Genomic DNA, 131,020 nt, shown 5'->3' on the forward strand with positions numbered 1-131,020 from the left:
TGGCATAAACTGGTCCATAGAAGACTGCATTGCTGTGGGTCGCAGAGTAGGCCTACTTGACTGAGTGGATACGCTGGCTCCACTACTATCACTAGCAGGCCCGCTAGTTTCTCAAAGCTCCGCTACAGCTAGCTTCACAGTTGGGTGCACAGTTCGCATATGCCGGTGTAGGTTGTGCGTAGAACCGGCTTTATATGAGATTTGGTTTTGGCAAATTCTACACTGTGCTCTAACATTGTCTACATTATTAAAATGCATCCATACTGTGCTTCCGACTCATTTTCCAGCTGTTGTTTTCACAGCTGTCCTTCCTCTCTCTCATCGGCTGCTAAGTGTGTGACTGTGAGTGAGTTGGCTCGGTCCTCCCTCACGGATCTTTGGTTCATTGGTTGACACTGCGTGTCTGATTGACAGGAACAACAGGTGAGGCTGTTAGTCTGAGCAGACAGTCAGAATGAATGTGTGCGCTTGAGCATTTAGGCCTATATTATTATTTATGTGTTTTCGTCCTTTGAATTAGTTCATTCTATTCATTTAAATCTTTTGATTATTCATATCTTAATTTTTAAATATTTGTATAAATAGATTCGGCTCTTCTGATAGGCGAGCTGGCTCTTAGAGCCGACTCGTTCGCCAACGACCCATCACTACTTTTGCGCTCCTTACTGCTGCGCTCAACCAGAGGCGAGTCACGTGGAGCAGGACGTCATTTGACTATCTGCGCCCTATTAACCTTTTGCCTTCCATTCCAAAACACAGACGAAGATGGCGGAGGAGCGACAGAAACTTTTGGACGAGGAAGGGGATGTCTCTTCTTCAGGTCCCAGAAATGAAAGCAGACCGGTCAAACCGATGTCCGCGCTCTGTGACCCGAGACGACTGCTTCATCGCATTTTCGTCCTGCTTTTTATGTGCTTTCTCGGATTCGGTGAGCAGGGCGGTTCTATCAAAACTCTTTGGAGAGAGTTTAGGCTTCTTTCAGCTATCAGACTAATTGCTTTTGGATATTAGACTTCTTTGAGTCGTTGTTAGTTTGGTTATCTTTCACCACGCGGTAGCCTTTTATGACCGTATCAATCAAATCAGAGCGGGTTTAGAATGTTGCGGCACTTTGATGCACAAATACAATGTATTAATTCTACCCACTAACAGCATTACTTTGTTTCAGGAAGTTACTTCTGTTATGATAACCCCGCTGCTTTGCAGACTCAAGTCATACAGGTGAGGAAGGAGGACTGAAGTTTCCTTCTGTCACATGCATAACGTTGGTGTCATGCGACCGACGACACCGTCATGTCACCCTGTCGTCATTGTAGTCTAGCCTGCTCTATGTCAGAGCCTTCCTCCCATGTTTCAATATAGAAAATAACTTCACAAAATGTATTGTACTTTATTATAACTCTATGGCCACGTAATTATGTGTAAGTCTGTTGACTCTTCATGACGATGTTGTAAGCTTGCAGATAAGTGAAACAAAGCAATGTGTCGTCTTTGGTGTTCTGTCGGCACTAACAAGGAAATGGCTTATTAGAACGAGCATAGCTAAGTTTCTCTGTTTATCATTGTGCTCAAAGGTTTTCTAATACTGTAAACAGACCAATATCAGGTCATATTTAGTGTATGGTTGGTCCATGCACTCAGTTCATGTTTGTGTTTCTCTGCCTTTGTTTTGCTTTCTTAAAGATACTTTTCTAGTAATTTGGGCTTCCAATGCACTGACATTCTCTCTCCTCTCTGGTCTGCACCAGGACATGAAGCTGAACACATCCATGTTCATGCAGCTCTATGCCTGGTACTCCTGGCCCAACGTGGTGCTCTGTTTCCTGGGGGGCTTCCTGCTCGACAGGGTCTTTGGCATCAGGTAGGACCACAGGTTACTAATGAAACACTACTGTACTAGCACATGTTCCCTACATGGAATATTTGTTTATTGCCTTCCAAGGACAACAGTTTTGTACAGGCGCAAACATGATATTTAACCTCTTGCCTCCAGTGACAACCTGGTTACAGTCACACAACGCATACATAGTGCTGTGCTGCTCAGAGCAAACACTGTATGTGTACAATACGTAGATAAGGTGAGCTTTACACAATAGGGACCTTATACGTCACATTTATATAATATGATAAGGGATTCTGTAATCACTCTGGTGTGGATTCTGATGTAATTGTGTGTGTGGAGGATTAATCTGAATCTATGAGGAACTAGGGCAGTCATCTCCAGCAACACAAGGAGAGATAACATTGTGATGAACATGTTCATATTCACTTCATATTATCCCCAACTTAGTTTCTGTCACTGTGCTTCTCATATCCTGGTAGGCTAGGAACGATAATCTTCGCCTTGTTTGTCTGCGTTGGACAGGTAGGTAAACACCACATGATGGAGATGTATTTGAGTGCTGCTGTACTTCAAAATATGTAGTACAAATTCAATTGGTCTATTTCCAGTGGTGTAATGTACTTATAAAAATACTTTAAAGTACAGAAGTAGTTTTTAGGAGTATCTGTACTTTACTATTTACACTACCGTTGAAAAGTTTGGGCTCTCTTTCTATTCTGGTTAGAGCCAGTTTGCGCAGTTCTGCGAAGGGCGTAGTACACACCGTTGTATGAGATCTTCAGTTTCTTGGCAATTTCTCGCATGGAATAGACATTTCTCAGAACAAGAATAGACTGGCCAGTTTCAGAAGAAAGGTCTTTGTTTTTGGCCATTTTGAGCCTGTAATCGAAGCCACAAATGCTGAAACCCCAGATACTCAACTAGTCTAAAGAAGGCCAGTTTTATTGCTTCTTTAATCAAGACAACAGTTTTCAGCAGTGCTAACATAATTGCAAAAGGGTTTTCTAATGATCAATTAGCCTTTTAAAATGATAAACTTGGATTAGCTAACACAACGTGCCATTGGAACAAAGGAGTGATGGTTGCTGATAATGGGCCTCTGTACGCCTATGTAGATATTCCATAAAAAATCTGCCATTTCCAGCTACAATAGCCATTTACAACATTAACAGTGTCTACACTGTATTTCTGATCAATTTGATGTTATTTTAATGGACAAAAAAGTAGCTTTTTCAAAAATAAGGACATTTCTAAGTGACCCCAAACTTGAACGTGTGTGTGTGTGTGTGTGAACATACAGTTGAAGTCGGAAGTTTACTTACAGTTAGGTTGGATTCATTAAAAATTGTTTTTCAACCACTCCACAAATTTCTTGTTAACAAACTATAGTTTGGGCAAGTCGTTTAGGACATCTACTTTGTGCATGACACAAGTAATTTTTCCAACAATCACTTATAATTCACTGTATCACAATTCCAGTGGGTAGAAGTTTACATACACTAAGTTGACTTTGCCTTTAAACAGCTTGTAAAATTCCAGAAAATGATGTCTTGGCTTTAGAAGCTTCTGATAGGCGAATTGACATCATTTGACTCCATTGGAGATGTACCTGTGGATGTTTTTCAAGGCCTACCTTCAAAGTCAGTGCCTCGTTGCTTGACATCATGGGAAAATCAAAAGAAATCAGCCAAGACCTCAGAAAAAAATGTAGACCTCCACAAGTCTGGTTCATCCTTGGGAGCAATTTAAAAATGCCTGAAGGTACCACGTTCATCTGTACAAACAATAGTACGCAAATATAAACACCATGGGACCACGCAGAGATGAACATACTTTGGTGCGAAAAGTGCAAATCAATCCCAGAACAACAGCAAAGGACCTTGTGAAGACGCTGAAGGAAACGGGTACAAAAGTATCTATATCCACAGTAAAACAAGTCCTGTATCGACATAACCTGACAGGCCGCTCAGCAAGGAAGAAGCCACTGCTCCAAAACCGCCATAAAAAAGCCAGACTACGGTTTGCAACTGCACATGGGGACAAATATTGTACTTTTTGGAGAAATGTCCTCTGGTCTGATGAAACAAAAATAGAACTGTTTGGCCATAATGACCATTGTTATGTTTGGAGGAGTAAGGGGGAGGCTTGCAAGCTGAAAAACACCATCCCAACCATGAAGCACGGGGGTGGCAGCATCATGTTGTGGGGGTGCTTTGCTGCAGGAGGGACTGGTGCACTTCACAAAATAGATGGCATCACGAGGTAGGAAAATTATGTGGATATATTGAAGCAACATCTCAAGACATCAGTCAGGAAGTTAAAGCTTGTTCGCAAATGGGTCTTCCAAATGGACAATGACCCCAAGCATACTTCCAAAGTTGTGGCAAAATGGCTTAAGGACAACAAAGTCAAGGTATTGGAGTGGCCATCACAACACCCTGACCTCAACCCCATAGAAAACCTGTGGGCACAACTGAAAAAGCGTGTGTGAGCAAGGAGGCCTACAAACCTGATACAGTTACACCAGCTCTGTCAGGAGGAATGGGCCAAAATTCACCCAACTTATTGTGGGAAGCTTGTGGAAGGCTACCTGAAACGTATGACCCAAGTTAAACAATTTAAAGGCAATTCTACCAAATACTAATTGAGTGTATGTAAACTTCTGACCAACCGGGAATGTGATGAAAGAAATAAAATCTGAAATAAATCATTCTCTCTACTATTATTCTGATATTTCACATTATTAAAATAAAGTGGTGATCCTAACTGACCTAAGACAGGGAATTGTGACTAGGATTAAATGTCAGGAATTGTGAAACTGAGTTTAAATGTATTTGGCTAAGGTGTATGTAAACTTCCGACTTCAGCTGTACATGCATTCAAATCGTGCCGTCTGGTTTGCTTAATATAAGGAATTTGATGTAGAACTTTTACTTTGAACTTTTACTCAAGTATGACAATTGAGTACTTCTTCCCGCACTGTACTTAAGTACATTTAAAATCATACTTTTTTACTCAAGTAGTATTTTCCTGGGGGACTTTTGCTTGATTCATTTTCTATTAAGCTATCTTTACTTTTAAGCTTGACTGTTGAGGTTTTTTTCCACCGCTGTGTATTTCCACAGGTTATAGTTGCTGTTGGGGCACTTCTAGATCTATTCTGGTTAATGGAGATTGGACGCTTTGTGTTTGGGTAAGATGCTTTTTAGAGCTTGTCCTTGCTACAGCTCCAAGCCACTTCTCTCACCCTAACTAAGTGCTCTCTCTGGGTAGGATCGGCGGTGAGTCCCTGGCGGTGGCCCAGAACACCTATGCAGTGAACTGGTTCAAAGGGAAGGAACTCAACCTGGTGTTTGGTCTTCAGCTCAGCATGGCCAGGCTGGTAAGAACACGCTGGAAGCTAAGTATTACACTATATAAATACAGAAGCAAATACTTAAGGCATTATTTATGTGGCTGATCAGGAAGTGTTTGCTTGTCTCCTCTCCCTCAGGGTAGCACGGTCAACATGAACATCATGGGCTCGGTGTACAACCGTGTCGCTGACCTGGTAGGCTCGACAGGACACACCACTCTGGGAGTCTCACTCATGATCGGTGAGTTAAGTGTGTGTGTCAGCTGTTTGTTCACCCGCCTGAAACTGATAATAACTCATCCGCAACCACCCGACCTATATGTGCTAAAGAGAAAATCTGAGTCCCGCACCTGACCCTTACCCGCAAATATCCAAAATGTGCTGTGCAGTTCTTTTTTCTTTTCTTCTCTTAAACAATTTATTGAGCCATTACATTTCTCTTGAGCATTTTAAAAGGCTTGCGCCTATTGAACAGTAGCCTATTATTTTACTGAAACAAAACAAAATGTGAAACTGTAAATGGACATCTTGTTGGCTGACTGCCTGTCTGGGCTAATATACCGGTATTTGAATTTTTTTTTCATTATATTATAATTTTTTCATTATGTGTGTGTGTGTGTGTGCAAGCAAGACATTTTCATTATATATATATATATATATATATATATATATATATATATATATATATATATATATATATATATATATATATATATATATATATATATATATATATATATATATATATATATGAAAAAATAGGTTTAGAAAATAAATGGATTTTTAACACACCAAAGTTTAGAAAATCTAAGTACCCACTGTCCAATTATGAGGGTATAATTGTCTGTCTTGCTTTCTTTTGCAGCACTGTTAAGAAACGTAATTGGGTCCACTGTGCCAGGTTTCAGGTTGCGCCTGGATTCTTCAACGCTCCTGGCAGTGCTGAAGAAGCGTTCACTCTATGTGCTTGATGCCGGAATGCAGAGAATTCTCTTTGCGAGAGTCCGAGTTGAGCAAAGGTACGCTCCTGCTTCTCCCAGAAAGCAAGCAAACTTTCCCCAACACAATCCTCCAGGGAAAAGTGAGTGCTTCTATACCTCTGGATTCCGTCGATCTCTTCGGCTTCTGTCTTGTCCTCCCGCTCCGTCAAGTTAAATCTTGGTCTCTTTATGGAGTAGTTGCTTGTGCTTCCAACTGTAATGTGAATATTTTTCAATACATTACTTGGCTATTCGGCCAGGGGGCATGGTGACACCATTTAGCAAGTAATAGGTCTATGAATATCCATAACCTACTAGTATAGGCTTACCTAATGATTCAGGCCTATAGCAGTCTAAATCCTAAAAATACCTAATAAGAATAGACCTAATGATTATTATGTTATCGTGGATGAAATCCTCTGTCCGTGGTGCTGCAACTCCATCAGCGTCGACACAAGGCACCGTGGCTGGACAGGTCCGTGGTGCTGAAACTCGACTGGCTCTGTCAGTCTCCTGGCTTGGTCGTACATAGCGACTCGTTCTTCGTTGAGGTGCATCTTCAGTGTTTTGGGTACAGGAACGTGGTGAGTTTCCGAGTGGGAGTGAGCAGCATCTTCTCGGTGAGGACCTTTGATGCCTGTACGCGGATGTGTTCAGCGTAGAGTGGATCTCTGCTTGTTGGCTCACAGCGTTGTTTTAGTTTGTAAAACCAGAGCATCACCAAATGGAGAGTGGGGTACTTCTCTCCTTCTAGCTCTAAAAATACTGCCTTGAAGACTGACAGGAAGTCGATGAGTACTCAGCTCATCCTGGTAAATGCCCTTAATTCAACCCAGTTGGTCTCTGTCCTTGAGCAATTGCCGTATTTCTGTTTACTGCTTGCTGACCAACTCCAGCATGTCAGCCTTCAAACTCCACGCTGGTGACGACGCAACTTTTCAGTTGCCAATCTTCGGTCCAAAAATGGCACTTAAGCACGGTGTATGCTCTTTTCTTGAAATCATCCATCCACATGTCTGTGGTGATGGCAACGTCACCGTCATCTAAAGTATTTTTGATTGACTCAGACAGTGTAGCCTTCTCTGTTGCAGCCTGTTTGGCTCTTTCGCACACCGTCTGTCTGTGTGGGATGATAGAGTTGGCGTTGACAGCTCCATAACTGGCTCCAATGTTAATAAGTCCCTGTGCCATGGAGGTGAAGCCCTTTCCCGAAAACAATGTCCACACAAACATCAATGAACTTGTATGTCACCTGCAGTGGTATCTTTTTGCTGTCAGCGTACATGTAAGATGAGATGGGCTGGAGACCTGACCTGCTGGTACACGGTTCGACTGGTTGGGCTTGCTCTGTCTGCAGGTGTGACGTGCCATATTTGAAGTCTTGTGACTGTCTAATTTGTATAGTGCCTCAATCATCACACAAAACAGGCTGCACTGCTATCATCCTCTTTTACCACTCCAACAAATCTTCCCTCCCTTTTCCTTATTTTCACCTCACGTTTCTGCAGCTTTTCTCTTATTGAATTAAACTCCGACACGGTCCTTTTTGCCTCAGTGGATTGATGTTACAATTTTCTGCCCAAGTTCCAAAAAGCATTTTGGAGATTGGCGCATGTATTTGGCATGCACACCTTTAGGCCCTATATCTTAGGCTAGGCACTAATGCCAAATAAAAAATATATGAAACTCAGTGTGGCCTATAGATGGGAACAAGAATTATGGATTTTTATAATGAATTGTTTCTCTTTATTCAACCCGCCCGACCTTCATCCACACAATATTTCATGACCCTACACCCACCTGCCCCCCAATATAACCGCAGGGACTGCGGGTTATGAGTCAAACCTCGCATCACTAGTGTGTGTATTTTATTAGGATCCCCATTAGCTGTTGCTTAAGCAGCAGTTACTCTTCCTGGGGTCCACATATATCTTGACATAATACAGAACCACACATTGTGTGTGGGAGAGAGATGCGTGTCCATATTTGATCAAGAGGAGTGAGCTTGATTTCCAGGCCTGCTGTCTACATTGAGCTTCAGGTTACATATCTCTCTCCAGCCCTGTCTGCATCACCATACCATTTCTATCACAAATGCTCTCTAATCTCAGCACTGATAGAGGGATGGATAAAAGAAAGTGGGGGAGACTAAGAAACTGAGAGGAAAAAACATGAGACATTAAGCCTGTGAGATGGGTCCAATATATCCATACCCTACGGTTAGTTCAAACCAAAGCCTACTTAATTTAGCCACATACTGTACTTATTGAAATTTCACCTGGTTAATAGAGAATATTTGATGGACCACATACCCCTCTGCTGTAGAGGGGGTATGTGATGTGAGAGAGTTTAGTTCGAGAGGCAAATAAAATAAAAAAAATTGTTCACATACACGTGTTTAGCAGATGGTATTGCAGGTATAGTGAAATGCTTGTGTTTCGAGTTCCAACAGTGCACTAATATCTAACAATTTCACAACAATGTACACAAATCCAAATTAAAGGAATAGAATTAAGAATATATAAATATTTGGACGAGCAATGTCGGCACGGCATAGAACACAGTATATACATATGAGATGAGTACTGCAAAATATGTAAACATTAACTTCTCTAGGAAAGGGGGGCAGTATTGAGTAGCTTGGATGAAAAGCATGCCCAAAAATGCCTGCTACTCTAGCCCAAAAGCTAGAATATGCATATAATTAGTAGATTTGGATAGAAAACACTCTGAAGTTTCTAAAACTGTTTGAATGATGTCTGTGAGTATAACAGAACTCATATGGCAGGCAAAAACCTGAGAAAAAATCCATCCAGGAAGTGGGAAATCTGAGGTTTGTAGTTTTTCAAGTGATTGCCTATCCAATATACAGTGTCTGGGGGGGTCATATTGCACTTCCTAAGGCTTCCACTAGATGTCAACAGTCTTTAGAATGTTGATTCGGGCTTCTACTGTGAATGGGGAGAGAAGAGCTGATTCAGAAGGTGTCTGGAAAATTGGCATGATCCTCAATCATGCGCGCAGCCATGAGAGCGAGCTGCCTTTCCTTTCAATTCTAAAGACAAAGGAATTGTCCGGTTGGAATATTATTGAATATTTATGATAAAAACATCCTAAAGATTGATTCTATACATCGTTTGACATGTTTCTACGAACTGTAATGTAACTATTTAGACTTTTCGTCTGGACTAAACTCGCACGCTTAGTGAATTCGGAGTGCTGGACTAAACGCGCAAACAAAATGGAGGTATTTGGACATAAAGATGAACTATCGAACAAAACAAACATTGTGGAACTGGGATTCCTGGGAGTGCATTCCGATGAAGATCATCAAAGGTAAGTGAATATTTATAATGCTATTTCTGACTTCTGTTGACTCCACAACATGGCAGGTATGGCTTGTTTTGATGTCTGAGCGCTGTACTCAGATTATTGCAAAGTTTGCTTTCGCCGTAAACCTTTTTTTAAATATGACACAGCGGTTGCATTAAGGAGAAGTTTATCTATAATTCTGTGCATAACACTTATCTTTTATGAAAGTTTATGATGAGTATTTCTGTAAATTGATGTGCTCATTCACTGTTAGTTTTGGAGGCAAAACATTTCTGAACATTACACGCCAATGTAAAATGGGGCTTTTGGATGTAAATATGAACTTTATCGAGCAAAACATACATGTATTGTGTAACGTGAAGTCCTATGAGTGCCATCTGATGAAGATCATCAAAGGTTAGTGATTAATTTTAGCTGTATTTCTGGTTTTTGTGATGCCTCTCATTGCTTGGAAAATGGCTGTGTGGTTTTTCTTGTCTAGGTGCTGTCCTAACATAATCTAATGCTATGCTTTCGCCGTAAAGCCTTTTTGAAATCGGACACTGTGGTTGGATTAACGAGAAGTCTATCTTTAAAATGGTGTGTAATACTTGTATGTGTGAGAAATTTGAATTTTGAGATTTTTGTTGTTTTGAATTTGGCGCTCTGTTATTTCACTGGCTGTTGGCAGGGTGGGATGCTCTTGTCCCACATTTCCCAGAGAGGTTAAAGTGACGAGTGTTCCCTTTATTAAAGTGGCCAGTGATTTCACGACTGTGTATATTGGGCAGCAGCCTCTAAGGTGCTAGTGATGGCTATTTAACACTCTGACGGCCTTGAGATTGAAACACAGCTTCTGTCTCTCGGTCTCAGCTTTGATGCTTTCATTCTCTCGGTCCCAACAATCGACCACCTCCAAGAAATTGAAAGCATTCCGGCAACAGCTCTCGACACTAAATCCAAAGTAAAACTTTGAGCTACTTTATCTAATTACTCTGACTGTTGGGCCTAAGGAAGCAGATAAAAAAAAAAAAAACATGAGCTGGCGCACACCCAGAATAATAGTTTGTGTGGAGGTGCTGACAAACGGTGAATAAACTATCAAAATAAAGTCGCACACTCCATGTATAATCTCCTAGCAATTTAATGGGTATTTACCAACGTTTCGGCATCACTGTGCCTTCCTCAGGAAGCAGTCATGTTTATTTAGACTAAACTAGACAGGGCTTTACAGATCCTTTCCAGGCTCTTCTCATGAGGACTTACCCTATGGTGCTGCCGTGGGTTCATGAGACACACCTACCTGTTCATAGCTGATGTAATGATTTCCTGTCTCTCTCTCCCTTATCCCCTCCTCACCCTTTCTCTCTTGCTCACGCTCTCTTGCTCTCTCCATCTATCTCTCTTTCTTCTTCTCTTCTCCTTCTCCAGCTGGGGTGACCTGTATATTCTCTCTGGTTTGTGCTCTGGTGTTGGGCTACCTGGACAAGCGAGCCGAGAGGATCCTCAACAAGGAACAGGGAGGGACCGGTGAGTTAACATGGCACTCTGTGACCGCGTCAGATGTGTATCCCAATCAGAGCTGAATAACACCGGATAATGACCGCGTCAGATGTGTATCCCAATCAGAGCTGAATAACACCGGATAATGACCGCGTCAGATGTGTATCCCAATCAGAGCTGAATAACACCGGATAATGACCGCGTCAGATGTGTATCCCAATCAGAGCTGAATAACACCGGATAATGACCGCGTCAGATGTGTATCCCAATCAGAGCTGAATAACACCGGATAATGACCGCGTCAGATGTGTATCCCAATCAGAGCTGAATAACACCGGATAATGACCGCGTCAGATGTGTATCCCAATCAGAGCTGAATAACACCGGATAATGACCGCGTCAGATGTGTATCCCAATCAGAGCTGAATAACACCGGATAATGACCGCGTCAGATGTGTATCCCAATCAGAGCTGAATAACACCGGATAATGACCGCGTCAGATGTGTATCCCAATCAGAGCTGAATAACACCGGATAATGACATTGACAGGGATGACGGTCATTATCTATGGTTATGTCCACTGAATTCTGACACCGTTAGTGTGAGGGAGGTGATGGAGGGTAGATTCCTTCTCCTACTAATCTGTTACCTGTCACAATTAGCCAATCTTATTTTTCCTTGATGAATTTAGTTGATTTAAGGAGTTATTTATCCACCTGGGAAACCTCCAACTCCCAGTTGTGTGTAATCTTGTCAGAATTGATCATTGTGAAGGTAGCTTGTGTTTCCCTGGGCTGGCTTTAGTGTGACTGGGGTGGAGGTCAGGGGTCGTAGTACTACTTCCTGTGGGTTATTGACTGGCTGTTGTCATACCTCTTTCCCAAGGTGATTCTTTAGCCAAGACTGCTTCTGTGTGTTGAACATTTGTTCTGTGTGTGTAGGGGAAGTGATCAAGCTGACGGATGTGAAGGACTTTCCCTTCCAACTGTGGCTCATCTTCATCATCTGTGTGGGTTACTACGTGGCCATCTTCCCCTTCATCGGATTGGGACAGTGAGTAGCACACGAACCATCACTCATGTCTGATCAGCCAAAACCATCACCAATATGGCCAGCTTTTTATCACAAGTAGTTATTTGGGTTGCAAGGTGATTGTAGATCGGGGATTATGTGCTGCCCCTCGTTCAAGCCCGTCCCCTCGAACACAATGTCTATTCTCCGTCATGTAAAATACCTCGGATTAATATTATCTTTAGTTAAACTCTTTTAGAATATAATCTTTAATTCCATTTGACCCTTGCTGATTAAAACATGTATTAACAGTTGGTGACCATGTAATCTAATCCTCTGAGTGGGTAGGAAAGATAAAGGGACTCGGAGACCTGAAATAGCCTTGTTAAATTACAATAGCTGTGTCTGATCAATAGACAGACTGTTACAGGGCAGAATAGTACATCTCTTGGTATAAAAGAAAACCAATCCATAAGCAAAGAGAGAACAAAAGGGGGAGAGAGATATGGGTGAGGGGACACGGGGGGAGGAGAGACGGCGGGAGGAGAGACAAAGAGATGGCTGGATGGGGGGGGAGGAGAGAGGCAGATGGGGGGAGAGGCAGATGGGGGAGGAGGGGGAGAGGCAGGCGGGAGATATATATATATATATAATCACACACACACACAGAGCTCTGGAAAAAATTGAGACCACTGCAAAATTATCAGTTTTTCTGGTTTTACTATTTATTGGTATGTATTGGTTAAAATGAACATTTTTGTTTTATTCTATAAACTACTGACAACATTTCTCCCAAGTAAAAATATTGTCATTTAGAGCATTTATTTGCAGAAAATTACTAGTCAAAATAACAAAAAATATGCAGTGTTGCTAGACCTCGAATAATGCAAAGAAAATAAGTTCATATTCATTTTTAAACAACACAATACTAATGTTTTAACTTAGGAAGAGTTCAGAAATCAATATTTGGTGGAATAACCCTGATTTTCAATCACAGCTTTCCTGCGTCTTGGCATGTTCTCCACCAGTCTTTCACATTGATGTTGGGTGACTTTATGCCACTCCTGGCGCAACAATTCAAGCAACTCGGCTTTGTTTGATGGCTCCATCTTTCCCTTGATCACATTCCAGAGGTCTTCAATGGGGTTCAGGTCTGGAGATTGGGCTGGCCATGACAGGGTCTTGATCTGGTGGTCCTCCATCCACACCTTGATTGTCCTGGCTGTGTGGCATGGAGCATTGTCCTGCTGGAGAAACCAATCCTCAGAGTTGGAGAACATTGTCAGAGCAGAAGGAAGCACGTTTTCCTCCAGGACAACCTTGTACGTGGCTTGATTCATGCGTCCTTCACAAAGACCAATCTTCCTGATTCCAACCTTGCTGAAGCACCCCCAGATCATCACCGATCCTCCTCCAAATTTCAGTGGCTGGAGACCTGGAGAGGCCTACAAGCCACACTGTCTCGCACCCACTGTGAAATTTGGTGGAGGATCGGTCTGACAATACTGCCTATTTTCTTTGTTATTTTGACCAGTTCTCATTTTCTGCAAATAAATGCTCTAAATGAAAATATTTTTTATTTTGAATTTGGGAGAAATGTTGTCAGTAGTTTATAGAATAATACAGTGTCGATGCCTGCTGAGCAAATAAATGTCAAAGACTCAAGTCACCCAAGTCAAGACTGTTCTCTCTGCTACCACACGGCAAGCGATATCGGAGCGCCAAGTCTAGGACCAAAAGGCTCCTTAACAGCTTCTACCCCTAAGCCATAAGACTGCTGAACAACTAATCAAATGGTCACCGGACTATCTTCTATTTCCCCCCCTTTGTTTTTACACTGCTGCTACTCGCTGTTTATTATCAATGCATAGTCACTAGGCGCTGCATCTCAGTGCAAGAGGTGTCACTGCAGTCCCTGGTTCGAATCCAGGCTGCATCACATCCGGCCGTTATTGGGAATCCCGTAGGGTGGCGCACAATTGGCCCAGCGTCGTCTGGGTTTGGCCGGGGTAGGCCGTCATTGTAAATAACAATTTGTTCTCAACTGACTTGCCTAGTTAAATAAAGGTAATAGCAGCATAAAGAGTACGTTGGTCTGAGTTGAGCAGTGAGGAGTGCCTATAGTAATAGGACAGGAGCAGGGATGTGCTTAATGTGGTGGTGGGATATGTTACAGTGATAGTATGGACATACTCTGGTCTGCTGTGACTGACTGTTCTCTCACCTCTGTCTGTCTTCCCCTTGCAGGGTTTTCTTCATCGAAAAGTTCAACTTCTCACCACCTGAGGCAAGAGCAATCAACAGGTAACACACAACATTTTACCCCAGTCTGAGATGCCAGAGTAATTCAATAAGACGAGTGATCCCATTTGGACGGAGTGAGGCCTGTGTTAGGAGTTCTTCAAATGAGGTTTGTTTTAGCTCTCCTCACCTCAGGCTAAGAACTGCCACAACACATTGTAACTGTACGTTTCTCTATCCCTTCCTTCCTCTCCTTTCCCTTTTCTCTTCCTTCTCCTCCTCCCTTCCTCTCCCTCCGTGTCTCTCTCTCCACCCTCTTCTTCTCTCCCAGTATTGTGTACATCATCTCGGCCCCAGCCTCTCCTGTGTTGGGCTTCATGGTGGACAGGATAGGGAAGAACGTAATGTGGGTGATGTATGCCGTCTTCACGACGCTCATAGCCCACATGATGCTCGCCTTCACCTTCTGGAACCCCTGGATCGCCATGGTGATGACAATTCTCCCTTCTATTACCGTTAGAATGGTACAGAGTGGGTCACAGCAGAATATGACCTTGGAGACATTAGGACATTCACTAGAAACCTGGTGTATGCAAGAATGAGCAGTGGACCAGATTTGGACATGCAACCTTGGATCACTGGGTCCTTGAACACTCGCATTTGTTTAGTCCTGCAAGACAGTCAGATTTATTTATATATATATATATATTATATATATATATATATATATATGTATATGTATATGTATATGTATATATATGTGTATGTATGTATGTATGTAGTTGTATTGTGACTGGGTAACCAGGTATAGTGAATGGTGTTGGTAACAGTGTTGATTATGGTGTGTCTGTGTCCTCCAGTCCCTGTTGGGTGTGTCCTACTCCCTGCTGGCCTGTGCCCTGTGGCCCATGGTGGCCTTCGTGGTGCCAGAGCATCAGCTGGGGACAGCCTATGGCTTGTAAGTATACTTTCTCCTACCCACCCCTTCTGTCTAACCAGAAAACGTCCTCATACCTACAGGCTTTTGCATTCTGGCCACCATTATTTGTGCCTATGATGATACTGCTGCTGCTGTTGATGGTGATGATGCATGGCATTTCTACCTCCCAGCATGCAGTCCATCCAGAACCTGGGCCTGGCTCTGATCTCCATGGCTGCAGGATCTATTCTGGACAACAAGGGATACCTCTTCCTGGAGGTCTTCTTCAGCGCCTGTGTCTGCTGTGAGTAACACTTCTGTGTGTCTGTGTGTGTTGAGTCAACCAATAAATGTCTCTCTCTCTCTCTCTCTCAGTGGCACTGATCGCAGTAGTGATGCTGTACTTTGTTGATTATCTACGAGGTAAGAGAGATGGGAGCTGGCCTCCTGCTCCCCTGACACCATTACACCACTCACTGTGGAGCGTGCATTATGATATCATCACTAACCATGCTCTTTGATATCCCTCTCCTGTTCTCTCTCCCCCACCCTTTCTCTTTCTGTCCTTCTCCCTCTTTGTTTCCTCTCCCTACCACTCTCTCTCCTCCTCTCTCTCCATTACTCCCTTTCTCTCTTCAGGAGGAGATCTGAACCTCTCAGCCTCTGCCAGGGCCAAACTCCTGAAGTGCTCCAATTCAGATTCAGAGTGAGTATCCATGACCTTTCACCTCCCCCCTCTCACACTCAACAGACAAGAGCCACTGAACGTTTGGTTCTCAACCCACTCATAAGGAGAAAGGCAAGGACCTATTATCAATGTATTATTATCAATGTATTATTAAACATCCAACTGGTGCTGGACTAAAAACAAAAGCCTGCAACTTCATTAGAGTTCCCAACCTCTCACCTTATCTGAAGGCTCAGAGAAAGTTGTAAGAGAAGCTCTACGATATATGATCCCAAGTGGGTTTGTTGAAAACATTTGAGAAAAGCCATTTCAGAGGTTTGTAGTTAACATTCTGAATGAACATGTGCATGGTTAGTAGATCATATGACCGCTCTGGATTGAGTCCGATTTAGTCTTTCTCTATATCAAGAGTGTATTTGGTGCTCAATCTGCATAATGTTTTCATGTATTGTTTCCTTGCTCCTTAATTAATTCTGGCTCTCCTAACACGCGTGGTCCCGTGTGAGCGTGGTCCCGTGTGAGCGTGGTCCCGTGTGAGCGTGGTCCCGTGTGAGCGTGGTCCCGTGTGAGCGTGGTCCCGTGTGAGCGTGGTCCCGTGTGAGCGTGGTCCCGCGTGAGGTCTAACCTGTTTCTTTTCTTGTGTGTAGTGTCACTGCTCGGCCCAATACCTCTCCAATGTCTTCTCTCCTTCCCTCTGCCCTTGTTGACTTGCCCATGCAGATGTGAAAAATGGGATGAAGTTAATGTTTCACTTATCAACAATTCAACAAGGGCAGTAGAGAAGGATTTATCATTCTAGTTGGCTTTTGGAGTATGTGTGTGGCTGTGTGCAGAGTACCCCAGACTAACGCATTGGCCCTGTGCTGTTTTCCAGGTGAGAGGTCACACAGTCCTGGGCCACAGCTGTCAATCACCCCCTAGGGAGCCTACTGACTCCTCCCATCTGCACACTGACCCATTCCTGCAATGTAACTGACCCCTCCCACCAACATACTGACCCCTCTGATCTGACATCACATACCGACTCGTCCTCCCCGCCTCACTGACTCCTCCCTCCCGTGGCTGTGTGAGGGCTGGCTAATGACTGACTGGTGTTTGTGTGCATGCTTTGGAACCTCAAACCTCAGCACCAATCATACTTTAATGTCAGTAGTGGGGTACCAGAAAGCACTTTAAGCTGACTTTTAAGGGTTTTTAAATGTCTTTGGAACTAGGCCCCAGGCTGAGTGACTTTTACTTCAGGGATGTAAAGTTATTCACTGATAATGCACGTGTGGATGTGCCTTATTGCTTAGTAAAATCACCTACGCTATAAGAGGTGAACTGGTTCAATATTCTTAGAACAAAATCTTTGAAGCATCTCTCTAAAACCAGGGTGTTAGGACTTAATTGTCCATCAATGTTATATTATGCATGTTTTGATAAATGTATATTGTTCAGAAAGGTCTTTACATTTTTACTTTAAGTTTTTGATCATCTGAAACAAACAGTTCGTATGCTTTACTTCTAAACGCCCATAAATGAATAATCTGTGTAATCATCATGAAGACAATGTCATCAAACTGGCAACGCAAAACCAGCCCATGTCCTTCCCCGGCTTTTACATACAGTGAGGTCATTCTCAATAGTAATCATATCCGCATCATCTAGTTTGACAGATTTATGCTGGAGGATTTTAGAATCTGCATTGTGTTAAATTCTTTATAGCGCCGTTCCTTCATTAAATTCCTTTTCTCTTGGCTCGTCGTATAGGCTCGTAAAACTTTACTCTCTGTCACACCATCAAGGCTAAGGCAGACCTTGTCAAAGTGATAAAGGAATTTAAAGGGGAAACATTTTTGATAGTATTCACCCAATGTATAATTACGTTCCATTTCTTAACTTTTAACTCAAATTTTGAATGCAGCAGTTTTACAGTGACCTTCATGAAAATGACCTGGCTTATGGGTAAGAAGGAGAACTTTTAAGAAACCTATAACATTGGTAAAGGGGGATACCTAGTCAGTTATACAACTGAATGTATTCAACTGAAATGTATCTTCTGCATTCCTCTGAATCAGAGGGGTGTGTGGGGCTGCCAAAACATTGGCGATGGGGTGGAAACCCTCTTTGCTGTACAACTGAATGAAGGATACATGTTTTTGTTGTTGATATTTATTGACCAACCTCAGGAAATTGCCGAAAAACACTTTCATGTGTTGAAAACCACTAAATCAAATGATAATTCTGTCAATCACTTTTGATAGTTTTTCTATTGTAATGAATGATTTCTTCAAATTCTTTAACCCTGAATCAGTTTTCTGCAGGACATCGCGAGCTTTAACTAAGTGGCTTGCCGTAGCATATTATTAGGTCAAATATTGTAGTGGAGGAAGCCGATCCATATACCACTAAAGTTGTGATGGCTGTTTGTTTGTATTTGTTAGCTGCAGAATAGTCTCTGTGTAAATTGTACTGAGTGCTGTTTGTTTAGAGTTGATCTCTCTAGCAAACTTCTAACAGCTCTAAATAACATGTGTTCTATGGGTACTACTGCATAGAGCAAAGATCTCCAACCCTGTTCCTGGAGAGAAATTCATCATTTCAATTTTTTGCAATTAAAAAAATGACCTCAAACTCCATGTTATTTTAGGCAATTTTAAATTGCCACAGTTAAAATGTTATAAATGAATTTCAAATAAAAAGAAATGCATGTTTTTATTACATATCTGATGTTCACTGTGTTTGTTAAAGAACCTTATAAGGCCCTTGTGTCCTTGCCAGATCTGCTTGTCATTCTGTCTGATCAAATGTACTTTCATATACTACAGTATTGTCTCAGGATGGCAAATAAACGTAAGTATTTTTACAAAAATGATTATACCACTCCCCCTGCTGTCCTTGTAGAGTTGAAAGGGGTCAGAGGGTCGGTCAGCAGACTGAGGAAAAGCTGGCCAAACTCAGGCCCATGTCAGGTTTTGGCCTGCGCAACCGTTACCTGTCCAGACTAGGAGCTCAGGTACACACACACACACACACACCACACACACAAACACCGTATGCACATGGGTGCTAAATTCCCTTCTACTTCCTCCAGCTCCCAGATCACTACTGTACCCACCTATCTTCACTGGCGCACAGAAGTGTACTGAAGTGATGCGGCCTACTCTGCACAACCCCCTCAACATATAAATTCAGTCTGTGTCCATGTCTCTGGACAAAAGGTATAAAATATCCCCCACTACAATGTTCTTTCAGGTGTTTTACTGATGTAGAACTGATAAGCTATTGCTGTATTTTGTATATGTTGCTATGAAGCCACACGTGTGCCTTTTTGTTTATTTATTACCATTTCTAAGCTAATCACTAAATTACATTTGATGGTGTAAAAGAGCTACTATATACACCGTAACTATGTTTGTATCTTGAAAGTACTATTTGGTGTAATAAGGTGTATGTTTTCCATGCCCTTTACAGTAAGTGTGAAGTCTTGAGTAAGTTTTTTTGTGGTTTTTTTGTGTTTTTTTTGTCTGCATGGCCCTCAGCAATGTGGATATGGTTATCAACTGTGTGAACAGCAGAGGGCACTATTTATCTGTGAAACAATATGAAAGTCAACGATAGTCCATTCAAACTCAGAGGGACTCTTATCTTTTTGTTGCACATGCCTACAGCTGAGGATATTACCTTCATGACTGAATACAGCCATTGCCTTTATTGGTATGTGACTGAGAAATGTGTATGTAAATTGCACTATATTTAAGTGTCAGTAATATATTGAAGGTGATTGATTTGGTATTGTAATGAGTTCTGTACTTTTGTTTTGTGAATTGGAAAAACATTTGGTTCCAAAGAACTCTGAGAAAGAGGTGTGCTGTCTGTTATTTCCAGAATAGGGTACAAAGGCCCTTAAGAACACATCAGAGAATCAGTCTTAACCTCTTGTCACTTTGACTGAGCGGCAGAGTATAGTCCAGTAGAGGTTAAGATGGACCCATCTCTATGTAGCAGGGCTGCCTGAACAAATGGGTAATTCTGTGCCAAAAGGCGTAGAACAAAATGGGCCATTCACCTACTAAAATAAAAATTCTGACTTGCAGAGAGAGGAAAAAAAGAAGATAATCAGTCACTGATTTCTTGCAGTACCAGAGACGGTGTGTACTATATCTGGCTGTACGGTGCTCACCGTGGGATGGACCATCTTACTCCTAAATAACTGGGCCCAGAGCTGCTTCCGTTGCCTGTCCGAACCCAGGAAGTACAGCAGTGGGTTTGCGCAGCTGTTGAAGCTGACCAGGGGTTTCCATATCTTATAGCCGATCATCACCAAGTTGATGACTCTACAGTCACTGGACACATAGACACGTATGAACAGGCACACTATCCGCGCAATGTGATAAGGCACAAAACACAGCACGAACATCAAGCACACCGCCAGAATGGTGCGTATGGACTTGTTTAGATTCTCTGTCCCTACCTGTGAGTTGTCCCTTCCAGCCCGGTAGAGCACTCTCATCATTGAGCAGTAACAGATTAGAATAATCATAAAAGGTACCAGGAATCCAACCACGTCCAGAAACATGTCGTAAGGAAAGTAAGTATACAACTGGCCAGGGTTGGTCATTTCATAGCACACCGTCATGTTGTTGATGAACCCGGTGTGGGCAAACACAAGGGTTGGTGATATCTCCAGCATCACCAGGACCCAAACCGAGCCAGACGTCAAAACAGCCAGGTTTTTGGTCCTGAACCGGAGTGCAGTAATCGGGTAGCACACACCGAGGAACCGGTGCACGCTGATGCACATGAGGAACATCATGCTGCAGTGGAGGTTCGTACAGAAGAAGAATCTGACGGCTTTGCAGATTATGTCACCGAAGGGCCATACGTCATCCATGGCGTAGCTGACAATGAGCAGCGGCAAGGACAGCACGTACAGCAGGTCAGCCACGGCCAGGTTGGTCAGGTAGATGACTGAGCAGCTCCAGGTCCGGGTCCGGAAGCACACCACCCACAGCAGTGCTCCATTCAGGGTCAGACCCAGAACAAACACCAGGCTGTAGGTCAGTGGGAGCAGGATCCTTTTATAAGAGTCTGCGATCGGACACAAGGTGAAGTTATTATTCCCATTCATATTGTCACAGCCACGTAGGTCACCTGGATGTCTTTGGAAGTTAACTCATCTCTCGTCTCCTCCCTCAGGTCTCCATTGAAGAGCCTCTTTCACCTGGGCGCATCTTCCGTGTGTCTAAAGATACCTTTTTGAAAAGCTTTACAATTGTTTGTTTGGGTTTACCCAAGCTTGTCTTCAGTGATATCCAGCAGGAGCTCTCGTGCCACACTGCGTAAAGACTGCTACATCCAGAGATGTACCCGGCTTTAAAATGACTGAATGCTTGTATCACTGTTTGTTTAAGCCTTGTGGCTCTTTACCCAAGCCTTAGCCTGTGTGCCATTACTAAGGCATCAACGTCTCCTGGACTAATGGGCAAATAAAGGACGCGTTCCAGGAATCGATTATTACCAGGGCTACATAAACCTTGCACAGCAGAGTCCGTGGGTTACCAGAGGGTATATGTGTAGATCTGGACTATTTTATTGGACTTCCAGTGACAGTGTAGATGTAGCTTTACACACACACTTTTTTCTATTAACCCTATCAGTTCCGAGACCCCAACAAAAATGGGATTTTGATTTATCTGACTTTCCTTTATCTGCATGTCCAGACCTTATAATTAGCCTCACTTATTTTCAGAACAACCAGGGATACAAGTAGAACACAAAAACAATTTGAGATTAAAAGTTGCATTGATGAATTTTTTTGGGACAAATGTCAATAAAAAAATACAAAGTCCACCAAAGTAAAAACCTGATCAACATGAATTCACCGTGCCTTCAGAAAGTATTCACTCCCCTTGACTTTTTACACATTTTGTTGCGTTACAGCCGGAATTTAACATTTATTAAATTCAGATGTGTCTACAGATGTGCCTACACACATCTCATAATGTCAAAGTGGAATTATGTTTTTTTAAATATTTACCAATTAATTAGAAATATAGAGCTGAAATGTCTTGCGTCAATAGGTCACATAATAAGTTGCATGGACTCAATCTGTGTGTAACTATAGTGTCTTATATGATATTTGAATGACTACCTCATCTCTGTACTCCACACATACAATTATTTGTAAGGTCCCTCAGTCGAGCAGAGAATTTCAAACACAGAATCAACAACAAAGACCAGGGAGTGACAGAGTGAAAAGAAGGAAGACTGTATAGAATAAAAATATTCCAAAACATGCATCCTGTTTGCAATAAGGCACTAAAGTAAAACTGCAAAATATGTAGCAAAGAAATTAACTTAATGTCCTGAATACAAAGCGTTATGTTCGGGGCAAATCCAACACATCACTTAGTACCACTCTTTATATTTTCAAGCATGGTAGTGGCTGCATCATGTTATGGGTATGCTTGTCAATGGCAAGGACTAGGGAGTTTTTTAGGATAAAAAGAAATGGAATAAGCACGGGCAAAATCCTAGAGGATTTCTGTATGAACTTGATAAACTGCATTCATTTTCTCATTAAGTAGTTGGAAGTAATGAAATAGGCATTTTATAAACATATAGCTTACACAGTACTTTTAAGGCTTATAGATCACACAGTCTTCATTCCAACAGACACTGGGAGATAAATTCACCTTTCAGCAGGACAATAACCGAAAACACAAGACCAATTATACAATGGGTGGGTCTAATCATGGATGCTGATTGGTTAAAACCGCATTCCAGCTGGTGTCTATTCCACAAGTTACCACCGGCTAAAACTATAATGTTGAAATGCCTATATACTCTGTGCCATCTCACTGCGCAATCCACTGTCTCATCAGCCCAGCCAGGCAATTTATAAACTTGATCTCCACTATAAAGAGCCTCTAGACATTATCTCTCATTTCTTTTAGACTAGCATTATATTTTCTGTCTCTTTGACATTTACAACATTGTTTCAATATTGAAATTTGATCTCCAGCTCTCCCATAGTAATGAATGTGTCGGGACGAGACAGACAGACAGACAGACAGACAGACAGCTTTTCTCAGCCAGTCGAAATCATGAATCAGCTGGCATAATTTTTATGGATATATACAAAGAAATGTCAATAGAAAACAGGTCAAACGAAATGCAGCTAGTTTGCCGTCTTTCCAGCTTCAGTTTGAAGTGATTGTGTTAGCTGTGTTGTTGGCTAGCTCCTCTAAACAACAGTGTCCTGATGAGTGAGCACATTTTCTATGCCAGGCGAAATTGTGCATCATTAGCTCATTGTTATGGATGTATCCAAACAAATGTCACTAGTAAACAGCTTAAACAAATGCAAATGAAGCTACTTTGCTGTTATTCTGGATGCACTGTTTGACGTGACTGAGTTAGCCATAGTTGGCTAGCTAGCGAGGGATAAGAATGTTGCAAGCCAGTATGGCAATGGAACATTTAGAACGAACGACTTGGTCGTGTCCATAGAAACAGAACAAAAAGACTGAACGACTGGGTCGTGTCTCTGGCAACCGAAACCGATAGATGACCAGCCGGCTTGGGTAGCAACCTGAGATTTCTGTCAGGACTATGTCTCGTGGAAGGATGAAATAGTATGAAAAAATGTATAAAAATAACCTTTTTAATGAAAATATGTCAATCCTTATTTGAATATGTTGCTAACCCGTTGTATAAATTCGCTCGAAGCCAGTGTTTGGAGGATATATTGGCACGGTTTACCGGTCCTCAACTTCATCTCGAGCCTAACAACACCCGTGCCAATATATCCTCCAAACACTTCTCGGGCATTATCACTTAAATATACACTGGAGTTACTTACCAAGACTACATTGAATGTTCCTGAGTGACCTAGTTACAGTTTTGACATAAATTGTCTTGAACATCCATGGCAAGACTTGAAAATATCTAGCAATGATCAACAACCAACTTGACAGAACTTGAAGAATTTTTAAAAGAATAATGATCAAATATTGTACAATCCAGGTGTGTAAAGCTCTTAGAAACTTACCCAGAAAGACTCACAGCTGTAATTGCTGCCAAAGGTGATTCAAACATGTATTGACTCGGGTATGAATACTTATGTAAATTATATATTTCTGTATTTCATTTTCAATAAATTAGCAAAAATGTCTAAAAACATGTTTTCACGTTGTCATTATGGGGTATTGTGTGTAGATGGGTGAGAAAAATATATATTTAATCCATTTTGAATTCAGGCTGGAACACAACAAAATGCGGAATAAGTCAAGGGGTATGAATACTTTCTGAAGGCTGTAAGTACAGCAATTGTTTCCTCAACTATTCAGAGACAACTGTGAGGAGTTTGGAGTTTGTGACAGCAACTATGTGAGCTTATTACAGTATTATAGATGCTATGTCCTGGAGTTTCCTATGATTTTCTATGTAGAAGAACCTCTTACAGTATTATAGACAGTATGTCCTGGAGTTTCCTATGATTTTCTATGTAGAAGAACCTCTTACAGTATTATAGACCCTATGTCCTGGGGTTTCCTATGATCTTCTATTTAGAAGAACCTCTTACAGTATTATAGACAGTATGTCCTGGAGTTTCCTATGATCTTCTATGTAGAAGAACCTCTTACAGTATTATAGACAGTATGTCCTGGAGTTTCCTATGATCTTCTATGTAGAAGAACGCCTTACCTTCTAACGACTCTCGTGTAGCGTGTGAGCGTCATAGGGGAAAACAACTGCGTGTTCGTGAGAGTCTCAGCTTTTCATAGATAGCTTTTAATAGTTTGTAACTCAGACCAATCGGACGTTTTTGCCAAAAAGACCCAACCCCGGGCCCCTTCGGGATTTGCCCTTGTCTCACAAACACCACTCTAGCTCAGCTCCCATAAATGCCACAGACTAATGCAAAAGAAATAGATTAATCCAATAGTACAAACCAGAAGTCTGTAGCTCAAACACAATGTTTAGAAGGGGTTAGAATTCCTAAATTGCGACAGTGAGACTCATTGGGTTTGTGTGTGTGTGTGTGTGTGTGTGTGCGTGCGTGCGTGCGTGCGTGCGTGCATGTGTGTGTCAGGGGTGGTTGGTGCCGTTTAAGATCAGGGAGGAAGATTGTTATTTTTTGAGCATGGTTCTATTACAGCATATTTGATGACTGTTATTCATATTCATTTACCCAGCTCAATGTAACATCGATAGGTTTAGGCTACTACATGATCCTCGAAATTGCCCTATATAAACCCATCATGAGGGTTGCTACAACCTAGCTTACAAATGAAAGGTTTTAGCGTATGTGCACAGTTCGAGAGACAAATTGGAGTAATCAAGGTGACAGACAGTGACACACATTCAACACACGCTTGCCTGCACCTAGCTGATCTGGGGTGTAATCATTAGTCCAAACAGGGTAAACAGTGTAGAAAGGAGAGTTTCTATAGGACAAATTCAGGTAGGTCCATCACCGTTTCATTCTGTTTGCTTCCGTTTAAGAAACGTTTGGAACAAAATCGGCGGAATGAATACACCCGCACACACAGTTTACTTTCATAGAAGCCACATACAAACAGCATCATCACTTTGCTTGTTGTATAATTCCTTCTCACATCTACGCGCACTCCTCCTCTCACCTTTTCCCTTTGCTTGTGGACTTCAGTGTACAACACAACAGCTGTCTGTTACTAGGCGAAAAAAAACTCTCGAAGCTAATCCTTCATACCACAACCATTAACCACGAACTGCTACACAGCCCACATCGTTGCACCATATTAGCTGACGGCATAGTCAACATAGCTACTAGAACTAAAACGTTAGTAAACCCACAATCCAATCCATGTGTACAATCACACAGTACAGTGAACAGCAAATAGTTTAGCAGTGGCAATAAATTAATAAAACCAAAAGCTTACCTTGACTTGTAAGAGTTGCAGTGTTGGATAGCCTTAGCCAGCTAGCTAACATACATAGCATTCCTCTCTGTTTGAGTCAGATTGTTGAGTAGGCTAAATTAGCTAAGTGAAAGGAAATTAGGAAGAAGAAAAAAATACAACTAAATATTGCTATCTCTCTCTGCTGCTTCTCATAACTTTTTAAGAAACAAATGTATTCAAAACTGTTCAATTAATTGTCTTTCTCTCTTTGAGTGAACTACTCACCACACTTTATGCACTGCAGTGCTAGCTAGCTGTAGCTTATGCTTTCAGTACTAGATTCATTCTCCGATCCTTTGATTGTATGGACATCATGTCAGTTCATGCTGCAATACCTCTAATAGGTTGGAGGATGTCCTTTGAAGTCGTCATAATTACTGTGTAAGTCCATGGAAGGGGATGAGAACCATGAGTCTCCTAGGTTTTGTATTGAAGTCAATGTACCCAGAGGAAGATGGAAAATAGCTGTCCTCCGGCTACAGTTTGGTGCTACCCCAGAGACTGCTGTTGAGGCTACTATAGACCTTCATTGCAAAACAGTGTGTTTTAATCAGTTATTTGGTGATCTACAAAGGATAACTTTAACGTTTCACTGTTTTTGTTTTTATGAATTTCACTGAGGATGGTCCTCCCCTTCCTCCTCTGAGTAGCTGCCGTGTGTGTGTGTGTGTGTGTGCGTGCGTGCATGCGTGCGTGCGTGTGTGTGTGTGTGAAGTAATTACCTCCTAACTGTAACACAGAAACAATATTTATTGATCAAAATGCACATTTTAAGGATTCGATGGTGGTGGTGATCATATCCACTTTTCTTACCTTACTTATCAGAGAGGAGTTTTTGTTTCTAGTCCCGGAAAATACCATAGTTGTGACGGCAGACACTCCAACTCCTTGACTTCTGCTGCTGGCTGCTCTGTAACAAATGGAGAAACAAAACACACTTCTCCAAACCTTACCAGTTTTTGTCCACTTGACTTACCTGGTTTAAGTTAAGTAAAACCTAACATAACATACCTGCCTTGATCAATAAGACCACACTAAGCTACACCTAAAAAGGCTAAGCCAAGAAGCTAAGCTGATGATGAATTCATGACATTGTTTCCAAGTTAATGCCATTGATAATAACATCTCTGTCTACTTACTGTTGGAGACAGAGTGTCAGTCTACCCAGACCATCTCAAGCCACCTACACAGATATGTATAACTAACCCAGATAGTTAATCTGTGTCGTTTTCAATCAGCGCAAATAAAGCATAGTGGGCAGAACAATCAAGGAGGTGGGTAAAGCCAAGCACGAGCTAGCGAGTTCCTATTGGTGTTCTAGCATGTATTTACATATTTCCGTTAGGTAACTCCTTCTCTGTGTGCAAGAACTCAATTCGCCATTGCACTCCTTGTAAACAACGCCCTTTTTTTCAACTCACATCTGCAAAACTTAGTGCACTCTGTTTCATAACAGATTTTAGTTTTTGGAACAGAAAACTGTATTGAGATCGGATGGCTTTTCTTTGATGAGAAAATCAGCCCAGTTCCATCTGATACTCTCCCACTGCCGGCCAATGGGCTTCCTCTCCTCACCATATGTTGTGGAGGGTGGAGATTTCAACCACTCCAACCAGATGCTTCAGTTTTATACATCCGGTGAAACATCTGGCTCCTTGTTCTAACTGTGCCGCCTATTTAAAAGGTTGGGCACTATGACGTCATCATCATGACGTCATATATAACACAATCTCCTGCAGCGATTTGCTGTCATTACATTGACAAAATGTATCATCAACATGCTTTGATTTTTTTGAGGACTTTTCTGAAGAAAAAACAATAGTGATCAAAAACAAGGGCACCTCAAGGGCAGCTTCAACAGTAGGCTATTGTCAAATAAATACATGTAATTCAATCTATGTGCCCATATTCATCTCCCATGTCTTACTCCATGACTGGCGACTGACTGTACGTCCACTGGCGACACATGAGGATTGTAATTTCCTCTCCGCTTACCCGTGAATGAGAATATATATATTTAACGCCATGCTTTGCAGAGAGAGCTAACAAACGGGTTATTTACGTTGGTTACAGCGCTAAATTACTCCCCCTTTGCCGCGACAACACGCTGTGTAAATCATACACGACCTAAACATCTTATTGGATGAGAGAACAATTCCCAAGTCGTCTCTGTCTGACTGTCGGGCTGCTCCACTCTCCACTTTCTCCACTCCACTGCTGTTTTTTATCTGACCGTGGCAAGAGGCAGCTATGCTCAGGACCGGCAATTATCGGTTAGTCAAGATCTTACCCTGATATGACAGCGATGAACCCGTCGTGGGTGTTTGATAAGTGACATATATATTCTGTTATAACTTAGTTTGAGTGATGGAATCCTGCATCACGTTCTAGCTAGCATAACAAGCTCTATAGACGTTTACCAGCATCTATGCGGAGAGACCAACTGCTTCTCACTCGGAGACATCTGTATTTTACCGTGTAAATGTAGATATTACGCTAATTGACATAACTTTTGCATGTGTCGTTCCAGGAACATGTATCAAGGAGAAGGCACGAGGCTGCGTGGCGGGGGTCTGGGCGGCGCGCGGGAAGGGAAATGTCTTGCCCTGTGCATCAACCAGGTAGGTTAAACACTAGCCTCCAGCAATCCCGTTGCAGTTTCAAATGCATTTACATCGATCGTTTAAAGATTACATTGTAGCCTATGCGTTGGTGATTTATGACATGTTGACGATTATTCTGTAACCTACCTATGATAGTTGTATGATTTTGAAATGGATGTGTTAATTATTGGTCTGAGTCCTTGTGTGTGCATGGGCTGATTTCAGTAGGTTTGGTCATTGCTGGGATTGATAATGTGTGAAGAGTGGTCTCTGCGGAATCCAATGGGCAAAGCTTTCCTAAAATATAACATAAACAATTCCACTGGAATCGACTACTATGACATAATTCTAGTCTCGTTCAATAGCTGTCTACTGTGCAAAAGTTAGCCAACAGTAAAACAGAAAGTCTTCCAAGCAAGCAATCAGTTTCACCAAGTTATAAAAGCCCAACCCGTTGAATTGGGGCTGGGAGTTGTTCTTTCAGCACCATGGACAGCGAAGCCCCGTATTTGTAGTGTAGTTGTTGATAGTGTAGTTAGTACACTCTCTCTCTCTCTCTCTCTCTCTCTCTCTCTCTCTCTCTTTCACTCACTCCACTCACTCACTCACTCACTCACTCACTCAGTCACTCACTCACTCACTCACTCACTCACTCACACTCACACTCATACTTTCCCTGGCTTTACCAGCCAATTCAAATAAAACAGTAGACTGAAGCAATTCCGTGTGTCATTCATCATTGGTTTAGAGTCGTGTGCTGGCACTTTTCTCCGTCTGCTAGCCGCAGCTGTAAAGGTCTCATTAAAACCCTATCCACCAATCTCCACACTCCAAACGACTTTCAATTTCCAGCCGAGGAAAGGCAAATGCCTATCACTCCTTAATTAAATCTCAGAATAAAATCTGATTAATTTAGTGCATCGAACGAGATAAACTAGGCTTACTTGTGCATAATAATTACATGAAGGTGACCAGCAGAATTCCACCACTTTTGGTTCACACAGTCATTTTTATTTCTATTGAAAATGATCCTGGTGATTAGACCGAAAATAATGGGAATAGCTGTTGCTTAAACAAGTCTATATGCCGTAGACAAATAACAGTTACACGACTCACACCAAAGTTGACAGTTTGACACACAGCGGAAGAAACAACTTTCAATGCTTGAGCTATTTGTCTTTGTGTGTCGGTGCGTGTGTGTGTCTGTGCATGTCCGTGCATGTGTGTGTGTGTGTGTGTGTCCGTGCGCATGTGTCAGACTGCAACCAATCCACCTGGCCGCGCGCAGCTCGTGTATATTTAATACCAATGATGTAGTGCAGCGCATTATCGCGCACGGGGGTATTGAGCGCACGCGCGCCCGAAAGCACTGCTCGATCCCGCATCTTCTAGCTCTGTGATATGTTATACTGATGCTGTCAGTGTTGTGATAATGCGCTGTGCTTTTCGTCCCTCTCCACTTTGTTAGTTTTTAGTTGTATAGGCTACTCGGTTGTTCCCACTCTCATTCTAGATCAATTATTTTTCTTGCTTTCTCACACTCCTGCAGGATAGGATAATGGGCTATATGATCTTCTAACTTGGTAAGGTCTTAGCAACTACAAACTGGGTTTAGTTACCCACAGCATTAATCCACTTCAACAATAATTCATAACAGTTCCAATCAACAGCCAGATGCCCAGATGCAAACTATTTGATTTGATTAGTATGTTGTAAAGTGTGAAGAAAGCAATACCCTCTAGCCCATACAGCTACCAGAGGATGTTTATAAAGCCAAGACAAGGAGGACCTGCTTAGAATACTATTCACTAATTGTCAAAAAATGTGTGGATAGAAATGTGCAGGTCATTGGGCTGCACTGGAGCAAATGCACCTGCCTGAGATTAATGTGCTACACAAGGACCCTGGGAACCGCATTCATCTATCCAACCATCCATCCTTCCATTACCAAGTAATCACTCATTCATCTATACAACCATCTATCCTTTCATTACCAAGTAATCACTCATTCATCTATCCAACCATCCATCCTTCCATTACCAAGTAATCACTCATTCATCTATCCAACCATCCATCCTTCCATTACCAAGTAATCACTCATTCATCTATCCAACCATCCATCCTTCCATTACCAAGTAATCACTCATTCATCTATACAACCATCTATCCTTTCATTACCAAGTAATCACTCATTCATCTATCCAACCATCCATCCTTTCATTACTAAGTCATCACTCATTCATCTATCCAACCATCCATCCTTTCATTACTAAGTCATCACTCATTCATCTATCCAACCATCCATCCTTTCATTACTAAGTAATCAATCATTTGTCTATCCAACATCCATCCTTCCATTACCAAGTAATCACTCATTCATCTATCCAACCATCCATCCTTCCATTACCAAGTAATCACTCATTCATCTATCCAACCATCCATCCTTTCATTACTAAGTCATCACTCATTCATCTATCCAACCATCCATCCTTCCATTACCAAGTCATCAATCATTTGTCTATCCAACCATCCATCCTTCCATTACCAAGTAAATCAATCGGCAAGCAGAGTTTTACGGCCAGCAGGTGGTGTTGTTAACCATTTATACAGTGGTTATTTAAACAGGATTGGAAAGAGGATAACGCAACATGTTGGCCATGTTATGATCTTCATTAGTCCTGAAGGACTACAGTGGGAGCATGTAACAGGCAGTAGGTCACAGCAGCACACGTCTTGGATATGAAGGAAGAATTTGACACTGTTTACCACCACACACTCTTGAGAAGCTTGACAAACGTGGCTTGGACAGCACTGCAATCAAGTGGTTCACATCATACTTACAGGGTAGGAGTGAGTGCACTAAACTGCAAACACGCAGTCAGCCCAGGTACCTGTGGGGAATTAAATGCCACAAGGGAGTGTGCTTGGACCCCTGCTGTTCTGTATTTACATAAATAACCCACCAGTGCTGGAGAAATGCCGTATACATATACATTAGCAGGGTTTTTCTTTATTTTTAATATTTTATACATTGTAGAATACTAGTGAAGACATCAACACTATGAAATAACACATACAGAATAATGAAGTAACAAACAAAGTGTTAAACAAATCAAACAATATCTTATATTTGAGATTCTTCAAAGTATCCACCCTTTGCCTTAATGACAGCTTTGCACACTCTTGGCATTCTCTCAACCAGCTTCTTGAGGTAGTCACCTGGAATGCATTTCAATTAACAAGTGCGCCTTGTTAAAAGTTACTTTGTGGAATTTCTTTCCTACTTAATGCGTTTGAGCCCATCAGTTGTGTTGTGACAAGGTAGGGGTGGTATACAGAAGATACCCCTATTTGGTAAAAGACCAAGTCCACATTATGGCAAGAACAGATCAAAAAAGCAAAGAGAAACAACAGTCCCTCTATTCTTGTTCTGAGAAATGAAGGCTATTCCATGCGAGAAATGACCAAGAAACTGAAGATCTCGTACAACGCTGTGTACTACTCCCTTTCACAGAACAGCGCAAACTGGCTCTAACCAGAATAGAAGGAGGAGTGGGAGCAAGAGGACAAGTACATTAGAGTGTCTAGTTTGAGAAACAGACGCCTCACAAGTCCTCAATTGGTAGCTTCATTAAATAGTGCCCGCAAAACACCAGTCTCAATGTCAACAGTGAAGAGGCGACTCCGGAATGCTGGCCTTTTCAGTTTCTCGCATGGAATAGCCTTCATTTCTCAGAACAAGAATAGACTGACGAGTTTCAGAAGAAAGTTCTTTGTTTCTGGACATTTTGAGCCTGTAATCAAACCCACAAATGCTGATGCTCCAGATACTCAACTAGTCTAAAGAAGGCCCGTTTTATTACTTCTTTAATCAGAACAACAGTTTTCAGCAGTGCCAACATAGTTGCAAAAGGGTTTTCTAATGATCAATTAGCCTTTTAAAATGATAAACTTGGATTAGCTAACACAACGTGCCATTGGAACAAAGGAGTGATGGTTGCTGATAATGAGCCTCTGTATGCCTATCTACAGCATGTGTGGGTATGTGTATGTATGTATATATATAAATAAATATATATATTTAAAAAATATATATATGGGAGATTGGAAATGATGCAGACAATTACATTGACAGAAGTAACAAACTATCCACAATATTAAATCTGATCCACCCCTAAAAAAAAGAAGGAGAGTGATGGAGTGCTACATCAGATGACCAGACCTCCACAATCACTCGACCTCAACCCAGTTCAGATGGTTTGGGATGAGTTGGACCGCAGAGTGAAGGAAATCAACCAACAAGTGCTCAGCAAATGTGGTAACTCCTTAAAGACTGTTGAAAAAGCATTCCAGGTGAAGCTGGGTGAGAGAATTCCAAGAGTGTGCAAAGCTGTCATAAAGGTAAAGGGTGGCTACTTTGAAGAATCTAAAATCTAAAATATTTAACACTTTTTTGCTACTCCATGATTCCAGATGTGCTATTTCATAGTTTGATGTCTTCACTATTATTCTACAATGTGGAAAATAGTACAAATAAAGAAAAACCCTTGAATGAGAAGGTGTCCAAACTTTTCACTGGTACTGTATATGCAGATAACACAGTCCAGTATTACTCAGCTAATACCACCAGGGAGTGTGAGGAGTCAGTGTGAACAACATCAAGAGGGCAGCAGCTTGGTTCGCTGACAACTAGCTCTCCCTACACCCTCAGAAGACCAAGGCACTGCTCTTTGGCAACCCACAAAAGCTGAGATACACACGTAAAAGTATCACAATAACAGACAGACAAAACCATTATGAACAAATAAATGCCATGAAGTACCTGGGGATGAAGTTGGACCCGCACCTACACTGGACTGAACACGTCAGCCTGGTCACAGGGAAACTACTGTCTGTGCTAGACGCTCTAAAAAGGGCAAGGGACTTCGTCTCCAAGGACATCACCTTGACAATTTACCACAACATTATAACATCTAACCTGGACTACTGTGCCACAGTATGGCTTCCCACCGGGCACCACTGCAATAAGACAGATCTTTACCAGCTACAGTGTGTGTCAGGAAAATAACCTCTCACTCAACGTCAGCAAAACAAAAGAGATGATCGTGGACTTCAGGAAACAGCAAAGGGAGTACCCCCCCCATACACATCGATGGGACACCAGTGGAGAAGGTGGAAAGTTTTAAGTTCCTCGGCGTACACATCACCGACAAACTGAAATGGTCCACCCACACAGACAGCGTGGTGAAGAAGGCGGAACAGCGCATCTTCAACCTCAGGAGGCTGAAAAAATGTGGCTTGTCACCGAAAACCCTCACTAACTTTTACAGATGCACAATCAAGAGCCTCCTGTCGGGCTGTAACACCCCCTGGTATGGCAACTGCACCGCCCACAACCGCAGGGCTCTCCAGAGGGTGGTGCGCTCTGCACAACGCATCACCGGGGGCAAACTACCTGCCCTCCAGGACACCTACAACACCCGATGTCACAGGAAGGCCAAAAAGATCATCAAAGACATCAACCACCACTGCCTGTTCACACCGCTACCATCCAGAAGGCGAGGTCAGTACAGGTGCATCAAAGCTGGGACAGAGAGACTGAAAAACAGCTTCAATCTCAAGGCCATCAGATTGTTAAACAGCCATCACTAGCACAGAGAGGCGGCTGCCTACCTACAGACTTGACATCATTGGCCACTTTAATAAATGGAACACTAGTCACTTTAATAATGCCACTTTAAGAATGTTTACATATCTCACATGACTTATCTCATATGTATATACTCTATACGTATCCTACACTATCTATACTATCTATTGCATCTTAGCCACTCTGTCACTGCTCATCCATACATTTATATATTCTTATCCCATTCCTTTACTAGATTGTGTGTATTAGGTTTTGTTGTGGAATTTGTTAGATATTAGGTTTTGTTGTGGAATTGTTAGATATTACCTGTTAGATACTGCTGCACTGACTGATCTAGAAGCATAGGCATTTCACTACACGTGCAATAACATCTGCTAACCATGTGTATGTGACCAATACAATTTGATTTGATTACAACCATCAGTGAAAAACATGGCCTTTCAAGGCAGTATGCAGTTCTTTGTATCTTTGCCCTGGAACAAGCTGTATGTATCCACACGACAGCTAGCTAGCATGTCCACCTTCAAAAGAGCAGTACACATAGCTGTAATGTGAGCGGGGTTTTGTATGTATGCTACCACGTGTGATATGTGCGCTTCTGTGTATGCTGGGATTTTGAAATCGTCCCAACCCTGCACTGACACACCTTTTTCAACTGTAATAATAAACCCTTGTCTACAGCTGAATCAGGTCTTGTTCTTTGCTTGAACAAAAGTCTATGCACAGCACACCCTGTGGATCAGAAGTGAGGAGCACTGGTCCACTGTATCCCATTGAACATGTAGTTTACAGGATCCATGACAGTGAACTACTGCATAGTGGAGTTGGTACGGTAGTGAGATCTACTGTAAAAGTGTGTGAAGGAGGGGGACATATTTCAGAAGTACACTATGGTGTCTCCATTTCCCCGTGGGACTCCACTCTGCTGAGTGCCGTCTCCATTTCCCCGTGGGACTCCACTCTGCTGGGTGCCGTCTCCATTTCCCCGTGGGACTCCACTCTGCTGGGTGCCGTCTCCATTTCCCCGTGGGACTCCACTCTGCTGGGTGCCGTCTCCATTTCCCCGTGGGACTCCACTCTGCTGGGTGCCGTCTCCATTTCCCCGTGGGACTCCACTCTGCTGGGTGCCGTCTCCATTTCCCCGTGGGACTCCACTCTGCTGGGTGCCGTCTCCATTTCCCCGTGGGACTCCACTCTGCTGGGTGCCGTCTCCATTTCCCCGTGGGACTCCACTCTGCTGGGTGCCGTCTCCATTTCCCCGTGGGACTCCACTCTGCTGGGTGCTGTCTCCATTTCCCCGTGGGACTCCACTCTGCTGGGTGCCGTCTCCATTTCCCCGTGGGACTCCACTCTGCTGGGTGCTGTCTCCATTTCCCCGTGGGACTCCACTCTGCTGGGTGCTGTCTCCATTTCCCCGTGGGACTCCACTCTGCTGGGTGCTGTCTCCATTTCCCCGTGGGACTCCACTCTCCACTCACATACACATACTTCCCTTCTCCTGGCAATGCAGTGCTCACTCACATTCCAACTCATTAGCATGTCTTGGAAGACTGGTTTGGGCTAAATGAGTGAGCTCAGTCTTTGATCACTGTGAGAGCCAGGCTCTCTGACACTGTGTGAAACCATGCAGCTCTGCCCCGCCTCTCTCTCTCTTGCTTTCTCGCTCTCTCGCTCTCACCATATGTTTACCAAAGCAGCTCTCCACTTGCTAATTGCACCAGGAGAATAGTCCAAACCGCTCCATTTTACATTTTGATAGACCATATGATCATTTTCTCACTCTCTCACCTCTTCCATCACCCCACCCATCCCTCTCCCTCTCTATTCCCTCTTCCCTTTCTCCCATGTTCTTACTCACCCTATCTCACTTGCCTTTTCTACTCCTTCCCTTCCCCTCACTCCTCATCATCTCTCCCATCTCCATCCTCCCCTAACACCCCATTCTCATGCATCCAGCCTGGACATGTGTGTGGGTTTGTCAGTGTTTGTGTGTGTGTGTGTGTGTGTGTGTGTGTGTGTGTGTGTGTGTGTGTGGTGTGTGTGTGTGTGTGTGTGTGTGTGTGTGTGTGTGTGTGTGTGTGTGTGTGTGTGTGTGTGTGTGTGTGTGTGTGTGTGTACTGTAAGTATGCATTTCAGGGGAGCAGATATCTTTGAATTGGATCCATAAACCCAGGGCTATCTCCAACCCTTGTGAAAATGGGGTTGTCTCACCCTTGATGAACTGCTTAATTATAGATATGAAATGAATTCCACATCTGCATGCTTGATGTCGCCTCCAAGGTGAGGCGGCTCCTTATCGCTGCTTCGTCGATCAGTTTCCATCTCCCTCCATGGCCTTTCTATTGATGTGTGTGCAACTGCCACTCTGTCAGGGGATCCTGGCAACCAATGTGGGCTATTACACACATGTCATCCTGTCTGTCATCTGATCTGTCTGTCTGTCCGTCCGTCCGTCCGTCCGTCCACCCATCGCTGTCCATCCATCTGTCTGTCCGTCCATCCATCCATCTCCCCCCTATTCCCCACCTTGCAGATAGGTTCCTATTGACACAGAGTGGGACTGGGAAGAATTTCATCCATCCATCTCCCCCCTATTCCCCACCTTGCAGATAGGTTCCTATTGACACAGAGTGGGACTGGGAAGAATTTCATCCATCCATCTCCCCCCTATTCCCCACCTTGCAGATAGGTTCCTATTGACACAGAGTGGGACTGGGAAGAATTTCATCCATCCATCTCCCCCCTATTCCCCACCTTGCAGATAGGTTCCTATTGACACAGAGTGGGACTGGGAAGAATTTCATCTATCCAGTGCTGTTGTTTTATCTCATGTCCATTACATTCAAGGTGCCTTTCATCCACATGAATTATAACAGTCTCCACTCAAGCCCTGTAATCATATGATTATGTCCATTAAATGTACATATCCCTCTTAGTGGAAATCATTGCATTCTAAGAGACCCTTTTCCCACTCAGAAGCCGTGCGAGAGTACGTGTTGCCTTCCATACATCCGTTCCTGCCAGCGCTGCTCATGTAAATTGATTTCCAATATTCCGACTAACGAGCATCCCTACTGATACAGCTCTTTTCCCCGATTGGACATTTCCTCCGGCCGACAGATAGCCATGACATATACGCTACATCGCTTCACTCACAGATGTTTGTGTCTTTGAGTGTGTGTGTGTTCTGTTGTCCTGTGTGTTTCATTCTTCAGTGTGTGTTCTCTTCTCCTGTTCTCCTCCGTGTAATAAACATAACATGTCATACCTGTTATGCAATGGTGTTCTATAATAAACCTGAACTAGTGTGTTCTGTTTGGTCTGTTTTCTGTTCCCGTCATTCGGTTTTCTTCTCATCAATTCACCCGTGTGATGTGTTTTCCTCGTCTCTGTGTGTGTGTGTGTATGTGTCAGGGACGGGGGACGACACCATAGTCTGAAGGGCAACCACCAGACCATTCCTCACACACTGTGTGTGTGCGCGTGCTCAACGTTTCAGATGTGTGTTTCCCATCGATCTCTCTGATAGAACTAGGCCTCTGAGAAATAATGATTTTAATAACTCATCAATTAAAGGGCGGGGAGCCGCTGGTGTGTGCTGTTTTGTTCCCTCTCCGCTCTTCCTCCTTCCTTCCCTCCCCTCTCACTGCCTCACTGTTTAATGCAAGGCAGTGTAATGTAGCTTGTTTAGAGCCATCTTACCTCCTCTATATTATGTTTTGAAGAGAAATAGATCTATGGTGGCTATCATTGGCCCGCATATCACATTTTCTGTAAGATGCCTATAAACAGTCCCTCTGAAGTTATGCATCTAATCTTACTCTGCTCATTTGTTTCTCTCTCTCTCTCTCTCTCTCTCTCTCTCTCTCTCTCTCTCTCTCTCTCTCTCTCTCTCTCTCTCTCTTCTCTCTCTCCCTTCTCTCCCTTCTCTCTCTCCCTTCTCTCTCTCCCTTCTCTCTCTCTCCATCTCTCTCTCCATCTCTCTTTTTCTACCTCCCTTCATGTTCATATCTGTTACATCCATTGCATCTGGGCCTGGCTGAAGTTGACAGTCAATCAATGTCGTCAAACACAGGCCAGACACCTCCTCAGAGACGTGTTAAAAATGTCACTCCCAAAATAACCAGGCTGAATCTGAGTACACTTATCCTCGTTTATCCTCCTGACTGGGGTAATGGTAAACACAAGGAGGAATGAAAAGTTCAACTAAAAAGAGTTTCTGTGTAGAACTGGTGGTATTCATTGTTAAACAGGATCAGTCAGTCTGGTTAGGGGGGGTTTGAGCACACAGAACAAACCATTGAATAAAAACATGTTGGAAATATTGGTTTTAAAAGTGAACAATGAATGGAGGAAGGCATACATAGCCTGAACGTACACTCACAAAACGGGCTAAACCATTGGTACCTAATCAAACAGGTACGTTTTTAAATGTCTGGTCAAAATGCGCATAACAAAAGCAAATAGACTAGCATTTACACATCACACAACATCAGTAATGATAACTGCAGTCACTGACTACTGTATAGCAGAATGGAATATCCGCAAGGGAACAACATTTATCCAAAACGGAATATACCAATAGAATTACTGACGCCACCAACCCAGCATAATGAGGAAATGTAGCCTAATGGCCGTTGTTAATATAGAGCGGTATTGTGCGGTGAAACATCGGAAGCCATTAAAATTCAATGGGAGGAATGCAAAGAGAAGCGGAGTGGGCGGAGACCGTTGAGCGAAGAGAGCATGGGTGAGGGAGCTGAACAGGGTGGGACTAAAGTTAGGGAAAGCAGAACTTTATGCAAATCTTCCACAAAAGCGAGTGACCAAACGAAAGTCACTATAGCATCCAGACTCTACTATATTGGCTGACAATGGCTGTTGATACCTAGCACTACCTAGCTTGCTTGTTAGCACCCACATGAGGGCGAAGCTAGCGTGGCCAGGCAAGTGCTGCTTATATAGTAAAATGCCCCATGTAACAGTGCATTTCCACATAACACAATAATTAGGATAGCCACGCTATCTTAACCCTCATATGGGTGCTAGCAAGCTAGAAGGCATGCTAGGTAGTGCTATGTATAAACAGCCAATCCAGTAGGGGCTAGACGCTATAGTGAGCTTCCATTGGTCAATAGTGTTGCGATATCGTGAAGTATTTGCTTAAAATACAGCTTTCCCTAACTTTGGTCCCGCCCTGTGCACGATCCCTCGCCCATGCTCGCAACAGCCCTCCCGCCTTCTTCGCTGTAATGCGAGCGCACCCTTTTTTGAACAGTGGCGCGAAACACAACGGTAGATGGCGAACAACAAACACGGGTTGGGATTGAAATAACTGTTTACATGATTCAAGAAATTGATCCAATGTATTATAAAGAAGTTGTTTGTGTAGTCTGTTATGTGCACTCATAAACAAACACTACAAAGTTGACAGATTGTTCGAGAGTTCTGTTTGTGTTTGGTGCTCGGTGGAGATTTCAAGTAAAAGTTGAATCTCTAATGCAAGACATGATCTCAGTGCGTTCAAAGATACTGTTGTTTTAATTATACACATGGACGTGCACCTCAACAATAGGCTAGCCTACAGTTGGCCCTTCCCCAGCATTTCTGAACATGAAATCCCTGTTGGCTGTACTGAATAGAGAGTGAGGAGCATTCAGAATAGCATGATTCAGATAACAGAAAGGAGCTGGATACACACATACACACACACACATAAACACACCCCCCAAAAAACATGTAAGAAAAAACATGTGGTTTTCAGACACATGTTTGAACAAATCACATGAAAAATGGCACAAAATAAATAATAACAATTCATTTTTCACATACATTTTTCACGAGTCAGACGTGGTTTTCAGACACGTGAAGTTTTACATGGATTTTTCACATATTAATTATGCATGTGTTTATTTTTCACATGACTCAGACTTAAATTATATTCTGCGTTTAACATGTGTGTGCTTTTGTAACCGCCGGAATTAGAAGCCAGGTTTCTCCCCTGGTAGAAACCAATGTCTTGTCCGTTCGACCAAGAGGACAGACACTGGGGTTCTCTTCCAATGTATATTTATGATCAATTTCTCTCAAACTCAGAATACTGACTGTTCAATTCAAATTCAGAATTTGCTCAAATTGAGCTGTAATTCCAGATTTTTTTGGTATAAAAAGCATTACAACAATTTGAATGTCTTGATTTTGTCCAAAGTAACGCTTAGCAAAATGTGGTAAATTGATAAAGCAGACTTTTATAACCTCCATGTCAACTTGTTTTGACATCGCATTGTTGTTTTTAACTGCATAGATTTATTTTATTTAGGATGTTTTCAAACAATGCAATTAATCACGATAATAAAATGAGTGCACTAAAATTACAAAAGTTAACTTGAATTAACTTGTAAACTCTGACAGCCCTAATTCAGAATAATCTCTTTATGTGTGTGTGTTAGCAATGTGCAGCTTGTTGGCAGTCAGGATGTGCAGATGCCAGAGAAGCCACAGGGGCCAAGCAGGAGCCAGTCAGGGGCCAGTTGCAAGGGGCCAGCCCCGTCTGTATCTGCCAGGCAGAGAGCCTGTGGGTGCTGTGCCATCCCCCCCTGAACCTTCATTTAGACAGGACTGACAGATGGATGCATTCATGAAGCCGCTTCACTACATCTCTCCCATTCACTGCTGGCCTATCAGCTCTGCCAGCAGCCAGGGCGCATACTGTGTGTGTATGTGTACCCTTACAAATAAAACTTCAAAATCGCATTTAGCTGTTTTCACATTTTGAGCTTACATTTCACATGTATTACATTTATTAGAGTTCACATGTTAACAGCATGTGTAAATCTCAATTTCACATGTACTGTAGAATTGCAAGTTCACAACAATCATGTGAAAACCCTATAATAATAGTAATACGGTGGGTGCTTATATCTGTCCTGTTTCACACATGTACAAATATGTATTATACACACGTGTGAAATGGAAATGTTTTCTGCATATCCCAACTCCCCGTGAGACACGCTCGGAGAGTTGGGTCATTTCCAGGGTCAGGCATCATTAACAGCGACCATGGAGCAATTCACCTTGTCGACTCAGGAATTCGAACAAGCAACATTTCGGTTACTGGCCCAACGCTCTAGCTGCTAGGCTACCTACCGCCCTATAAATAAAAAAGTGAACGTTTTCTTACTTGTGAAATTGCAAATGTGATTTTCACGTGATTGTTTATCACATGTGAACTTGCAATTTTACATGTTAAAGTGAAAGTTACACATGTGGAGTGTTCTTACATGTGAAACTGCAAATGTGTGTGTGTGTTGTGTGTGTGTGTGAATGACTGTGTGTTTTGACCTTGCTTGCTATCCTGAATGTTCCTCCTTTCTGCAGTGCTATCTTCTTGGTCATTATCGAAATGTCTGCATTATCATTCCAACAAGAAAATGAACAGACAGAATAAAGAGACTGTAGTTGTGTTGTCTCCCTCAGTGCTCTACCAGACAGAATAAAGAGACTGTAGTTGTGTTGTCTCCCTCAGTGCTCTACCAGACAGAATAAAGAGACTGTAGTTGTGTTGTCTCCCTCAGTGCTCTACCAGACAGAATAAAGAGACTGTAGTTGTGTTGTCTCCCTCAGTGCTCTACCAGACAGAATAAAGAGACTGTAGTTGCGTTGTCTCCCTCAGTGCTCTACCAGACAGAATAAAGAGACTGTAGTTGCGTTGTCTCCCTCAGTGCTCTACCAGACAGAATAAAGAGACTGTAGTTGTGTTGTCTCCCTCAGTGCTCTACCAGACAGAATAAAGAGACTGTAGTTGCGTTGTCTCCCTCAGTGCTCTACCAGACAGAATAAAGAGACTGTAGTTGTGTTGTCTCCCTCAGTGCTCTACCAGACAGTGTGAGTAGGTGGTATTAACGTTGCAGACAGACGGTGTAACACCAGGACAGAGTTATGACTGAATCTTGCAGCAACATTTTCATCTTCCCTGTTATCCTCCGTTCAAGAAGAAACTGCTCTTGTCTTTCTGTGATCCTGTGTAGGAGGAAGAGAAGAGGCACCATCGCTTCTGCAACCATGGTGGAGGACAACAAGTGCTTAAGATGGCGAGGTAAATAACATTTAACCAACCGTCTACTCGACACAGCAGTGAATGTTACTTTCAAGTGCCTTAACACTGTCGTGACTTTACTTTCAGTAATCTGATCACTGTGATTTATCTAAATGAATCATGTAACAATTAAATGAATCATGTAACAATTAACTCATTAGGATTTGGGGCACCACGAGAGCGTTTTTATCTATTTATTTTCTCCCCAATTTTGTGGTATCCAATTGGTAGTTACAGTCTTGTCCCATCGCAGCAACTACTGTACGGACTCGGGAGAGGCGAAGGTCGAGAGCCGTGCGTCCCCCGAAACACAACCCTGCCAAGCCGCACCAATGTGTCGGAGGAAATACCGTACACTGGCGACCGTGTCAGCTTGCATGCACCCGGCCTGCCACAGGAGTTGCTAGAGCGCGATGGGACAAGGACATCCCGGCCGGACAAACCTTCCCCTAACCCGGACGACGCTGGGCCAATTGTGTGATCGAGAGTGGTTCTTTAAAGAGTTACCATCTCCCGAATTAAAAGGTCTTTACCTATCAAATCCATAAACAGTCAACTTATTAATCATCATAACCTCGACTTGTTACAAAAGACATGGAGAGGGTGAGAGAGAGACAGAGACACTTAATGTTGGTACATTTTAGAAACTACTCTCACAGTAATCATATACTTTGCACACGAACTGCTGCATATTTGGAGTAAGAAATCATTCATGTATTTTCGTGTAAATGTCTTGGTTCTTCGTGCATTTCTGCCAGAACAGGCCTTCTTGGAAAGGTTGTTGGGCCTTTTTTGCGGCATGCTAAGACTGATTGTCCAAAAGGGGTGTCTTCTACTGTTGCTCTCCTCTGCCATCACCCGGCTTCTGGCGACCCGTCGTGTTGTCCTGAACAGAACTACAGAGCTCACTCTACTTCCACTCGCTCTGGAAGATGATTCTTTGAAGATAGGCTAGCCAGCCGTGTTGATGGTTCTCAGTTGGATATTGAGAGTAGCGTACTACAGTGATTTGAAAAGAGTAGTGCAATGGTCCCACTTAAATTTGCTTTTCTACATACTTTACTTAGGACAGCTAATCAGCCATACCAGTGATTGTCCGGGAGGTGACTTCATTGTCTCTACCTCGTTTTGAGATTCCAAGTTTAACCACTTTAAATGTGAGCTGCATCTCAACGTCTCTCTGGTCTGATATGTTAATTCTTAACCCATCATTTTATACGGTTCTTCAAAAGGGCTGTTCCCCCAGGCTGACACACTCTCTGACCTCACTCAAGAACGCGGTGACTACTTACTTGTACAAAGTTATAGAAACAATTTCCTGTTATAGTTTCTAAAATCACATCCCTCTCTTAACAAAATCACTTTCATAATTTTTCATATTTCATGTACAACGCATCGGATGGACACACACATACTTTTCAAGTTACAATATTTATTTTATAACATTGTTAATGACATCACAAAATAACAACCAAAATTACATTATTATCCTTTAGATCGCCTCTGACCATTCCCCACATTCTATGTTAGAAATATTTTTCCAGTATTCGCTTTAGAACGTGTTAGAGGTTCAGCGGGAAAAGTGTGTTGAAACAAAGGCACATTCCTTAGGTGAATTTGGAGAGGGAGCTAGCTGAATGTTCTGTCCTTGATTTACAACAGGGGATGAGCTATCAACCCCCCACCAGTCCCCCCCCCCCCCCCCCCCCGTGGGTGAGAGGGGGTCTGGTTGAAGTTATCCATTGTAAAGCTGATCTGACCCGTTCGGATCCTCACAGGACAGTCATGACACTTCCCTGTCCCTGACTGTTCTTCCACTATGTGTATCACTGTAGAAATGTTTACCTGAGGAGTGAGGAAGAGGATGACAACAGTCCTCGTTGCGTGGAGCATCAGCGCTACTGGGAGACCAAGGCCATTGTGTGAGTACCACCTGTAGTACTGTACTGTGTTTAATACACACCACCAGGAGGGGTCACTGTGGAGAGAGAGAGCTTGGGTAGTGGCACACATGTAAATGGGGGAAGTGTTTGTAAATGTTTTTTGTTTGTTTTCCTCCTTGTATGTAATAGTTTGTGTTATATGTGTGAGTGTGTGTGTGTACATGCACCCCTGTGTATGGTCAGGTGTGTCCCCCTCTCCCCTCTGTCATTGTGTATGCCTGCCGCTTATCCATTCCCAGGTGTGTTGTTGTGGTTGTAGTGGTGATGACATCAATCCCACCGTGGCCTTAAACCAATTCACCCTTTGATTGGCTTTCTACGGCAGGATCAGAGTTCATCTGCGTCTGTGTGAAGCCGAAGCCTACCTTTAACACCATGTGAGAGGAACATGAACCCAACTTTGATAGCTGTGGTTATAGGGGGTCAGCTATCGCCCCAGGCTGCCTTCTCTGGAAAGACTAGGAGGCTGGAGTAAACACATTTAGGAGAGCATGGATGGAGAGTGGGAGGTATGGAGGGATAAAATAAACACATTTGAAGAGTGGAGGTGGAGGTAGAGAAAGGGATGGAGGGAGGAAGGTGGACAGAACAAGGGATAGAGGGGGGTAAATTCATTGGTGTGGGTATGGATGGAGGGAGGTAGAAAGAGAGGGGGGGTATAGAAGAAGTGAGGGAGGTGGCCAGAGTAAACCTATTGGTTTTGAAGCGGTGGGTTATGGCTTAATTCAATTTGTTCCATTTGGCTCAGCTGGCTCCCTGCTCTGCTGGAGGTGAATGTGTTTCTCCATCGGGTAATTGATCCTACACATCACCCTGGACCCTGGAGCTGGGGGTATTGGAAATGGAGAGAGGGATAGAGGAGAGAGAGAGGAGAGAGGGAAGAGAAAGAAGGAGAGAGAGAGATGAAGTGTGGGAGAGGGAGAGAAAGGGAAAAATGCAATATGCCACACTATGAAGTGGTTATCAAGCCTCTCTCCACTCTCCAGAGGGAATCATGTATACAAGGGCAGGGATATGACCCATAGAACCCAGCAGACACACTGTCCTCACTCTATCATGGGCTTCATTTCCCCTTAACCAAAGTTAAACTCAATCTGTTTTATCTTGTGCTTTAATCCATACATTTGGAAGTGCATCACTTAAGGGCTGTGTAGAAGTGCACACTAGATTTCCTCTATGTATGTCAGCGGTGGTCGGTGCCATTTAAGATCAGGGAGGACATTTATTTTAATTTTATTGAGCATGGCCTTATTTCTATTACAGCATATTGGATGACTGTCATTCATGTTCCATTCACCCAGCGCAATGTAACATCGATGGGTGTAGGCTACTACATGATACTCGAATTGATGTACCCATCATGAGGTTGCTGCAACCTAGCCTACAAATGAACGGACGGAAGCTAGCTGTCCTCCGGCTACACCATGGTGCTACCCTACAGAGTGCTGCTGAAGCTAATGTAGACCTTCGTTGTAAAACAATGTGTTTTAATCCGTTATTTGGTGACATGTTCATATATTTAGTATAGTTTTATCTAAAAATGTTTAATGTTTACATTTTTCTGAAATTCACTGAGTAGGATGGTCCTCCCCTTCCTTCTTCTCCACTGTGTGTGACCTTGAGCAATGAGAATGTCAGAATGTGCTTGTACAACATACAGTGCCTTCGGAAAGAATTCAGACCCCTTGACTTTCTCCAAATTTTGTTAGGTTACAGCCTTATTCTAAAATTGATTAATTTGTTTTTTTCCATCATCAATCTACACACAATTACCCACAATGACAAAGCAAAAACACGTTTTTAGAAATGTTTACTAATTTATAAAAGAAAAACCTGAAATATCACATTTACATAAGTATTCTGACCCTTTACTCAGTACTTTGTTGAAGCACCTTTGGCAGCGAATCCAGCCTCAAGTCATCTTGGGTATGACGCACCAGGCTTGCCACACCTGTATTTAGGGAGTTTTCCCATTCTTCGATGCAGATCCTCCAAAGCTCTGTCAGGTTGGATGGGGAGTTGCTGCACAGCTATTTTCAGGTCTTTCCAGTGATGTTTAATCAGGTTTAAGTCTGGGCTCTGGCTGGGCCACTCAAGGACATTCAGAGACTTGTCCTGAAGCCACTCCTGCGTTGTCTTGGCTGTGTGCTTAGGGTCGTTGTCCTGCTGGAAGGTGAACCTTCGCCCCAGTCTGAGGTCCTGAGAGCTCTGGTGCAGGTTTTCATCAAGGAGCTCTCTGTACTTTTCTCTGTTCATCTTTGCTTCGATCCTGACTAGTCTCCCAGTCCCTGCCACTGAATAACATCCCCACAGCATGATTCTGCCACCACCATGCTTCACCGTAGGGATTTTGCCAGGTTTCCTCCAGAAGTGACACTTAGCATTCAGTCCAAAGAGTTCAATCTTGGTTTCATCAGACTAGAGAATCTTGTTTCTCATGGTCTGAGAGTCTTTTGGTGCCTTTTGGCAAACTCCAACGGGCTGTCATATGCCTTTTACTGGGGAGTGGCTTCCGTTTGGCCACTCTACCATAAAAGCCTGATTGGTGGAGAGCTGCAGAGATGGTTGTCCATCTGGAAGGATCTCCCATCTCCACAGAAGAACTCTAGAGCTCTGTCAGAGTGACCATTGGGTTCTTGGTCACCTCCCTGACCTTGCAAGGCCCCTTCTCCCACGATTGCTCAGTTTGGCCTGGCGGCAAGCTCCTAGGAAGAGTCTTGGTGGTTCCAAACTTCTTCCATTTAAGAACGATGGAGGCCACTGTGTTCTTGGCAACCTTCAATGCTGCAGAAATGTTTTGGTACCCTTCCCCAGATCTGTGCCTTGACACAATCCTGTCTCGGAGCTCTACAGACAATTCCTTCGACCTCATGGCTTGGGATTTGCTCTGACATGCACTGTCAACTGTGGGACCTTGGATAGGCAAGTGTGTGCCTTTTGTTAGGTTCTGACAAACAGAGTGAAAAACTAACGGAAAATTAGTCAAAGCTCAAACCAAGTTTATTCACCCAATGAGTCAAACAGCTGCAAAGACAAAGACATGTTTACACAAGCACATATATTTATACCTTCCTCCTATGCTGAGTCTCCTCCTTGCACATCTGGACAGCCAATATATCTCTGTTGCTAGACAGGACTTTAGTGAGGCCTGTTCATTCTCACTTCATCTAACCTGACCTCGGCCCAAATTCCTCACTTCCCCCCAACTCACAGCTGTCCTACCTTATCTGTTGACTGGAACCAGACCGTGGCCCTTCTCCTCTCCATAGGATACCTGAGATTTAACAATGACATGTTCTTCCTGCACTCCCCTTTCTCACTCAGTAGATTTCCATACCCTCAGTTCTAATATGGTAACATAACATATTTCATATTTCAAGTTTAGAAGTTAGTACACAACACTTTCCAAATCATCATTAATTGAATGTACCATAGGTGGACTCCAATCAAGTTGTAGAAACATCTCAAGGATGATCAATGGAAACAGGATGCACCTGGGTCTGAATACTTAGGTATTTCTGGTATTGATATTAATAAATGTGTAAACATTTCTAAAAACATATTTTCGCTTTGTCATTATGGGTATTGTGTTTAGATTGTTGAGTTTTTTATTTTATTTAATCAATTTTAGAATAAGGCTGTAACGTAACAAAATGTGGAAAAAGTCAAAGGGTCTGAATACCTTCCGAAGGCACTTTATAATGACACTGATATTGTGGTCTGTACAGTTTTATTTCAATTAAAAAAACAACAGCACAGGCAATCTCACATTTCAGTTCCAGATTTGACCTCTCCTTATGTGTAATTTATATATTTTTTTGTTTTTCTACCCAGAATTCAGCGGGCCTGGCGTGCCACCCTTTACCGCAAAGAGAGCTGTCAGGGGGATTGCGAGAACCGTACACATCATCAGTGTGGGACGGAGTCACTGGAGTCCTACCAGACGGCTGTGATGGATGAGTTTGGCCAGGACCTCTCTCTGGTAAGACCAAGAGATTCTGGTGGTATGAATGAGCAAGGTCGGTTGAGCTTTCTCTGCAAACTATCTTGTGTGGGCAGCAGAGCTTGGTGGCATAAGTCCTAATGGAGGAAAAAAAACAGATGGATGGATGGATGGATGAAGAGGAAATGTATTTACCTCTCTCAGCAAACTAACTGTTTAGGGCCTCAGCTGTTGGTGGCATGAGGAAAAGGAGGGTGGATGGATGGAGGGAGGGATGGAGGGAATAAAGACGACGCATGTACGTCAGGGGCACAACGGGGGTGCTGGTGGAGGGGGATGTGATGAGTGTTGGCGAGGTGCCCAGATCCTTAATTAGACGTTAATTAGGTGAATTTGCAAAGTTGCTTGATTGATTAATAAAGTGCCTCTGCTCTTGCCCCCCCCCCCCCCCCCAACCCCAGAGAGTGTGGAGGGGAGATAAACAGTGCTCACAGGGCATGGCAGGAAAGCAACAGGCAGGGAGGAAAAAGGACATCATGGGCTGTAGATCAACAGAGGAAAACAGGGGGGGTAGAAAAAAGGGTAGGCAGTGATAGAGGGACTGTCATGGAAAAAAACAATGAACAATAGAGTGTTTTTGAAGATAGGAGGGTAGAGAGAAGGGCTGAGAAGGTGAAATACTGTATGCACAAGGGGAAAGAGGGAAGGGGATAGAGGGAGCCACATGTTAGATATACTGTAGATGGACAGAAATATTGTCCAGAAATGACCAACAGAGAGGGGCACACTTCCCCACACCTTTGATTGCAAAAGTTATTGAGAAAGTTTGTTTGCCTAAAACTAAGGGAAGAAAGTCTTTCTGCTGGGCTAGCACAGAAGCGTTGTTGTCATTTGTCCTGTTATTTCTGCTTGGCTAGAAACGGTACACAACAATAATTACTCTGCAACTGTCCACACACCTACACACACAATGTGTGTTCGTGTGTGTGTGTGTGTCTATCTGAATGTGAGTTTGTGGGTGTGTGTGTGCGTGTGTCTATCTGAATGTGAGTTTGTGGGCGTGTGTGTCGTGTGTCTATCTGAATGTGAGTTTGTGGGTGTGTGTGTGCGTGTGTCTATCTGAATGTGAGTTTGTGTGTGTGTGTGTGTGTGTGTGTGTGTGTGTGGTGTGTGTGTGTGTGTGTGTGTGTGTGTGTGTGTGTGTGTGTGTGTGTGTGTGTGTGTGTGTGTGTGTGTGTGTCTATCTGAATGTGAGTTTGTGGGTGTGTGTGCGTGTGTCTATCTGAATGTGAGTTTGTGTGTGTGTGTGTGTGTGTGTGTGTGTGTGTGTGTCTATCTGAATGTGAGTTTGTGGGTGTGTGTGTGCGTGTGTGTGTGTTTATCTGAATGTGAGTTTGTGGGTGTGTGTGCGTGTGTCTATCTGAATGTGAGTTTGTGTGTGTGTGTGTGTGTGTGTGTGTGTGTGTGTGTGTGTGTGTGTGTGTGTGTGTGTGTGTGTGCGTGTGTGTGTGTCTATCTGAATGTGAGTTTGTGGGTGTGTGTGCGTGTGTCTATCTGAATGTGAGTTTGTGTGTGTGTGTGTGTGTGTGTGTGTGTGTCCTATGAGTGTGAGGCAGCAGATGGGCCGTGTCTCCTGTTAGAGGCTTCCAGTAGGGTTGGAGGTGTTGTGTCGTTCTAGTCCGTTTGTTCTGGATGAGGAGGTTTGTTCTTCATTAGTACACAAGCAGATGTAATATAACATCCCCTTCATTAGAGAGACGTAGAACAACTGTAGCTGAATAATGACACAACCACTTTCTCTCTACGGCTCTGTTCCTCCATGGCTGTTTGGGAGGTGGGGAACCCTGTCGGTGTGTTTCTCTCTACGGCTCTGTTCCTCCATGGCTGTTTGGGAGGTGGGGAACCCTGTCGGTGTGTTTCTCTCTACGGCTCTGTTCCTCCATGGCTGTTTGGGAGGTGGGGAACCCTGTCGGTGTGTTTCTCTCTACGGCTCTGTTCCTCCATGGCTGTTTGGGAGGTGGGGAACCCTGTCGGTGTGTTTCTCTCTACGGCTCTGTTCCTCCATGGCTGTTTGGGAGGTGGGGAACCCTGTCGGTGTGTTTCTCTCTACGGCTCTGTTCCTCCATGGCTGTTTGGGAGGTGGGGAACCCTGTCGGTGTGTTTCTCTCTACGGCTCTGTTCCTCCATGGCTGTTTGGGAGGTGGGGAACCCTGTCGGTGTGTTTCTCTCTACGGCTCTGTTCCTCCATGGCTGTTTGGGAGGTGGGGAACCCTGTCGGTGTGTTTCTCTCTACGGCTCTGTTCCTCCATGGCTGTTTGGGAGGTGGGGAACCCTGTCGGTGTGTTTCTCTCTACGGCTCTGTTCCTCCATGGCTGTTTGGGAGGTGGGGAACCCTGTCGGTGTGTTTCTCTCTACGGCTCTGTTCCTCCATGGCTGTTTGGGAGGTGGGGAACCCTGTCGGTGTGTTTCTCTCTACGGCTCTGTTCCTCCATGGTTTTTTGGGGGGTGGGGAACCCTGTCGGTGTCTTTCTCTCTACGGCTCTGTTCCTCCATGGTTTTTTGGGGGGTGGGGAACCCTGTCGGTGTCTTTCTCTCTACGGCTGTATTCCTCCATGGGTGTTTGGGAGGTGGGGATCCCTGTTTGTGTCTCCCTCCCTCCCTCCCTCCCCTCCTGCTATACCCCCCCCCCCCCCCCCCCCCCCCCTCTCTCTGTACGGTGGCTGTGGTGCTATCTCAAGGACACATCCATCACCGAGAGGCCAGCACTGCATTGTGTGTGAGTGTGTGTGTGTTTATATGCACCCTGAGCCCTAAGGGACCTCACTGGCCTGGAGAGAAGGGGATGTGAAGGTAGGGGTTCTAACATACATAATGCATTATATAGTACATGGAGCAGTGATCCAGAAGAACACACATATTGATACAAATCCAGTCAGGTCCAAATAGAACAACAGAAATACACTAGATACTGCAGATACTATCGAGAAACTCAAGCATAAAACACCAATAGCTACCGTAGTTAATTATCATAATAGGCACACCTGGACACATACTGATTCTCAGAGCCTTGGCTTTTGGAGATGTCAAGGTTTCTCCTCTTTAGCTATATACTGTATTGGTGTGTGTAGTGTGCACACTCACCCCATCCCCTATGTATTATTTACAGCCCAAACGGGGCCAGGTCTGTCTAGCTGATAGTAAATCAATGGGTTTACGATGGAGATGCTGCGTGATGGCTAGCCTATGGGCTTCCCTGCTGCTGACAGCTCCACCTATAAGAGATCACCCTCTCTGACATACGCACACACACGCACATGCACGCACACACTCAGATAAAATAAAGTTAGAAATAAAGTGAGAAGCTTTTATGGGCTGGTCTGATTTGAGTTATATTCAGCATGGGGATTTTTACACACTCAATATGTGACATTACTGACAATGTCACAATGTCTGCAGTGTCCGTAAAAAGCTGCCATGTGGGGTGTGTGTGTGTGTGTGTGTGTGTGTGTGTGTGTGTGTGTGTGTGTGTGTGTGTGTGTGTGTGTGTGTGTGTGTGTGGACGACGGCGAGAGCAGGGTTCAATGCCTGTCGCCAAGGCATGTTCGGTCATGTTTTTTCACAGTGGAGAAGTGTTTGAGTAAGCATTCCCTGGAGTACGTGTGGGAGATCACGCTCTCGTCTTTCAGACCCCAGTGTCTAAGTGATGGCTTATTTTTCTCTCCTTCCTGTCATCCATCGCTCTTCACACACACACACACACACACACACACACACACACACACACACACACACACACACACACACACACACACACACACACACACACACACACACACACACACACACACACACACACACACACACACATACACCTTAGACTCCCATCTCTGCAGACAGACACAAACAGATTACTAGTTTTATGGGTGTCAGTTAAAGGCACATTTTAAAGGATGACTAAGTTATTTCAGAAGCTAGCAGATTCATTACTTACCAACATCGGGTGTAAATCCTGATAAAGTACATCCCATTTTGAAGTTCACTTTCCTTGCTTTGTCTAACCACACTATCATGAATATGGAAAATACGTTTTATGGGTCAGAGTGCAGTACTCATTTAGTTTAATAGCACAAACGTTTGCTAGCAAATTTCTCTCGTTTTAGCTGGGTCCTGCCCAGGCAACTGCAGGGGGGTTACCTAGCAACACGTGCCTCGGAGGGAGGCAATTCCCATTATTCAATGCTATGTCCGGACCGAACAGCTAGCGCGACAGATAAAATGGCTTGGAGAAAAAAAATGTTTCAGCTAATAGGGAGAAGTACTGTATCTAACTAAATAACTACATGATGGCATTCACTAATCAGAAACTGTTTACATATAACAGAAATGTGGGTACATTTGTGAACAAAATTCGAACTTACTCGACCTTTAAATAAATGTATATACCACTGGTCTGGAGTAGGCATCGATCCAGGATAACTCATTTAAGGCCAGGCACCACAGGCTGAAATTACATTTTTGTATCTACCTATCAGTTTTGAGATTTGTTGGTATTTTGGTCCATTAATATGTTCTAAAAATATACATAAACATGTAAAAAACTTGATGAAAATGTATATTTTCTTTAGTTTATCATAACCTACTAACATTATTAAACTGTTTATGAATGTTAAGCACTTTAAAATGGAATCAAAGCTCACTATTGAATTATATATGTTAAAAGCCCATTTCATAGAGAATGTTACAAACTGGACTATACTGTATTTAGTAACTTACTTTGAAGAGATGGTGATTGGGTTTATATAGGCTTTTTCTTAGCTTCAGAAGCATCGGCATTCACCAAATTTTGTGTGGGTATTCTTAGATATATTCTCCAGACTAGCCCAGAGGGAATTGTTGATATGTTGTCCATTTTCTTATTCTAGAAAGCATTTTATTTGGGAAAAATGCACCAAAAATGCATTTTACATACATGTCTTTACTATTTATCCACAATCGGCTCTGGACAAATCCGGTCCTGGAGTGTCTTAACAAAATTAAACCAAAACATTTAAGCTGACTTCATCCAGTGTCCAGAAAATTATATTTGTGTCTACATTCAACTGGTAAAAGTTGATTGTGATTAAGAGAAAAACAATTCCCTATTAGGGTGGGATCCCTGGCCTTAATAGCCAGGCACCACAGGCACCACTAGCGCACTGGGCTGTTTCTCACGTTTGTATCCTTTGAAGGAAACAACATGGTGTACATAAAGTAAAGACGCACATACAGACATTTGTGAACACGCTCATGCACGTGCACACATAAACACTCATAAGGTCTATAAAGTGATGCTTCAAATTAGCCATTGATTTTGTGAGAAACCGTTGAGGGTAGCTGGGAGATTTATCATGAGCATATGGTAGCGCGAGCAGAGGGGTCATATTTCTCAGGGAAAGGAGGAGGAACAGATGGAAAAAGGGATGGAGGCAGGAGGTCAGAGTGCTGGTATGATATGGAGAATATGTGTGATTGTCAGTCTAATAATAACTCTGCATTAGAAGCTCTGGGGTCCTAACGTAGAGGTAGAGATGAAGAGGAGTGTGTGTGTGTGTGTGTGTGTGGGCATGGTTAATGTTGGGTCTCCGACTGAAACAGAGACAACATTTAGCTGTTTTTAAGCTAATTTCCTGCAATGCTACATATTTTGCCAAGGGGTGGTGTTACGTTCATAAAATGGAAGGATCGGACCAAGGTGCAGCGTGGTAGGCGTACATCATACTTTATTAGATGAACACCGAAAACAAAACAAATACAAACGAAACGTAATGTTCAGTAGGGCTACACAGCACAGTACCAAAAAACAAGATCCCACAAACTAAAGGTGGAAAAAAGGCTGCCTAAGTATGATCCCCAATCAGAGACAACAATAGACAGCTGGGCGTGACAGTACCCCTCCCCCCCAAAGGGGCGGACTCCGACCGCAAAACCTGACTCTATAGGGGAGGGTCCGGTTGGGCATCTAGCCTCAGTGGCGGCTCCGGTGCGGGACGTAGACCCCGCTCCGCTCGCGGATCCGCCATTTTCGGTGGCGACTCTGGTTTCGGGGATCGTCGCCGGAAGCTCCGGACCGTGGATCGTCGCCGGAGGAACCGGACCGTGGATCGTCGCCGGAAACTCCGGACCATAGATCGTCGCCAGGGACTCCGGACCGTAGATCGTCGCAGAAGGCTCCGGACTGGGAACCCCCGCTGGAGGCTCCGGACTGGGAACCGTCGCTGGAGGCTCCGGACTGGAAACCGTCTCTGGAGGCTCTGGACCGCCGACCGTCGCTGGAGGCTTAGGGCCATGGATCGTCACTGGAGGCTCCGGGCCATGGATCATCAATGGAGGCTTCGGGCCATGGATCATCACTGGAGGCTCCGGGCCATGGATCATCACTAGAGGCTCCGGGCCATGGATCATCACTGGAGGCTTGGTGCGTGGACCCGGCACAGGGCTTACCAGGCTGGTGAGATGCACTGGAGACCGGGTGCGTGGAGCAGGCACAGGGCGTACCAAGCTGGAGAGACGCACTGGAGGCTGGATACGTGGAGCAGGCACAGGGCGTACCAGGCTGGAGAGACGCACTGGAGGCTGGGTGCGTGGAGCAGGCACAGGTCGTACCGGGCTGGGGAGACGCACTGGAGACCGGGTGCGCGGAGCTAGCACAGGATATACTGGGCTGTGGAGGCACACTGGAGGTCTGGAGCGTAGAGCTGGCACAACCCGTCCTGGCTGGATGCTCACTTTAGCCCGGCAAGTGCAGGGCGCTGGCATAGGACGCACTGGGCTGTGAAGGCGCACTGGCGACACAGTGCGTAGAGCCAGCGCAGGATATCCTGGACCGAGGAGGCGTACTGGAGACCAGGAGCGCTGAGCCGGCACAACCCGTCCTGGCTGGATGCTCACTTTAGCCCGGCAAGTGCGGGGTGCTGGCACAGGACGCACTGGGCTGTGAAGGCCCACTGGCAACACAGTGCGTAGAGCCGGCGCAGGATATCCTGGACCGAGGAGGCGTACTGGAGACCGGGAGCGCTGAGCTGGCACAACCCGTCCTGGCTGGATGCTCACTTTCGCACGGCAAGTGTGAGGAGCTGGCACAGAACGCACCGGGCTGTGGATGCGCACTGGAGACACATTGCGTATCACCGCATAACATGGTGCCTGAACGGTCACACGCTCCTTAAAGCGAGTGCGGAGAGTTGGCTCTGGTCTGAAACCTGGCTCCGCCAACCACCCCGTTTTGGGGGGGGCTGCCTCTCGGGCTTCCCTCGTGGTCGCAAACCCCGGTGTCGTCGTTGATGCTCCCTCGCTGCTTCTGTCTGCTCCCATGGAAGGCGATCTTTTCCAGCCAGGATTTCCTCCCAACTCCAGGATCCCTTACCGTCCAAGATATCCTCCCATGTCCAGGATGTCTGCTCCTCCTGGCCACGCTGCTTGGTCCGTTTGTGGTGGGATCTTCTGTTACATTCGTCGATGGAAGGATCGGACCAAGGTGCAGCGTGGTAGGCGTACATCATACTTTATTAGATGAACACCCAAAACAAAACAAATACAAACGAAACGTAACGTTCAGTAGGGCTACACAGCACAGTACCAAAAAACAAGATCCCACAAACTAAAGGTGGAAAAAAGGCTGCCTAAGTATGATCCACAATCAGAGACAATGATAGACAGCTGCCTCTGATTGGGAACCATACCCGGCCAACAAAGAAATAGAAAAACTAGAATGCCCACCCAAATCACACCCTGACCTAACGAAATAGAGAAATGAAAAGGCTCTCTAAGGTCAGGGCGTGACAGGTGGAGAGAAAAGGTTTCAGTATTAAAGCAAATGTACTGTAATTCTATACAAAGCTTATGCCGTGTTCTTATGCTATCTGAGTGACTCAAACATAACAAAATCAATCGGGGCCCCATGCTATGACATTTTTGGAATTTTAGATTCTCTCTGACAGTTTCTCTCAAATTTTTATTTTGCTGATTGCTAGTTCTCAAAGATGATCTTATTTAAAAAATATATAGGTCCATTATCTTTTCTACATACTCTATATCTGGTTTTAATTGTTTATGTTTACACAGATTTTCTTTTTTACATTCCCGAAAATTATATATCCTTATCTGATCATTTTTGGGGGAGGGCGGCAATGCTGCTAATTGAATATAGGGGAAACACTGGTGGTAGAAAGTAAAGAGGGATAAGAGAGGGAAAAGAGAGAGTAGGGAAGAGAAGAGGATGAGATGGAGCTGAAGACGTAACTTTTTTATAATGTTAAAGGGCAACCCAACCACATTTCAACCTCATATTCATTATATCCAGCACCAAACCAGTGTCGACACACTGTATGTGACAACAGCTTGTTTCTATGATCTGTGGTTAGAAAGAGAAGAAGAAAAAAATGCTTCTCTGTGGCATCACACCGTAGAAACAAAATATAGAACGGTGATTTTCAAAACCTGCAAATAGTTTCTAACCAGAGGAGGGTATTTCCTTGCTTCCCACATGAATCCCATAGTGTTTAAAAATCACTGTTTTTAAAATGTTTTCACTTTTGATGATCTCGTCAGGTAGAATGTTTTAACTTTATACATTCTCTACAAAACGTAGAAATGCGCCGTTTTCACATATGTAGACACTTTTATTGTGCTGGAGATAAAAATTAGGTTGAAAAGTGGTGGAATTGCCTTTTAATGGAGTGAATGTGTGTAGATTTAGTCCCGTGTTAAGCAGAACCGCTCTATACTGGATCCTATATTGAATGAAAGTAGATGCTGTGCTTTAGGGCCGCCTTCACCATCCTTTGATTGGATATTGTGGTTTACCGCAGCCTGTGTTTTGATTGGATGCTGTGCTTTACGACAGGCTATTGGAGGTTTTAATTTGGTCGTTTAGGAATAGGAAGCACTACTCCCTTAGCTCCAATTACCAACACACTCATAAACCAGCAATGGCATGCACGTACGCACGCTCACACACACACACACACACACACACGCACACACACGCACATACGCACGCACGGAAACACACACACACATACACACACACACACACACACATACACACACACACACATACACATACACACCTGCACGCACACACACACGTGCACCAACACTTACCCCCCACCCTCACTTTTCTACTCCCAATCACAATCATTCTCCTCCCCTTCCTGTTCTGTGTGCTTCTGGGGCTGGGTAGACACATCAGAGCATTGGAGGTTATGTGTGTATGAACCACATGGATTTCCCCCTGTTTAGCCCATCTCCCAGTCAGATCCACTGATACACTGGATACCTATGGCCAGAGAATCCTCTTCCATGGGAGGGAGTGCAGTGAGAGAGAGAGACGCTCTGGAGGAGTATACTGTCTCTCCCTTCTGGTCCCCTCTTCCTTACTACTGTATGTTTCCCCTCTCTTCCTCTCCTTCTCCTATTCACTCCCTCCCCTCTTCCCTCATCACCCTGCCAGTATTACTGTACATTAACCAAATCACAGAGATGGTCCTCTCTCTCTGTGTGTGTGTTGTGTTGTGTTGTGTTGTGTTGTGTGTGTGTGTGTGTGTGTGTGTGTGTGTGTGTGTGTGTGTGTGTGTGTGTGTGTGTGTGTGTGTGTGTGTTTGACACTGCCCTGTATTAGAGGAGACAGAGCAGGCAGAGGGAAGAGGCCTTTGGAGGACTGAAACCTCAGAGTGGAGAAAGTGGAGAGGAAGAATGAGTAGATCTCCTTTTTGAGAGCAGAGGTGAAGCAGGGAGGGGTACCTCTTAATGACTAAAATAACAAAAGAAAGTAGGCCCTTCCCTTCAATCTTGTGAATTTACGTTTGTAGGACATGTTTATCTCATCCAATCTTCAGTGGCACGGACCGCCCCTCTCCAAAGCAATGATGTAACCTTTGACCCCTCACCTTCCTGATCACCCCAACGCAACACATCCTCTATAAAGCATCTACACAGGAGAGGAAGAGATCAATGCTGTGACCTCTGACCTGTAACATTACAGTAGCCCTCAAGGCTGTGGAATGGTCTGTCCCTTACTATAACCCTGACAGTGGCACTGCAGGCGGAGACATTCACTCTCTCTCTCTCTGCACTCTCTGACATAGGACTATTGTAGTGTTTATTATGCACCAGTCTGTACCTTCAGAATTTTTTTTTGCCGCTGTCCCATTGAAATAGAATGAGTAGACATATGCAGTCGTTCTTTTCTTTCTCTCTCCCTCTCTCTTACTCTCTCTCTCTCTCTCTCTCTCTCTGTGTCTCTCTGTCTCTGTCTCTCTCCAATCTTTTACAACAATGCCTATATTCAGCCATTTAGCCTCGATTAGGCCCATCCATAGAAAATTACTGTCTCTATCGACCATTAGCGTGTCAGGAGGTGGGAGGCAATGAGCCAATCAATGCCTGTTTAACGGGGGGTGGGGGTAAAGAATGTCATAAGTCTCTGGTAATGGACGTCTAATTAGGCAGTGTTGTAATATAGGAGGTGGAGCTTGATGGATGCATCTAATAAACACATTTTCTTGTCATCTAGAGACATTTTTACAAACAAACGCGCGCACACACACACATACACACTTTAAGATGCTAATGATACCAATGATTTAGCGTGCTAATTGTGTTTAAGTTGTTGGTCTTTGGGCCTCCCAAGTGGTGCTGCGGTCTTAGACACTGCATTGCAGTGCTTGAGGAGTCACTACAGACCCGGGTTTGATCCCAGGCTGTGTCACAACTTGGAGTCCCATAGGGCGGCGCCCAATTGGCCCAGCGTCATCTGGGTTAGGGGAGGGTTTGGGTTTACTTGGCTCATTTCGCTCGAGCGACTCCGGGCACCTGCAGGCTGACTTTGGTCGTCAGTTGAACGGTGTTTCCTCCAACACATCGGTGCGGCTTCCAGGTTAAGCGTGCGGGTGTCAAGTGTGGTTTGGCGTGTCATGTTTCGGAGGACGCATGACTCGACCTTCGCCTGTCCTGAGCCCATTGGGGTGTTGCGGCAATGAGACAAGAACGAAATTGAGTAGAATATTTTTTGGAAATACAATGTGTTGGTCTTGATCTCTTTCAGGCCAGGTCTCCGTTGCTTCCTCTCAGATCAATCAGGCAGGTTTCTGTTCAGTTTGGAGATACAGGTCAAACTACTTTAAAGAGCGACTGCCTTTAAAAAGGATGTGGCAACGATATGAGTCAGAAACAGTTCTCCTGGTGTCGACACTGACTACAAAGTGTAAATAAGATAATTTTTTTCATAAAGTCAGTCTCGTCTATAACGGAGTCTGGAACATCCGTGAGTGTCATGACACAAGGCGAGACCCAGATGCAGACACAGGAGGCAGATGGTTGGAGTTTAAGATGTTTAATAAAGCCAAAGGGGTAGGCAAGAGAATGGTCGTGGACAGGCAAAAGGTCAAAGCCAGTTCAGAGTTCAGGAGGTACAGAGTAGCAGAAAGGCTTGTGGTCAAGGCAGGCAGAATGGTCAGGCAGGCGGGTACAGAGTCCAGAACCAGCAAAGGCCAAAACCGGGAGGACTAGAAAAAAGAGAATAGCAAAGGCAGGAGTACGGGAAACCGCTGATTGACTTGGAACATACAAGACAAACTGGCACAGAGAGACAGGAAACACAGGGATAAATACACTGGGGAAAACAAGCAACACCTGGAGGGGGTGGAGACAATAACGAGGACAGGTGAAACAGATCAGGGTGTGACAGTGAGTCACAACGGGTAAATGAAGGTTGGGTTTTGATTTGACAATGTCCATTTGCCCACTGACGTGGGGTGAACAGCTCAGTGTTTGCTCTCTATCCAATAGCATAGACAGTGAGATAGACCTGGCCAGCAGCTTAGAATTTGTTTACATAAGAGAACAAATCACACATTTGTTTACTTGAGAAATATAACACCAAACATCTTAGTTAGATGTAAAACATCCTTGCCAAAAACGTCAACATTTCTTACAGATTTCTTGAGTTCTCTTAGATTCATTCTGGGGATTTTGAGGAAGTAAAATAGGCTTCCGTGTCTACAGTGTCTCATTGGGGACAAACATCATTAACCAAACAACGAATCGGTCAGGAAACACACTTCCAAGACTGAAATCTTGTTTTTCTAATGAGCAACACACACATGCCAATCGGTGTATTCAGTGGTAGGTTAGCTCTATGTGTGTGTGACCTTGTGTGTATGCATGTGTCTAAAAGTTAATTGGTGTGTGAAGGGGGATTTTGATGCTCTTTGAGTTTGTGTATTCTGTGTGTTTCTTCCTCTCCAAGGCTCAGAGGGGAACGTGATCATCTCAGGGTGTGTGTGTGTCTGTGCGTGTGTGTATGTGTACTCTAGCAGATAGGGAGGTAAACTATACCACAGAAAGCCCTAGAGAAAGAATGCGAGGGAATCTCTCCAGCTCTCACACAAGCACATTTGATCAAGCACATCCACCCATTCTTTCTCTTCTTTTTGATGTATGAACAAGGGATGAAACAGAAGAGAGGTCATCCTCTTGTTTGTTATCTTCACCCTCCAAAGGAGAAAAGGAGAAATGAGAGATGAATTGGTGGAGAGAGAAGAGAGATAGGAAACAATTTCTGATCACACTATGGACAGCCTACAAGCATCTAAATGTGTGTTTGTAGTTGTGTGTGTGTACACGTGTGAGTGTGTGTGTATGTATTTGTAATTGTGTGTTGAGGAATGTCTTATTAGCCAAGAGGAATCCCATTGCTTTGAAGCCACTGTGAGATGAGGATATGTGGGGGGAAGTAGATAACAATGGAAACACACTTACTGTATACTGGTGTGTTTAGGAATTCTATCTGTGTGTATATTTTCCTGTGTGTATTTTCTTCCTGGTGTACAGTATGTGTTTAAAGTGGAACTGACAGCGTATTAGCAACATGAAATCTTGTAAAACATATGTTCCTATACACCCCCAGACGAGCACTTAGATATGGTCATTTTCGTGTTTTCATAAATTCATTGAATGTTTGGGAATGTCATATAGTAAGGCATTTGTGAAAATTCTACAGCAATATAGATTGGGAAAGCGGACGTGCGTTTGGACAATTAATAGACGATGCACTATTAAAAACGTGTCAGTCTTGTCCAGGAACGGACTCTACATAGACAGGTGCGCCATAGCCAATCAGAACTACAGTAGGCCTATATGCAAATTAAAGCTGAAGAATATGCACTCTTTGCAGGTGATGGAGATATAGGTGAGTTCAAATCAAATCACATGTTATTGGTCACATACACATGGTTAGCAGATGTTATTGCGGGTGTAGCGAAATACTTGTGCTTCCAGTTCCGTCAGTGCAGCAATATCTAAAATGTAATCTAACAATTCCACAACAACTACCAAATACACACACATTTAAGTAAAGGGATGGAATAAGAATATGTATATATAAATATATGGATGAGCAATGACCGAGCGGCATAGGTAAGATGCAATAGATGGTATAAAATACAGTATATACATATGGGATGAGTAATGAAAGATATGTAAACATCATTATTAAAGTGGCATTAATAAAGTGACTAGTGATCCATTTGTTAGTGTGGCCAATGATTTCAAGTCTGTTTGTAGGCAGCAGCCTCTCTGTGTTAGTGATGGCTTTACTTGGCTCATTTCGCTCGAGCGACTCCGGATGTTATGAAACAGGAAGTAAAAATATATAATATTGGTTCACAATATCAACATAATATATGAGCATACATGAGAAATGTGATCAATATTTACAGTATATATATATGCAGTACCAGTCAAAAGTTTGGACACACCTACTCATTAAAGGGTTTTTCTTTATTTTTTACTATTTTCTAAATTGTAGAATAATAGTGAATACATCACAACTATGAAATAACGCATATGGAATCATGTAGTAACCAAGTAAGCCATCCTTTGCCTTGATGACAGCTTTGCAGACTCCTGTCATTCTCTCAACCAGCTTCACCTGGAATGCTTTTCCAACAGTCTTGAAGGAGTTCCCACATATGCTGAGCACTTGTTGGCTGCTTTTCCTTCACTCTGCGGTCCAACTAATCCTAAACCATCTCAATTGGGTTGAGGTTGGTCAAATAGCCCTTACACAGCCTGGAGGTATGTTGGGTCATTGTCCTGTTGAAAAACAAATGATAGTCCCACTAAGAGCAAACCAGATGGGATGGCGTATCGCTGCAGAATGCTGTGGTAGCCATGCTGGTTAAGTGTGCCTTAAATTCCAAATCAATCACTGACAGTGTCACCAGCAAAGCACCCCCACACCATCACACCTCATCATCCATGCTTCACGGTGGGAACCACACATGCGGAGATCATGCGTTCACCTACTCTGCGTCTCACAAAGACACGGCGGTTAGAACCAAAAATCTAAAATTTTGACTCATCAGACCTAAAGACAGATTTCCACTGGTCTAATGTCCATTGCTCGTCTTCCTTGGCCCAAGCAAGTTTCTTCTTATTATTGGTGTCCTGTAGTAGTGGTTTCTTTGCAGCAATTTGACCATGAATGCCTGATTGACACAGTCTTCTCTGAACAGTTGATGTTGAGATGTGTCTGTTACTTGAACTCTCTGAAGCATTTATTTGGGCAGCAATTTCTGAGGCTGGTAACTCTAATGAACTTATCCTCTACAGCAGAGGTAACTCTGGGTCTTCCTTTCCTGTGACGATCCTCATGAGAGCCAGTTTCATCATAGTGCTTGATGATTTTTGCGACTGCACTTGAAGAAACTTTCAAAGTTCTTGAAATCTTCCCTATTGACTGACCTTCATCTCTTAAATTAATGATGGACTGTCTTTCTCTGTGCTTATTTGAGCTGTTCTTGCCATAATATGGACTTGGTCTTTTACCAATAGGGCTATCTTCTGTATACCACCTCTATCTTGTCACAACACAACTGATTGGCTCAAACGCATTAAAAAGTAAACAAATTCCAGAAATGTACTTTTAACAAGGCACACCTGTTAACTGAAATTCATTCATGAAGTTGGTTGAGAGAATGCCAAGAGTGTGTAAAGCTCTCATCAAGGCAAAGGGTTGCTATTTTGTGGGCGGCAGGTACCCTAGTGGTTACAGCTTTGGACTAGTAACCGAAAGGTTGCAAGATGAAATCCCTGAGCTTACAAGGTAAAAATCTGTCGTTCTGCCCCTGAACAAGGCAGTTAACACACTGATCCTAGGCCATCATTGAAAATAAGAATTTGTTCTTAACTGACTTGCTGTCACGCCCTGACCTGAGAGAGTTGTTTGGTTAGGTCAGGGTGTGACATGGGGTGGGCATTCTATGTGTTGTATGTCTATGTTGTTTTTGTATTTCTTTGTTTTGGGCCGAGTATGGTTCCTAATCAGAGGCAGCTGTCTATCGTTGTCTCTGATTAGGAATCATACTTAGGCAGCCTGTTCCCCACCTGTGTTTGTGGGTTATTGTTATTTCTGTGTGTGTACGGCACAGTGCGTTACGTTTATTACGTTACGCTGCGTACCTGTTTATTGTTTTGGTTCTGTTTCCTTCAATAAAGATGTGGAATTACCGGCATGCTGCGCCTTGGCTCCTATATGACAGGGAATTTGAAGACAGCATTCGTGACACTTGCCTAGTTAAATAAAGGTTCAATTTGTTTTTTTTCTATAAGAATCTCAAATATAAAACACATTTTGATTTGTTTAAGACTTTTTTGTTTACTACATAATTTCATATGTGTTATTTCAGAGTTTTGATGTCTTAACAATTATTCCACAATGTAGAAAATAGTAAAAATAAAGAAAAACTCGAATGAGTAGGTGTGTCCAAACTTTTGACTGGTGCTGTGTGTGTATATATATATATATATATATATATATATATATATATATATATATATATATATACATAGGTCAAGTCGTACCTGGGACTTATATATATATATATATATATATATATATATATATATATATATATATATATATATATATATATATATATATATATATATATATATATTTATATATACATATACAGTGGGGGAAAAAAGTATTTGATCCCCTGCTGATTTTGTATGTTTGCCCACTGATAAAGAAAGGATCAATCTATAATTTTAATGGTAGGTTTATTTGAACAGTGAGAGACAGAATAACAACAAAAATATCCAGAAAAACGCATGTCAAACATTTTATAAATTGATTTGCATTTTAATGAGGGAAATAAGTATTTGACCCCCTCTCAATCAGAAAGATTTCTGGCTCCCAGGTGTCTTTTATACAGGTAACGAGCTGAGATTAGGAGCACACTCTTAAAGGGAGTGCTCCTAACCGCAGCTTGTTACCTGTAAAAAAGACACCTGTCCACAAAAGCAATCAATCAATCAGATTCCAAACTCTCCACCATGGCCAAGACCAAAGAGCTCTCCAAGGATGTCAAGGACAAGACTGTAGACCTACACAAGGCTGGAATGGGCTACAAGACCATCGCCAAGCAGCTTGGTAGAAGGTGACAACATTTGGTGCGATTATTTGCAAATGGAAGAAACACAAAAGAACTGTCAATATCCCTCTGCCTGGGGCTGCAACGATCATGAGAATGGTGAGGAATCAGCCCAGAACTACATGGGAGGATCTTGTCAATGATCTTAATGCAGCTGGGACCATTGTCACCAAGAAAACAATTGGTAATACATTACGCCGTGAAGGACTGAAATCTTGCAGCGCCCGCAAGGTCCCCCTGCTCAAGAATACATATACATGCCCGTCTGAAGTTTGCCAATGAACATCTGAATGATTCAGAGGACAACTGGTGAAAGTGTTGTGGTCAGATGAGACCAAAATGGAGCTCTTTGGCATCAACTCAACTCGCCGTGTTTGGAGGAGGAGGAATGCTGCCTATGACCCCAAGAACACCATCTCCACCGTCAAACATGGAGGTGGAAACATTATGCTTTGGGGGTGTGTTTCTGCTAAGGGGACAGGACAACTTCACCGCATCATTTGACGGGGCCATGTACTGTCAAATCTTGGGTGAGAACCTCCTTCCCTCAGCCAGGGCATTGAAAATGGGTCGTGGATGGGTATTCCAGCATGACAATGGCTCAAGAAGAAGCACATTAAGGTCCTGCAATAGCCTAGCCAGTCTCCAGACCTTAATCCCATAGAACATCTGTGGAAGGAGCTGAAGGTTCGAGTTGCCAAACGTCAGCCTCGAAACCTTAATGACTTGGAGAAGATCTGCAAAGAGGAGTGGGACAAAATCCCTCCTGAGATGTGTGCAAACCTGGTGGCCAACTACAAGAAACGTCTGACCTCTGTGATTGCCAACAAGGGTTTTGCTCCCTGTGGCTCAGTTGGTAGAGCATGGTGTTTGCAACGCCAACATGGTGTGTGCAACGCCAGCATGGTGTGTGCAACGCCAGGGTTGTGGGTTCGATTCCCACGGGGGGCCAGTACAAAAAAAAAGTGTATGAAAATGTATGCATTCACTACTGTAAGTCGCTCTGGATAAGAGCGTCTGCTAAATGACTAAAATGTAAAATGTAAATGTAAGTACTAAGTCATGTTTTGCAGAGGGGTCAAATACTTATTTCCCTTATTAAGATGGAAATCATTTTATAACATTTTTGACATGCGTTTTTCTGGATTTTTTGTTGTTGTTATTCTGTCTCTCACTGTTCATATAAACCTACCATTAAAATTATAGACTGATCATTTCTTTGTAAGTGGGCAAACGTACAAAATCAGCAGGGGATCAAATACTTCCCCCCCCCCACTGTATATATATATATATTTCATCCGGACGTCAAAATACTGCCCCCTAGCCCAAAGAGGTTAAGACCAACACCCTGTCTCCCACCTGGAATTCTCGGGGCTGGGCTCCCCGATTGTAGACCTGGGCTTGGGCGCGTTGGGCCTTCTCCATATGTTCTCTCACGACTGGCCATATGGCTGTCATCCGCTCTCTCATCGTCTCCACGTGCTCTACCACGCTACGTAGGGGGGTCGGTTGGGCTTCCCACACCTCCTTGGTGAGGTCCAGTAGGCCGCGTGGCCTCCTCCCGTAGAGGAGTTCGATAGGGGAAAACCCAGTGGAGGACTGGGGTACTGCTCGGATTGAAAACATTAGGTGGGGTAGTAGCTGGTCCCAGTTCTTCCCGTCCTGCTCGATGACCTTCCGCAGCATTTGTTTGAGCATTTTATTGAAGCGCTCGACGAGCCCATCCTTCTGCGGGTGAAAGATGAAGGTACGGATCTGCTTGATCTGCAGGAGAGCATACAACTCTTTCATGAGGCGGGACATAAACTCAGTACCTTGGTCTGTTAGGATCTCGTTCGGGAGGCCCACCCGGCTAAAGAGGTGGAACAGCTCCTGGGCGATTCCCTTGGATACCGCCGCCCATAGGGGAATGGCCTCAGGATACCAGGTGGCATAATCTACTATCACCAGGATGTACCGGTGTCCTCGTGCTGTTTTTACCAGGGGTCCCACTATGTCCATGGCGATGTGTTCAAAGGGCACCCCGGTGATCGGTAGGGGGACCAGTGGGTTTTAGAAGTGTGCTTTTGGGGCAGTGAGTTGACACTCCGGGCAGCTGCGACAGCAGTCTTCCACGGCCCTCCTCATCCCGGGCAAGTGGAACCGGGCGGCGATCCATTACCGGCTCTTCTACATTCCCAGGTGCGCCCCCAACAGGTGGGCCAGCTGAAGAACGGTTCCCACGTACCGTCGGGGCAGCAACAATACCTCTCGAAGTTCCCCCTGTTGGCGTGACACCTGATACAAAAGGTTATTCTTGATTTGGAAATGGGGGTATCGCCAGTCACTCACCCCCGGAAGTAGCTGTCCATCCACCGCTATCACTTGGGCTGGGGCGGCTTTCAAGTTCGGATCCTCCCACTGGGCCGTCCTGATTTGTCCCCTCAGTTGGCCCCCAGTGTTGGCCCCCGGTGTCTCGACTGGCCCTTCAAAATCGAGGAGGGGGAGGCTGGGCTCCTCCTATATTGGTTCCCCAGGGGGGTCGGGTTCCGGTGCCCCCTCCGACTCTGGACCCGTAGATACAGGTTGGTCAACCGGTTGCTTCTGGGCCGCACAAGCGATGGGTCGTCCCCGCTTTCTTCTTCGGCCCGCTCATATTTTTTCTTCAGCTCGTGCCCCCATAGGGCCGCGAACAGCGGACAATCCCGTCCCACTAGGAGAGGTACCGGCAACTCTGGTACTGCACCCACCATCATCTGGCAGCTCCCTTGTGGCGTCACGATGTTGGTCCATACGGTTGGATACCGCTTTGTGTCACCGTGAACACAGGAAATGGACATCTCCCTACCCCATTCGGTCTCCTTGTTCAGCAGCCTCGTGGTTACGAGCGTAACCATACTTCCGGAGTCTAATAGAGCTTCCGTGTCGTGTCTGTCAACCTTCACCGGGACCATGGATGCAGTTGATTCGTGGTACGCCCAACAGGAGGTGACAGGCTTGCTGATGGCATCGACCTCTCGAGCCGGGCAATTCCAGGCAATGTGCCCCCGGGCGCCACACTCAAAAGACTTCCTTTGGTCTCCATCTACCTGGGGTCGACGGTGGCGGGTCGGCCCTACCCCAGCCGTCTCTCCACGGGTTTGCGGTCCTTTGACCCTGCCGATTGTCAGTTCTTGATACACAGCGGTGGGGCTGTCCTTCCGTCCCCTCGAACGGGTCGCTGACTCGGCCCGGCTCCCACTCAGCAGGGCCTGAGTGTTCTGATGTGTCTCCACTGCTTCTAGGAGGCCCTCCAAGGTCTGGGGCACGCATAGACTCGCTGACCTCTTCATGTCGTGGGGTAGCACCCATAAGAAGCGATCCAGGACCACTTTGTCGAGGATGGAGAGGGTGGATACGTCGGTTAGGAGCCATGCCCTGGTGACGCGCAGTAGGTTGCTCAGCTGGGCTCAGGGGGATGCGTCGGGTACGAATCTCCAGTCGTGGAACAGTTGAGCCTGATGGGCCAGGCTGTACCCGTAGCAGCTGAGTATCTCCCATTTGAGTCCATCATAGTTAGCCGCCTGTTCGTCGTTCAGGTCCCAATACGCCTTTTGGGCATTCTCAAAGAGGAACGGGGCCAGCAGACTTGCCCACTTCGGCCTTGGCCATCCTTCTCGTAGCGCTGTCCGTTCAAACGTACAGAGGTATGTTTCGATGTCATCGTCTTCCGTTAGCTTGATTAAAAACTGGTTGGGATGTGATTCAGGAGACTCTCCTCCTTGCAGCTTCCTGATTTCCTCAACGAGGCGGAGGTTTTGTAGTCGCTGTTCCTCCAGCATTCGTTCCTGAACCGCCTGTTGTGCTTGTTTGGCCCAGACGAACTGAGCTATCAACTCGTCCATGCTGATGCTGTGTAAACGTCAACCCTGATCTGACCACGTTATCACAATGCCCGCATTCTCCACCACTTGTGCCAGACCAGGGGGTTGGGTCAAAAAGTTTACACAGATCAGACACGGACAGAGTGGGATAAGCTCAGTTTCAAACGTGTTTATTAAAATAATAGTTCAAAAGAAAAGAATAGGTCTCCCCCATGAGACCCTCTCTGGGATATCGTCTTCTTGGCTCCGGGTCTTGCTGTATCCTGTGGGGATCAAAAACTGAACTCACTCCTGTTACCTCTGCAACCGTCCCCAAATATACGGGAGTCCTTTCTTCCCCCACTCTCCCCTGTGTGCTGCCCTTCTAGCAGCTTTATGGGACTTGTACAGCTGGTGAGCAATCAGCCCTTGATTACTCACCAACTCCCAATCAGCCCCAATTAGTCCTGGCTGGAGAGCCCGTCGAGACCTGGCACGTCCAGCAGATGGAGCCATCGCCTCGTGATGTATACTCCGTCTGTCACAAGGCCTCGACGAGTCTCCCCCTGGTGGCTGACCTGCTATACGCCACAATATATTCAACTAGGGTAAACAAAACAACAAAGTAGTTAAGAACATTTTGGAATTATAAAAAAGTTTTTTGAGTCGAACTCCTCGTTAAGGCCAAGAGGATATGTGTTGAATCTGTAGATCTAGAAAGATTCCCTTTGAAGAAGTTTCCTCTCAATGCCGTCATTGTCGTCGTCATCCCCCCCCCCCCGCCAAACTTTTTCAGCTTGTAGTTGGCCGTCAAAATTGCACTGCTAAACAATGGGGAATAGTAGCCTGCTCTCCCTTCTGCAGCTTGCCTGCCAATGCATGCTTGTCCCAACCCACGTTTTGCCAACTGAATGGGAACTGTCTATCCACCATTTGATCGATGCCAAATACATTTGATTGACAACTAAGAGATGTGCATGCTTACTGTGGATTACAGTAGTTGATATTAAGCATGGGTAGCTAGCTAGCAAAATGATTGACATTTCTTGCTTGCTAACCAAATGACACCTTTTCACTGAAAAGACTCAGAATGTCAATCACTATTATTTTGACATTCCCAGTCTTAGTTACATTTGTCAGTTTTTGTCCAAAATATTGAGTCACTGAGATGAGAATTGCATCCCGAATGGGTAGAGACAAATAACTATGGACCAGGCCAGCTGGTTGCAATATTTTTTTGGACTACCAATAAATGTACTGGTGAATTCTGCCAACAACGCCTTGCTATACATCATGGATCTTTTTGTCAAATAGAACCTATTTTTAAAACCTGGTTGTATGGCATAACCTGTAAATTTGATATTTTTGTGTGGATTTATGATTGTCTGTTTGTTACATATCTGCAAAGTAGTTAAAACGTTGTCAGTTCCACTTTAACTGGTGCAGTTAGGGTATGTTATCAATGTGTGATCTCCCCTCCCTTTGTATCAGCTGAATCCTCTACACCCAGGGATAAAATCACTCTACCTTAATACACCATAACCTGATCAATAAATTATCAACACCATAACCATCCCCACACCACCACACCTGCACCACACCTCCAGGGAACGAGAGGGGGAGGAAAGGGGAGGGGAAAGAGGAGAGGGAATTAAAGATGCTACAGGATAGGAGGAATGGGAAGTATAGGAGTGAAAAGGAGAAGAGAGGCGAGAAAGGGGTGTTCAACCACTCTGGCTGGTGTCCTCATATAGAGTACTAACTGTCTAGCAGCTCTATGATTCCCCATTATAAAGCACTATAAAATACCTCATCAGGATGTAATGGGTACAGGGACAGGCCCAAATAGCTCTGAGAGTCTTTAGCTACTGTCTGTTTGCTTAATGGCCACTTAGAAGCTGCTGTTCTACATCAATGGGCATGATGGTCTCTCTTTCTCTCTCTCTCTGTTTGTGTGTGTGCTCGTGTGTACATGTGCATTTGTGTGTATGCGTGCGCATGTACCCGTGTGCGTGTGTATGTGTAGTGTTGTGTATGGAAGTATGATTGTTGTGTGAGTGGGTTTTTCTTTAGAGTGCAGGTACCGTATATCCACTGACAGGGGATGACGTCATGCTGCATCTTCCTTCACTGAGTTCAAATCAAATCACATTTTATTGGTCACATACATGTGTTTAGCAGATGTTATTTCGGGTGTAGCGAAATGCTTGAGTTTCTAGCTCCGACAGTGCAGTAATATCTAACAATTTCCCAACATATACCCAATACACACACATTTAAGTAAGGAATGGAATTAAGAATATATACATATATGGACGAGCAATGTCAGAGTGGCATAAACTAAAATACAGTAGAATAGTATAGAATACAGTATATACATATGAGATGAGTAACGCAAAATATGTAAACATTATTAAAACCTCTTAGGGATCCCTTATATCCCATTCCCACTCGAATCTCGTTAACGGGATTGATTTGAGAACATCCAGTGAAATTGCAGCACGCCAAATTCAAAAACAGAAATACTCATAATAAGAATTCATAAAACATACAAGTGTTATACATCAACATAAAGCTTAAAGTGACTTGTGTTCCATTTATTAAAGTGGCCAGTGATTTCAAATCTATGTATATAGGCAGCAGCCTTTATGTGCTAGTGATGGCTATTTAACAGTCTGATGGCCTTGAGGTAAAAGCTGTTTTTCAGTCTCTCGGTCCCACCTTTGATGCACATGTACTGACCTTGCCTTCTGGATGATAGTGGGGTGAACAGGCAGTGGCTCGGGTGGTTGTTGTTCTTGATGATCTTTTTGGCCTTCCTGTGACACCGGGTGCTGTAGGGCGTCCTGGAGGGCAGGTAGTCTGCCCCCGGTGATGCATTGGGCACCCTCTGGAGAACCCTGCAGTTGCGGGCGGTGCAGTTGCTGTACCAGGCGGTGATACAGCCCGACAGGATGCTCTCAATTGTGCATCTGTAAAAGTTTGTGAGGGTTTTAGGTGTCAAGCCAAATTTCTTCAGCCTCCTGAGGTTGAAGAGGCACTGTTGCGCCTTCTTCACCACACTGTCTGTGTGGGTGGACCATTTCAGCTTGTCAGTGATGTGTACGCCGAGGAACTTGAAGCTTTCCACCTTCTCCACTGCGGTCCCTTTGATGTGGTTAGGGACGTGCTCCCTCTGCTGTTTCCTGAAGTCCACGATCATCTCCTTTGTTTTGCTGACATTGAGTGTGAGCCCTCTCCTCCTTCCTGTAGGCTGTCTCGTCATTGTTGGTAATCAAGCCTACTACTGTTGTGTCGTTGGCAAACTTGATGATTGAGTTGGAGGCGTGCTTGGCCACGCAGTCATGGGTGAACAGGGAGTACAGGAGGGGCCTCAGCACGCACCCTTGTGGGGCAGGGTTCAGACCCAGGGCCTCAAGCTTAATGATGAGCTTGGAGGGTACTATGGTGTTGAATGCTGAGCTATAGTCAAAGAACAGCATTCTTATGTAGGTATTCCTCTTGTCCAGATGGGATCGGGCATTGTGCAGTGTGACGGCGATTGCATCTTCTGTGGATCTATTGGGGCGGTAAGCAAATTAAGTGGGTCTAGGGTGACAGGTAAGGTAGAGGTGATATGATCCTTGACTAGTCTCTCAAAGCACTTCATGATGACAGAAGTGAGTTTAGTCCCGTTTGCATTAGACATTTCAGTAATTTATCTCGTATTCAGCAAGAACGTGACAGTGTACAGAGGGTAAATGGGAGAGTGAAGGACAGAGAGAATGTACGAAGAGAGAGAAGTATAACACAAAAGAGGGAGAGACAGGGTTAGCTGGAGTGAAAAAGATTCGGAGTGATTGATGGATAGATTGAGGCAGAGGTGGACAGAGGAGATTGATAGGAGATTGATAGTCGGTGTGTGGCGGCTCTGCTCTCTAAGTCTATCTCTATAGAACCTGAGTGAAGGCTCGTCTCTTTCTCTCTTTCTTCTTCTCTTTCGCTCTCTTCCCTCCATCTACAAGGGTGTGTTTGAGGGGGATCACGTGACCCTTGAACGAGATGGCCGCGTGAACTAAGAGCTCCGCACAAGTAGTTTCCAATTCCTAATCTTACCTCTACTTCAAGTTTAAACTCCTTTAGCTTTAGTCAAAAAGTCATGGCGGCTACAAAAGGCGACATTACATGTGACATTTTTACCCGGACTCAAGCATTAGCGACGGAAAAAGCCTCCAAGAAGCAGCTAGCTTCAGAAAAAGCTAGCGCCATTAGCCAGGAGCAAGAGGACCCGTTCCCCCCCCGAGGCCCAACGAATTACAACCTCGCACTCTGTCGTAGACATCCTTTCTGAGCTGACATCCCAACGTACAGAACTCAACATTAAATTAGATGCCATTAACTCTCAGCTCAGTGCGATAGGGGGCAAGGTGACAATCCTGGAAAATGCTTTGCCTGACATCAACAACAAGATAAGCATAAACGCGGGGCCCCTGGACGAGGCAGAGGGGCGAATCCTATCCATGGAAAACTTATTGACAAACACCATGGAAACAATAGCATATGCTAAAAAGAAAATAGAGCATCTGGAAGAGAAAACAGAGAACCTGGAAAACAGGGGGCGAAGGAATAATTGTGTTCTATTAAATCTGGGAGAAAAAGAAGGAGGGAAACATGCCACTGATCCGCTACCTGCAAGACAAACTTCCCGAGTGGCTCCACCTGTCCACCGACAGACCTATAGAACTCGAGTGAACTCACCGAGCATTGAGGCCCCCACCAGCAGCCAGACAACCACCGCGCCCAATCACCATATGTTTCCTGAGATTCACCGACAAGGAACAAGTCCTACAGGTGGCGACAATCAACACCATTACAGTGGGAAACGCCAAACTCACTTTACACCAGGACCTGTCAGCTGGAATATGCTGAAAGCGCCAAGAGTTTGACGAGGTGAAGAAATACTCCATTGACCGAGGCATCTTTAGGGGATTCAAATACCCGAACGAGCTCAGGATTATTCACCAAGGAGCCCTGCGACACTTCAAAACTCCCAAAGAGGCAAAACGTTTTTTGAAAGACAATCCTGGTCAATGAGAAATGGACCAATGACTAAATGTGATTACTGACATTACTAAAGGAGGTAAGACAACATATAGCCAACCTCCAAAGACCCACCCGCCCCGCTAAATGTCATTATAGCCGTCTAATCTATATTTATTTTCCTTTAGCTGAGAGGGATAGGCTCTATAGCCTAACCTAGGCCTACTAATATTTCAGCCTACTTTTATTTCCTTTTTTTTGTTGCTATTATTACTTGTGGTTCCCTATGTCCCTTGGGGGAGGTATATGTAGGCTGGGCTATTGATTTTATTTTGTCCCTCTTTTAATGTGGTCTGGACGGGGGCTACATTGTCATTTACTCAATGCGGGGTGGAGAGGAGAGGATGAGGCATTTCTTCGGTGGGGAGGGGGAGACGTTGTGCGTTGCTAACTGTTCTCGTTTTTTAGTTTTTTTGGGAATACAGAATTGAGACTGAGCGGGGGTGTAATAGATCCAACGGGATATGTCCAGTTGTTTGGGAACCAGGCTGGGGTGTTCAGAGATTGTTCTTTTATGTACACCATTTATTTTCCTTTTATGTGAACGCAGCTGTAACTATTTTCCACCTTTACCCAGAGATGACTTGCACTAAAGTTCGATTACTGTTCGATGACGATGACTAGTACCTTAAATCTATTGACATGGAACTGCCATGGTCTAGGTCATGCAATAAAACAGAAAAAGATACTATGTGCTCTCAAAAAGGAAAAAGCAGACATTGCGCTATTACAAGAGACACACCTCTGTGATGCTGAACATGCCAAACTCCGCAGAGCTTGGGTGGGACAGGTGTATTTCTCATCTTTCAAATCAAACAGTAGAGGTACAGCTATACTTATCCATAAGCATGTTCCATTCATAATTGACAAAAACATATCTGATCCGGAGGGGAGATTTATTTTGATAACTGGGTCACTGTATGGGCAACCAATTACTATCTTAAACATATACGCCCCTAACACAGATACTACTGCTTTCATGTCAAAAATGATAACCCTGTTCAATGAGCATTGTGTTTCCTTTGGCGTGGTGGCCGGAGATTTTAATTGTACGCTTAACCCAACCCTAGACAAATCATCTCAAGTCCCCACCACAAATCCTAGATCTGCAAAGATGTTGAACTCTCTTACTAAAGAGATGGGACTGATATATATCTGGAGAGAGACTAATAGCTCATCTATGGACTATACATACTATCCTAATGTCCATAACACCTACTCCCGTATAGATTACATTTTTAGCCCAAAGAGTTTCATAAATTCAGCCATGTGTACAATCGGACCCATAGCACTTTCAGATCACGCCTTTGTCCACCTCCGCTTTGACCTCTGCAAAAACATCCCGAGGTCAAAGTGCTGGAAATTCAACACCTCCATGTTATCAAACGAAGCGTTCCATACATTGGTAACTACATGGATAGACAACTACATACAAGACAACAAAGATTCTCCTGTTTCTCCGGCCACAATGTGGGACGCTGCTAAAGCTACACTAAGAGGTCATCTAATTGCATATGCTTCCTCTAAGAAAATAACAATGGAAGCACACAGGCTAGATCTTGAGAGGGAGCTGGAATGCTGTGAAAAAGTACATGAACAATCCCCAGACAGCGCCTCCTGGAGTCAACTTAAAGCAGCCAAAGCCAAACTGAATTTGGACTATACTCGGGAGATAAAAAAAAGTTTTCTTTACTAAACACAAATACCATGAGTATAGCAATAGGCCGAGTAGATTGCTTGCTTACCAATTAAAAAAAGAGCAGTCAGAGCGTACAATCATGGCTATCCAAACAGCAGAGGACGAGGTCACGTGTGACCCAAAAAATATCAATTTAACTTTTCATGATTTTTACTGCAAACTATATACTTCTGAGAGAAAACACACGGAGGCAGAACTCCACTCCTTCCTAGAGGGAATCTCGCTACCTAAACTATCAGAGACCGACCAAGAAGATCTCAACTCCCCCTTCACTCCTGAGGAGGTCCTGGAGGCAATTACTTCCATGCCACCTAATAAGTCCCCAGCCCCAGAGAGTTCTATAAAGCTTTTTGGCCCCAGCTTAGCCCTATTTTCATGGCAATGCTGGAGGATTTTTGCAAAAACAGAGTTTTCCCAGACTCATTGCACACAGCTCGCATTACAGTGTTGCTCAAAAAAGACAATCCTGCTCGTCCTTCCAGCCCATAAGCTTGTTGGATTTCGACTACAAAATAATTACCAAATTGCTCGCCAAAAGACTAAACACTCTTCTTCCCATAATAATAAAAGCGGACCAAACTGGATTTATTAGAGACAGATACTCTTCTGATAACATTCGCCGTCTTTTTGATATTATTGATCAAGTAAACGCACAGAAGACCCCTGTCCTGCTGGCTTCACTGGATGCTGAGAAGGCGTTCGACAGGATGGAGTGGAGCTTTCTGTTCTCAGTCTTATAAAAGTTCAATATGGGCCCAAACTTTATTAAATGGATCAAATCACTATACTCTCATCACAATGCCATGGTGACTACTAACGGACTGAACTCTGACAGATTCCCTTTGGGACGGGGCACAAGACAAGGGTGCTCGCTGTCCCCCCTGCTCTATTTGTTGGGGGTGGAGCCTCTGGCAGAGTTGATAAGGAGCAATCCAAGTATTATGGGTGTTTCTGCAGGCGGCCTGCAGCACAAGATTTCGCGGATGATGTGTTGCTCTACATATCCAACCCTGAGAAATCCCTCCCTCCCATTTTAGATACAATTGCTCAGTATGGCAAGTTTTCAGGTTATAAGATAAATTTTAACAAATCCACTGTTTGCCCTCTCAATATTACACTCACCAGCTCTATGAAGACACTATGTCCATTCCAATGGAAGACACAGGGGTTTCAATACCTTGGGATCTTCATAACACCAGATCTGAATAGCCTTTTCAAGGAAAATTATCTTCCACTCCTGGATCGAATCAAGAATGATTTCCAAACCTGGATCTCCCTTCCAATTAGCTTAGTAGGAAGAATTAATGTCAGGAAGAATTATGAACATCCTCCCTAGACTGAACTATTTATTTCAGATGCTCCCATGCTATCTCCCAGTTTCCTTTTTCAAAACAACTAACCAAAGCATCACCAAATTTATATGGGGCAATAAAAAACCTAGGATCAAGTTCTCCACTCTACCGAAACCTGAATCTAAGGGTGGTCTTGCCTTTCCCTCCCTTCAATTGTACTACTGGTCTGCCCAAATCCGCAACATGCTAACATGGATCACAAACAGACAAGAGTCAACGTGGATTCAGATAGAAGCCCAATCCTGTGGTTCATTGCCCCTAAGCTCAATTATATTAATTACTAACTTTAGTGAAGTGGGCAACATAGCCAAAACCTTTGTGATTTACAGCACCCTACTAGTGTGGAGGGACTGTAAGAAATACCTGGGCATTTCCTCCCAAATATGTTCTCACTCGCCTATAGTAGGCAACCCAGACTTGCCAAAAGCCCTGAGTGATGCCAACTTTAATCTTTGGCATACTCTAGGAATCAGGACCTTTTCAGACCTATTTCATCAGAAAACCACTACACTGAAATCCTTTCAAGAGCTCTGCAGTGAATTCAATGTGCCAAGATCTCTTTAAAAAAAAAAAACATCTTCAAATTAGACATGTCATTTCCTCATTTTCTTCCAAGAGGAGGTTTAGAACTCAGTTGAATGAAGTTGAAACCCTTCTTGTCACAGCACAATCCATTAAAGGCAAAATATCTTATATCTATAGACTCCTTTCTGAGAAAGGAGGCTCCTCCTTTCTCAGAAAAATAATCTGGGAAAAGGACCTTGGTCTGACTATCAGTGATGAGTTATGGGCGGAGGTTTGCAACAGGGTATACTGCTCCTCTACTAATATAAAAATGAAAGAATCTAATTACAAATGTTTGTACAAATTTTATTACACTCCTTTGAGACTCCATAGAATGAAAACAGACATTTCTCCTGACTGTAAAAGATGTACCTCTGAAAGTGGAACATATATGCATGTATTTTGGAGCTGTAGAGAGATTGCCAGATTTTGGCAATCTATACATAATGCTGCACAGAAAATACTAGATGTACAGTTTGATATGACCCCGTGTATCTATCTTCTTAATGCCCAGTAGGACTTTGTTCTTGATCCTGACAGAGAAAATTTGCTGATGACTATTACATGCTTTGCTAAGAAATGTATTCTTCTATTGTGGGCCTCTAATACCTCTCCTACATTTAAAATGTGGATTGACCAGATTGTTGACTTTCTCCCTCTTGAAAAGCTCACTTATGACCTCTGCAAGAGACAGCCCAAGTTTGATAGACTCTGGTCTCCACTACTCAACTATATTTCAAATTGGACAGAGTGAATGGGGTGATTAGGGAAATGAGCAGATACATGTTGTGTAAGGTGCTGTAAAATCTAAAAACTAATGATTTGCTCTTCGTCTCAGCTAAGGCTGGAAATAGCTAATAAGAACCTTGATAGTGCTGCTGCAAGTTTTATATATATTTATTTTTTATTTTTTAATCATTATTCTTTGTGTGTATGTGTATGTATATATATATATATATATATATATATATATTTTTTTTTTTATATATATATATATTTTTTAAGTCTGTCACATCTGTGAATGTGGAATGTGTTTTGTTGGTTGATTGAAAAACAAGAAAACGTAATAAAACTTTAAATTGGAAAAAAAGGGTGTGTTTGAGAGAGAGAGAGAGAGGGGGGACAGTAAGAGTAACAGAGTGTTGGACAGAAGGAGAGGAAGCAGCAGCTGAATACATATTTTCACTGATTTCTTCACTCTGCAGGAGACCAGCATGCATCTGGTATTGTAATTTACACTTCCTTTTAGCTGCTTTTCTCTCTCTCTCTTTTCTCCTCCCTCTCTCTCACTCTCTTACTATCCCACTCTTTTAACTCCATCTCCCTGTCATGTTATTTATCTGTTCATGGAGCAGTGTACTTTTCTTTCATACACTCCCTCTCTCCCCATTTCTCTTTTTTCTCGTTTATTTTTTCTCTCTCTCTTTATGCTAACATCCATTATGTGGTGAGATTTCAGGCATTGTGTGGAGTGTTTACTGTTGCAGTGTGTGTGTGTATGTGTGTATGTGTGTGTGTGTGTGTGTGTGTGTGTGTGTGTGTGTGTGTGTGTGTGTGTGTGTGTGTGTGTGTGTGTGTGGGTGTGTGTGTGTGTGTGTGTATGTTTCTGTGTGTGTTGGCCTGGGGAGAGAGAGAGAGAGAGGGAGAGAGAGAGAGAGAGAGAGAGAGAGAGAGAGAGAGAGAGAGAGAGAGAGGGGAGAGAGAGAGAGAGAGAGGGAGGGAGGGAGGGAAGGAGTGAGGGAAGGAAGGGGAGACAGAAGGTTAAGCTGTGTTTTGCTCCATTTTCCACAGATTTAGAAGTAAGGCAGTTCAAATTTGGCAGAAACACTGGAGGAATTTCAATGGTGTAGTAGAGGCTAGAGAGAGAGAGAGAGACGCGAAGCAAATGTGCATGTGTTCTGTATAATTACACTGTACCACTGTCCTCCTCTCTCTCTTTCCTTCTCTCTATTTCCCTCTCCCTCCCTCTTTATTTCTCTCTTTCTCTCTCTCTTTCTCTCTTTCTCTCTCGCTTCCTCTCCCCCTTCTTTCTCTCTCTCTCTCAGCGTGATGACCGTTAATTGCTTTGTGTGTCATCCGAAAAATTCATTAAACACTTCTCCATGTCCCCTCTCCACAGAGGAGGCACACAAATGCTATTGTTTCAACACTCTCTCCTCTTTCTCTCTTTTCTCTCTTTCTCTCTCTATACACCCTGTCTCCCTCTCATACACCCACACACTCTTATAGCTGCAGACTAGAGGCCTTCATGGTCCTAAAAGTAAAACATAGAGACCAGTTCCGAAATGGACCTGGGGCTGTCTCATAGAGATCCATTCCAAACGGACCCGAGCAAAACTAAACCTGTTCCGTATAGACCTGGTAGGATCCAGACCCGGTCCGATCAGAGTGAGGGAATCAGCAGAAAAGTGCATTTTTAAGCTATTTTATTAACCGGAGTTGATAAAGTGCAAGGGAGAGGAGTTTGAGAGAGGTGACGCTCTAGCAGGGGTCGTACTGTGTGTGTAGGCTAATGTGAGTGTGACCGAGTGACACGGAACAGGGAGGAGGGTGGCAGAGACGAGAGACAGCAACCTACCAAGCAGACTCGCGCTATAGTAGATTAATAGCTGCCATAGCTAGGTTATTTATCATCCAATATGATTACCTAGTAACTGTCTTGACTGCATCAAACCGGGAGAAGCTAGTTAAGCTAGCTAGCTAGGCTAATTGATGCAGCATGCTCTTTCTTGTCCAACAGCTACAAACAACAACAACACCATTCAGAATATAAAGTAGCAGCCTATCTGTTGGCTCTTGGTCATTGTAGCCTATCCTTCTCCTTTAACTTTTAATTCCATCAATTTAATTCCATCTTCCATTGATTAGATATCTCCTAAGTTTTTGCCCCACATGGAGGCTCCATGACTGTAGCCTGTTGCTGCTTTGATGACTTATGATGGGCCAACAACAACAACAAGCTACGTGCGTCAATCCTGTGAAAAGCAAAGAGCAGCAGCATAAATGATAAACTTCTCTCTCTCTCTACTGAAGCAGTTGTGTTCGGATCTGTATGGGTCCTTCCGGACAAGTCAGTTAAAATTACACAAAGGCGAGACCCGTGACAATCACATCAGATCTGACCCAGACTCGTGACATTATTTAGAATTCTGGGGTCCCGGGTCAGATCTCGGGTAATCAGGTACGGGTGGATCCATGAAGACCTCTACTGCAGACACTCTAAATCTCTCGATGTTCTCTATATAACACCAGCATGCATGCACACACACACACACACACACACACACACACACACACACACACACACACACACACACACACACACACACACACACACACACACACCACATGTATAAACACAACGTCCACTCCTACCTAAAAAGCGTGCAACCCTGCCGTTGCTCCTGTGCACCAATCCTAGACTATCTGTTGTACAAAGTCAGAATACTGATAATGTTTTACACACAAACACGCACACACACACACATACACACAGACATGTGGTTTGATGTAGTGTATGAAGTGTGCATCTCAATGCTGTCCTGTTTGCTCCAGAACAACACTAATTACTGGCTCATTAACCACTGATGGAGGTGCTGCTCTCTACTGGTGTGTGTGTGTGTGTGTGTGTGTGTGTGTGTGTGTGTGTGTGTGTGTGTGTGTGTGTGTGTGTGTTGTGTTGTGTGCGCGTGCGTGCGTGCGTGTGTGCGTGCGTGCGTGCATGCAAAGATTGTTTGTGTGTGTGTAAAGATTGTGTGTGCGTGCGTGCATGTCCGTGTGTGTGAGTGTGGTGTCACCCCCAGAGGGAGAAGTCCATTAAGCTGTACTCCTCTGTGCTCCTCACTGCATACATGTCTACTGTATGGTAATGATGCTCCATGTCAACCATCCCTCTCTCCCTCCCTCCCTCGCTGCCCAGACACACAGAGGAGAATCTTCAAAAGCACTGCATTCACATTGTGTGCCTGTTGCAATGTGTCCTTGCGCTGTCCTTCAACAGTAAAAGTGGCAATGTGCAGGGAACACCTTCAAGAAAAGAGAACAATTACACACTACTGTATTCCCATAGAATTACGTTGAGAGGAGAGAGCCAAGGTTTTAGTTCACGCACGCACACACGCACACACACGCACACACACAAAGTGCCTTTTCCAGTGTTATAGATAAGGGACACCTTCAACAATAGCACTGCCTTGTTAAGAATGGCCATGGAGAGACAGGGAGTTAGTATCAGTGACAGCAGGGGTGGTGGCCATGTCACTGTCTGTGCCAGCGGTGCAGGTTATATTTAGCTCCCTATCTCCCAAATAGGACTCTCTATGCACACAGTCGCCTAGCAGAGCTGGCTGTTCCGAGGAGAGCAGCAGGCGACTGGAAGCTGCTGCCTCCATTCTGTGTCTGGTACAGTGGAGGAACACGGTGGGGTCTGATCTGTATGACTCTCCTCTGCCCCACTTCTGCTAGAATCACCAGGTTGCTTGATCTCCTCTTTCTTTATTTCTTTCTTTCTTTCTCCTCCCTTCTCTTTGTTCACCCTTCTCCTATTCTCTCCTGTTTTGAGAGACAGAAGGAGGATTATGTGGTAGTGCTTTTCTGTGTGCCTTGTTTCAAAGGCGGTGTGTGATAGTACTGCTGGTTTGATGCTACATTACATCAGACTATGTCTCTCAAGCTCCTGTCTGGATGGGGACGATGGGAAGAACAGAGAGAGAGGGAGGAAGAGAAGAATAGATAGGGAGGAAGAGAGAATGGATAGAGAGGGGAGGGAGGAAGAGAGGGAGAGAGAAGGCGGAAGGAGAGGAGAGTGGAAGAACATAGAGATGTTCTTACTCCCATAAACACACACACACAAATGCAGATGACATCAGGATTGCTGGCTCAGGCACACTGGTTTGTGTCAACAATTGCAATGCTGCTGGGTTTTTCATGCTCAACAGTTTCCTGTGTGTATCACCACCCAAAGATATCCAGCCAACTTGACACAACTGTGGGGAGCACTGGAGTCAACATAGGCCAGCATCCCTGTGGAACATTTTCGACACCTTGTAGAGTCCATTCCCCAATATTATTGAGGCTGTTCTGAGGGCAAAAGGGGGTGGGTTTAACTCAATATTAGAATGGTGTTCCTAAAGGCAGCAGCTAGCCTAGTGGTTAGAGCGTTGGACTAGTAACCGGAAGGTTGCAAAATCGAATCCCTGAGCTGACAAGGTAAAAATCTGTCGTTTTGCCCCAGAACAAGGCAGTTAACCCACTGTTCCTAGGCCGTCATTGAAAATAAGAATTTGTTCTTAACTGTCTTGCCTAGTTAAATAAAGGTAAAATATTTTTGGGGGGTTGGTATTCTCAGTGTAGATCAGGTAGTTGTGAACAGCATGTTTGCTTTTTAAATAAGTTCAAGGGGTGGACGGAGTGTGTGTGAGGTGTGAGTACGAGAGTCAAAGTATGTGTGATGTGTCCATGTGATATGAAGTGTTTGTGTTGTGTGTTTGTGCGCATGTGCACACTTGCGTGTATGTAAGGTGTGTGTGTTTGGGGGTGGTGGAGATTTTAAGGCCACTGTTCACCTGTGGAGGTCTGTCTGTCTTGTTTATGTGGATCAGTGTGTGTAGCCGGTGTGAGCAGGGCTCATCTTTAATGCATGTTCTTCTGTGTGGGCCAGCTACTCCCCCCTCAGCCAGAATACCTGCTGCTACAGCCCTGCTGCTCCAGCCCTGCTGCTACAGCCCTGCTGCTTCATACTGCACACACACTGGGAGGGAGGGGAGAACTCTACCTGCTCACTCACACACACACACACACATAAATACACGCACACACACACTTAAATACACATATGAACACACACACACACACACACACACATGCACGCACACACACACACTCGCATAAATGTTCTCATCTCCCTTCCCCCTCCTTACTATTCTCTCTCATCCTCCTCTACGCCCAGGTTTAGCAGGATTTCAGCAGAAAGCCGTGGGTAGCTGTGAATACCACAGGCTGTCTATCAGTGGGTTTAACCTGGGACATGCAGGGGAGAGCAGGGCAATGGGGGATATGAGACACACAACAAAAAGAAGAAAAGATCAACGAGATCAACAGGAGAAAGACGCGACAAGCCGAGGAGGAGAGGGTGATGGTAATAGTAGGAGTGGAGGAGAACTCTTAGTAATGATTCAGAATGAATGACAGTGTTCCATTCTTCCTTTGCCTCTTTGTTCGGCTCTTGCAAGTTTAGCATGGGCTAACATCACTAAGAACCATTACAATGGCTGGACATACCATATAACAGGGCTATTCGGATCCAAGCCTGGAGGTCCTGAGTGCTGCTCGTTTTCTGTTCTACCTGTTCATTAATCAGAGGGATCACTCCAGATCCAAGGTCAAATTTGCTGTTTGTTCAGGTCCCCAGGATGTTTAGAGACAGCATCAAAACCAGCCACTAAGGGCAGAATACAAACTAAAAACCAACGCCCTGCACTGGGATTGAACCCATGGTTTACTGGGATTGAACCCATGGTTTACTGGGATTGAACCCATGGTTTACTGGGATTGAACCCATGGTTTACGGAGCGGATTGAACCCATGGTTTACTGGGATTGCCCAGGACTGGGATTGAACCCATGGTTTACTGGTATTGAACCCATGGTTTACAGGGATGGAACCCATGGTTTACAGGGATGGAACCCATGGTTTACAGGGATGGAACCCATGGTTTACTGGGATGGAACCCATGGTTTACTGGGATGGAACCCATGGTTTACAGGGATTGAACCCATGGTTTACAGTGCCAGAGCTCACAGCTTAGACTACTCCACCATCTGTCCTCAATGACTTAACAAGCTCAGCCAGAATTAATGCCTGAAGTTGTAGCCTTACACCAAACCTTAATTCTTAACTTAACCAGTTGGAATTAATGCCTAAACATTTGTGTGCCTAAATGTAACGTTTATCACAGAAATTCGGGAGATGATGTTAGTTTACTCGTCAAAAATAGGCATTTGTCCAAGGACGTCAGGACATGAAGTCAGACTGGAATGTCTTCTTGAATTAATTGCACCCATCTGGAGTCCCAGGTCTAAATTGGTCCTTGATTAGAGGGGAAGAATGACAATCAGCAGCGGAACTGGCTTCAAGGTCCAGATTTGAATTTGCCTGCCGTATAACATATGAATAAATCCTGTGTTGTCTTGTTGGTGTTTACCCACATTGTGTGAAACAGCTAACATAAGAATCATTGAATATTGACTGCAGTAGTGCAGTAGAATCAGCTTCAGCTCCATTAGCAGAGAGGACATCCCTCTGATGTGGCTCCTGACAGACAGACAGACAGACAGACAGACAGACAGACAGACAGACAGACAGACAGACAGACAGACAGACAGACAGACAGACAGACAGACAGTGGATAATGGGATAGTAGGATATTATCTGAGTGAGGAGATATGGAGGACTGCTACAGCCTGTATGACTGTACGTGATAATGAAGTCCCTTACAGCCTGTATGACTGTACGTGATAATGAAATCCCTTACAGCCTGTATGACTGTACGTGATAATGAAGTCCCTTACAGCCTGTATGACTGTGCATGATAATGAAATCCCTTACAGGCTGTACTCTGGCAGAGACTTATTCACTCCAATGATATGGTCGAGTGTGTGTGCGTGTGTGTGCATGTGTGCGTGTGTGCGTGTGTGCGGTGTGTGTGTGTGTGTGTGTGTGTGTGTGTGTGTGTGTGTGTGTGTGTGTGTGTGTGTGTGTGTGTGTTTCCATCAGTGAGTGTACAGTAGGGGTTATTTTATTCCAGACAGGTTTAGGGCCTCAGACAGACAGTGTCCAGTCTATCTCAGGCCAGCCCGGCTGATCGATGCTCCTTTCTGATCTCGTCTGATCAGATGTCTGTGGGAAGCCATTGATCTCTCAGCAGGGCCTCAGTGGGTCTGGCAGAGACGAGAGGAAAAGAGAGAAATCCAGTCAACAGGTTGGTGGAGAAAGACCGCAGGGCTAGGCAAGCATAGAGGCAGAGGCAGAAGACTGTAGTATCCTGCAACATGCAGAGGCTGAGAACCCCTCTTAAAGGCAAATGTAACGCGTGCACACACTGCACTGCACCACAGGGGGAGCAGAATGTTACTATCAGTATAGGAATGAGATATTCCCATGGTGATTGGCTGTGTGTGGGAATAGAGGGAAAGAGAGCAATGTATTATTCAAGTGTTTCTCTCTCTCTCTCTCGCTCTCTCTCTCTCTCTCTCTCTCTCTCTCTCTCTCTCTCTCTCTCGTGTGTTACTCGTGGTCACTATTTTCTTTCTCTTTTCCCTTCTGTCTCTCTTGGTCACTCCATACCCCAGGGGCCCTCATACTCAGAGGTCACTCCTCCTCTCGTTCTTTAATTCATTCTGTCTATCTTCCCATTCTGTTGAGCCTGCTGCTCAGTTATACTCAATGACTGAAACTGTCTTCTGTTGACATTTTCTTCCATGTTTATAGATTCACAGCCCAGAACTCTGTGTGTGTGTGTGTGTGTGTGTGTGTGTGTGTGTGTGTGTGTGTGTGTGTGTGTGTGTGTGTGTGTGTGTGTGTGTGTGTGTGTGTGTGTGTGTGTGTGTGTGTGTGTGTGTGTGTGTGTGTATGACAAGTATGACAGGTGAGTACTGTTTCCACCACTGAATAACACACTACAACAAGCAATGATCTCAATCTGCTCACATGTTGGTGTGTTAGAGTGGATCCACTACACACCGGGATAATGCAATGACTATCCATCTTCTTACACCTCACCCAGGTAACCCACAATACTATACTCAGCCCAACAGATGCCAAGCCCACTTTCCCAAACGTCCCATTAGGCTGCAATCATATGTGCACACACAGTTGCATGTGAGTACACACACATGCTCAAATACATTTATTATGCACAGAGAGAAATGAAGGAAGATGTCAGTCAGTCCCCCAATCCACAGGTCATCATTGACCAGATCTCACCACCCCTTAGTGCATCCATCATTCTCTCTTCACTTCTTTTTCATGCTATCCCCCTCTTCTCTCTCTCTCTCTCTCTCTCTCTCTGAGGTTCTGTTATGAGCTGATTGAGATTCTGTTGATACAGCACAGTGTTTTCACAGCCTTTTATCAGCAGCCTTTCATCTCTCTTCACACCCTCCATCCCTCTATACCCAATCTACTGCCCCAGCCTGGCCCCCCCCCCCCAGCCCACTCTGCTAGGGCAGCCAGCTGCTCACACTACCCTCCTGCACCACTCAAACCCAGAAAAGGTAGTGTGTGTGTGTGTGTGTGTGTGTGTGTGTGTGTGTGTGTGTGTGTGTGTGTGTGTGTGTGTGTGTGTGTTTGTTTGTGTGTGTGAGAGAGAGAGAGCGTGCATGCATATGTGTGTGTGTGTGTGTGTGTGTGTGTGTGTGTGTGTGTGTGTGTGTGTGTGTGTGTGTGTGTGTGTGTGTGTGTGTGTGTGTGTGTGTGTGTGTGTGTGTGTGTGAGAGAGAGAGAGAGAGAGAGTGTGTGTGCGTGCATATGTGTGTGTGTGTCTTTTATGTGTGTGCAGGTACAGAAACACATTATATTACTGCGTTCGTTTCAGTTCTGTGTTAATGCATGAGTTAAATAAGTGTGTGATTGGTTGCGGCCAGCCAGTGGACAGCTACTTTCAATCTATTCTCTGTCTGTCTGAGCTGGCCTCTTGTCGTCTGCCTGGCCAGGAGAGACGGAGAGAATTGAGACAGAATTGTCTTATCAGGGAGCGTTTGTGCAGGCAGCTCATGTCTGACAAGCGTTTAATAAGATCTCGGTAATTATTTCTCTCTCTCTCTCTCTCTCTCTCTCTCTCTCTCTCTCTCTCTCTCTCTCTCTCTCTCTCTCTCTCTCTCTCTCACTCTCTCTCTCTCTCTCTCTCTCTCAAATTAAGGGCTTTATTGGCATGGGAAACTTATGTTAACATTGCCAAAGCAAGTGAAGTAGATAATAAACAAAAGTGAAATAAACAATAAAAATGAACAGTAAACATTGCACTCACAAAAGTTCCAAAAGAATAAAGACATTTCAAATCTCTCTCTCTCTCTCTCTCTCTCTCTCTCTCTCTCTCTCTCTCTCTCTCTCTCCTCTCTTATCTTTCTCATTCTATTCCCTTCACCTGCTACCCATTTGCAGTTAACCATTAACAAGCCATTATTTCTGTCAGTGAATGAAAAATCCCTTTAGGTCATTTAAAAAGCTTGTACGGGTTGTGATGTGCGTCTGTTGATGATGTCACTGACCTCCACCCTTAGCAGGGCAGGATAGGAGGATGTGGCACACCATTAACCTCACAACTCACAGCCTGGATGTGATTTAAGGACTGTAATTTATATGCTGTTTTCTTAGTTAAAGAAGCCCATTTGTAAAACAGGTCACGTATACATGGGAGAATGTGTTTTGTTTCATTTGTGTGCACGCATGCGCATGTGTGCGTGCGCCCGTGTGCGTGTGTGTGTGTGTGTGTGTGTGTGTGTGTGTGTGTGTGTGTGTGTGTGTGTGTGTGTGTGTGTGTGTGTGTGTGTGTGTGTGTGTGTGTGTGTGTGTGTGTGTGTGTGTCTGTGCGTGTGTGTGTGTGTGTGTGTGTCTGTGCGTGTGTGTGTGTGTGTGTGTGTGCGCCCGTGTGTGTGTGTGTGTGTGTGTGTGTGTGTGTGTGTGTGTGTGTGTGTGTGTGTGTGTGTGTGTGTGTGTGTGTGTGTGTGTGTGTGTGTGTGTGTGTGTGTGTGTGTGTGTGTGTGTGTGAAAATCTGCTGACAGGATATATGTCCTCCAGCGGTTCTCTGCCTCTTTGCTTACCCGCTCTTATTAAAGCCGTAAATATTACCAGAACATACATTTGACGTAATGATACAATTCTCTCTTTCTTTCTCTCTCTATCTATTTCGCTTGTTAATATCACATTCATTTCTAAAACGAATTACAGTAGGGTGATGATTGCTGGGGACAGAGTTTTATGCATTCTGTTTGGAGGCCTTTTTTGGTCTTTTGAAATATGCCCACCCTCTCTTCCTCATGAATCCAGTTTTAGAGCTGTTGAATGTGGAGGCCCATTTGACTTTTTATGGCTGTTTGTAATTGTACTTTTATGTAGATGTTCTACTGGTTGTTAAAGAGCCAAACATGCTCCAGATGTCTTTGTGGCTGGCACAAACAGACTGCACTATCAGGTTTGAAGGTAAGACCCAGATGCAGACTGTGTCGGAGTAACAATGTTTATTACAGCAACAGGGGATGCAAACAACAGGTCAAGGCAGGCAGGGGTCGATAACCAGAGTAGTGGGGCAAAGGTACAGGACGGCAGGCAGGCTCAGGGTCGGGTCAGGCAGGGGTCAATAACCAGAGTAGTGGAGGAAAGGTACAGGACGGCAGGCAGGCTCAGGGTCGGGTCAGGCAGAGGTCGGTAATCTAGAGGCGGGGCAAAGGTACAGGACGGCAGGCAGGCTCAGGGTCGGGTCAGGCAGAGGTCGGTAATCTAGAGGCGGGGCAAAGGTACAGGACGGCAGGCAGGCTCAGGGTCGGGTCAGGCAGAGGTCGGTAATCTAGAGGCGGGGCAAAGGTACAGGACGGCAGGCAGGCTCAGGGTCGGGTCAGGCAGAGGTCGGTAATCTAGAGGCGGGGCAAAGGTACAGGACGGCAGGCAGGCTCAGGGTCGGGTCAGGCAGAGGTCGGTAATCTAGAGGCGGGGCAAAGGTACAGGACGGCAGGCATGCTCAGGGTCAAAACCAGGAGGGCGAGAAAAAGAGAGACTGGGGAAAAGCAGGAGCTGAGACAAAATTGCTGGTTGACTTGACAAACAAGATGAACTGGCAACAGAAAAACACAGGGGATAATGGGCGACACCTGGAGGGGGGTGGAGACAATCACAAAGACAGGTGAAACAGATCAGGGTGTGACAGCATGTTAGCAACACAGGAAACCTACACTCTTTTTACTTAACAAGTTGTGTATTCCTACCTTTTAAGGTCAAGTGCAGTTTTTTTACCTTTATTTAACTAGGCAAGTCAGTTCTAAACAAATGATTATTTTCAATGACAGCCTAGGGTTAACTGCCTTGTTCAGGGGCAGAACACCAGATTTTTACTTTGTCAGCTCGGGGATTTGATCTTGCAACCTTTTGTTTAATAGTCTAACACTCTAACCACTATGCTACCCTGCCACCCCATAGTTGATTGGATGTGGCTCACATCACTGTGGTGATAAATTAGTTATGACAACAGAAGCTGACAATTGATTTCAGATGACGCGTTTGGTAGTTAGGGGATAGCAACATTTGATGAAAGAATGCGGATCAGAAATATGAGTAACGGTAAAGGATCACATAGATTTTAGAACAATGTATATTCTACTCAAACCATTTCTATTCCTGCTGAGCGGCGTGTCATAAACTCAATGACTGTTCAAGTATTTACAGCCTTGTTTACGATCCCCCATTAAAATCATATCAGCTCATGTTCAGGCCGTGGACAATATATTGCATCTAATTTATGGCCCATTATCTCACTATTTACAATATTGGTGGTAATTGTGTGACAGAGAGGGAGAGGGAGCGGGGTGAAGACCCTCTTCAGGCTGGTGTCTCTCTCTAGGGGAGAGGAGGGTGTGGTGTTCTGCCAACGGTCTGACATGACAATGGTGTTTGACACAATAGGAGGATATGTACCAGTGTGTCTATTCATTCAGCCTGGTGCCTTACAGTTTGATGAAACCAACACACTCACACACAGAAACCTAATTTCCCCCAGTGAATAGAGGTGAAGGAGGTGTTTTCCATGTTGTAGAGGATCCATTCAGGATAACATTAGGCTAAAATAGACTGAGCTGTAGCACAATGAGACTGAATGCTAAGCAGCCCCACGTCTCTCATCTCTCTGCCGCCCGCGCTCACAGAGACAGAGGAGTGGAAGGAGTGTGTGAGTCTGTGAAAAGAAGAGTATGTGAAAGGGGGAGTGAGTGGAAGGTAGAAACCCCAGTCTTTTGACAGGACCCTGGTCGAGATCAGTTGGATGATATGAGGAACAAGGTAGATTGAGGTCTAGGAGAATGTGCCATTCAACAGCTGTTAGGAAAAACTGAATGTAATTCAAAACCATTGAAATCAGGCAGGCAGTGTAGACCAGTGTGGGAGAGATGGTGACTGGCTGGTTTGTTTGCAGTATAGTATCACAGCTGTAGTACAATATTTACTCCATCAGTGTGTGTGTGTGTGTGTGTGTGTGTGTGTGTGTGTGTGTGTGTGTGTGTGTGTGTGTGTGTGTGTGTGTGTGTGTGTGTGTGTGTGTGTGTGTGTGTGTGTGTGTCCATGTGTATCGTAGTGTGTCTGGGACCCAGGCTGTGCTAGTGGAGCCCTGTAACCCCCTCCCATAGTGAAGTGAAATGCTTTTCACTGCAGTTTGCCTTCCACCTCCATGGTCCTCAGGCTACGCTTCCACCCAGGTGGGACTGCAGGCAGAGAGAATACTGAAAACCTGAACGGTGTGTGTGTAGTTTGTTTGTCGTGTGTGTGTGTGTGGTGTGTGTGTGTGTGTGTGTGTGTGTGTGTGTGTGTGTAGTTTGTTTGTCGTGTGTGTGTGTGTGTGTGTGTGTGTGTGTGTGTGTAGTTTGTTTGTCGTGTGTGTGTGTGTGTGTGTGTGTGTGTGTGTGTGTGTGTGTGTGCGATCGCTCAGGAAACGCTGTAGGGAAGCATTCTGTCTTTAACTCTCCCTGTCTTGTAGCTTTCTCAACCATGCTACTGCTTCAGCTTGACAGGATTAGAGATGCCACCTCTGTGTGTGTGTGTGTGTGCGTGTGTGTGTGTGTGTGTGTGTGCGCGTACGTGTGTGTGAGTTCGTCTGTGTGAAAGGTGGAGAGGGAGAGGTATAGTGAACAAAATGATGTTGGAACTCCTTGTCTCTTAACCGTTACAACTTCCACCATCCATTTTAATGCATCCCTATGCCTCTACCTCTCCCTATGGCTTTCCACCACTCTCTCTCTCTCTCTCTCTCTTCATTTGCCTCCCTCTTTATTCCTAAACCATTACACCAGGCACTCAGCCTGTAGAGTAGTCAGACGTGTGTGTGTGTGTGTGTGTGTGTGTGTGTGTGTGTGTGTGTGTGTGTGTGTGTGTGTGTGCGTGCGTGCGTGCGTGTGTGCGTGCGTGCGTGCGTGCGTGTGCTCGGGCGCGCGTGCGTGTGTGTGTGCGTGCATGTGTGTGTGTTTGTATTTGTTCTTTACCAGGTCTTACTAACCACTCTCTCATCACCCCTGCCATCGGCTCATTGCATTACTAATATTGCACTGATAACTATCATGTCTGCTGCTGTAATGGTCTGAGGTGATTTACATACATATTACACTGACTCTCCCTCCCGTGCAGATAAGGGCCAGTGAAATAAACACATTAGCAGGTTGGGATAGGTAACTAGATCAGAAAATTAAACGCTGGATTATATTCCTCATGGTTGTCACTGTTAATGTACGTCAGGACGATTATGTATAGGTGGGTTCTATCTCCGTGCTCACTCTCTGAGTGGAATGGTGTGTGTGTGTGTGTGTGTGTGTGTGTGTGTGTGTGTGTGTGTGTGTGTGTGTGTGTGTGTGTTGGGGGGGGTATATGTGTCATGATTATGCATGTGCGCATCTATTCCCCTCCTTCTGTGTCTGCTCACAGACAGACAGACAGACAGACAGACAGACAGACAGACAGACAGACAGACAGACAGACAGACAGACAGACAGACAGACAGACAGACAGACAGACAGACAGACAGACAGACAGACAGACAGACAGACAGACAGTGTCTCCTCCTTCAGTTTGTCATTAACCTCAGAACCATCAACTGGTGCTATATTCCCTTAAGCCAAACATGCTCTTCACAAAGTTGGAATAACACTTTCCCTAGTTGAAGTAGTCCCCATGCAGAAAGCGTTAATCAGACTGTATACCCATGATGAAGTGTGAAACTGTATGAAGTGTATGGATCAGCCTGGGCGTGTCTCCCTCTCTCCAGCTCTACCCAGGCTCTGCCAGATGGCCTTGTGATTGAGACCATTTATAACTTTTAATCATCAGCCCCTCTTTTAATAACTTATCTTTTCCCCCTCATTCTTATCCCTCTCTCCTCCTCCTCTTCCACCACCACCGCCACCCTCCCTTCCCTCCATCCCAGTGGACAGCTCTCTGGCTCTAAGATGGATGCGTTGCTTTATTATTTTGTTTATTTATTTCATTCCTGCGCTGTACTTAATTGGAAATAGCTTCATGACAGCCTTGAGCTATCGTCACAGAGACGGATGCCATGGCAGAGGAAGTCAGGGGGGACAGGGGAGACGGCCACAGCCACAGTGTGTGTCACGTGTGTGTAAGGTGTGTGTGTGTGTGTGTGTGTGTGTGTGTGTGTGTGTGTGTGTGTGTGTGTGTGTGTGTGTGTGTGTGTGTGTGTGTGTGTGTGTGTGTGTGTGTGTGTGTGTGTATACTCAGGGTTTACTAATGCTGCTGCATACAGTGGAGGCTGCTCAGAGGAGGAAGGGGAGGACCATCCGCCTCAGTGAATTTCATAAAAATAAAAATAGTGAAACATTTAAAAAGTTATCCTTTTTAGATATAACTATACTAAATATATTCACATCACCCAATTATTTATTAAAACAGACTGTTTTGCAATGAAGGTCGACATTAGCCTGAACAGCACTCTGTAGGGTAGCACCATGGTGTAGCCGAGGACAGCTAGCTTCCGTCCTCCTCTGGGTACATTGACTTCAATACAAAACCTTGGAGGCTCATGGTTCTCACCCCCTTCCATAGACTTACGCAGTAATTATGACAACTTCCGAAGGTTGTCCTCCAACCTATCAGAGCTCTTGCAGCATGAACTGACATGTTGTCCACCCAATAAATGGATAAGAGAATTAATCTAGTACTGAAAACATAAGCTAAAGCTAGCTAGCACTGCAGTGCAGTGCATAAAACAGGGTGAGTAGTTGACTCAAAGAGAAAGACAATAGTTGAACAGTTTTGAACAAATTCATTTCTTAAAAAATTAAGGAGAAAGAGAGGTAGAGCACTATACTTCATATTTTTTCCCCCCTCACTTTCAGTTTAACTTACTTAGCTAGCAAATGAAACTAGCTAGTTTAGCCTAGTCAAACACCCTACTCAAGCAGAGGGATGCTAGGTTAGTTAGCTGGCTATAACTAACCGACACAACACTGGAACTCCAAGTCAAGGTAAGCTTTTAGTTTAACAAATGTATTGCCACCGGGGCCCACCGGTGTAACTGCTAAACTGCTTACTGACTATACAGTACCTTGCAAAAGTATTCATCCCCTTGGCGTTTTTCCTATTTTGTTGCATTACAACCTGTAATTTAAATGTATTTTTATTTGGATTTCATGTAATGGACATACGCAAAATAGTCCAAATTGGTGAAATGAAAAAATAACTTGTTTCAGAAAAATTACAAACGGAAAAGTGGTGCGCATATGTATTCAACCCTTTTGCTATGAAGCTCCTAAATAAGATCTGGTGCAACCAATTACCTTCAAAAGTCACATAATTAGTTCCATAAAGTCCACCTCTGTGCAATCTAAGTGTCACATGATCTGTTACATGATCTCAGTATATATACACCTGTTCTAAAAGGCCCCAGAGTCCTGCAACACCACTAAGCAAGGGGCACCACCAAGCAAGCAGCACCATGAAGACCAAGGAGCTCTCCAAACAGGTCAGGGACAAAGTTGTGTAGAAGTAAAGATCAGGGGTGAGTTATAAAAAAATATCCCAAACTTTGAACATGAGCTTTTAAGCCATCAAGGAAAATGCTATGTCTGGTGCAAACCCAACACCTCTCATCACCCAGAGAACACCATCCCCACAGTGAAGCATGGTGGTGGCAGCATCATGCTGTGGGGATGTTTTTCATCGGCAGGGACTGGGATACTGGTCAGAATTGAAGGAATGATGGATGGCACTAAATAAAGGGACATTTTTGAGGGAAGCCTGTTTCAGTCTTCCAGAAATTTGAGACTGGGGTGGAGGTTCATCTTCCAGTAGGACACTGTACTGCATGATTGTAGGGGGTTTACTAATGTGTTTGTTCTATTAGCTATGTTGACTATGACGTCACTTCAGCTGAAATGGTGACAACGATGTGTAGAGCTTATGATATGGTTTGGCTTGTAAAGATTGTTCTGTCCACAAGAAAAGGGAAAAGGTGAGAGGAGGAGAGCGCTTAGATGCGCAAAGTGGCTGCTAAGAAAGTGAACTGTCTTTAAGTGTGATCAGGGGTGTATTCATTCCGCCGAATCTGTTGAAAAACGTTTCTTAAACGGATGCAAACGTAACAAAACGGGGACAAACATACCTGAATTTGTCCAATAGAAACTCTAATTTTCAAATGTTGGACTAATGATTACACCCTAGATCAGCTAGATACAATGTGTGCACCTACAGTACGTTGTAAACTTTCCTTCATAGGCTCGGTTGTACTGTAGGTTGTAGGTTGTAGGCTAGGTTGTAGCAACCCTCATGATGGGTATAGGGAACATTTGAGTATCATGTACTAGCCTAAAACTATCGATGTTAATTGAACTGGGTGAATGGAATATGAATGACAGTCATCCAATATGCTGTAATAGAAATAAGGCCATAATCACTGGCACGCATGCACAAACATACAGTACTTGACTTTTGGATGTGAGTGCTAGCACTCAGCTGTTTAATATTCAGGGTGTGTGTGCGTGTGAATCAGAGAGGTGCGGGGGGCTGCCTTAATCGACACCACTCCATCGGCACCCGGGGAACAGTGGGTTAACTGTCTTGCTCAGGGGCAGAACGAACGATTTTTACCTTGTCAGCTCGGGGATTCGATCGAGCAACCTTTCGGTTACTGGCCCAAGGGCACTCTATCACAGACAGACAGACAAAGAGACAGAAAGAGAAAAAGACAGTGATAAGCAATGTTGCTTATCAGCAATGAGCAGGGGATGAAACATTGCAGCCAAGTATTCTGACTGCTCCTGAGAAAGGACAATAACTCCATAGACACACATCCAGAGGCAATCCCAAACACACACACTTTTGAAGACGATCGCAAACACACTCATTCAGTAATGATCTCTCTCTCCCCCCCCCCCCCACACACACACACACACACCACACACACACACACACACACACACACACACACACCACACACACACACACACACACACACACACACACACACAAGCCTACATACAGAGATGTTTACAGCATACATTAGCTTGTCATATAAAGACAATGGGAGAATGTACATATTGATAACATATTAAAAACAAAATACTATGTTTTAAATGAACAGTAGGCGTTGGTCTGAAGCCGAAAAAGAATGGAAAATTACATGAGCACCACAATGCCTACTCCACCCATGCTCTACCAAGGTTTTCTAGCACACAACTTTGACCTACTACAGTAGCTATGTGGGTCTATTGTACTTCAAACAAATGTGTAGGCAGCTTGCTTAGAATTCAAACCTACTCAAACAGCCTAATTCATACTCTTATAGGAGTTGCTCACACAATAATGTGATTTGTACCACATGCAGGGTAAAGTATTGGATTCTTCACACATCACACGAAGACATTATCCCATTCCACTACCTTTTCAAGCTTTTTTTTACATGAAAGCAAGCTTTGCTTTTATACTTACAAGACCATCCGGCTTGATTGAGTGAGCTATTATGTGTTGTAGTAATATGATGCCTGCCTGTATTTCCTTAACTTTGTTTTCGCAGTACATGTCATAACAACATAATTGTGTGGTCTGTAGGTGCCCTACATAACAACATAATTTTGTGGTCTGTAGGTGCCCTTCATAACAACATCATTTTGTGGTCTGTAGGTGCCCTACATAACAACATAATTTTGTGGTCTGTAGGTGCCCTACATAACAACATCATTTTGTGGTCTGTAGGTGCCCTACATAACAACATAATTTTGTGGTCTGTAGGTGCCCTTCATAACAACATCATTTTGTGGTCTGTAGGTGCCCTACATAACAACAGGTGGTGGTGTGTTGGACACAGTCACTCATATATACTGAACAAAAATATAAATGCAACGTGCAACAATTTCAACAATTTTACCGAGTTACTGTGTTAAATTCATCCGGCCCTAATCTATGGATTTATATTCAGTTCACATGACTGGGCAGGGGGCGCAGCCATGGGCCCACCACTTGGGAGCCAGGCCCACCCACTGGGGAGCCAGGCACAGCTAATCAGAATGAGTTTTTCCCCAGAAAATGACTTTATTACCTTCAAGAAAAACTCCTCAGTTTCAACAGTTGTCTGGGTGGCTGGTCTCACACAATCCCACAGGTGAAGAAGCTGGTATGTGGAGGTCCTGAGCTGGCGTGGTTACACATGGTCTATGGTTTTGAGGCTGGTTTGACATACTGCCAAATTCTCTAAAACAACGTTGGAGGTGGCTTATGGTAGAGAAATGAACATTAAATTCTCTGGCAACCACTCTGGTGGACATTCCTACAGTCAGCATGCTAATTGCACTCTCCCTCAATTTGAGACATCTGTGGCATTGTGTTATGTGACAAAATTGCACATTTTAGAGTGGGCTTTTATTGTCCCCAGCACAAGGTGCACCTGTGTAATGATCATGCTGTTTAATCAGCTTCTTGATATGCTACACCTGTCAGGTGGATGGATTATCTTGGCAAAGGAGAAATGCTCACTAACAAGGATGTAAACAAATTTATGCACAGCATTTTAGAGAAAAAGTATTTTTGTGCGTATGGAACATATCTGGTATCTTTTATTTCAGCTCATGAAACATGGGACCAACACTTTAAATGTTTATATGCCTTTATATAGTTTACCACAGGATCATAAAGGGCCCCCCTCTCTCTTTTCTTTCACCCCTCTCTCTCTCCCTTTCTCGCTCTCTCTCACTCTCTCATGAAATGAGCTGATATACATTTTGCATTTATATTTTTGTTCAGTAGATATTGAGCTAGCCTGTCTGTATTCCTGATTTCTGTAACCATTTTCTTTGTTGTGTAATATTGACATAAGCTCAGAACCACTTGTTTTGCAAATATGGTCCTGTTTTATCAATTGCTGTGCTGATCAATGTACAGTTCATTACCTCTGTCAAATGAATATTTTATTAATATTTATTTTTGCAATGAAGATTGTGATGCTACAATAATACACATTTATATTAGGGTTATATCTAAAAAGACATACCGCCTAATGATATATATATAAATATATATATATATATATACATACATTATTTTAATAGCAGGGAAGACCATCATCCCTCTGAAGAGTATGAATTAGGTTGTTTGTGAAGGTTTGAATCCTAAGCAAACTGCCTACATGTCACATGTGCTCCCTCTCCGGCCTCTAGATCACCAGGCTGCTCGTTTATGGCGCACACCTGTCACCAACGTTACGCTCATTTGTGCATAATGACACTCACCTGGACTCCATCACCTCCTTGATTACCTGCCCTTTATATGTCATTCCCTTTGGTTTCCTCCCCAGTTGTCATTGTTCCTGTATCTGTTCCTGTTTCATGTCGGTGCTCTGTTTGTGTTTCTTGCTTTGTTCATTTATTTATTAAATGTATTCACTCCCTGAACTTGCTTCCCGACTCTCAGCATACATCGTTACAGAATGACGACTCAACAAAGGGAAGCATCAGAGAGTGTTTATTTTATTTTATTTTTGTGTTGGGGGTGATGTCGGGTCCGGGTGTTGTAGCGGAGCTACCTGGGAGGCCTCAGTCAGTTTGTCGGCTTCTATGCTTCAGCGGGTTGGATAGGCTCCCATGCCTAAGCTGGATGAACAGGTTTCCGTGTCTCAGCCAAGGCTGAGGGGAGGTCTCAGCCGGCTCATCAGGCTCTTACTCCTCAGCCGGTTCATCAGGTCTCTGCGCCTCAGCGGAGACGACCGGTCCGCTCCGGATCCCCGGGATCGTCATCTTGGTCGGCGACCTGTAGCTGGAGCTGCACGTCGGGGAGGGGGTACTGTCACGTGTGCTCCCTCTCCGGCCTCTAGGTACCCAGGCTGCTCGTTATGGCGCACACCTGTCACCAGCTTTAAGCGCATTTGTGCATAATGACACTCACCTGGACTCCATCACCTCCTTGATTACCTTCCCTTTATATGTCATTCCCTTTGATTTCTTCCCCAGTCATCATTGTTCTTGTATCTGTTCCTGTTTCATGTCGATGCGCTGTTTGTGTATCTTGTTTTGTTCATTTCTTTATTAAATGTATTTAGATTCTCAGCGTACATCGTTACACTACGCATTGTTTGAAGTACAATAGACCAACATAGTGTGGAAGGACCACCAGAGGGCAGGCTGGGCTCACGGATAGTAGCCCAACAAGGCATGTGAGACAAGGTAACCAGAGTCAATTAAGCACAGCTGATGGTACTAATGAGATATTCTCTTTGCCCTACAAGAGAGAGGATGGAACCAGCAAGAAAGGGGGAAGATAAACTATCTCTGGAGAATGGCTACGGGGAGAGAGGTGCTATCCAAGAAGATCCAATAAGACGGTGACGAATATGTGATTGTTGTTATAGTTTGAAGATAATCGAAATGTGATCCTGTGTCATCTAAAGAAGAAGATATATGTTGTTCCTTTGGAGATTCTCATTGACTGTGTTGGAGTGTTTGTATTGTCAGAAATCCCTCAATAGAGAACTGGGTTGAATCAAGAAAACCTACTCTGGACTCGTTTATTCCACCTTTCCACTTTAGAGTGACACCAAATGACTTGGTCCGCTCACAATAGCTACTATAGTAGGTCAAGGTGTGTGCTAGAAAACCTTGGTAGAGCATGGGTGGAGTAGGCATTGTGGTGCTCATGTGAATTTCCTTTCTTGATCAGCTTCAGGCCAATGCACACTTCTCTCTTAACCTAGTTTTTAATTTCAATGGTTTTTACACTGGAAGGTGATTATGCAACATTATTATAATATAATTATTCCTCCCGAGCTAGGTAGCTAACAAACATATAGTGTACAGTGTAGCTAGCTAGGTAACATTACATTGCTTAGCAAACCAATTTGTATAGAGTAGCTAACTTTAGATGAGCAATGTCCATTGTGTGTATAATAAATTAGCAGCGTGGCAGTTTCCCAAAGTTCCCATAGTTTGGTGTTGACTCTGAACTTTACTTAGCTAGCTAGCTTGCTGTGCTTTGTGGAAGAATGTGGGATATATTGACAACATTGAGTTGTGCCTGTGCAAGAGCTGTCCATACCGCTGACGTTACATCCTTTGTTCCATGTGATGTAGCCATCTAATGTTACTGGTTGACAGTAGTTGGCTAGCTAACTGACAATAGCAGCCAAGGATTATTTGTGCTCATTGTTTGTGTTCTGATGACATGCAAGTGTCTAGGCCAACCATTTACCTAGATGACTTTCCATAGGAAAATATACTCAAACTCAGTTGCTAACGACTTTGTCAGAAATCCTGTATATGGTTCTCAGTACCTGCCGGATGAGAGGCAGGGAATGTGTTGTGTACCTCCAATCAAGTTAAATTATGAATTGTCATGGACATTGGAATCATACTGGCTTGGATATGATGGTAGGGAGAATTGAATTGAACGTTGAACTTCAATCAATGCCATACTATTGCCCCCACAATAATACTCTCACTGTCCCTGGCTCACTGAGGACCAATCAAGAACAGGGGAGAGGAACACAATGGATAATGACGACAGAGGAGAAATGTCACTCAAACTTGTTTACCTGTGTGTGTGGCTCTCTGTGAGTGGCTCCTCCACCTGCAAGGTGTTCAGCACAGAGAACGGACTCTCACTGTGAGAGAGATGGGCTTTACAGTGGGAGATGCTGCGGCCCATTGAACATGTGAATGTGGAAAACTAGAGGGAGAGGAGAGAAGAGGGATGGAGGGAAGAGAGAGAGAGAGAGAGAGAGAGGACTGCAGGTGGCACGGTAAAATGTGGTTGTTTTATGGATGGAGTGGAGATTAATGTGTACTGAATATATGTATGCACGCCTGCTGTATTATCTCCTTCTCCAGGGGAGTAAATCTCCTTCTCTCTATGTTACACACACACACACACCACTGTGAAAGTGGCAAAAACACGGTGTTCTGGGAAAGTCGAAACGGCCTAATCACATCCAGGCCAGTGGAGACTTCTCAGAGGAGGAAGGGGAAGACCATCCTACACAGTCAATTCTTTTATTTTTCATAGTGAAACATTAAAAATTATCCTTTTTAGATAAAACTATACTAAATATATTCATGTCACAATATAACTGTTTTGCAATGAAGGTCTACAGTAGCCTCAATAGCACCTTCCAGAGTAGCACCATGGTGTAGCCAGCCGACGTCCTCCTCTGGGTATGTTGACTTCAATACAAAACCTAGGAGGCTTACACAGTAATTATGACGCCTTCCGTAGAGGGTCCTACAACCTTTCAGAGCTCTTGCAGTATGGACTGACATGTTGTCCATCTAATCAAAGGATCAGAGAATTCATCTAGTACTGAATGCATCACCTGCAACTAGCTAGCACTGCAGTGCATAAAGTGTGGTGAGTAGCTAGTTGACTCAAAGAGAGAGAAAGACAATAATTGAATAGTCTTTAACAAATTAATTTCTTCAAAAATGAAGGAGAAGCAGCAGAGTTTACTTTTCACTTACTTACCTAACTAATTAAGCTAATTTAGTCTACTCAACAACCTGACTCAAACAGAGAGGAATGTTATTTATGTCATGGCTTTCCAATACTGCAACTCTTCAAGGTAAGCTTTCGGGGCCCACCGGTGTAACTGCTAAACTGCTTGCTGTATTCCAAGCCCATTTCCCAGAATGATTTAGACCCACAATGGCTCCCTTTACCGCACCAGTCGATCACCCCGTTATTGGGAGAGACTTGCTTAAGGTGGTCGTTCAAATCAGATATGGTGCACTTGGGGCTCCTGCACATCCAATCAATCTGAATGTAACATTTGTAGTCTTCTCTCCTCTTTTACTCCTTCTCCTCTCCTCTCCATTTAGTTGTATCCCTCTATTCTCTGCTTTGCTCTCTGTTCTGATTGACTCTGTTCATTACATACAAATGATGTTAACTGATGTGGCTCATGTAATTGCATGTCATTTTTGTAATGTCAGTTGAGTTGAATCAACAAATCACAGCACATATTTATGGGTACACTTTCTGCTTTTACTTCCTGCTTTGCTCCTATGGGCACATTTGCAATGGACGCCAGTCTACCCACAGGCACGGCGCCAGGATTCTTTCTCTCCCGGGGCTAAGAGGGGGCTTGACCAGTACGTGGGGAAGCTAAGAAAATAGTCAATTTCGTGACTTCAGAGTTATAAGGAAGTTATCGTTTTTTCAATAAAAGCAGATATGGCACACAGCATATTCAGTATAAATGTAGTTTTTAATTGAATTTGGTCAAAGAATATTCAACAAAATAGCTATAAGCCTAATACAAGTGACCACAAAGCAATGACAAAAACGTCTTTCACGTGCAAAGGTGAAAGACTTCAGCACCGGACAGCGCCCATGCACTGAAGTCTTTCAGCAATAACAACACAATACATCCAAAATGCGACAACAACAAGAAGTGCATTTATTCCATATGCATAATCAGACAACTGTGCATTGGTAATAATGTTTCGGATGAAATGGCTATCACAACATCAGAAATGAAATTAATAATATCCAAAGTGCAGCCACAATGAGAAGTGCAATGCATTTAGCCTATGCCTGTTGACTGTGCACACACTTGTAAAAACGAACCGGCTATCATCACAATCTTAGTGATTATATTTCTATTACAAACAAAAATAACTTGTAGGCCGACGATATACATGCGTCCTGCTGTGCATTGGTTATAATGTTACGGATGAAATGTCTATCACAACGTCTGAAATGGAATTAATAATATCCACAGTGCAGCCACGACGAGAAGTGCATTTACCCTACGCCTGTCCACTGTGCACACATGGTGTAAAACCAGCTGGCTATCATCACAATCTTAGCCATTATATTTCTATTCGCTATATTTCTATATTTCAAAAATACTTATAGGACGACTGCTGAGTCGAGGGTTTGCCCAGTATTTCATTCTGTAATATTATAATGCGTGTACTTAGCATCTCGAGGATTATCTGAGATTTTCTGTGCAACTGTTTTATCGAGTTTGCCTATGACCTGTAAAAGTTCAAGTTAGTTTCCCTGGTTGACAGCCATGTCGTTTTCTATGTTTCCTCTCTGTGAAAGTCCCTGGTATGCAGTGTAACGCAATGACTCCACAACTGCTCTGTTCTCAGACTATTTTCGAATGTCCATCACTTAGAGCATTGCATATTGTTGAGCCAGACTCTTTCTGAATAGTCCACTCATTCCACGCTGTCATTGCATATTTATGCTCCACACTAGCATTGTGTGTCTTGAACGAACTTGTCGCCTTCTTCCAGTTCTGGTAGTCATTGTGGGTAAATGCTGCCTTCTCTCCACCATGGTTTCCTGGATGTTGAAAGTGGCGGCATGCAAAGCAGAAAGCACGGTCCTTTAAAATAGAATATTCCAGCCATTTGTAATCTTCATACCATTTAAGATTGAAGTAGCGATCCTGCTGTCCAACTTTTGTGGCTGGATAACGCTGAAGAAGAGGGCGCCTTGGTTCTTCAACAGGTGACTGGCTTAAATCAATCAGAGCGGTGGCTGTGCTAACAGTGCAGCTAACGATGGCTGTGCTAACAGTGCAGCTATTGGTGGCTGTGCTAACAGTGCAGCTAATGGTGGCTGTGCTAACAGTGCAGCTATTGGTGGCTGTGCTAACAGTGCAGCTAATGGTGGCTGTGCTAACAGTGCAGCCAATGATGGCTGTGCTAACAGTGCAGCTAATGGTGGCTGTGCTAACAGTGCAGCTAATGGTGGCTGTGCTAACAGTGCAGCCAATGATGGCTGTGCTAACAGTGCAGCTAATGGTGGCTGTGCTAACAGTGCAGCTATTGGTGGCTGTGCTAACAGTGCAGCTAACGATGGCTGTGCTAACAGTGCAGCTACCGATGACTGTGCTAACAGTGCAGCTAATGATGGCTGTGCTAACAGTGAAGATAATGATGGCTGTGCTAACAGTGCAGCTATTGGTGGCTGTGCTAACAGTGCAGCTAATGGTGGCTGTGCTAACAGTGCAGCTAATGATGGCTGTGCTAACAGTGCAGCTAACGATGGCTGTGGTAACAGTGCAGCTAACGATGGCTGTGCTAACAGTGCAGCTAACGATGGCTGTGCTAACAGTGCAGCTAACGATGGCTGTGCTAACAGTGCAGCTAACGATGGCTGTGCTAACAGTGCAGCTAACATTGGCTAGCAGCAACGAACTGCTCTGGTGCTCCCTCACGTTGTGGCTCACGAGTTTCTCTCTCTGACTCATCTTTCTTATCTCCCTCTTCTTCTTTGGCCCCCTTGGAGACAGGGTCCCCTAGCCCCAGTGTAGCTCCGTGCATGTCTACCCATTATGCCATCATTGACTTGAATGAAGATGACTGTTCGTTCCTTCTTATTTGCTATTCAAGTTGTTATTACGTAGATCGTGCCATTCAAAATTCCATGACCGTCACAGCCCTAGTGTGTGTGTTTGTGTCTGAGTGTATGTGTGTATGCGTTGCTTACGTTTCTGTGTTTTACTGCTGGCCTTGGGTCAACTTTAATCTCTTTATGCCCTACACACCCATCAATCAATCCAGTCCTGTCATTGATTCATTTCTGTCCTCCCATCAGTGTCTCCCTCCCTCCATCCCTAAACCACTATCACCTGTTCTTTAAAGGCAGGATAACCCTCTATCTTTTCTAAAGAATATTTGTCTCCCGTCTTAATGAAAATGTCAGTCTCTCAGAGGAAGGTTACCCGCTTAAAGCAGCTCATTTTATTTCTGTTAATTCATTTAACCTTTCTGTGGCCAAAGGCTTGTTCCATCCAGAAATACACTGTGTTACCAGACACTATACAGATCTGGTTGGAGAAGCAGTGTATACTAGAAGCTTGTTGTGTTTCCCCACTCTCTGGCTAGGAAGAGGGTGGGGAGCGAGTGAGAGGGTGAAGCGATGGAGTGTTTGAGGAGTAGAGGGATGGAGAGAGAGAGGGATCAGCTAAAGAGAAAGATGGAGAGATAGTGGTGATGTTTACGGTGGTACTTTTAGCTGCCCATCTCTTCCCTCTGATCGATGCGTGTGTCCTGCAGGGCTGATGTACACATATAGAAAAGTACTGATAAATTGAATGTCACCCTCAAAGAAAAAAGCATAACATGGACCATAAAACTACATCTTATGTTTTTAGTGGGACAGTGTGTGTGTTAGATGGGATATTGAGTGGGACATGACCTCTTTATGAGGTGCTGTAACTCTGGACTTAAAGGGACAACCAGCAGGGGAGATGGAGAGGGAGGGAGGAAAGAGGAAGGCTACCATTTAAACAAATAGCGGTGGATGTTCATACATTGATGATGATGATGATGATGAGGATGATGATGAAGACAATAACACTGATAGTTTGCGCCCACTGACATTGTGTGTGTGTGTGTTTGTGTCTCTCTCCCAGTCTCTCCCTCTACTCCTTGCTACATCATCAGGCGTTGTTGACCTTGTCTCCAGAAGAGTATTTTGGCTGCAGGATTGATTTGTTCTCTCTCTCCTCTCCCACCACAAATCTCTCTCTCTCTCTCTCTCTCTCTCTCTCTCTCTCTCTCTCCTCTCCCACCACAAATCTCTCTCTCTCTCTTGCTCGCTCTCTCTTTCTTTGTTCTCTCTCTCCCTAGCTCTCTCCCTAGCTCTCTCTTTTTCTCTCCCCCTATACCTCTCTCTCTCTTGCTCCCTCTCTCTTTCTTTTTCTCTCTCGCTCTCCCTCTCTCTCTCTCTTTTTCTCTCCCCCTATTCCCCTCTCTCTGTCTCTTTCTCTCTCTCTCCCTCTGTCTCAGTTGTTCTCCTTCCCTCTCTTACACACACTCCCCTCCACTTTCACTCAATCTACCTCTCTTGTGTTGCTATAGTTACTGTTATAAGAGAATGGGGTTTTTGTGTGAAATAACAGCCGTATAAAAGAGAAGCTAGGTTATGACCTGCTGAAGTGGAAGAGACACACGTACATGCACGCACGCACACACACACACACACACACACACACACACACACACACACACACACACACACAGTCTTGTACAACTAACCTTGTGGGGACACACAATTCAGTCCCTTTAAAAATCCTGTTTTCCCTAAACCCTAACCCTAACTCGTACCCTTACCCTAACCTTTACCTGAAAACCTAACCCTAGCTCCTAACCCTAGCTCCTAACCCTAATTCTAACCCTAACACTAATTCTAACCTTAACCTTAAACTCCTTAGAAATAGCATTTGACCATGTGGGAACCAACAAAATGTCCCCAGTTGGTCAAATGTTCATTTGTTTACTATTGTTTTTGGGACTTCTGGTCCCCACAAGTATAGTTAAACACATCTACACACACACAGAAGCTATGACATTTCATTTTGTCCATCCCTTTATTTTACCATCTCTTTTTCTCACTCTCTTTACTACTTCCAGCTTCTGTTTCCTTCCTCCTCCTCATCTAATTCATATCTGTCTCTCTCCACCATCTCCCTCCCTCCCTCCACTCTATAGTCTGGTATAGTGGTGGTAGACCATCACTGATGTATCCCTGACTCTTGTGTTCCTCCTCCATTAGTAGTGTCTCTCCGTGTGAAGACAGGAGCGCGAGTCAGATGTCAGCTCTCCTAAAAATAACAGCTGAAAAATGCGTCGGAATAATTCCTCCCAGGACTCCAGTTGTGAAAAAGGAGGGGAGAATCAGACAGTCAGTTTTGTATCTGATTCAAGCAAAGTCTGGTCATTCATATGTATGAAGAGGCCTGGCTGGCTGGGAAACATGCTGACTGCATCAGGGGCATAGTGAATGCGTTTCTCCTTGGGCTGAAATATTGCCTTGCGGAGTTGAAGCTGTCTGTGTAAGTGTGTTTGATTGTGAATTTCAGTTTTGATGTTTGTATTGGTCTGAAGAAGAGTTTTTAACAGCTTATTTCCATAATGTGTCAGAGACAGAGAGAGCGAGGCAGAGAGTGTTTGTGTGGTGTGTGCGCGTGCGTGCGTGCGTCTATGTGCGCGTGCATGCGTGTGTGTGTGTGTGTGCTGGTGATTATGATGAACATTAATCCTCTGGGAGTCAATATCTCTGGTTCTCTCCCGCTCTCCCATTCTAATAAACAGTGTTTAATCATTTGTGTGTGTGTGTGTATGTGCGTGCGTGTGTGCGTGTGTGCGTGTGCGCGTGCACGTGTGTGTGTGTGCTGGTGATTATGATGAACATTCATCTTCTGGGAATCAATGTCTCTGGTTCTCTCCTGCTTCTCTCATTCTAATAAACAGTGTTTAATCATTTGTGGGTGCGTGTGTGTGCACGTGTGTGTGTGTATATTTGTGTAAAAACTGTGCGAATGCATCAATGTGGCTCAGGCAATGCCTTAAGGCTCTGCTTTTCCCCTACAACTGGAGACAATAGACAGGGAGACACAGTCACTCACAGCAGGACGCCTGGAGGAGGCTTTCATACGAGCTGTTTGATACTGCAGTGCTATAGAGAAGACATACAGTGGACAGTACAGCCCATATGTAGAGGGATTCATAAAATGCATTAGTGGCCATGAATATGAAGTGCATGTTGTATTTAGTATTGCTGGCTATGATAGCATATTGTGTTTGATTGTGCCCCCATGCTTGTTGTCACGCTGTTAGACACCAGTGGAAGTCTCACTGCTTTTTCATTTACTGGAGAAATATGAAGTGGATAGCCTTGAGGCGTGTGGTGTGGTGTGTGAAGCTGTGTAGGCAGGTACACTATATATACAAAAGTATGTGGACACCCCTTCAAATTAGTGGATTTGGATGTTCCAGCCACACCGTTGGCTGAGAGGTGTATAAAATCGAGCACACAGCCATGCAATCTCCATAGACAAACATTGGCAGTAGAATATCCTTACTGAAGAGCTCAGTGACTTTCAACGTTGCACCGCCATAGGATGTCACCTTTCCAACAAGTCAGTTCGTCAAATTTCTGCCCTGCTAGAGCTGACCCGGTCAATTGTAAGTGCTGTTATTGTGAAGTGGAAACGTCTAGGAGCAACAACGGCTCAGCCGTGAAGTGGTAGGCCACACAAGCTCACAGAACAGGACCGCCAAGTGCTGAAGTGAGTAAAAATCGTCTGTCCTCGGTTGCAACACTGGAAACCGGCTACTAGGGGCAAGAGTGAGAAGTAGGTTTCGCTTGACCTCGGGTGCTGGAGATGACGGATGGGTGTAAACATCTGCCTCTGATTCCAGATGTTGCAACTTCAGATCCAGCGATGGAAAGTTGTTTTTTGTTATTTTTGTTTAAAACCTATCCCAAACCTAAACCTAACCTTAACCATTCAGAGTTAATGCCTAAACTTAACCTTAAACACGTAAAAATTTGACGTTTGGAACAACTTCAAAATTGGACTTTTGAGAAACATGGTTGAGCGTGTTATTCTGACGTGAGACTGTGAGAGGTGGTAGGAGATGAGTAATAGTGAGCAGGGGAGAACACGGCACGTTAAAGAGGTCCCAGTCTTCAGCAGTGAAATAGACCCAGGGTGTGATGTATCTACCTGTCTCCCTTTGGGGCGATTTAAAGGCCTACATTAAGACTCTTTGTCTCATTGTAATGCACTGATATACTGGCAACAACGCACCCCTTGTGTCCACCATATAGCACTCTGACCACGGCAGTCTTACATGGCTGTAGAGTATGTTCATCTTTATGGCTCTGAAGACATTGGTCCCATTTCACTCTGCTATACAGATCTGTCTGACAACACCACACAAGGAGCTGTAAATGACTGATCTGACCACAGAGGTTCGTTGAAATCTACTGTATATGCAACCACTGAATCTCTCGCTGTCTCAATTCAATGGGGTCTCTCTCATCACGGTAATTAATGCAGACCCTCCCCTCAAATCAGCACAAGAGTCACATCACACACACACACACACACACACACACACACACACACACACACACACACACACACACACACACACACACACACACACACACACACACACACACACACACACACACACACACACACGTTCTCAAGAACTCTAATTTAACCTTTATTTAACTAGGCAAGTCAGTTAAGAACAAATTCTTATTTCCAATGACGGCCTACACCAGCCAAACCCTGACGACGCTGGGCCAATTGTGCGCCTCCCTATGGGACTCCCAATCATGGCCAGTTGTGATACAGCCTGGAATCGAACCAGGGTGTCTGTAGTGATGCCTCAAGCACTGAGATGCCTTAGACCGCTGCGCCGTTCATGAGTCCATCATCCCAGACACCCTAGACCCACTCCAATTTTCATACTGCCCCAACAGATCTATAGACGACGCAATCTCTATTGCACTCCACACTGCCCTCACCCACCTAGATAAGAGGAATACCTATGTGAGAATGCTGTTCATTGACTACAGCTCAGCATTCAACACCATAGTCTCCTCCAAGCTCAACACCAAGCTGGGGACCCAGGAACTGAACACCTCCCTCTTTAACTAGATCCGGCCCCAGGTGGTGAGGGTAAGCAACATCACCTCCTCCACGCTGACCCTCAACACGGGGGCCCCACAGGGGTGTGTGCTTAGTCCCCACTTGTACGCCCTGTTGAGCCATGGCTATGTTGCCACGCACGACTCCAACACCGTCATCAAGTTTGCTACGATGGTGGTAGGCCTGATCACTGGTGACGATGAGACAGCCTACAGGGAGGAGGTCAGTGACCTGGCAGTGTGGTGCCGGAACAACAACCTCTCCCTCAATGTCAGTAAGAGCAAGGAGCTGGGGTTGCAGTTGAGCGGGTCGAGAGCTTAAAATGGTCCACACACACGTGCACAGGATGTTGAAAAGGTTTGGTATGGGCCCTCAAATCCTCATAAAGTTCTACAGCTGTACCAGTGAGAGCATCTTGACTGGCTGCGTCACTGCTTAGTATGGCAATAGGACCGCCCTCGACCGCAAAGCCTTACAGAGGGTGGTGTGGACAGCCCAGTACATCACTGGGGCCGAGGTCCCTGCCATCCAGGACATCTACAGTTGTAGTCGGAAGTTAACATACACCTCAGCAAAATACATTTAAACTCAGTTTTACATTTAATCCTGGTAAAAATGCCCTGTTTTAGGTCAGTTAGGATCACCACTTTATTTTAAGAATGTGAAATATCAGAACAATAGTAGAGAGAATGATTTATTTCAGCTTTTATTTCTTTCATCACATTCCCAGTGTGTCAGAAGTTTACATACACTCAATTAGTATACGGTAGCATTACCTTTAAATTGTTTAACTTGGGTCAAACGTTTTGGGTAGCCTTCCACAAGCTTCCCACAATAAGTTGGGTGAATTTTGGCCCATTCCTGCTGACAGAGCTGGTGTAACTGAGTCAGGTTTGTAGGCCTCCTTGCTCGCACACGCTTTTTCAGTTCTGCCCACAAATGTTCTATAGGATTAAGGTCAGGGCTTTGTGATGGCCACTCCAATAGCTTGACTTTGTTGTCCTTACTTTGGAAGTATGCTTGGGGTCACTGTCCATTTGGAAGTCCCATTTGCAACCAAGCTTCAACTTCCTGAAACTTCCTGACTGATGTCTTGAGATGTTGCTTCAATATATCCACATAATTTTTCTGCCTCATGATGCCATCTATTTTGTGAAGTGCACCAGTCCCTCCTGCAGCAAAGCACCCCCACAACATGATGCTGCCACCCCTGTGCTTCACGGTTGGGATGGTGTTCTTCGGCTTGCAAGCTTCCCCCTTTTTCCTCCAAACATAATGATGGTCATTATGGCCAAACAATTCTATATTTGTTTCATCAGACCAGAGGACAGTTCTCCATAAAGTACGATCTTTGTCCCCATGTGCAGTTGCAAACCGTAGTCTGGCTTTTTTATGGCGGTTTTGTAGCAGTGGCTTCTTCCTTGCTGAGCGGCCTTTCAGGTTATGTCATTATAAGACTCATTTTACTGTGGAAATAGATACTTTTGTACCTGTTTCCTCCAGCATCTTCACAAGGTCCTTTGCTGTTGTTCTAGAATTGATTTGCACTTTTTGCACCAAAGTACGTTCATCTCTAGGAGACAGAACGCGTCTCCTTCCTGATCGGTATGACGGCTGTGTGGTCCCATGGTGTTTATACTTGCGTACTATTGTTTGTACAGATGAATGTGGTACCTTCAGGCATTTGGAAATTGCTCCCAAGAATGAACCAGACTTGTGGAGGTCTACAATTTTTTTTCTCAGGTCTTGGCTGATTTCTTTTGATTTTCCCATGATGTCAAGCAAAGAGGCACTGAGTTTGAAGGTAGGCCTTGAAATACATCCACAGGTACACCTCCAATTGACTCAAATGATGTCAATCAGCCTATCAGAAGCTTGTAAAGCCATGACATAATTTTCTGGAATTTTCACAGCTGTTTAAAGGCACAGTCAACTTAGTGTATATAAACTTCTGACCCACTGGAATTGTGATACAGTGAATTAAAAGTGAAATAATCTGTCTGTAAACAATTGTTGGGAAAGTATCTGTGTCATGTAAAAAGTAGATGTCCTAACCGACTTGCCAAAACTATAGTTTGTTAACAGGAAATTTGTGGAGTGGTTGAAGAACGAGTTTTAATGACTCCAACCTAAGCGTATGTAACTTCAACAGTATATCATGGAGTGTGAATGGAAGGCCCAGAAAATCATTAAAGACTTCTGCCACCCAAGCCATAGACTGTTCTCTCTGCTTTCGCACAGCAAGCGGTACCAGTACATCAAGTCTGACACCAACAGGCTCCTGAACAGGTTCTATCCCCAAGCCATAAGACTGTTAATAGCTAACACAATGGCTACATGGACTATCTGAGTTGACCTTTGTATTTTATTTCTCTATACACACTCACAGGGTGCTACACACACACACACACACTGACACTTCAACACACACACAAACACTCACTTCTTCATTTGCTCACACATACATAATATGCACATACATTTCTACTGACTCCACACACACCCACTCACATACAGTCATCATATACAGTGAGGGAAAAAAATATTTGATCCCCTGCTGATTTTGTACGTTTGCCCACTGACAAAGAAATTATCAGTCTATAATTTTAATGGTAGGTTTATTTGAACAGTGAGAGACAGAATAACAACCAAAAAATCCAGGAAAACGCTGTTAAAAAAATGTTATAAAATGATTTGCATTTTAATGAGGGAAATAAGTATTTGACCCCTCTGCAAAACATGACTTAGTACTTGGTGGCAAAACCCTTGTTGGCAATCACAGAGGTCAGACGTTTCTTGTAGTTGGCCACCAGGTTTGCACACATCTCAGGAGGGATTTTGTCCCACTCCTCTTTGCAGATCTTCTCCAAGTCATTAAGGTTTCGAGGCTGACGTTTGGCAACTCAGCTCCCTTCAGCTCCCTCCACAGATGTTCTATGGGATTAAGGTCTGGAGACTGGCTAGGCCATTGCAGGACCTTAATGTGCTTCTTCTTGAGCCACTGCTTTGTTGCCTTGGCCGTGTGTTTTGGGTCATTGTCATGCTGGAAAACCCATCCACGACCCATTTTCAATGCCCTGGCTGAGGGAAGGAGGTTCTCACCCAAGATTTGACGGTACATGGCCCCGTCTATCGTCCCTTTGATGCGGTGAAGTTGTCCTGTCTGCTTAGCAGAAAAACACCCCCAAAGCATAATGTTTCCACCTCCATGTTTGACGGTGGGGATGGTATTCTTGGGGTCATAGGCAGCATTCTGTCACGCCCTGGCCATAGAGAGGGTTTTGTTCTCTATTTTGGTTAGGCCAGGGTGTGACTAGGGTGGGCGTTCTATGTTCCTTTTTCTATGTTTTTGTATTTCTTTGTTTTGGGCCGAGTATGGTTCCTAATCAGAGGCAGCTGTCTATCGTTGTCTCTGATTAGGAATCATACTTAGGCAGCCTTTTCCCAGCTGTGCTTTGTGGGATCTTGTGTTTGTGTAGCTGCCTGTGAGCAGCCCAGAATGTCAGGCTTCGCTTTCGTCTGTATTGTTTTGGTGAGTTTCAATGTTATTAAACATGTGGAACTCTAAGTACGCTGCGCCTTGGTCTACTCCTTTAGACGAACGTGACACATTCCTCCTTCTCCAAACACTACGAGTTGAGTTGATGCCAAAGAGCTCCATTTTGGTCTCATCTGACCACAACACTTTCACTCAGTTGTCCTCTGAATCATTCAGATGTTCATTGGCAAACTTCAGACGGGCATGTATATGTGCTTTCTTGAGCAGGGGGACCTTGCGGGCGCTGCAGGATTTCAGTCCTTCACGGCGTAGTGTGTTACCAATTGTTTTCTTGGTTACTATGGTCCCAGCTGCCTTGAGATCATTGACAAGATCCTCCCGTGTAGTTCTGGGCTGATTCCTCACCGTTCTCATGATCATTGCAACTCCACGAGGTGAGATCTTGCATGGAGCCCCAGGCCGAGGGAGATGGACAGTTCTTTTGTGTTTCTTCCATTTGCGAACAATTGCACCAACTGTTGTCACCTTCTCACAAAGCTGCTTGGCGATGTTCTTGTAGCCCATTCCAGCCTTGTGTAGGTCTACAATCTTGTCCCTGACATCCTTGGAGAGCTCTTTGGTCTTGGCCATGGTGGAGAGTTTGGAATCTGAATGATTGATTGCTTCTGTGGACAGGTGTCTTTTATACAGGTAACAAACTGAGATTAGGAGCACTCCCTTTAAGAGTGTGCTCCTAATCTCAGCTCGTTACCTGTATAAAAGACACCTGGGAGCCAGAAATTTTTCTAATTGAGAGGGGGTCAAATACTTATTTCCCTCATTAAAATGCAAATCAATTTATAACATTTTTGACATGCGTTTTTCTGGATTTTTTTGTGGTTATTCTGTCTCTCACTGTTCAAATAAACCTACCATTAAAATTATAGACTGATCATTTCTTTGTCAGTGGGCAAACGTACAAAATCAGCAGGGGATCAAATACTTTTTTTCCCTCACTGTACGCTGCTGCTACTATGTTTATCATATATCCTGATGCCTAGTCACCTCACCCCTCTACATATCTCCCTCTATCGATCCAGTATCCCTGCACGTTGTAAATATGGTACTGGAACTAACCCTGCATATAGATAGTATGATTACTTACTTTATCCTGTTCTTCTTATTTCTTATTTTTATTTCTTGTGTGTTTTTGTTCTACCTTATGTTATTTTTTGTGCTACATTGATATTGATTATTGCATTGTTGGGTTTAGAGGTTGCAAGAAAGGCATTTCACTGTACTTGTGCACGTGATATTAAAACTTGAAACACACACACACACACACACTCACACTCACATGCACCCTCGGGGGAACGAGAAGGGGCTATTCTCCCCTTTTAACTCAGGGAGAAATACATTTTTGAGTAGAGCAAGTGAGAGGAGTGTTTTTCCTTTTGACCCGTCCTTATACAGTAATCCTAGAGAGAAAGTGAGGAGCGTGTTTGAGCTGATCTTATGCTGATCTCATGGAGCTCTACACCTTGGGCTGGGCTTTAAATCTTCACCAGGCTTCACAAGGTTCACTACCTAGAGACAGACAGACAGACAGGCGCAAACAGTACAAAGCCTTGCTGTGGCCTATTGGAGAGAGAGAGAGGGTGAGAGAGAGAAGGAGTACATTTGTGATAAAGGATAAATAAATGGAATGGAAAGATATGGTCATTTCCATGTAAAATGACCCATGAGCACCAACATGTGAAGTTTATAGGAGTATGTCAAATACAATATGGTGTCATATGAAAGCCATGAGTGTATATTTGTGAGAAAGTTTGGCATATATACATTTTTCAACTATTTTCCATCCCAAAAAATTGGAATAAGCAAAGGGTTTGATTTCTGGTCAAACAGATGGAAAAAAGGTCTTAGAAAACGTCTAATAATATATTATAAATACATCAAAACACAGTAATGTTGATGTAAAGACCCCTGCCAACAAATATCAAAGTGTATATTTACTTTTTGGATAAATGTTTCTGCCTTCTGTAAGTTTAAGAAACATTGCCTTGTGCCTTGAAATTCCGTTACCAACAACCCAAGATTTTTTCTAATGTGGTCTTGTTTGGAGACAGCGCTCATTCAAATAATAGCCAGTGTGTAGAATAATACCCAAATGTGCAAAGGAGGATATTGTGTATACCTTTTTGTGTACCTATTTAGGATACATCACCATGAAGAGAATGAAATTCATATCCATAATTATGCATTTCTGTGTAGTACAGATCAGGGACCGATGATGATATTCCGTTACTGCAAATTCCGTTAGCGGGTGTAAATCCACTTCACTTACTGTAGTTCAATAACCAAAAGAGATGTCATGTCATAGCTGATACCCCATTCTTTCTGCAGACATCGTTGAATCTTCATTTAGAGCATATATTCAACTTTTTGGAAAGAGTGGACAGATAAATAACTGAGGGAGATTTTACCGAAATTCTGTTACCAAACTTTGCATCTCCACAGTTCTTCCAGTAATTGTGTTTTTGTAAATTGTTTAGTGGCAATTGTTAAAAGCAGTAATTGTGCGTATGGTTTGTTAAACTTTGAAATCAATGTTTTTTGTTTAGCATACATTTTAATGGAAAGATCTGAGTGGCAGCACAATTCCGTTACTGTGGAATTGCCTATAGCGAAGAAGAGAAAGAAACAAAAGCATCTCTGGCAGTCATCCAGACCAGATGAACAGCTTCTCTCTCTCTCTCCCAATGTATCTCCCTCTGATGCTCTCTTTCTCTCTCTGTATCTCTCCCTCCCTCTGTTCTCTTTCTCTCTCTCTCTCTCTCTCTCTCTCTGTACTGTATCTCTCTCAATTCAATTTCAATTTCAATTCAATTTAAGGGCTTTATTGGCATGGGAAACATATGTTAACATCGCCTAAGAAAGTGAAATAAACAATACAAATGTACAGTAAACATTACACTCACAAAAGAATAAAGACATTTCAATTGTCATGTCTATATACAGTGTTGAAACGATGTGCAAATAGTACAAAAGGGAAAATAAATACAAATAAATCTAGGTTGTATTTACACTCTCTCACTCACTCTCTCTCTCTCTCTCTCTCTCTTCCCCTCCGGTCCCCTCTGAGTCCCCCACTGGGTACCCCTGCAGTAAGGTCAGTGGCCGTTGCTAAGCAATCATCCGGTCCATTACCCTGGCAACATGTTCTAAAAGACCACACCACATGTAGAGTAGAGCCACCTGCACCGCATATAGCGTGCCAATCAGTCTGTCCATCACATGCACACACACGCGCGCACACACACTGTTGTTCCTCATATTTACCATACACTTATTAAATATGTCTGCCTGCTGTCGTTTAGTAATCATTTGATTGCCTCAGCAGGCTGAGACACATCTCATCTCTCAATGTTGATGTGAAATAAATGATGTTCTGATCAACAGAGCTCCGACAGCTCTGTAGAGATGATTAGAGTTTGTTGTGTCAGAAAGTTAGTTTGGTACCATCTGGGCTGCTCTCCAGGCAGTCATGTTTTGTAGTGTTTGATAAAAGCAAGAGCCTTGAAGGATTTCACCAAACCATTTGCGATGCATGATTCAATTGCGACTCATAATGCAACTTTGGCTCCTTGAAAGCACTATTTTAATAACATATTATTATTAGTCATTTACTTTGTTTTCTTTCACCCTCCTTTACATTACACAGTACTTCAATCTTTTTCAGCATCGTGGAAGTGTATGTTTGCCTGCAGTGTGAGTCTGCTAGAGCTCCAGCCCACTGTAAACCTGTGCATAGTCCTGGGTGTTCTTGTGTTAGCTAGCAGACACAGTCCAGCCAGTAAAGCCCAGAGCAGGCTGCTGTGTTACGGTGGTGTCCTGGGAGCGTGCTCTGTCTGTACATGCATGGTGATCTACAAAACTGGCTAAAGCAGCTCCCTGCTCCGGCTGTAAATAACCAGCAAGCTATTAGAGCTGGACCACTGCAGAACTGCCTGGAATACACACACACACATGACATCCTGCACACACACATGACAGCCTGCACACACACACATGACAGCCTGCACACACACACACACACACACATATGTACACATAGACACACACACACACACGTTTGAGCACATACATCATTAGCTGGGATTGATTAACGAGGCAGTTTTAATTTATCTTGTTCTTGTCAGGTGGGTCCAAGACATGATGTGGGCGTGTCGCTACATAAATCCTTCAACATCAGGTCCAGGGCCTCTGTGAAAGTTAACCCTTAATCCAGTTATGGTTATTGGTGCTAGTCATTTATTAGCAGCTTTGACATAATACTGCAGCAGGAAGATCATGCTGTTGCAGCCATTCAGAAGTGTAAATGTTAAAACAAGACGTTGTTTCAGTGGATGTAACTGTCAGGGGCATATTTAAAAAAATACATTTCACTATAGATGATTGCTTATGCACTAAGTGCTTGACTTCACCTTCTGAAAGAGTTTATCACATTACCAATGTACCGCTGCTGCAGCAAAGGCATTTTGAAAATTAACTTTTGAATGCCTCACGGTCATTATGTCATCATGTCACGATTGTCACACAGGGGCCCTGTGTGAATCAGGTGGGTTTTCAGGTATCAGTATGAGGTATGGAGAGCAGTTTCCACCTGGACCATAAAGTATCTCTCCTTCTCTCCATAGAACCCAACAGCCTCTAGCTGCACTTCAATCTGAATGTTAGCACTCTGAAACACAAACACACACACACACACACACACACACACACACACACACACACACACACACACACACACACACACACACACACACACACAGGCTCGAGAAGGGAGGATGGTGGTAATTGACAGTTTGAGTCACTAGGATTCAGTCACAGACTCTCCAAGCCCTCTATTTCCAGGGACCGGATGTTCCCCTAATGCAGAAATGATTGCAGCTGGAATCATATTATTCATCCTCTCAATCGTGAAAATTCAGTAACCTTGGAAAATGTATACATAGGAGGAAAATACAGTTCCTGTTTCATAGTTCCCAGCCACTCCTGTCTTTCCTCACTCGACACGCCATTCCCGTTTATTTAAATGGCAACACAGGGCTAAGCCTGGAAATTCTACCTCTCCTTCTACACCCTCACAATTACCCAGGAGGCAGTGGGCTCTGAGTCTCTGAGGGATTCAGAGATAACGTATGGAAATGCCTTATTAATTAAGCATGAGTGCTGACTCCTCACCTTGTCCGACACATATGCGTACACCCACACACCTCGCTCCAATTCAGTGTGTGTGACTAAGAGGAATCAGGCCGAAGTTAACAGTAATTACTGTACAAACGTTCTTTATTGGGCAGCAATTACAAAAAATTGCTCTTTAACATGTTCTTTCACATGCTCCAGTAAAAAAACACATGTTGAGCTTTTACAGGCTGAGGGACATGAAGGTGCTCTATACTTCCCATTCTCCCTTTCTCCTTCCAGTTTATCTCTCTCTCTCTCTCTTACTTCTTGTTCTTCATCTTTTGCCCATCCCCATTTTCCCCACTCCCCCTCTATCTCTCTCTCTCTCCCTCACCCCCATCCCTTCTCTGTGTGTGTGGTGATGTTGTGATTGATGGTGTATGGCTGTAGGTTCTAAATGGGGTGTTTTATTCAATGGTGGGAGGAAGGGTCTGTGGTCTGTACTGCTCCCCAGAGCCAGCTTCTAACTTGGAGATTTATACAGCAAAGCCCATGTTTCCTGCTTCAATTAGAGATTAAATTACCACAGGGAGAAGGAACCAACTACCTGTGTTCATAAAGAGGCCTGCAATGAATCCAATCCAGTGTGTGTGTGTGTGTGCGGGCGGGCATGTGTGCATGTGTGTGTGTCACTTCCTCAGGCAGTAGTGCACTAGAGTTGCCCTGCTCTGTGAAGTCGAGGTTTTTCCTGCCGTGCTGCGTCTCTCTCCTCCCCTGTCAGGTTCTCTAGTGGGACGCTGACAGCAACATCAGGGGAAAGCGGGAATCAGTGCTAGTACAATGTGTGTGTGTGAGTCATACTGACACCTGAGAACCCAATCTTCATTAGCTCCGTACCATAGACAGCTAACCATGTTCCTGTCATTCTGCCTCAGCTTGGGCTGACATGTAACAAGAGGTTTGTGTAGCTTTACGTCTCACCCTGTCATTCACTCAGAAGCATATTTTCAGAGAAGGCTGATGACAGAAAATATTAAGTGTACATTTTGCGGGTTGTGTGTATGGTTGAAAAAACATAGAATACTGTAAATCACTGAGTGTTGTAAACTCACTGTATTTCTGCTTTTCATTGTAATTTAGGCTAGAGGTTGAAGCTTGGATGACACTGGCTTATCGGTTCATATCCACATAGATACACCCTCTAAACTTTAAATGACAATCATCCCTGCTAATGATTCTGAATTGTTACCTCAATATTACCAGAACATCAGAATGTAGCCCTGTTTGTCCCCTTGTTTGTCCCCTGCCAAGCATCTCATCCCTCTGAATGCAGCTTTAATGTTACTACAGCGACATGTGTGATTAACATGACTTTTCCCTCACCTGATTCACTAACACAGGCAAGCTGAGAGAGGTTTGTGTGTGTGTGTGTGTGTGTGTGTGTGTGTGTGTGTGTGTGTGTGTGTGTGTGTGTGTGTGTGTGTGTGTGTGTGTGTGTGTGTGTGTGTGTGTGTGTGTGTGTGTGCGCGCATCTGTTGGAGAGACAGGCACCGTTTGTGTGCGTGAAACATTCACACACACGCACAGATTCAGACACACAAACACACTTACACACACGCTATCTCTCTGCGTGAAGTCGTAAAAGAGGGTGAACCATTGTTCAGCATACACACTGCCTCTCAGCCCTGGAAAATATTCAAATTGTTTTAATTTTCCGCCTGGGTGGCTTCAGATGATGGCTCCACAGAAAGAAAGAAAGAAAGAAAGAAAGAAAGAAAGAAAGAAAGAAAGAAAGAAAGAAAGAAAGAAAGAAAGAAAGAAAGAAAGAAAGAAAGAAAGAAAGAAAGAAAGAAAGGAGAAGAAAAATTTAATTAGAAGAATCATATTGTAGGAAAACTGTGTCTGAGTTGAATAATACAATTCCCCACTTCCTTTAAAAAAAAATTTGGGGATAGATCCGTTATGAAATTAGCTAATCAAATTGGAGACTACCGTTGAAGTCGGAAGTTTACATACACTTAGGTTGGAGTCATTAAAACTAGTTTTTCAACCACAAATTTCTTGTTAACAAACGATAGTTTTGGCAAGTCGGTTAGGACATCTACTTTGTGCATGACACAAGTCATTTTTCCAACAACAACGATTATTTCACTTATAATTCACTGAATCACAATTGCAGTGAGTCAGAAGTTTACATACACTAAGTTAACTGTGCCTTTAAACCGATTGGAAAATTCCAGAAAATGATATCATGGCTTTGCAAGCTTTTGATGGGCTAATTGACATAATTTGAGTCAATTGAGGTGTACCTGTGGATGTATTTCAAGGCCTACCTTCCATCTCAGTGCCTCTTTGCTTGACATCATGGGAAAATCAAAATAAATCAGGACCTGAAGGTACCACATTCATCTGTACAAACAATAGTACGCAAGTATAAACACCATGGGACCACGCAGCCGTCATACCACTCAGGAAGGAGACGTGTTCTGTATCCTAGAGATGAACGTACTTTGGTACGAAAAGTGCAAATCAATCCCAGAACAACAGCAAAGGACCTTGTGAAGATGCTGGAGGAAACAGATACAAAAGTATCTATATCTACAGTAAAACAAGTCCTATATCGACATAACCTGAAAGGCCGCTCAGCAAGGAAGAAGCCACTGCTCAAAAACCGCCATAAAAAGCCAGACTACGGTTCGCAACCGCACATAGGGACAAAGATCGTACTTTTTGGAGAAATGTCCTCTGGTCTGATGAAACAAAAATAGAACTGTTTGGTCATAATGACCATCGTTATGTTTCGAGGAAAAAGGGGGAAGCTTGCAAGCTGAAGAACACCATCCCAACCGTGAAGCACGGGGGTGGCAGCATCATGTTGTGGGGGTGCTTTGCTGCAGGAGGGTTGGTGCACTTCACAAAATAGATGGCATCATGAGGCAGAAAAATTATGTGGATATATTGAAGCAACATCTCAAGACATCAGTCAGGAAGTTAAAGTTTGGTCGCAAATGGGTCTTCCAAATGGACAATGACCGCAAGCAAAATGGCTTAAGGACAACAAAGTCAAGATATTGGAGTGGCAAAGCCCTGACCTCAATCACATAGAAAATGTGTGGGCAGAACTGAAAAAGCGTGTGTGAGCAAGGAGGCCTACAAACCTGACTCAGTTACACCAGCTCTGTCAGGAGGAATGGGCCAAAATTCACCCAGCTTATTGTGGGAAGCATGTGGAAGGCTACCCAAAATGTTTGACCCAAGTTAAACAATTTAAAGGCAATGCTACCAAATACTAATTGAGTGTATGTAAACTTCTGACCCACTGGGAATGTAATGAAAGAAATAAAAGCTGAAATAAATCATTCTCTCTACTATTATTCTGACATTTCACATTCTTAAAATAAAGTGGTGATCCTAACTGACCTAAGACAGGGAATTTTTACCAGGATTGAATGTCAGGAATTGTGAAAAACTGAGTTTAAATGTATTTGGTCTAAGGTGTATGTAAATTCCGACTTCAACTGTATCAAATAACATTACTTCAAATCCCCAGTTCCTTGTTGAAGCTGAGTTGAGGAACTTGATCAAATCAAATAAAAGTTTATTGGTTGCGTACACAGTTTAGCAGATGTTATAGCGGATTCTGCGAAATACTGATGTTGCTAGCTCCTAACAATGCAGTAAAATGTCAATCAGGTACACTGTCACGTCCTGACCAGTAAAGGGGTTATTTGTTATTATAGTTTGGTCAGGACGTGGCAGAGGGTATTTGTTTTATATGGTTTTATATGGTTGAGTGTGTGTTTATGTAGAGGGGCGTTTTATTTATGTTTCCGGGGTTTTTGGTTTAGTTCTATGTTGTACAGTTCTATGTCTGTTTCTAGGGTGTTTATTTCTATGTTTAGTATTTGGGATTGGGGCCTTCAATTGGAGGCAGCTGGTTATCGTTGCCTCTGATTGAAGGTCCTATAATTAGGAGTTTGTTTGTTTTGGGGATTGTGGGAGATTGTTCTTTGTATTGCTGTGTGAGCCTACAAGACTGTTTGTTGTCCGTTCATCGTTTTCTTGTTTTGTTTCGTGTTTAATAAAAATGAGCATTCACATACCCGCTGCGCCTTGGTCCAATTCATACGACGGCAATTCATACGACGATACACAAATAATATATTTATAAACCAAAAAATTTAAAGAACAACAAGAAATCAAGGAATGTTGGGAAACAAATCCAATTGACAGCCCAAATATCACTGTAACAATCATCCAAATACAATCTATATGTATCTATACAACAGTAGATATATTAAAATGAGCTATATTGAGAATACAGTATTCAAATGCACCATAGCAAAATGGATAGAATTGCAGGAAATTAGCTTGGTGAATGGTTTGTATAGACAGTATGGACAGTATGTGAATAGAAAAAGTGTGTACAGCAGTAGTTATATAGGATGAGCCTTGACTAGAATACAGTACATACATAGAAAATGGGCAAAACAGTATGTAAACATTATTAAAGTGATCATTGAACAATGACTATGTAAAAGGACAACGGTCTCTAAGGTGCAGGGTAGAGTACCGGGTGTCTGAGGTTCAGGGCAGGGTACTGGGTGTCTGAGGTGACAGTGTCTGAGGTTCAGGGCAGGGTACTGGGTGTCTGAGGTGACAGTGTCTGATGTTCAGGGCAGGGTACTGGGTGTCTGAGGTGACAGTGTCTGAGGTTCAGGGCAGGGTACTGGGTGTCTGAGGTGACAGTGTCTGAGGTTCAGGGCAGGGTACTGGGTGTCTGAGGTGACAGTGTCTGAGGTTCAGGGCAGGGTACTGGGTGGAGGCCGGCTAGTGGTGACTGTTAAACAGTCTGATGGCCTGGAGATAGAAGCTGTTTATCAGTCTCTCTGTCCCAGCTTTGATGCACCTGTACAGTCTCCCCCTTCTAGATGGTAGCGGGGTGAACAGGATGTGGCTCGGGTGGCTGAGGTCCTTGATGATCTTCTTGGCCTTCCTGTGACACCGGGTGCTGTAGATGTCCTGATTGGCTGGCAGTTTGCCCCCGATCACCCAATTGCTGTACCATGTGGTGATACACCCCGACAGGATGCTCTCAAGGGTGCATCTGTAGACGTTTGTGAGGGTCTTAGGGGCCAAGCTGAGTTACTTCAACCTCCTGAGGTTAAAAAGGCGCGGTTGCACCTTCACCGCACTGTCTGAAGGGACCATTTCAGGTCCTCAGTGATGTGCACGCCAAGGAACTTGAGGCTTTTGAACCTCTCCACTGCACCCCTGTCTCCTGTAGTCCACGATCAGCTCCTTCGTTTTGTTGAGGGAGAGGTTGTTTTCCTGGCCACTCCACCAGGGCCCTCACCTTCTTCCTATAGACTGTCTCGTCATTGTTGGTAATCAGACCTACCACTGTTTTGTCGTCAGCAAATTTGATGATTGAGTTGGAGGCGTGCGTGGCCACGCAGTCATGGATGAACAGGGAGTACAGGAGGGGGCTGAGCACTCACCCCTGTGGGGCCCCCCGTGTTGAGGATCAGTGTGGCGGAGGTGTTGTTGCCTACAGTACCTTCACCACTTGGGGTTGGCCCATTAGGAACCCAGTTGCACAGGGAGGGGTTCAGACCCATTGCCCTGAGCTTAGTGATGAGCTTAGAGGGCACTATGGAGTTGAAGGCTGAGCTGTTGTTACATAGGTATTCCTCTTGGTTAGTAAGAAAGTATAAATGTGTGTTTGTGCGTGTGTGTACCTTGTGTTTTGTGTCTTAAACTTGTGGTTCCATGTGTGTATTTGTCATATTCTCTTCCTTCTCTGATTTGTGTTTATGCTGTGTACCGTGTGTGAGTCTATCTTTCTCCACGTCCACTAGTTGTGTACACTGGGTATTCAAGTTGGACAGAGGCATTGACTAGAGTTTCCAGAATGTTCTTATTCACTTTTACAATGTTCCAGACACAGAACACAATAACAAAATGTCTGAAACCCCAGGGGAAGAATGACATCATTTCAGAAAGGAAGAAAAGGAAGACAGAGAACGTAAAGAATGGAGCAGAATGACGGAGTTCTCAGATCTGGCTTCAGGGCAGCAAAGAAAGAGCGAGAGAAAGAACGACAACGGGGAGAGAGAGAGCGCAAAGAGAGAATAGCGTTGTGTCAGTCAGAGCCAGTCATTTGGTGTTAGGATGTATAGGAGAAAGTGTCACTCTATCTTTTCTCTAGAGGTGACCCTGAGTGGAGGAGAGAGCTCATTTCCAGGTACAGTACAGGGACATACATCTGAAAGAGAAACAGCCCACCCATCCCCTCTCTCTCTCCCCTCTGTCCTTCTTTCTCTCACTCTTTCTTTGCTGCCCTGCAGCCAGATCTGAGAACGCTGTGTTTTTTGGGTTTCGGTGTATCTCCGAATGCGTGTCTGTGTTCCTGTGTATCCGCAAGTATATTTGTGATGCTACAGCATTTGTTTTTTCTTATAGCTAAATGTGGCGGATGGCGAGCCAGCCAGGGGAGAATCACCATTTCCACTGTTAAAGGAAGTACAATAATATCCTGCTATTATTAGCTTTAGCAATCTTAAACACTCATCTTCTACACCCAACTGAAGATGCTTTTTAGCACACATCTCATCACACACAAGCTACAAACCCTAAGGCTACACAAGCACACATTCACATCGCATGTACATAGACCCAGTGCATAGATCCTGCACTTGCCCACACACACACACACACATATGCCACTTTTGTGTAAGTTCATGCATTCGGGTGTAATTTTGTGTAGAGTGGGAATGCCACTTGGTGTGCCCTGACATGCCTATTCCAACAAGCTCTCACATTCTCATGTCAGAGTTAGACCGTCATCCATATTTCTCAAACGTCAAATTTCGAAATTTGGTTTGGTTACCTCTCTTCCTTGTTCCAAGGTTAAGTTTAAGCATTAACTCTGAATTCTTAAGGTTAGGCATTAACTCTGAATGGTTAAGGTAAGGGTTAAGATTTGGGATAGCCTTAAAACAAAAATGTCAAAAACAACTTTGTATCGCTGGATTTGAACATACAACCTTTGGAACCAGATGCTTACACCCATCCACCATTCCTATTCACAACCAAATCCTACTTCAAGGTAACAGCGCTCACTGTTGTCCGGAGTGTCCGGTTGCTACGTCGTCTCCCGACGTCCTCAGATACGGATGGATGTCGAATACGGACTTGTACACGGGTGACCTGCCTGGCCCATTCACCCTGCCACATAGCATTCACCCTGCCTGGCCCATTAACCCTGCCACATGGCATTCACCCTGCCGGGCCCATTCACCCTGCCTGGCCCATTCACCCTGCCACATGGCATTCACCCTGCCTGGCCCATTCACCCTGCCACATGGCATTCACCCTGCCTGGCCCATTCACCCTGCCACATGGCATTCACCCTGCCTGGCCCATTCACCCTGCCACATGGCATTCACCCTGCCTGGCCCATTCACCCTGCCACATGGCATTCACCCTGCCTGGCGCATTCACCCTGCCACATGGCATTCACCCTGCCTGGCCCATTAACCCTGCCACATGGCATTCACCCTGCCTGGCCCATTCACCAATTTTTTCATTGTTTTAATTGGCCATCAGGGATATGCTGCAAAATCTTAACCTTAGTCTCGTGATTTATCATGCTCCATGATGGATTTAGTCTTTTTTCAATGTCCTTATTTCATTGTGCTAGAAAGGTGTGACAGTCTGCCCTTGTCTTTTCCTTAACATAATGATTGGCGCTGAGCCACTCTATGATACTACAGTTACTGAGAAAACCACTAAACCACTGTAGATACATATTGAGGTATAGATGTGTACTGCCAGGATGCAAAGACGGATTTACCACATTATATGTTTCTTTTAGATGTGTGATTGTAGTGTGTGGCCCCGCTCCCCTTCTCCTGGTCTAATATCATGGTTGTGTGGTTCCCTGCCTGTCCGACAGCCAGAATGGCTTGTTTATAGCCAGATTAATTGTTTTTATGGCTGTGTTCTCCCTGTGATCTGCGCTGTTTTTATTTTGTATTTTTTTAAATGAACACCAACAGTCTAGCTTTTAGAGTGTGCGGTCACAGTTGCTAGCAGTAGCTGGCCCTGCACAGGTAAGCGGTTTTACCTGAGGGCCTATGCCCTGGACCATAAATGAGCGCTCACTGTTGTCCGGAGTGTCCGGTTGCTACGTCGTCTCCCGACGTCCTCAGACACGGATGGATGTCGAATACGGACTTGTACACGGGTGACCTGCCTGGCCCATTCACCCTGCCACATGGCATTCACCCTGCCTGGCCCATTCACCCTGCCTGGCCCATTCACCCTGCCACATGGCATTCACCCTGCCTGGCCCATTCACCCTGCCACATGGCATTCACCCTGCCTGGCCCATTCACCCTGCCACATGGCATTCACCCTGCCTGGCCCATTCACCCTGCTACATGGCATTCACCCTGCCTGGCCCATTCACCCTGCCACATGGCATTCACCCTGCCTGGCCCATTCACCCTGCCACATGGCATTCACCCTGCCTGGCCCATTCACCCTGCCACATGGCATTCACCCTGCCTGGCCCATTCACCCTGCTACATGGCATTCACCCTGCCTGGCCCATTCACTCTGCCTGGCCCATTCACCCTGCCACATGGCATTCACCCTGCCTGGCCCATTCACCCTGCCACATGGCATTCACCCTGCCTGGTCCATTCACCCTGCCTGGCCCATTCACCCTGCCTGGCCCATTCACCCTGCCACATGGCATTCACCCTGCCTGGCCCATTCACCCTGCCACATGGCATTCACCCTGCCTGGCCCATTCACCCTGCTACATGGCATTCACCCTGCCTGGCCCATTCACCCTGCCACATGGCATTCACCCTGCCTGGCCCATTCACCCTGCCACATGGCATTCACCCTGCCTGGTCCATTCACCCTGCCTGGCCCATTCACCCTGCCTGGCCCATTCACCCTGCTACATGGCATTCATCCTGCCTGGCGCATTCACCCTGCCTGACCCATTCACCCTGCCACATGGCATTCACCCCGCCTGGCCCATTCACCCTGCCACATGGCATTCACCCCGCCTGGCCCATTCACCCTGCCACATGGCATTCACCCTGCGTGGCCCATTCACCCTGCCACATGGCATTCACCCTGCCTGACCCATTCACCCTGCTACATGGCATTCACCCTGCCTGGCCCATTCACTCTGCCTGGCCCATTCACCCTGCCACATGGCATTCACCCTGCCTGGCCCATTCACCCTGCCACATGGCATTCACCCTGCCTGGTCCATTCACCCTGCCTGGCCCATTCACCCTGCCTGGCCCATTCACCCTGCCACATGGCATTCACCCTGCCTGGCCCATTCACCCTGCCACATGGCATTCACCCTGCCTGGCCCATTCACCCTGCTACATGGCATTCACCCTGCCTGGCCCATTCACCCTGCCACATGGCATTCACCCTGCCTGGCCCATTCACCCTGCCACATGGCATTCACCCTGCCTGGTCCATTCACCCTGCCTGGCCCATTCACCCTGCCTGGCCCATTCACCCTGCTACATGGCATTCATCCTGCCTGGCGCATTCACCCTGCCTGACCCATTCACCCTGCCACATGGCATTCACCCCGCCTGGCCCATTCACCCTGCCACATGGCATTCACCCTGCGTGGCCCATTCACCCTGCCACATGGCATTCACCCTGCCTGACCCATTCACCCTGCCACATGGCATTCACCCTGCCTGACCCATTCACCCTGCCACATGGCATTCACCCTGCCTGGCCCATTCACCCTGCCTGGCCCATTCACCCTGCCACATGGCATTCACCCTGCCTGGCCCATTCACCCTGCCACATGGCATTCACCCTGCCTGGCCCATTCACCCTGCTACATGGCATTCACCCTGCCTGGCCCATTCACCCTGCCACATGGCATTCACCCTGCCTGGCCCATTCACCCTGCCACATGGCATTCACCCTGCCTGGTCCATTCACCCTTCCTGGCCCATTCACCCTGCCTGGCCCATTCACCCTGCTACATGGCATTCATCCTGCCTGGCGCATTCACCCTGCCTGACCCATTCACCCTGCCACATGGCATTCACCCCGCCTGGCCCATTCACCCTGCCACATGGCATTCACCCTGCGTGGCCCATTCACCCTGCCACATGGCATTCACCCTGCCTGACCCATTCACCCTGCCACATGGCATTCACCCTGCCTGACCCATTCACCCTGCCACATGGCATTCACCCTGCCTGGCCCATTCACCCTGCCACATAGCATTCACCCTGCCTGGCCCATTCACCCTGCCTGGCCCATTCACCCTGCCACATGGCATTCACCCTGCCTGGCCCATTCACCCTGCCACATGGCATTCACACTGACACAAGTCCAGTGTAGTCCATGATTGGCTGGCTGGTGAAAGTCATAATGAACTAGCAGCCAGTGCCACATCAAAGCATGACGGATTGATGGGCCTAATGTGCAGTGTGATTGCAACCTGGGAGATTACAATTTTTTCATTGTTTTAATTGGCCATCAGGGATATGCTGCAAAATCTTAACCTTAGTCTCGTGATTTATCATGCTCCATGATGGATTTAGTCTTTTTTCAATGTCCTTATTTCATTGTGCTAGAAAGGTGTGACAGTCTGCCCTTGTCTTTTCCTTAACATAATGATTGGCGCTGAGCCACTCTATGATACTACAGTTACTGAGAAAACCACTAAACCACTGTAGATACATATTGAGGTATAGATGTGTACTGCCAGGCTGCAAAGACGGATTTACCACATTATATGTTTCTTTTAGATGTGTGATTGTAGTGTGTGGCCCCGCTCCCCTTCTCCTGGTCTAATATCATGGTTGTGTGGTTCCCTGCCTGTCCGACAGCCAGAATGGCTTGTTTATAGCCAGATTAATTGTTTTTATGGCTGTGTTCTCCCTGTGATCTGCGCTGTTTTTATTTTGTATTTTTTTAAATGAACACCAACAGTCTAGCTTTTAGAGTGTGCGGTCACGGTTGCTAGCAGTAGCTGGCCCTGCACAGGTTAGCGGTTTTACCTGAGGGCCTATGCCCTGGACCATAAATTAACCGTGAATTTAATCATCTCTACGGGGGGCTAAGCAAAGTGTTATGGAAGAGTTAGGGAAGCGTTACAGAAACGTTACAGAAAAAATATTAGTGGGTTGCCATTAAAATCAACTCTCCTCATTAGGGAGGAGGGATGAAGAGAGTGAAAAGGAGAAGAGAGAAGGGAGAAGGAAGACAAATGACAGGAAAGAGAGGGATTGCTGGAGAGAACACAAAAAAAGGAGGAAGTGGGAACTAAGCTTTATTGCCTTGAAAACAGTTTCTCCTCTAATCAACACTCCCTCCCCCTCTCTCTTGGTCTCACACACACACACACACACACACACACACACACACACACACACACACACACACACACACGTGTGGTTTAAAACTCAATTTCCCAGCAGTGGGGACCAGGGCATCTCTGTATAATTGCTGATGACCCCGACACTGGAATGATTAGAACTCGGCTCTGTGTACTTGTAGTCTTTATTCTCTCTCACCCACCCTCCCTTCCTCTCTCTTTCTCTTCCCCCCCCCCCCCCCCTCTCTCTCTCTCTCTCTCTCTCTCTCTCTCTCTCTCTCTCTCTCTCTTGGTCTCTCTCTCTCTCTCTCTCTCTCTCTCTCTCTCTCTCTCTCTCTCTCTTGGTCTCTCTCTCTTGGTCTGTCTCTCTTGGTCTGTCTGTCTCTCTCGCTTGGTCTCTCTCTCTCGGTCTCTCTCTCTCGGTCTCTCTCTCTTGGTCTGTCTCTCTTGGTCTCGGTCTTTCTCTCTTGGTCTGTCTCTCTTGGTCTGTCTGTCTCTCTCGCTTGGTCTCTCTCTCTCTTGGTCTGTCTCTCTTGGTCTCGCTCTCTCTCTCTCTCTCTCTCTCTCTCTCTCTCTCTCTCTCTCTCTCTCTCTCTCTCTCTCTCTCTCTCTCTCTCTCTCTCCTTCCTTGGTCGGTCTCTAAGTATACATCACTGATTCCCATTTTCCCTGGCCCCGTCTCTGTCATTTATCAGGGCTGGAGAGTTCTCTCCTCGAATGGCTTTCTACTTCATTACGACTACACCAGGGACACACCAGACCAACAGCCCTACCTCACTCTGTGTGTGTGTGTGATGGTTTACTGAACCACAGGTCTAAGTTACACACATCCACTCCTAATGATCTCCACACTCCACTATAACATGAACCTGTCACCGTCCTGTTTAACTACACTCCATAGTAATGACAGTATGGCCTTATTAACTAGCTAACAAAGCAACTCTCGTCTCCAGTTGGCTGTAATGTTTAATAAAACGACTTTATGGCTATATATATTTATAGTTAGGCTATGGCCTCATAGCTGTAGAATCTTTAACACTGTTACGCTGCAGACACAAACACCACAGGTTTTATTGAAGACGGCTGTAAAACGGGTTTGCATCACACACACACACACGCACGCACACACACACACACACACACACACACACACACACACACACACACACACACACACACACACACACACACACACACACACACACACACACACACACACACACACACACACACACCATGCGGCTGTAGCTGTATAAGGGCTTCTTAAAGAGGGTGTTTGTTTTGACATGTTAATGGGGTTTTTATAGCTAATATGATGGCAAACTGCATGCTGTGCCACAGACTATAATATATATATATATATAGATATAGATATAGTAGAATGGATCATTCTCTATTCTCTCTGGACACATGCCCTTCTAGAACTCCTTTAGAAAGTCATACGTTCTGAAAAGTCCTTTATGTCCTGATTTATTTACATCTTCTCCCAGGATTTGGCTCGTTAGGTCTCCTGAGTGGTGCAGCGGTCTAAGGCACTGCATCTCTGTGCTTGAGTCATCACTACAGACACCCTGGTTTGAATCCAGGCTGTATCACAACCGGCTGCGCACAATTGGTGCAGCGTTGTCGGGCTTGGCCTGTGTAGGCCGTCATTGTAAATAAGAATTTGTTCTTAACTGACTTGCCTAGACAAGTTCATATTTAGGCTAGAGCATTGGGCCAGTAACCGAAAGGTTGCTGGATCGAATCCTTGAGCTGTCAAGGTAAAAATCTGTCGTTCTGCCCCTGAACAAGGCAGTTAACCCACTGTTCCTAGGCCGTCATTGTAAATAAGAATTTGTTCTTAACTGACTTGCCTAGTTAAATAAAGGTTAAATAAAAACATGATATATGTGATCTCAGTAAAGTAACACAGCACACAGTCTCTTTCATTAGAGTGTGCCAGTGTTGTCTTTCGGCCTCTGCAGTTTCTCTCTGGCATAACACAGATGCTCACTCTGTTGCCTGGGCAACAAGGGACCTCTGGGTTGTGCGTGTGTCAGGGGTCTAATGGAGAGCAGAGCAGAGCGGACACACACCAGCCTGTAGAAAACACCAGCTGTGGAGGGGACAGTAAGGTGCCAGGGGAAACAGGAGGGCACCCCCGCTGGCGAGATGCCAGGTCCCTGATGTCTGCTGGGGTTAGTTAGGAAGGGCCTCCCAGAGGGACTGTAGAGTCAACCATTCACACACTTTATAATACCATTAAATGACCATTACCAACGTCCACAACCTCTAATGTTCCTTTAATATTGTC

General features: G+C 44.4%; 3 protein-coding genes across 4 annotated transcripts; 2 read left to right on the forward strand and 1 right to left on the reverse strand.

The window, feature by feature from the left end:
- Nucleotides 1-674: 674 nt before the first annotated feature.
- LOC106580941 (lysosomal dipeptide transporter MFSD1) lies at nucleotides 675-19,698 on the forward strand. 2 transcript variants are annotated; one of them, XM_082966592.1, is made up of 17 exons: nucleotides 675-928; nucleotides 1,169-1,221; nucleotides 1,749-1,861; nucleotides 2,323-2,365; nucleotides 4,969-5,036; nucleotides 5,117-5,225; nucleotides 5,337-5,439; nucleotides 10,922-11,020; nucleotides 11,936-12,047; nucleotides 14,253-14,309; nucleotides 14,578-14,734; nucleotides 15,107-15,204; nucleotides 15,357-15,469; nucleotides 15,541-15,588; nucleotides 15,805-15,871; nucleotides 18,740-18,851; nucleotides 18,930-19,698. In XM_082966592.1, the coding sequence occupies exons 1-17, from the start codon at nucleotides 766-768 to the stop codon at nucleotides 18,987-18,989; spliced, it is 1,575 nt and encodes a 524-aa protein (XP_082822718.1). In that variant the 5' UTR covers nucleotides 675-765; the 3' UTR covers nucleotides 18,990-19,698. The 2 variants fall into 2 exon arrangements, with proteins under 2 accessions (XP_082822718.1, XP_014017998.1); XM_014162523.3 differs by lacking the exons at nucleotides 18,740-18,851; nucleotides 18,930-19,698 and adding an exon at nucleotides 16,728-18,558.
- A 260-nt stretch (nucleotides 19,699-19,958) lies between these two features.
- LOC106580950 (P2Y purinoceptor 3-like) lies at nucleotides 19,959-21,099 on the reverse strand. The gene has a single exon (XM_014162541.3). The coding sequence runs from the start codon at nucleotides 20,964-20,966 to the stop codon at nucleotides 19,959-19,961; it is 1,008 nt and encodes a 335-aa protein (XP_014018016.1). The 5' UTR covers nucleotides 20,967-21,099.
- Nucleotides 21,100-27,962: 6,863 nt separating this feature from the next.
- On the forward strand, nucleotides 27,963-60,323 carry LOC145862375 (uncharacterized). The gene is made up of 6 exons (XM_082966098.1): nucleotides 27,963-28,058; nucleotides 28,316-28,406; nucleotides 42,066-42,133; nucleotides 43,969-44,055; nucleotides 47,911-48,058; nucleotides 60,306-60,323. The coding sequence occupies exons 1-6, from the start codon at nucleotides 28,036-28,038 to the stop codon at nucleotides 60,321-60,323; spliced, it is 435 nt and encodes a 144-aa protein (XP_082822224.1). The 5' UTR covers nucleotides 27,963-28,035.
- Nucleotides 60,324-131,020: the final 70,697 nt, after the last annotated feature.

Source organism: Salmo salar, chromosome 20 (assembly GCF_965601325.2).
Source record: "Salmo salar chromosome 20, fSalSal1, whole genome shotgun sequence".
NCBI lineage: Eukaryota > Metazoa > Chordata > Actinopteri > Salmoniformes > Salmonidae > Salmo > Salmo salar.

Bases quoted from the DNA above. Each gene is read 5' to 3' on its own strand.
- LOC106580941 (XM_082966592.1), top strand. From the start codon at position 766: ATGGCGGAGGAGCGACAGAAACTTTTGGACGAGGAAGGGGATGTCTCT. The intron at 15,205-15,356 runs GTAAGTATACTT...TCTACCTCCCAG, and splicing joins CTGGGGACAGCCTATGGCTT to CATGCAGTCCATCCAGAACC. The intron at 15,872-18,739 runs GTGAGTATCCAT...CTGTCCTTGTAG, and splicing joins TGCTCCAATTCAGATTCAGA to AGTTGAAAGGGGTCAGAGGG.
- LOC106580950 (XM_014162541.3), bottom strand. From the start codon at position 20,966: ATGAATGGGAATAATAACTTCACCTTGTGTCCGATCGCAGACTCTTAT.
- LOC145862375 (XM_082966098.1), top strand. From the start codon at position 28,036: ATGCTCAGGACCGGCAATTATCG. The intron at 28,059-28,315 runs GTTAGTCAAGAT...GTGTCGTTCCAG, and splicing joins CTCAGGACCGGCAATTATCG to GAACATGTATCAAGGAGAAG. The intron at 44,056-47,910 runs GTGAGTACCACC...TTTTCTACCCAG, and splicing joins TGGGAGACCAAGGCCATTGT to AATTCAGCGGGCCTGGCGTG.